The sequence below is a fragment of the Macrotis lagotis genome, chromosome 5, assembly GCF_037893015.1.
Source record: "Macrotis lagotis isolate mMagLag1 chromosome 5, bilby.v1.9.chrom.fasta, whole genome shotgun sequence".
Taxonomy (NCBI): Eukaryota; Metazoa; Chordata; class Mammalia; order Peramelemorphia; family Peramelidae; genus Macrotis; species Macrotis lagotis.
The window spans coordinates 8,528,482-8,667,912 of record NC_133662.1 but is presented as its reverse complement, the minus strand read 5'-3'; the positions used below and the strand labels follow the sequence as shown (position 1 = coordinate 8,667,912).

Genomic DNA, 139,431 nt, shown 5'->3' with positions numbered 1-139,431 from the left:
TGAGTTTCATTGATGATAGTTAATCATCTTACAATGTTGCTGTTAGTGAGTGTAATGTTCCTGGTTCTGCTCACTTTATTCAACATCAGTTCATCCATGCTTTTCTGAAGTAAGGCTATTCATGATTTTTAACCAACAGTATTCCATAACATTCATATCTCATAGCTTGTTCAGTCATTCCCCAACTGATAAGCATCTCCTCAATTTCCAATTCTTTGCCACTATAAAAAGAGCTGCCACAAATATTTTTGTACATGTGGGTCACCTCTACTAAATAATAAACTGAAATAGTTCCCTGTTGTGCTGAAATTAGATAGAAGCTCTTCTGTTGAAATTTTAAATCTTCCTTTCCAATTTGATTATATGCTCTTTCCCACTTTCTAAGGTCTAGACAAATTGTTTTTCTGGATGCTCCTTATACAATCTACTCTCTCCCATCTGCGTTTTTGCACTGGCTGTCTCTGTTTTCCCCATGCTTGGAATGAGTCACATCTAAATCTCCACCTCTGAAAATTAATTATTTCTTTCTAAACTGCTTAAGTGACAGCTTCTACATGATATCTTCCCATATCTATTATCCCGTAGTATCTTTTCCCCTCCCACCCCCAAAATTTATCTTTTATTTATTTTGAATATCTCATAGTTTATTTGCATCTTATTTCACAATAGAAATAAGCTCCATCAAGGCAGGAACTCTACCATTTTTGTCTTTGTAGCATGTCCATAGAACCTGGCATAGTGCCTTGCAAGCAAATAAATGCTTATTATCAATTGACTGAGAACTATTCTAATGTATGTGGTTGGGAGAAATAGCAAGGGCACTTTCCATTTTCTAAGAATGGCAATGAAGTCCTACAGCTTACAAAAGACTTGAGAATCCTAGTGGTTTAAGAAGTCAGAAAAGAGACACTGAACCATCAGTATGTGTGATGGCTGTGCAGCATAAGAACAAAAACAGTAGCATTTTCAAGAGATTAATTTGCTAGAAGAGAGTAAATATGGCAGTAATAGTTGGATTTTCATTCCAGTAAAAGGTAGAATGTGCTAGGAGCAAATGTATTCAGGGATTTAACTACTGCTAGTTGGAGGGTCAAGACTCGTGTTTGAAACAGAAAATAGTTTAAGGTAGCCTATGAGTAAATACCAGTGCTGTGTCATATGTTCTATAAATGCTTCTTGCAGAGAGATGTTCGTGATGGGAGGAAGAATGGAAAGGTTCATGATAATGACAGGTCAGGGACTTGGGATGAGCCTAAATTGAAATGTATTGGTTCACAAAATTATTCTAGTTTTTCACCCTTTTCCTTAGACTAGCAGTTTGTATAGCAAGGAAACAATGTAAAGACTAACAGACTGCCTTCTGTGGCAGGGGAGGGAAGCAAGATTAGGGGGAAAATTGTAAAATTCAAAATAAATAAAATCTTTCCAAAAAAAAGAATATAAAAAAAGAGAAATAAAATTCTCTTCTATGGAACATCCCACTATTAACTTGATGAGGGGAAGATTTTCCTGGAGGAATGTTTCATCAGATGTGGTGAAAAGGAAGAAGTTCTCAAGAGTAAGTGAGGGGCGGCTAGGTGTTGTAGTGGATAAAGCACCGGCCCTGGAGTCCGGAGTACTTGAGTTGAAATCCGGTCTCAGACACTTAATAATTACCTAGCTGTGTGGCCTTGGGCAAGCCACTTAACCCCGTTTGCCTTGCAAAAAAAACCTAAAAAAAAAAAGAGTAAATGAGTCTGTTGCATGAACTGATGCTGAGTGAGATAAGCAGAACCAGAAGAACATTGTACACCCTAACAGCAACATGGGGGGTGATGATCATCCTTAATGGACTTGCTCATTCCATAGTGCAACAACCAGGCACAATTTTGGGCTATCTGTGATGAAGAACACCATCTGTATCCAGAGGAAGAATTGTGGATTTTGAACAAAGACCAAAGACTATTACCTTTAATTTTTTTTTTTTTTGCAAGGCATTGGGGTTAAGTGGCTTGCCCAAGGCCACACAGTTAGGTAATTACTAAGTGTCTGAGGCTGGATTTGCACTCAGGTACTCCGGACTCCAGGGTCGGTGCTCTATCCACTGTGCCACCTAGTTGCCCCTTTAATTTTTTTTAAAAGTTATCTTATTATGTAATTTTGCTATTTCTTATATTTTATTTTTCTTCCTTAAGGATATTATTTCTCTCTCATTACATTCAACTTAGAACATTGTGTATACCATGGAAACAATGTAAAGACTAAAAGAATGCCATCTGTGGTGGGGTGGGGGGAGGGAAGCAAGATTAGGGGAAAAATTGTAAAATTCAAAATAAATAAAATCTTTCTTTTATTTAAAAAAAAATAGCAAATGAGTTTGGCAGAGCCAAGATGGCAGATTATGGCCAGCTGAACCCCCCCCAACATTTCCCTCCAAACAACTTAAAAAAACCCCACCTCAAATCAAATTTTGGATCAGCAGAGTCAACAAAAGTGTAGTCGAGACATTTTTCCAGCCTAAAAAAACTTAAGCGATCAAGAGAAGTCTGCAAGACCTGTCCAGAGCCCATACACACTTGAGCAATCACAGCAGCTTTGGAACTCTCAGTCTGGAGATGATAAAGGGAGCAGACAAATGGTCAGAAAGAGATTACAATGGATTCTTTGTTACTACTAGATACAGCTGGCACTGACTGATAACTCTGTAGCTCAAATACAATTCTGGGTCACAGTTCCAGAGCAGAAAGGAGTACTGAGGATCAGTCCTAAGAGAGTAGGACACTGGTTTCAGTTCCAAAGTAAAGAGAGCACTTGCACTTGTGGCTTGCAGAGGACCAGAGGCCCTTCCTGGTTAAAGACCAAGAGAGTAGAGATCGCATCTCTCCCCACATAACATAACCCAAGAAGCACCAAAGACTTGTAGACCCCAGAACTAACTCTAAAAGTAGCAGTACAAAAACCCTAAAGTTTGGGATAGCACTTCCTCACCCCCAGGTAAGCAAAAACCAATTATAACCTAAAGTTCGAAGTCAAGATATAGGCTGGAAACATGAGCAAACAACAAAAAAAATTTGACCATAAAGAGTTACTATGATGGCAAAGAAGACCAAGATAAACTCAGAAGACAATAAAGTTAAAATGGCTACAAAGCCTCAATGAAAAGTGCTAACTGAACTTCAAACCAACAAGAATGCCTGGGAAGGGTTAAAGAAAGAGCTAATAGTAGAAAAAATTGGGAAAAGAAATGAGAGGGATATAAGAAAATTATGAAAAGAGAGTTAATAGCTTGCTAAAAGAGGAACATAAAAAATGGTGAAAAGAATACCTAAGAAAACAACTGGGACAGAGCAAAACAAATAGCAAAATGGATATTTTTACTACATTAAATTTAAAAATTTTTGCACAAATAAAATCAATGTAACAAGATGAGAAAGCTAGGAAACAATTTTTACAGCTAACATTTCTGATAGAGGACTCATTTCTAAAACATATAGAGCACTGAGTCTAATTTTAATACAAGTTATTCTCCAATTGAGAAATTGTCAAAGGATATGAACAGGCAGTTTTCAGATGATGAAATTAATATTGTCTAGAGTCATGTCAAAAAATTTTCCAATCACTTTTTTTTTTAGGTTTTTGCAAGGCAATGGAGTTAAGTGGCTTGCCCATGGCCACACACAGCTAGGTAATTATTAAGGATCTGAAGCCAGATTTAAACTCTGGTACTCCTGACTCCAGGGCCACTGCTCTATCCACTGCACCACCTAGCTGTCCCTCTCAATCATTATTGATCAGATAAATTTAAATTAAAGCAACTCTGAGGTACCAGCTCATACTTATCAGATTGGCTAAAATGACAAAAATGGAAAATGAAAAATGTTGGAGAAGATGTGGGGAAAACTGGGACGCTAATACACAGTTGGAGGAATTGTGAATTGATCCAACAAATTCTGGAAAGCAATTTAGAATGATGCCCAAAAGGCCAAAGAACTGTGCATAACCTTTGATTCAGGAATACCACAACTAGGTTTATATTCCAAAGAGTTCATAAAAAAGGGAAAAGAACCCATATGTACAAAAATATTTATAGTAGTGGTGAAGAATTTGAAATTGAGGGGATGCCCAACAAGTGGGAAATGGCTGAACAAGCTATGGTATATGAAAGTGATGGAGGATTATTGTACTATAAGAAATCATGAATAGCCTGACTTCTTAAAAGCATGGACTTACATGAACTGATGCTGATTGAAGTAAGCAGAACCAGAACATCATACACCCTAACAGCAACAATGAAAGATAACTATGATAACGAAACTCCTCTCAGTACTTCAGTGATCAAGAAGGATCCGGAGAGACCTGTTAAGGAAAATGCCATCCACATCCAGAGAAAAAGATATGTATTCTGAATACCAAGGAAAGTATACTATGTTCACATTTTAAAACTTCTTTCAATATTTTTTCTTTCTTTCTCATGTCTTAGTTCCAGTTCTTCTTTCACAGCTTAACTAATATAAAAATGTTAAATGCAATTTTAAATGTACAATCTAAATCAGATTGTTGCCATGGGGAGAGGGTGGGAAGGGAGGATGGTAGAAAAATGTGGATGGAACTCTAAAGTTAGCAAAACAATGAAGATTAAAAAACTTTTGCATGTAATTAGAAACACCCAAAGGGCAATAAAAAATGTGCATACCCTTTGATCCAGAAATAACACTACTGAGTCTATACCCTGAAGAGATCATGAAAAAGAGTAAAAACATCACTTGTACAAAAATATTCATAGCAGCTCTGTTTTGTGGTGGAAAAGAATTGGAAATCGAGTGAATGTTCATCAGTTGGGGAATGGCTGAACAAATTGTGGTATATGTACATCATGGAATACTATTGTTCTATTAGAAACCAGAAGGGATGGGAATTCAGAAGAGCCTGGAAAGATTTGCATGAACTGATGCTGAGTGAGATGAGCAGAAGCAGAAGAACAATGTACACCATAAGAGCAACATGGGGATGATGATCAATCTTAATGGACTTGCTCATTTCATCAGTGCAATGATCAGGGACAATTTTAGGGTATCTGTGATGGAGAATACCATCTGTATTCAAAGAAAGTGTTGTGGTGTTTAAAGACCAAAGACCTTTAATTTTTAAAAGTTATTATAAAAAAAGATTTGGTACTATAGAAAAAACAACAAAAACAATTGTCAAATGGTAAAAGAAGCACAAAATTACAATGAATAGCTCTTTAAAAAGCAAAATAGGACAAGGAGGTACAAAAGCTCACTGAAGAAAATCATAATTGATCAAGTGAAAACCAATGACTCCATGAGACATAAAGAAACAATAACATAAAATGAAAAGAAATGTGAAATATCGCTTCAAAAAAAAGCTGACCTGGAAAATAGATCCAAGAGAGATGATTTAAGAATTACTGAACAAGCAGTAAGCTATGATAAAAAAAAGAACTTAAATATCATATTTCCAGAAACAATCAAGGAAAACTGCTATTATCTTAGATGCAGAGAATAAAACAGAAATTGAAAGAATCTACCCATCACCTCCTAAAAAAGTTCCTAAAATGAAAACTCAAAAACAGAATAGTATAGCCAAATTCCAGAACTCCCAGGTTAAAATGTTTCAAGCAGTCAGAAGGAAACAATTCAAAAATCAAGGAGCCACAAGTAAGACAACATAAAACAAGTTAAAGTAAAAGAATTAGAATATGAAATTCTGGAAGGCAAAGTTGCTAGGATTGCAACCAAGAATAACCTACCCAGAAAAACGTAGTACAATCCTTCCAAGGAAAAAAATATTTAATACAGAACCTTCAAGTATTTCTGATACAAATATCAGAGATAGAAAATAGAAACAAAAAATTAGATAACCAAAAAGAAGGCCCATAAAAGTTAAACATGAAAGAATGATCATAAGAGACTCAATAAGTTAAACTGTTTACATTCCTGTTTATATTCCTATATGGGAAGGTAATGCATGTAACTCCACAGAACTAAATAATTATTAGGACAATTAAAAGGAATTTACAAACATAGAATACATGGGTAGCAGCTGATAATGTTGGAATGACCTTCAAAAAAAAATGAAGGGAGGAGAAAAAGATGCACTAGGAGAATGGAAAAAGGAAAGGTGGGATGGATAAAATTTTTTCACATAAAAGAAGCATGCAAGAAAGAGCTTTTACAATGGAAGGTGGGAGTGGCAAGAAATGCTTGAACCTCACAAATGAATTGGTTCAAAGAGGGAAGACACTATATATATATATATATATATATATATATAGCATACACACACACACTCTATTGTGTATAAAAATATAACTTACACAATAGAGAAATAAAAAGGGATGGGGATAAGAGGAGTAAGGGGGATAAAAAAGGGAAAGAGGATTAAGAGAGGCAGTGGTTACCTCAGACACTTAATAATTACCTAGCTGTGTGACCTTGGGCAAGTCACTTAAACCCATTGCCTTTCAAAAAAAAGAGAGAGGCAGTGGTTAGAAGAAGAATAGACTTTTGAGGAGAGACAGGATAAAAAGAAGAAACAGAAGTTAATCATATGGAAGGAAATACAGTTAGTAATTATAACTGTGAATGTGAATGAGATGAATTCAACCATAAAATTAAAGCAGATTAAAGCTAGCATCCAACAATAAGAGACACATTTGAACAGAAAGACACACACAGAGTTAAAATAAAGGGCTGGAACCCTACAATATGATTTCTCTCTCAACACACTCAATTTGGATCAATGTACAACATGGAAACAAAATAAAGACTGACAGATTGCTTTCTGTGGGGGAATGGTGGGAGGGAGGTAAGATTGGGAGAAAAATTGTAAAACTCCAATAAAATCTTTAAAATAAAGGGCTGGAGAAGAATCTATTATGTTTCAGCTGAAATAAAAAAAAATCAGGGACTCAGAAAAAGCAAAAGCAAAACAGACTTAATTAAAAGAGATAATCAGCGAAACTACATTATACTAAAAGATACCACAGGCAATGAATATCAAAAGTATTTACAGTAAGTTTCTCTGATAAAAGCGTCATTTCTCTAATAAATACTGAGTATAGAACTAAGTCAAATTTATAAAAATAAGAGCCTCTTTCAATTGATGAATGTTAAAGAATATAAACAGACAGCTTTCAGAAGAAAAAAATCAAAGATTTTTTTCTTCTAAAAGCTATCTAGTCAAAGGAAAAAAATGCTTAAAATCACTGTTGATTAGGGAAATGTAAATTAAAAGAAATACAATGGATATATCTTAATTCTATCAGAAATGATAAATACTAAAAATAAGTATACCAATGAAATGTGGAGCTGTAAAGTGTTCCTGGACAACAATTTAGAACTATGCCCAGTAGGCTATAAAATTGAGCATCCCCCTTGAAAAAGCAATACCATCACAAGAGAGAAAAGAAAAAAGAAAATGACCTTTATTTACAAAAAGTTTGTGGCAACTCTACTTGTATGACTAAGAACTGTAAATTGGGGGGTGGCTAGGTGGCACAGTAGATAGAACACCGGTCCTGGAATCAGGAGTATCTAAGTTCAAATCCGGCCTCAGACACTTGATAATTACCTAGCTGTATGGCCTTAGGCAAGCCACTTAACCCCACTGCCTTGTAAAAGAAAAGAAACTTAAAAAAAAAAAACCCACAACCCCCCCCTCAAAACCCCTGCAAATTGAGGAGGGGATGCCTGTCAATTGGTAAACGGCTGACCAAGTGGTATATGATTATAATGGAATTGTGCTATAAGAAATAATCAGGATGATTTCAGAAAAACCTAGTAAGCCTTAGAAGAACTGATTAAAAGTGAGAACTGGGAGATCATTACGCACAGTAACAATAATATTGTAATGTTGGCTACACTGATCAATAAAATGATCCAACACAATTCCAGTGGACAAATGATGAAAAAATTGCTATCTACCTCCAGAGAGAGACAACTTAATGAACTCTTAAGAGCAAATTGCAGTATTAGTTTCTTAATTTCTTATTTTTCTTACTTTTGAAAAAAAGAAATATGGCTGATATGGAAATATAAGATATGGTTTGCTTTCTCAGTGGGTGTGGGAAGAAATGAGAGAGAAGGAGGGAGCAAGACTAGGGAAATAATTTGGCACTCAAAATTTAAGAAGGTAATTAAAATGTTGGAGGTTTTTTTAGAGTAAATAATTCTCTAGGTGTGGTAATGCAAGTCTGTAATCCCTGGTTACTTGGGAAAAGTGGCTGCACAGATCTTGGAGTTCTGATATAGAATAGCTGAGAGAATGACTAAGAGAGTCACCATCAATAACCTTGTAAGGTAGGAATAAGGTTGCAAAATGCCCCAGAGGGTAAGATGATCCAGGTCAGAATATAATCCCTGGATCTAATAAATTCCCTAATCTATAAAATGAATTACATTATCTCTAAAGTTTATTCAAGCTCTAATTTTCTTCTCTTCTACTCTTATGTATCCATATCATACTAGGACCATACCATACCTTATTCTCTGGAGAGTTATTCCTATGAGTCTCTTCCAAAATGGTGATGAACTGTATGTAGTTAGGGTTGGTCCAACGGCCAATGCCTAAATGAGAGAATGACCAAAAAAATCTGTTTAGATTTTGGATTTTAGGAATGGGAGATAAAGTTATAAAGAGAGAAAGCCAAAGCCAACAATATTGCATAGAAATCAAGAATTTCAGTATAAAAATCTTGGTTCATAGAAAAATAAGAGGTTAGAACCTTCCAGTTCTTCAGAGATCATGAGCCCTTAAATATTTCCTATTTACTGGCTTCTTCAATTTCAGCCTCTCCACCTTTAGCAGGCTCTGGTCTCCCCATCTTAATGATTCATGTGGCCCTACTCCTAATATTAGTTTTCTTCTTCCTTTCACTGTCAAATTTCTTCCTCAACTTGACTACTAAAAAATGGATTTCCTTTATTTCTGTTCATGAGATTGCTACTATCCAAATCATTATCAGAAAATCTTTGATGCTTCTTTAGCTCTCTCTCACATACATACACACTCCACATCTTATCCATCCTCCACTTGAAATCTCTTACTTTCACCCATCTCTTCCTTTCTACTCTCTTCTTTTCCAAATCTTCAATTAAATTTAAATTATCTCATCCTGGGGCAGCTAGGTGGTACAGTGGATAGAGCACCAGTCCTGGAGTCAGGAGCATCTGAGTCAAATCCAGTCTCCAACACTTATATAGGTATGACCAAGAGCAAGTTACTTAACCCCATTGCCTTGCCAAAAAAAAGTTTATCTCATCCCAGGATCTTTACAATAATCTCCTAACTAATCTTATCTCTTTTTCCAATCTACCACATTAATCTTAATAAAGTATCACTTTCATTATTATTTGGTCTATTGAACGAATTCAATCTGGGCTTTCAGATTCTAATCTGATTCCAACCTATCTTTCCAGGCCTTATTTCACATCATTTCCCTAAAAACACTTTAATTAAACATGTTCTCACTGTCTCCTAAATTTATTATTTGCTAGCCTACCTCCATGCTCAGCTCATATTTTTTCAAGGAATTTCCTTGAAATTCCTTCTCTCTCCTTTCCCCTTATCTAGATTCTTCCCACCCTTCAAGACCTAAGTCAAATTCTACCTTTTCTGGGGATCTTTAGCTATAATCTCTAAACAATACATTCATCATCTATACCATTCATCTCACATTTATCACAAGTCACCTTTTACTATTATCTTTTCATACATCTGTGTTTTATCTCCCCAACAAAACTCTAAATTCCACAGGGAAGGATCTTACCTTGTGCTCTTCTGCATCTCCCTACCCTCACAAGCCTATCACAGGAGATGATTAATATATACATATTGAATATGCTGCTTTTGGATCACTCACCTCGAAGGCAAGCCACACCTGCTAGAAGCAGTAGCAATGTCCCAGCATAGTGAGAGAATGGCACTACCTTGGACATGCACAAGTAACCTGAGAAGAGAAAAAGAGCTGAGTTCAAGTTCACTGATTGCTTCTCCCCTCTATCCTGTGGTTAATTTGGGGCATTTGCTGGCCATCCTAGGGAGCACTAGGCTATAAATACTAACAGAAAAGGGACCCTTCTCCTGAGATAAATTTCTCCCTTTAATCTACCTCCATTTTACCCCAAACCCCACCCAACCATTTAACCCCACTACTGACCTTTCCTGTACAAGTAGAAGAAAGCCAAGGGGGAGGAATAATAGGAGATGGACCAGAGTACTGAGGCCTACAATAGAAAAATGGATAAATGGATAATCAGCTTTCTTCTTATGCTTTATTTTTGTTGCTTCCCCATTTCCAAGATAGATTCTAACCAATCTGGAGAAAGGGAGATATTCCATACTACTCAGAAAAGTAGAATGAAGCAGTCACATTGGGAAGATGAAGAAGAAACTGAGAAGTGAACTTTATATATTAGAAAGTATGTTCCATTCTGCCAAAATACACTCTTCCTAAGCAGTCTTCCTAGACTGATTAAAAATGATAAGAAGGCTAGGAGATACTGTGCAAACTACTATACAGGGAAGTCAAAGAGGAGGAGGAAAGGAACGATATAACGATATACATGGGAGAAAAAGGGTAGAATTAGATTAGTGAACTAGGGGAAAATGCATTTTCTTAATTCAGTCAGTTTCAAGAATATGATCTGCTCAAACTTAAAAGGCAGAGTTTCTTTTTTTAATACAATTTGTTTGGATGTCTTCATCACTGATGCTCGGTACACTCTGGTCTTCAAATTACAGTATAAATGCTGACATGGGAAACTCAGTGGAGAGAAGAGTTGTCACTGAAGGAAACTTGGTTGCTTAAGGAGATATGTCTATGGAGAGTGTTGCATTTAATATCAGGGGAAGATCCCAACTGAGAGTAAACATGTTTTCTTCATAGCCATAATTGTCCCAGAGGAAGGTATGGCATACCAGAAGGGTAGGAAGAACTCCTCAGCTGAGGCTCAGCACTCTGCTTAGAACCTCATTAGTCTTCTTGATTGGAAAGGTAAACCATAAAAATCGACTAGGATAGGGGTGGCTGGGTGGCACAGTGGATAAAGCACCTGCCCTGGAGTCAGGAGTACCTGGGTTCAAATCTGGTCTCAGACATTTAATAATGACCTAGCTGTGTGGCTTTGGGCCACACTTCACCCCATTGCCTTGCAAAAAAAAAAAAACAAAAAACCAACCTAAAAGAAATCAAGTAGGATTAAGGAAGTAAGAGTGCCGAGGATGAACTCACCAAAGCCAGGATGCTGTCAGCATGTTTCTCCAGGGCCCTAGGCTGATAATAGGACTCCTGCAAAAACAGTTCAGTCAGGGACCCTTTCTTGCTGCCTTTCCCCACCCCAATCGCCCCCAGCCCCTCCCGTTTGACCATCCTAGTCTTCTAGCTCCACTCCCTTTTGGACACGGAGGCAGATCTGAGTCTCCTCACCCCCCAGGCTCCCCTCCTCAGTCTCCTCAATCCTCGTTCAAAGGAAAACCCAAGGAATTAAGACTACAGACGGAAGCAAGAAATGACTTTTGTCCCCTTTCACAACATCCTTCTAGGGAATGGATGACACCAAGGTGGGGGAGGGGAGACAGGCCTGCAAACTAAAGGGTCAAGAAGACAGAAGATGCCAGGGGTCTTTTAGGGAAGAATCAACTGGGAAACCCTGGAAATATCAATGAGATGAGGAAAATGATGGGGGAACCTGTGACGGTGGACATAATTTGGCAGTAGCTAATAAAACCTCCTCCACTTCTGAAAATAGAAGAGCCCTTTGGGGCAGCGAGGCGGGGGAGGGGGCAGCGGCGCAGGGCAGAGCGGGCCCGAGGGAGGACCCATCGGGCAGGGCAGAGCGGGCCCGAGGGAGGACCCATCGGGCAGGGCAGAGCGGGCCCGAGGGAGGACCCATCGGGCAGAACCATCACTGCGGGGGGGGGGGCGGTGATGGCGGCAGCGATAAATCGAGGGGAAGTTATTTGGAGAAGGAAAGATTCAAGTAAATGGAATACATCCACGACGACGGAAGAAGACAAAGCCACAGCTCGAGCCGAGACAAGCCGGATTTTACGGCAGCCACCCCCTGTGCCCCCATCCCACTTGTCATTTCTAGAACACACCCTTCCAGTTTTCCTGGCAGCCCCTGGGGTCAAGCAGGGGTTTTGCGAGTGGGGCGCGATGGGATCCGTGAGAAACGGGAGGGCAACGAGTGGATGGCGAGGAAGGCCCACAGTCTGCTCTCACCAGCTCGTCAGTGGCCGGGCGGCCCGAGTACGCAACGCTGGTGCGGGGCCAGGCTGCTGGACGCGGCCCCCCGGGGCAACGATGGGCGCTCCCGGGGGGCTACAGCAGCAACGGGCGTGGGCTGTACCAGGACTCCAGCGGGGGGGGGGACTCACCCAGGAGCCAGCCGGGGAGCTGGTGATGGCAGCCGGGGCACCGGCGGCGCTAGCCTGGGGCCTTCCCGAATCCCTCTCCCGGTAGACCCGGTAGAGCCGGGGGCCTAGGACGCAGCTCAGCAGCTTCGCCATGGCCCCGGCTCCAGCCGCGGCTTTCCGAACCGCCCCCCCCCCGCCGCCCCGCCTTCCCTCCGGCCTCTGGGAGGGGGCGTGCCCGTGACGTCACCGCGCACCGTCGCGCGTCCTTAAAGGCGCCGCGGCGCTGGGCCAAGTTCAGCGTCAGGTCCGGAGGCGGCTTCCAACAGGCAGCGCCTGGGTTCAGAGCTGGTCGCGTTCCGTCGGAAAGTGTGCGGAGCATTTTCCTGTTGCGGTCACCGGTCAAACAGGGCTCGAGGCCGGCAGAGCTGCTTGCTGCGTCCCGGGAGGGATGCCAAGGTTACATTAGCCACAGCTTTACTTACTCTCTTCAAAACTCACCTCTTCTGCAACCCACTGATTTCCTTCAAAGCTCAGCTGAAGTCCATAGCAGTTGTTCTGTGCCTCCCGGGGATACAGAGAGTATGTGAAACAGTTCGAAACTAATAAGGGTGAAAAAAAATGTAAATTAGAAAAAGAACCACGAAGCAGTGGGGGCTGGGTGTGAGAAAAGGCAGAAAAATTTGTAAAAGATAGATGAAGGGGAGCCGCTAGGTGGACCTGCCCTGGAGTCAGGAGGACCTGAGTTCAAATTCCACCCCAGACACTTAATTACCTAGCTGTGTGGCCTTGGGCAAGCTGCTTGACCCCATTGCCTTGCAAAAACCTTAAAAAAAAAAAGATGGATGAAGGAATAATTTCAGCCACAGATAAGTTAGGTTTGGATAGGAAACCTTTTTTAAAACCCCCAGCTACTCAGAGAAAGGCAAGAAGTTCCCAATTAATGAAGGTACCAAGACTTTTAGTAGGCCTCAATCAAGGTCACAGACACTCCAGAGAAAGCAACCAGCACCTCCTACTGGCCAGCCAGAGAAAACTGAGTAAAGCCTCTAGGGATCCCAACACCAACCCCCTGTGAACCAGCCCCTCCCCAACTCAAGGTCTTAGCAAAATGAAGAAAGTCAGCAGAAAGGTAGATCCATAGAAAAATTTTAGAAGGAAAAGGCCCTCACTCAGAGAGACCTACAACCTCTGAGGAGAATATGATCTGGGCTCCAGCACAGAAATATTTCCTTGAAGAAATAAGGAAGGAGTTTAAAAATCAATTGGAAAATTTGGGAGAGACAATTAACACCTTGCAACAAGTAACAAATCATTGAAAAATACAATTGGATAAATACAAAATGAGAATAAATCAGATCATCAAGTGGACAAATGCAAAATGAGAATAATTCTCTCAGATCCTCAATTGGGCAAATGGAAAAAGAAAATAATTCTCTCAAAACCTCAATTGAGAGGTGGCTAGGTGGCACAGTGGATAAAGCACCGGTCCTGGAGTCAGGAGTACCTAGGTTCAAATCCAGTCTCAGATACTTAATAATGACTTAGCTATGTGGCCTTGGGCAAGCCACTTAACCCCGTTTGCCTTGCAAAAAAAAATCTTAAAAAAAAACCCTCAACTTATCAAATGGAAAGCTCTTTCAAAAGTAAAATTGACCATTTGGAAAAGGAGTTGCAAAAGGTAAATGAAGAAAACTCCTCCCTAAAAAAAAAAAAATGGAGTCTGCCGAAATTAATGACTCCATGAGACAGCAAGATCTTGTTAAACAAAATCAAAAAATAGAAAAAATAGAAGAAAATGTAAAATACTTCATCAGCAAAACCACTGACCTCGAGGAGGGGCAACCTGAGAATTATTGGACTTTCTGAAAACATTGAAGAGAAAAAAAGCCTGGACTTAATATTACAGGATCTAGTGATGGAAAATTGCCCCAATATCATGGAACCACAGGACAAAATAGTTATTGAAAGTATGAAGATTTTTGAAATACTCTTGAAAGAACACATCCTATTTCTTCCACAAGGTTTTAAATTTAATTTATATCGATTGTGAATGAAGGATTCATGATCCTGGACCCAATCCAGTCAAAAACCAGTTCAAAGCAAGAAACTAGAAGCTGAACACGATAGGCAAGTATCTCTTTTAAAAAGCCTTAATAATGGTAGCTAGGTTAAAAAAATCTAAAAAAAAACCCCAGTGAGTTTAACAGAACAGTGGACAGAGCAGGGTCTGGACTGAGGAGGACCTGAGTTCAAATGCCACCTCAGATATTTGTTACTAACTGTGTGACCTTGGGCAAGTCACTTAACCCCATTGCCCCAAAACCACCCCCACAAAAAAATCATAACAAAATAAATCTTGGTTGAAATAGAGTTAAGTCTCACTGTTCTGTTAAACTCACTGGGGTTTTTTTTTTTAGATTTTTTTTTTATTTTTTGCAAGGCAAATGGGATTAAGTGGCTTGCCCAAGGCCACACGGCTAGGTAATTATTAAGTATCTGAGACCAGATTTGAACCCAGGTATTCCTGACTCCAGGGCCTGATCTTTATCCACTACGCCATCCACCCACCCAAGATATAACAGGGAAGTCTTTCTGAATCTGTTTTTTTCCTTTATAGAATGGGGAAGGGGGGAAGATCAGGGTTTCTTTTCTTTTTTCTACTTTTTTTTTTTGCAAGGCAAGTGCTGTTAAGTGGCTTGCCCAAGGCCACACAGCTAGGTAATTATTAAGTGTCTGAGATCAGATCTGAACCCAGGTACTCCTGACTCCAGGACCGGTGCTTTATCCACTGTACCACCTAGCCCCCCTGGTTCCAGGTGTTTTGACATCACTCCCTCCAAATTTCAACTTTTCCCTCATTAGAGAGGGGTCTCCATTCTAGTAGTAACTTTTGTCTTTCTTCAAACCTCTTCACACACTATTATATAGGTAAGAGTTCCAGCCCCGGGGTTGCCCTGCTGGCCCAGGAGATCAAACTCAATGGAGGGCCAAGCCTACGAGCCCTGGGAAGGCCTTGGCCCGGCTCTGGTGGTCTCTCCTACCAGCTCTTGTGATTTCTCTCCTGGTGATTTGGTTTGGGCCAAGATGGCAGGTTACCCTTGATGGCCTTGCCTGTTGTATAACCATCCCACTGAAGGAACATTCATCAGAGAAAGGGGGAAAACTTTCCATGTCCACATACAATTTTTTCATGACAATTCAGTGAGGGGCTGGGTTAATAAAAGGCTTGTAAAGCCATTTACAAGTTCAAAATGTAAGGAAGCCCAGAAAGGAGGTCCTTTTTATACTGCAAAGCCTGAAATGCAAGGGGCTGGGATTGGATGGTCTGCCTGGGACCACAGGGCCAGGTGATTGCTGGGCCTTAGGGGTGGTGTGTGGGCTTGGGGCCTCTTGGCCCCAGGGCCAGAGATCTGTCTGCTGCGCCACTCAGCTACCCTACAGCACATTTAAGAAGAGGGACAGAGTGAAAGGAGAGAGAAAATATAATATATGGTAGTGGGAAGGTATGAATGGAGGCAGTTGCAATCAGCAATGGCAACAGTGGAAAAATATGGAAGTAGCTTTTGTGATGGACTTATCCTAAAGAATGTGATACACCCAGGAAAGACAGAGCTGGAGGTGTTGGAATACAGACTAAAGCACATTTTTCTTCTTCTTCTTCATTATTATTATTATTATTATTATTATTATTATTATTATTTTTGGGGGGTTGCAGGGCAAATGGAGTCGGGTGGCTTGCCCATGGCCTCACAGCTGGGTGATTGTTGGATGTCTGGGGCTGGATTTGAACCTGGGTGCTCCTGGCTCCAGGGCCGGTGCTCTGTCCACTGAGCCACCTGGACACCCGTACTATTATTATATTATTACTATTATTATTTTATTTTGGGGTTTTTTATTTTTGCAGGACAATGGGGTTGGTGGCTTGCCTGAGGTCACACAGCTGGGTGATTGTTGGGTGTCTGGGGCCAAATTTGGACTCAGGTGCTCCTGGCTCCAGGGTAGGTGCTCTGTCCACTGCACCACCTAGCTGCCCCTATTATTATTTTTTTGAATTTTAATTTTTTCTCTTAACCTATACTTTATTGTTCATGAGGGTCTATATTTTTTGGGAGGAGGGAGAATTATTTTTACTGTTTTTTTAAGTTGTTTTTTTTTTTTTTTTTGGCAAGGCAATAGGGTTAAGTGGCTTGCCCAAGGCCACACAGCTAGGTAATTAGTAAGTGTCTGAGGCCTGATTTAACTCAGGTACTCCTGACTTCAGGGCTAGTGCTCTATCCACTGCGCCACCTAGCGGCCCCTCCCATGTTTACTCTTTTAATTTTTTTTAATTTTTTTTTTATTTTTCAAGGCAATGGGATTAAGTGGCTTGCCCAAGGCCACACAGCTAGGTAATTAATAAGTATCTGAGGACGCATTTGAACTCAGGGACTCCTGACTTCAAGGCCAGTGCTCTATCCACTGTGCCACCTAGCCGCCCCCCATTTTTACTCTTAAACAAGAATATTTTAGAAAAAAAAAAACAGGAGTTCAGTTCCCATGACTGATATTCAATAACAATATGAACCTGGTCAAGTGTTTCAATATCTCTGAGCCTCAGTCTATTCATCTATGAAAGAGAGGTAATGAGACATCCACCACCTCCTCCTAAAAAGGACTTTGGTGAGGTTACAGTAAATTAATGTGTTAAAAATGTTGTATAGATGAAAATGTTCTTGAAAGTGTTCTAAGGATGTCAGTTACAATTAAAATGTCATATAGCCTCTGATTTCTAGGAGTTCTAAAGAGGATGATGATAATGATGATGATGTTTGTCCTTCATTATCAAAGAAGACCACAACATCAGAGCAAGTGATGCCATGACAAGCACATGAATTGGATTTGAGCGAAGGGATACTGCGCTAAGTCAACAATCTCATGTATTCCCCCAGAACCATCTGGGTCCAGTAGCAAGACATGAATCAGGATGATTAGAGATGGTCATGGATACGAGACAATCAGGATTAAGTGACTTGTCCAAGGTCACACAGGTAATGTCAAGTATCTGGGATTGTATTTGAACTCCCAGCCTCCTGACTCCAAGACAGTATTCCATCCATTGCAACAGTTAGCAGCCTCTAAAGAAGAAGGATTGGGGGAAAGAAAGAGGGACTGGGTTCCTCAGGAAAGAGTAAATTTATTAATGTGGACATTGATCTTATACTTTTTTTAAATAAAAGAAAGATTTTACTTAAAAAAAAGACAGAGATGATAAAAGAAGTTTTTTTAAAAAAATAGCAGCACCAATCTACTAGAGCCAAGTAGTGGGGGTAGGAGAGAATCACAATACAATCAATCAATCAATCAATAAGTATTTATTAAGAATCTATTATGGGGGGCGACTAGGTGGCTCAGTGGATAAAGCACCGGCCCTGGAGTCAGGAGTACCTGGGTTCAAATCCCCTCTCAGACAATAATTACCTAGCTGTGTGGCCTTGGGCAAGCCACTTAACCTCATTTGCCTTGCAAAAAAAAAAAGAATCTGTTATGGGAGGGTGGAACCAAGATGGCAACAGGAGAGGATCCTCTCTTTGGTACTCTCTCTCTCTGATATTTCCAAACTTATAAAATAAGGACTCTAACTGAGTTTTCGAGAGACAGAACCCACAGAGGGATCCAGTGAGACAGTTCTCCAGCCCAAGATAACCTGGAAAATAGCAGAAAGGCTCAGCTCCATGGGGTTAGAGGGGCGGCCCACAGAGTGAAGAAACTTCAGCCTCCTGGAGGCATCCCCAGGGCGCAGGGAGTCACAGCTCACCACAGCAGGGGCAATTTCTTGACCTACACCACCAGGAACATGGGCACAACTCGGAAGATCAGCTGGGGGACCTCTGGCAGAGAGAGCACATGAAGCCCAGCCCTCAGGGCACTCAGCAGCCGTGGCTGCTGGATGCAGGAACACGAAGCTGGCAAGCCAGTAAGCAGGAGCCCCCAGGCTTGAGTGCTGAGCCTAGGTAGGGAATGGAGAGAGCTCTGTCCTGGGGGGGTGGAGACAGATCAGAAAAGCTTTTATGTATCATTATTTTCATAAGCATTTATTCTAATAAAGTTTGACTGGCAAAAAAAAAAAAAACTGTAGAAAAAAGCCCCTTGTATTCCAAACAGGTGGCTATCTCTCTTAACTTTTGATAAGACTACTTTTATTAACTACTAGAAGGATAGTAAACTTTTTCCCATGAGAAAAACCTTGTATTCCAAAGAAGCTCATAAGCCTCTCCTTTGATGATAAGACTATTTTTACTGACTAAGAGGATAGGAGAAGACCTTGCATACTCAGACATTATTTCATTTAGATAGACATAGAAGGTCATTAAAAGTCTTTTTGATGTTCTCACCATCTGAATGATGAGGTAATATTTTATGAAAACCTTTCATTCTTTTCTTTGTTGCTGGGGTAGATTTTCACAAGTAGAATGTAACTCTGAAGACTAAACCAATGAGTCAACAGAGAGGGAGGAGTAGGGGATTGTGCTAGGCCATATAATCTTGCTTGACTGTCAATTCAGAGCAGCTCCTTGATCTCCACTACCTTTGTGAGACTTGGAGTGTGCCCTTTTCTCTAGAAAAGCCAAAATAGAGTTCTCCTACTCAAGGTAACCTGGAAAAGAGCAGAAAGGCTTTGCATCCAAGGTTTGAGGGGCGGCCCACCAGAGGGGTGGCCCACCAGAGCGAAAGAACTTCAGCCTCCTGGAGGCAGTCCTAGGACGCTGGGAGCCGGGGCTCACAGCAGCAGGGGAGCTTCCTGATCTACACCCCGGGGAGCACCAGGCACAAATTGGGGGAACAGTAGAGGGGGACCTCTGCCAGAGCTAGCATGTGAAGCCCAGCCCTCAGGGCACACCAAGACAGTCCAGATCCAGGAGACAGAAGCAGGAGGAGCCCATAAGCAGGAGCCCCCAGGAGAGATTGATATGAGGGAGGGGAGTGAAGAGAAAGGCTGCAGAGCTCTGTCCTCTGCCCCTGGAACAGGACTCTGGGGTTCTGACCACATTCAGATCCTGATTGCAGTCTAGGCCCCCCCATAGAACAGCAGGGTCCCCTCCACCTCAGCCCCGTGGCAGGAGGGGGCACATATAGTCATTCACGGACCAGGAGGGAGGATAGAGCCTCACACATTGAGACCCTTGTTGGACAGTCCCAAAAGCTCAGGAAGCACCCCCAAAACAGGCTAAGGCTGGGAAAATGAGCAAGCAGAGAAAAAAGAAGAACACCATTGAGAAATACATTATCTATGAGCCCAAGAAGGATCAAAACACTCAGTCTGAAGATGAGGAAGCACAAGCTCCTACATCTAAAGACTCCAAGAAAAACAGAAATTAGGCTCAGGCTATGACAGAGCTCAAAAAAGACTTTGAAAATCAAGTGAGGGAGACAGAAGGAAAACTAGGAAAAGAAATGAGAGAGATGCAGGAAAAACATGAAAATAAAGTCAGCACCTTAGTCAAGGAAATCCAAAAAAATGCTGAAGAAAATAGCATGCTAAAAACCAGCTTAGGTCAAATGGATAAAACAGTTCAAAAAGTTATTGAGGAGAAGAATGCTTTAAAAAGCAAAATTGGCCAGATGGAAAAAGAGATAAGAAAGCTCTCTGAGGAAAACAAATCCTTCAGACAAAGAATAGAATTCAGGGAGAATGATGAATTTATGAGAAATCAGACCTCAATACTTCAAAACCAAAAGAATGAAAAATTAGAAGAAAATGTGAAACATCTCATTGAAAAAACAGCTGATATGGAAAACATATTTAGGAAAGATAATCCAAAAATTATTGGAATACCTGAAAGTCATGATCAGGAAAAGAGCCTTGACATCATTTTCAATGAATTACTACAGAAAAATTGTCCTGCTATCCTAGAAGCAGAGGGCAAAATAGAAATGGAGAGAATCCACAGATTCCCCCTCCCCCCACCGAGGAAGAGATCCCCAAAAACCAACCCCCAGCAACATTATAACCAAGTTCCAGAACTCCCAAGTCAAAGAGAAAATATTACAAGCATCCAGAAGGACACAATTCAAATACCATGGAGCTGCAATCAGGATCACACAGGACTTAGCAGCAAATACATTAAAAGCTCACAGGGCTTGGAATATAACATACCAGAAGGCAAAAGAGCTTAGAATGCAGCCGAGAATCAACTACCTGGCAGAACTGAATGTCCTCTCCCAGGGAAAAAGATGGACTTTCAATGAACCAGGGCAATTTCAAATGTTCCTGTTGGGATGGCCAGAGCTGAACAGAAGGTTTGATCTTCAGATACACGACTCAGGTGAAGCATGGAGTGTGTAGGAGAAGGGGAAAATATGAGGGACTTAATGATGATGAACTGCATGTATTCCTGTATAGAAAAATGACGCTGATAATACTCATATGAACCTTCTCAATTAACAGAGCAGGGAGAAGGAGATTTTAATAGATGAAGCACAGGAGAAAACTGAATTTGAAGATATATTGTGGTGTAAAAATGGAATCAATAGATAAAAGGGAAATGTAATGGGAGAAAGAAAGAGGAGGAATAGGCTAAGATATTTCATATAATAAGATTTTTCTTTATTACAATGAGCTATTGCAATGATATGGAAGGGGGGAAGGCAAGGGGGAATGAGGGAATCTTCACTCTCATCAGAAGTGGCTAGGAGAGGAAACAGCATACATACTCAATGGGGTATAGACATCTGGAGTAAGATTGAGAGGAAGGGGGATGGGGAAGAGGGGAGATGTGAGTGATGGAGGAGAGGATGGACCATGGGGAGAGAGTGGTCAGATATAATGCATTTTCTTTTTTACTTCTTGCAAGGGGCTGGGATTGGATGGCCTGTCTGGGACCATAAGGCCAGGTGGATGCTGGGCCTAAGGGGTGGTATGGGGACTCAGGGCCTCTTGGCCCCAGAACCAGGGATCTGTCTGCTGCGCTACTCAGAGACCCTACAGCAGAGTCAGTGAAAGGAGAGAGAAAATATAGTACATGGTAGTAGAGAAATATGAAAGGAGGGAGTTGCGATCAGCAATGGCAATGGTGGATAAATATGGAAATAACTTTTGTGATGGACTTATCGTAAAGAATGTGATCCACCCACGACAGAGTTGGTGGTGTTGGAGCACAGACTAAAGCACATTTATTATTATTATTATTATTATTATTATTATTATTATTTTGGGGGGTGCAGGGCAAATGGGGCTGGGTGCGCTGCCTGGGGCCGTGTATCAGGGTGATCTTTGTGTGTCTAAGGCTGGATTCAGACCCGGGTGCTCCTGGCTCAAGGGCCAGTGTTCTGTCTGCCACCCAGCTGCCCCTACTATTATTACTATTTTATTTTATGTCTTTTTTTTTCTTTATGCAGGGTAGTGGTGTTGGGGTGGCTTGCATGTCACACAGCTGGGTGATTGTTGGGTGTACGGGCCGGATGTGGGCTTGGGTGCTCATGGCTCCAGGGCTGGTGCTCCGTCCACTGCACCACCTGGCCATATCTACAATTATTACTATTATTTTTTTAATTTTAATTTTAATTTTTTCTCTCCCCTTTACATTATCACTCAAGTGAGTCTATATTTTTTTGGGGGAGGGGGTATTTTGTTTACTCTTAAACAAGAATATTTTATTAATGTATAAAATAACATTGTACAAAATGAGAATAAATAAATATTAAATAAAAATTTTTTAAAAAGCCAAAATAAACTTTTTTTTTGCTCAGAGGACTCTCTATAATTTTTTTAAGTGGATTTTTATCCCACACAGCACGAAGGATCAATGCTCAAGTGTAGGATACAAGAAGTTAACATTCTATATTCAGTACTGGAGAGGAATTTGACTTTTATAGAGCGTCTCAACCTGGCCTCCTGCTATGTTTCTAGTGTTTAAGCACAATACTGGGCAGCTAGGTAGATTCAGGAGGACCGGAGTTCAAAACCAATCTCACTCACTTGCTAGCTGTATGACCATAGGCAAATTACTTAACCCTGATTGTCCTGCACCCAGGGCCATCTGCAGTTGTCCTAATTCATATCTGGCCGCTGGACCCAGATGGCTCTGGAGGAGAAAGTAAGGCTGATAATTTAGCACAGCATCCCTCACTCAAATCTAATTCATGTGTACTTGTCACTTCTCTGATGTCATGGCCTTCTTCAAAAATGAAGGACATTCAATTAGGGAATGACTTAGCAAAATGTGGTATGTGTATGTCTTGGAACACTATTGTTCTATTAGAAACCAGGAGGGATGGGATTTCAAGGAAGCCTGGAGGGATTTGCATGAACTGATGCTGAGTGAGATGAGCAGAACCAGAAAAACACTGTATACCCTAACAGCAACATGGGGGTAATGTTCAACCTTCAAGGACTCGCTCATTCCATCAGTGCAACAATCGGGAACAATTTTGGACTGTCTGTAAAGGAGAGTGCCAGATAAAGAGCCGTGGAGTTTGAACAAAGTTCAAGGACTATTCCCTTTAATTTAGAAAAAAAAGAAATCTTATTGTCTGATCTTGTTACCTCTTAGACTTCTTGTCTCTTCCTTAAGGATATGATTTCTCTCTTATCACACTCAATTTGGATGAATATACAACATGGAAACAAAGGAAAGACTGACAGATTGCTTTCCATGGGGGGTGGGGGGAGGGAAGTAAGATTGGGGGGAAAATTGTAAAACTAAAATAATGTCTTTAATAAAAAAGCAATTTAAAATAAAAATAAAAAATAAAAAACAAAAAAAATGAAGGGCAAACATACTCTTAGTGCAGGGAATGGGGTAAGAATAAACAGAGAAATGGGAAAGAGTAATATGGGGGATAGAGAACAGTTTAGTTGCATTGTTGGTTATATTTGAAATAATGTTAGACTAAGGCTTGAAACTGAATTAGAAATGTATCAAAAAGACAATGATAAAATTAAACTTCCTTTCAAAGAAATTGATTTCTGGTTGTGTGGGATAAAAATTCACTTAAAAAAAACATAGAGGCTCCTCTGAGCAAAAAGTGTAGTTTTGACTTTTCTTAAGAAAAAAGCATACTCCAAGTCTCACAAATGTGAAGATCAAGGAGCTGCCCCAAGTTGATAGTCAAGCAAGATTATATGACCTAGCATGCCCCACCCAGCCCCCTCTCTTCCAACCTGACTGGTTAAGGTTTTCAGAGTTACAATCTTTACGTGGAAAATCTACCCAGCAACGAAGAGAAGAATAAAATGTTTTCATCTAATAGGCAATGAGGTTAAGTGGCTTGCCCAAGGCCACACAGCTAGGTAATTATTAAGTGTCTGAGGCCAAATTTGAACTCAGGTACTACTGACTCCAGGGCCAGTGGTCTATCCATTGCACTACCTAGCCACCCCCCAGGATATAGTTTTGAAAGATTAATATACTTTTATATAATCTATCCCCCATTTGATCACAGCTGACATCACTATATCAGCTGTAGATCAACTGAAAAAGTATAGAAAAAAATATGAGGGGCATACTGGAGGCATAGAAAGCATCTTCTAGAGACCTAAGGTCACTAAAAAGAATGGGCAGGCAACAAACATGAGGTCAGTGGGGGAGGAGGCATAAGGATGGACTATGCATTTACAGAATCAAGGAAAAGGTTGCAGAGATCAAAAGGGAGCAGTCCTACTTGATTAAATAGCTTATACAAATAAATGCAGAAGGGAGAAAAAAAACAATAACAGAAAATTCTGTTCCATTCTTTTTTTTTTCTTCTGGAGACAACTGATGGCCTTCTGCATTTCTGGAGTCTGTCAATGATCAAACTTTTCCAAGTACATTCAGGTTACTTGTAGATATCTTCCTTCCAGTAAAAGAGATATTTCAGCACAAATTTTAAACAGGTCAAAACTTATATTTTGGAACTTCTTTGTTTTGCCAGTTGTCACACATAGACTTTATTTACAAATAGATAATCTTGTGAATTAAACTAGTTTTGTTTTTCACATTATCTTATTCATTTATTTATTCATTTCCCCATCCAAATAAACATAAAAATGAGGATTCCACTGCCAAAGTGAAATTTTTAAATATCTATTAAAATAAATTTGAGCATATAACACTTTAGAACAAGTGATTTAAAAAATTTTAGAAATAAAAATAAATAAAATAAAAACAGTTCTAACCTTTTTAACATATAAAATGAATCAAAAATCCTGAACTGAATAATGTATTTTTTAAAATATTTTTTTAAAAATAGACTACAGTAATATGTGACTGACACCAGCTACTAAAACCACACACTAACTTGACTCTCTATTAGAACATGGCATAAATTTTTAATACTTGATTTTAATATTAATCATCTGACATGATTATAGAAATTTACCACAAACTCAGGGACATAAGGAAAATTCCTTTATTTACCTGAATGTCAGTTTCCAGGCAGAGGTCATGTGGATGGATGACTAAATTCCTTAAGCTGGACTTTAAATCTGCCAGGTGAGACATTTTCCAAATGTCACATTTGGAAAATCAAGTTAGCAAAGTCAAATCTCAGAATTTGTTGAAAATTACTTTCCCACTGGCATCAATAGAACATTTGTCCAACCTAAGATAGAAGGCCAATTTTTAGTCCCATGAAATTTTTAATAGCAATTTCCTATAATTATCTAGAACTTTAGCTCTAAACTTTAGTCTAAAGGATCAGAATATGCCACATATAATCTTGTAGTGGTAACAATAAAAAACAATCACAGAAAAATCACAAAATTTTATACACAGATGATTTTGCTTCAAAATAAGCAAAAGATATGGAATGTAAAAAAATACAATAATCTCAAATTGTAAATAGAAACAAATTCTTTAAAAATAATTTTCTCTATTAATATGTTTACTTATCCATATTTAAATAAAACATGACCTACATACCATTACTTTCAGAATCTTTTCAAAATACCATCTTTAGCTGACTCTTAAATAATTTGCATCTATTTCTACAAATTTTTTGGGGGGGGTTTTTGCAAGGCAAATGGGGTTAAGTGTTTTGCCCAAGGCTACACAGCTAGCTAATTATTAAGTGTCTGAGATCAAATTTGAACCCAGGACTCCAGGGCTAGTGCTTTATCCACTGCACCACCTAGCCACCCCTCTACAAATGCTTTAAACTCCAGATGTAAAAAGCAACATACATTAGATTCCAAACAAGATGACATGTTAATAATTACCCCTCACTAAACATAATTGTCTCTATGCTATAAATTTATTTTCTTTTTTTTCCTCAAGGAATATTTTATTGTATTTTTATATATTTTGTTAAATATTTCTCAGTTATATTTTGTAACATTTTAACATTTTATTTGTTTTCCAATTATATACAATAGTAATATGTACCCATCACTTTTTGCAAGACTGAATTCTGCAATTTTCCTCCTCCTCCCTTCCCTCCCCCACCACAGAAGGCTGTCTGACAGTCTCTACATTGTTTCCATGCAATACATTGATGTAAATTGAATGTTATAAGAGTAAACATAGGAATGAACATAAACCTGCTCCACACCCCCCCCCCCCAAGAAGATAGGAAACCTCAAGAATAGAGAGAGAGAAAGAAAAAAATATATTTCAGTCTGTGTTCATATTTCAATGGCTCTGTCTCTGGGGTGAGTTGCTTTCTTTATCATAAGTCCACCAGAGAATTGCTTCAATGTTTTTCCCTCAGTTGCTATTACTAGCTGTACCTCCACTCTATTTCTTTCCACTCTCATTTATTCTATTCTCTCTCTCCTTTCATCCTGGTCCTATCCAAAAGTGTGTTGAATCTGAGTACCCTCTCCCTTGATCTTCCCTCTCTTCTATCACCTATTCCCCCTTCCCTTCCCTTCCCCCTCATCCTATCCCTTTCCTCCCATCCTTTTCCAGGGCAAGACAGATTTCCTCACCCTATTAAGTGTGCATGTCATTTCCTCTCTGAGCCATTTCTGATGAGGATTGAAGGCTCACTCATTCCCCCTTGCCTTCTCCCCCTCCACTCCATTAAAAAAGCTTTTTCTTGACTCTCATGTGAAATCTCTTAGCTTCTTCATCTCCTTTTCCTTCCTCCCAGTACTTTCTCCCATCACCCATTGACTACATCCTTTACCACATCATACCATTATATTGTGCTCCTTCCTATGTCCTGTCTATATATGCTCCTATGAGAAAGTTCATATGAGTTATCAATATCTTCTTCCTGTGCAGGAATATAAACATCATCAAATTCCTCATAGTTAGTCCTTCTCTTCCACTCCCTCTATGGTTCACCAGAATCCTGTACTTGGAGATCAAACATTTTGTTCAGCTCTGGTCGTCTAGATAGGAAATTTGAATGTCCCCCATTTCATTGAAAATCCATCTTTTCCTAGGTGGCGCAGTGGATAGAGCACCGGCCTTGGAGTCAGGAGGACCTGAGTTCAAATATGGCCTCAGACACTTAATAATTACCTATCTGTGTGGCCTTGGGCAAGCCACTTAACCCCATTTGCCTTGCAAAAAAAAAAAAGTCCATCTTTTCCCCTGAAAGAGGATGTTCATTTTTGTTGGGTAGTTAGTTGATTCTCTGTTGTAAACCAAGGCCTTTTGCCTTCCAAAATATCTATTCCAATCCCTACGAGCCCTTAATGTAGATGCTGCCATATCCTGTGTAATCCTGACTATGGAGCCTCAGTAGTTGATTTGTCTGTTTCTGGCAGCTTTTAGAATTTTTTCTTTGATTTGGGAGTTTTGGAATTTGACTATAACATTCCTGGAAGTTTTTCTTTTGGGATCCCTTTCAGGGGGTGACTGGTCAATTCTCTCGATTTCTATTTTACCCTCAGCTTCTAGGATCTCAGGGCAATTTTACTGTATTATTTCTTTTTTCTTTTTTTTTCTTTTTGCAAGGCAAATGGGGTTAAGTGGCTTGCCCAAGGCCACACAGCTAGGTAATCATTAAGTGCCTGAAGTCAAATTTGAACTCAGGTCCTCCTGACTCCAAGGCCGGTGCTTTATCCACTAGGCCACCTAGCTGCCCCAACCCCTTAATTGTTTTTCAAAGTCTTTTTTGAGCTCATCCACAGTCTGAGCCCATTTTCTATTTCTCTTGGAAGTTTGGATATGGAAGCTTCAATTTTTCTCATCATCTGAGTATGTGTTTTGATCTTCCATGGAACTAAAGTAATTCTCTATGGTTAGATTCTTCTTTTTCTGTTTACTCATTTCCTCAGTCCAAGACTAATTTACAGCACTTCCAAGGCTTTGGGGTTGGGTTTTTTGGGTGGACACCCCACTGGAATCTTTATTCCTCCAAGGTCTTATGCTCTCTTGCCTGTGCTTTGATATGTAGATGGACCAGTACTTCCCTCTGCCCTGGAGCTATAAGGAGGGATCCTGCTATCTCAGTATGGAAGCCCAAACTGCAATATGTGAGTGTAGTCAAACAGTAGACTTTCCTTTTTGTCTCTGGGGGTGCAGGCTACTTTCTCCCCATTCTCACTGCAGATTCTGTGGCTGTGCTTCTCACTCCACACTTACCCAGGTGCAACAGAATTCTCTCACCACCCCCTTCAAGCTGTTGTGGGTAATCTCTGGTCTGTGCTGGTCTGGGCTGGGCTATGCCTCAGCTTTTTTCCAACCCTTGGTCCTGCTGAAACACACCTTTCCTGAGGAACTTCTAAGTTACCTTGGACTGGGAAAATGTATCATTCAGTCTTTCTGTGGGTCCTGCCCTGCTAAATTTTGGCTGGAGCCATCCTTTGTTTTTTGGGGGTTTGGGGGATCGGAGTTCTCCGGAGATTCTGCCTTCACTCTGCCAGCTTGGTTCCTCCCCCTTATCTTATTTTCTTAAGCAACAAAAAATTTTTCTTAATTTTCTTATAATGGGGGCAGCTAGGTGGCGCAGTGGATAGAGCACTGGCCCTAATGTCAGGAAGACCTAAGTTCAAATCCAAACTCAGACACTTAATAATTACCTAGCTATGGGACCTTGGGCAAGTCACTTAGCCCCATTGCCTTGCAAAAACCAAAATTAAAAAATTCTTATAATGGATTTTACATTTTATTTCATAAGGTTATTCACTTCTACCCAAATAAACTCATATCAATCTCAAAAAGAAAATGAGATTCTTCAGAAATTTAATCTTATACATGTGGTAATACAATATAACTCTTACTGATACCATGGAATAACCACAGATTTAGATTAAAAAGAGTAAAATCCTTTCTTCTTGCAATTATTTGAGTAACTTTAAATACTCTTAATATTAACCAATAATTAACCAATAATTAAACAAAATGTTTCCCAAATAGTAATCTTAAAAAATAGAAAATTTTCTATGACACCTATGTGCAATATCATCACATTATTGCAATAATTTAGCTTACAGATTTGAACATTTAAGTACTACTTTTCTTGAGTCAAAAGTCTCTCTCTTTTGTTCTTTCATAGAAGGCATATTTCTTGATAAGGGAGAAGGGAGGCTTATATTTGTAATTAATGGGAATAACCAATGTAGTTAAAATAGAATATCCCCTTCATAGAAGTTGTAGGTCCAGTTTTGTTACATATTGCCCATGTATCCAGACTTTTTCAATGTATTGAACAGTTTTGCTACCTTTTCATCTTTTATTTTCTTTTAAATATATTATTTGTTACATGGGATGACTCTGGGTGAAAACTATGATGATAGAAAAAAAACAAAAGATATTATTTTTTAAAAATTACAAAGGAAAAGTTAACTCAGAAAAAATCTGCTAAAAGTCTCATTTCCAAAAGATATAAAGAACTGATTCAAATTTATATGAACATGAATCATTCCCCAATTGATGAATAATCAAAAGATATGAAGAAGCAGTTCTCAAAAAAGCATCCAAAGGATATGTTAGTAGCTATTTGAAAATGTTTCAAATCACTAATAATTTTTAAAAATGAAAATTGATACAATCCCAAAATTCCCCTTCACACCTATCATATTGACAAAGATGTCTAAAAATTTTAAATGACAATTGTATTTGGGAAAATAGGAACATTAATACATTGAAGAGATATGTGAATTGAAACAGCTATTTTGCGAAACAATTTAAAATTATGCCCCCCCCAAATTATTGTTTATCTGGCTATATACCACAACTAGGCCTATACACTCAAAGAGGTCAAAGAAGTAAGAGAGGATCAATTATGTAAAAAAATATTTATAGCAGTTCTTTTTGTGAAGGTAAAGAGCCAGAAACTAAAGGTATATCTAACATTTAGGGAATGACTGATATAATGGAATAGTAGTATGCTACAAGAAATGATAAAAAGATCAGTTTCAGAGAAACCTGTGTTTCTCTTGTGAATTGATATAGTGAAATGAGCAGAGCCAGGAGAACAAAAAAGTAATAATATATACAAAAATGGCAACATTATAAAGACAACTCTGTAAGACTCAAGGACTCTGGTTGGACACATTGACCATCCATGATTCCAGACTATTTGTGATGAAGCATACTACCCACCTCCTGACAGAGGGATTATAGACTCAGGGTGTAGAATATGAAATATATTTTTGGGATGTGGCTATTGTTAAAATTTGTTTTGATTTACTCTGTATTTTTCTTTCAAGGGTTTTTTTCCTTCGTTTTTCAATGCGTGAAGGTAGAAGGAAGAGAAAAATAGATTTTCGTTCACTGAAAATAATTTAATTTAAAAAACAAGAAAAGCTATAGGCAAGCCCTTGACTGGAATACCACCTGCAGAATTCTGGGAGCCAATGGATATCCAAGCTAGGAGATTTCCATTATTGGATCCAAAAGAATATCAATGAAAGCCATCATTTCTAAAGCAGGAAATAAGGGACAAGATAAAAAAAAGTTAGGGGCGGCTAAGTGGCACAGTGGATAGAGCACCAGCCTTGGAGTCAGGAGTATCTGGGTTCAAATCCGACCTCAGACACTTAATAATATAATTACCTAGCCATGTAGCCTTGGGCAAGCCACTTAACCCCATTGCCTTGAAAAATCTAAAAAAAAAAAGGATAAAAAAAAGTTAACAAAAATTTAAATAAAAAATTAAAATAGAATTTAGATTTCCACTGTCAGGGAAACCCCAGTCTGATGGGGGAATGATAGGTATACCCAGGAAATAATGGCCAATACATTACACTTTTCTTTACTAAGAAAAACTCAGTGTCACAGAGGGCTTCTGCTAGAAAAAACCTTAGAAATTAACTACTCCAGGGGCAGCTAGGTGGTGCAGTAGATAGAGCACTGTCCTTCAAATCAGTAGGACCTGAGTTCAAATTTGATCTCAGACACTTAATAATTGCCTAGCTGTGTGTGACCTTGGGCAAATTACTTAACCCCATTGTCTTAAAATTTTAAAAAAATTAAATTAAAAAAAAGAAATTACCTAATCCAACTACCTCATTTTGATGATAGGAAAATTGAGAGGGAAAAGTAAACTGCCCAACTAAGTTCACAAATTGAAATAGGACAAAAGAGAGACTACTACAGAGTCAAGACAAGTTATTTGTCTACTCTTGGAAAGATTTGATTATTGTTGTTCTCTATCAGAGACTGTCTTCACCATAATAATTGCACCATGAATACATATGTATTTAGAGACTCTGGCATTAAAGATAAGTACTTTTAAAAACAGTATTAGAGGGGCCCTTAGGTAGCACAGAGGATAGAACACTGGCCCTGGAGTAAGGAGTACCTGAGTTCAAATCTGACCTCAGACACTTAGTAATTACCTTGCTGTGTGGCCTCAGGCAAGCCACTTAACCCCATTGCCTTGCAAACCCCACCCCCAAAGTATTAAAAAGTGTCTTAATTTGCCATCCTCCGAATTAGCACAGCTGTGTTCCCCTAGTCCAAAAACTATGCATGGACTTAGTCTTTAAATATGGAATAATGTTTTATTTACTACAATCCTTTTTAGGTTACAGGAAATGGAAAATGGACCTTTCTGTATATGATAACCCTGGGAGACCATGAAGGGCTGAAGGAACTCCCCCAAGACACACTAAAGAGGTCACTGTCCTCTTATCTCCAGTGAACAGAATAGCTGTTGTTTAATTATTGCTTGCCTTCTCATCCCCTTTGGAAGATTGTGGGCCTTGGAGCTATGGTCTATTATCTTGACCCTATTTCCATATTAGGCCACCCATCTTTCTTTGAAAGCATTCAAAGCATTTTGAAAGCATTCATGGCTTGCATACTCTTCTACTTCTTGTTTCTCCTACTCCCTGTCATCCCTCAGATCTCATCAGGTAAGTAGCAATAGGTAGACTTAGAGACCTAAAAATGTCCTCAGGATGAATTTTACATTTTTCTCTAAATAAGGAGGAAGGAGGAGTGGTCTGGATGTTAATGTGAAGTGTGTCCCTTTTCTTTGCCACTACAGCAAAAGATGAGAATTTCCTATTATCTCTACCACCCTCATATATAATGTTGAAATCAGGGCCAGGGAGGTTGGGCATAGATCATTTTGGTCTAGGGACAGGAGGAGGGATTACCTTGAGGGAGAGCTGGGGAAAGAAAAAGAGAGCAGCAACTCAAGGATCTCTGCCTAGTAGTGGTGGGAGAGTATGAGAAGCACCTTCATCCACACCCAATGTTTAAGTTTCTCTTCCATGACACTTCTGTTTAAGTTTCCTTTGGTTCACTTTCCAGAGTATTCAGACTTCTTTTGGTAAATTCATTCTTGGAAAAAGTCTTGAAAGGCAAAATCTGGATTGGATTTAATCCATTTCCCTATTGTTTCCCAATTCCTTTGCATGATTCTGTTCTTAGGAAAGAAAAGCAAGAAGGGGAAATCCATTTCTCCCTTTCCAGATAAAGCTTGATTATGGCTATATTCCTATAAAGGAAGAAATTTTCCTTCCATTCTCCTCCCCAACTCCTTCTTACAGCTTGAGGAAGAGTGCCCTCTCCCAGATGATATTTATAATCATAATAAGTTTGAGCATTTATATAGTGCTTACCATGTGCCAGGTACTATGCTAAATAACATTTTACAATGATGATCTCATTTACTTTACAACAACCCAGGAAGCAATTACGATTATTATCCCTATTTTGAAGATGGGGAGACTGAGGCAAGCAGGTTAAATAACTTGTCCAGGGATACACAACTAGTTATTATCTAAGGCTAGATTTGAATTTAGATCTTCCTGAATTCAGACTTGGTGCTCTATCTACTGTGCCACTTAGCACAACCAAAAATATGTCAAAGCCTAATAAGGTGAAAGGAAAAAAAGGATCGATCAAATGAGGGTAGGATGGAGTCTATTCCCTCTTCTTGGACTAATATCCAATCACCCACTCTCCTTTTACACAGATGTTATCCTGTCCATGTATGTGGCCCACAGAGAAACTGTGGAACTCCCATGCCCTGAACCACCTACCTTATATGGAGACGAGATGTTATCATGGTTTCGAAGCCCGATATCTGGATCCTCTACTATTCCAGTGATCCGTGTCTCTATGACCAGCAAGGCTCCAGAGGCTAGAAGGATCTTGAGAGAAGTCAGACTGAGTCTGCTGGGGAATCATTCCCTGTGGCTAGAAGGAGCTAAAGAAGAGGATGCAGGACGATACTGGTGCTCTGTGCTTGGTGACTCCATCAAATACCAAAACTGGAGAGTATATGACCTCTCTGTAATCAAAGGTGAGAGGAAATTGACAGAACCTCGTGAGGATAGGGAGAAGAGAGAGAATACAGGGGACCAAGGGAGTCTCAAAGGAAATGGGGGAAGAGTATGTGCTTAGGTATTTTGAAATCCCTGTTACCTCATCAAAAACGTGAGGTCTTTGAAGACTATACTGACACTGATCATCTTTTTGTCTCTAGGGAGAGCTATTGGGGGGGCGGGAAGAGAGGGGAAAGGATGTTTCACATCTTTTCTCTCATCACAATGATCCATTTTCATGAAAAAAGTGGACTCTGAAGATGATGAAGAAATCTAGACAAAAGCTGTTGGCTTCCCCAGTTGATCACTGTGGCTGCATGGATTTGGTGAATATGGATAATATAATAGATTCTTACAAAAATAAACATTTTATTTTCCAATAGGCTCCCAGTTATCAGCAAAGACTACTGATGGTTCTCTCTGCTCAATCCTGGTATGTTCAGTGGTTCCAGCAGTGTTCCTGGACTCAGTGCAATGGTTGGAAGGAAAAGGGAAAGTGAAGGGTAGGGTGAAGACTTTTGTGGGAAAGGATGCTTCCCTTCTCATGGTGTGTCCTGTGGAGGGAATCTCAGAGTTCCGAAGGGCCAGGAACATTCATTGCATTTTCTCCCAAAACAAGGGCATCAGTTTCAACCTGACAGGTGAATTTGGGGAAGGGAATAATAATAAAAATAATAGTTCACATTTTATGTCACTTTTTTGAAGATAAAAAACTTTCTTTTCAATAACTTTGTATAGTAGATAATGCAATAGAATTATGTTATTACTGTTATTATTGTAAAATAACCCATTATAGAGTAGGAATTGTGACCCTGGACAAATCATTTAAACTATCAGGGCCTGTTTTTCTCATTATCCTTGTCTTCCAAGAATATTGTGAGTCAAATGTTTTGCAAATCTTAAAGCACAATATAAATGCGAGTTGTTTTGCAACAATAACTCATAGAAGGGAGAGGAAGATAAAACCCAAGGACTTTTAGTGGAATAATCTGCAATCCAAAAATTGCATGCTTTTTGGTAGAGGAGTAGGAAGGGGAGAAAATAACACAAAAATTTTTTCTAATGGAATTTCTGCTAAAGAAAGAATATGTGTTCACTGATGCTAGAATGGGTACAGTGCTAGAAAGGGATGGGGAGGAAGGAAGAAAAATAATTCTAGTGGAATTGTGAATCAGACAAAAAAAAAGTGATTCTGTTTGGGGAAGAACTTTGAAAAGAAAAAAAAGGGGCAGCTAGGTGGCGCAGTGGATAGAGCACTGGCTTTGGAGGCAGCTAGGTGGAGCAGTGGATAGAGCCCTGGCCTTGGAGTCAGGAGTACCTGAGTTCAAATATGACCTCAGACACTTAATAATTACCTATCTGTGTGGCCTTGGGCAAGCCACTTAACCCCGTTGCATTGCAAAAACTAAAAAAAAAAAACCCAAAAAACTACCTACATATTTCAGAATGAAAGGACCATTACAGAAAGTTTTTGTTGGGAAAGTAAGATATGGGGGGGGGGAGGCAAAATTCATTTTCACGTACTATTCCATTTCTAAAAGAATCACCCTCTATCATTAATAAGTTTAAAAATAATGTAGTTTTTTAATATGTTTATTTTCCTCTTTGGGAATTGAAGTAGACAGTAGAATTTATAGCAACAGGTGGTTTTAAGTTACACTTACAATTGTATAGATCCATTGACCTAAACACCCCTCCCCCAACCTCTCATCCTCATTCTGAGTCATATTTTATCCCTCCTCAAACACTTTTTATCTATGTGATCCTGGATAAGTTACTTAATCTCTTTCATCCTCAGTTTCTCCATCTATATTCTGCCATCTATAAAACTGCACCTATATCATGAAGTTGCTGTAAAGATCAAATGAAATAATTATGTAAAGCATTTTGTAAGCTCTAAGGGACTAAATAAAATTATTATTTTTCTCCTTCTAGCTGTGGCCTCCCCAGATGCCCTTCCTACCCAATGTGTGGTTTCCCCAACCTGGAATATCCAAAAGATCCTGTTGCTTCTTTGTGCTTTGGGGCAAGGAGTCACCATCTTGGTCCTGGGAATAATTCTCTGGAGACGCCGGAACTATAGGGCTCAGTACAAAGGTTTATCTGTCTTCTCCAATACACACACACACACACACATACACACACACAGGAAAAAGGCATTCCTCAGCCTCCAAACTCACCATGATTTTTGATGATAGCAGAGTGTGCAGTTAGAAGTGAACAGGAGTATAGTTTTTTTTGGGGGGGGGAGTGTTGGAGAAGTGTATATCCTGCAACTTCTTTATACTCCTCCACAGATGACTCCACTTCTCATTTCAAACCGGAAACCCAGGTTTATGAAAATTTCCACTTGATCATCCCCAGGTAAGGAAGGAACTAGAAGGCTAGGTGCCTGAGTCCCTAATATTGTGCCATGGGAAGAAATCAAAGACCCTGGGTATCTTAAAAGATGGGGAATATGCTAGTGGTCTGTTTCTCTATATTTACCCATCTTCTCCTTCCTGTCTTCTCAGTCCATCTGCCCCTAGGACCATGTGATCTTGATGATGGCACCTGCAAGGAGAAGGGATTCGAAGGTCTCCTTGAAAACCCAGGATAACATGAAATCCCTGTTACCTCATCAAAAACATGAGGGCTTTGAAGACCATACTGCCACTGATCATCTTTTTGTCTCTAGGGAGAGCTATTGGGGGGAGGGAAGAGAGGGGAAAGGATGTTTCACAAATGAAATAATGTTATCACCTGTCTCCTAGTATATACCTAAGCTTATCTCCTAGTGTATGTCTGAGTTTCAACATGTTGGGGAATGGGTGGAGAACATATTCTAAAAGGAAGGAGGTAACATTAAAGCCAGAGCAAAAGAACACCAAAGAAAAGAGGAGGACCTAGGGAGGAAAAGACTAAGAGGACACAGAGAAAGACTAAAAAGTAGTGAAGAAACGAATGGACAGATTGAAAAGAAAAACTTAAAGGTGGACACATCTCCCATTACCTCATTCTAAAAGTGAGTCATGAAGGAAATAAAAAGGATCAGGTACCTGCTAATCTTTTGGCATTATATAACTAGAGAGAATTGTCATTTTATGAGTGAATTTAGGCTTCAGAGAGCTTCAGGGAGCAGAATCCCGCCAGTCTTATCCAAACTCACCCAAGTAAGACACACAATACATACACATATCTACACAATACACTTCACCAGAGAGAAATGTCCAAATCAGAACTAGTATTAACCACACCCTCTCCATTGTCCATGAGTCCTTTAGTCCTTTCTGTCTGTGCTCACCCTTCTTGCTCCCACATTTCCTGAGGGTGGTCATCCTAGAGGAATTGGAAGCCCAAAGACTGGATGTTATGGTCACTCTCATGAACATCCAGGCTGAAGGGAACATTTTATGCCTTTCCTCTTAGAACTTTAAGGGTTGGCAAACAGTTGGCCACTTGCCAGCATCTAGATTAACTCAGGCTACTAAGTCATTATCTCCACCCTGCTGGCTCTCTTTCTACAGTCAACTCCCTCTTAGCTCTTTTTTCCTTTCCTTCTCCAAGAAGAAACTTGGACTGGGGGTTTGGGATTGGATGAGGAAAATGTGACAGCCACTTTATCTATCTAGGACCTCTAGAAAAGAAGATGCAGAACATGAAACTCCACCTAGCTTATAGTCTTTCCCCTTGGAAAAGTTATCTTGTTACTGTGACTTCCTCCCTGTGAGAGGTGGGGAGGAAAAAACTCAATGACTGGTGATCTTGGTTCCACATGTTGGCTCCACATCTTAGAGCAGGGCTTCTCAGCTTCTTTGGATCCCTGTATCCCTTGACTTTGTAAAACCTATAAATAAATTCTTGAGTTTCCCAGACATGTATACAGGAGAAATAAAATAGATCAATTTCAATTATATGATATAGTTGCATGCCAATATTGCCCATACTTTTTGACAAGTTTCCCTTATCTTCCTGGGGGTATATATATCAAGTTGGGAACCCCAGGTTTAGGGTCTCTGTCCTTCATCATCCTACCTCCTCTCCCACTCCAACCTTCAAGTTACCTAATCTCATAGGAAATTACTAGGGAAATTAAAGGAAGAAGGGGGAAAGTCCCCTTGACTAAAAAAATCTCTGTTGCTGAAGAAAGAGAAGGAATGGAATTGAGATATCTCCCCTTCCTCAATATATTTCCAGTTCCATTCCTGTTGCCCTAGTTGAGAGTTCTGCTAACTGCTCCAGACCCAGAAATCATTTACCTTTCTGCAGGCTTCTTCAGGGTATTTATGGCTTCCAGTTTTCATCCTGCTCCCCTTTCCCCTTCTTTCTCCTGTCTAGGTCTTATCAGAACCTTCACCACTCAGTTCTATCCCCTACCTTTATTTTTTGACCAAATGGATTGAAGTATCTATAGAAATGGGGAGGATACAAAATTATTTCTCTTTCCAAGGCATATGTGAGGATATCAAAGTTCTCAGGCAATAACTTAGGATAGAGTGTCCAAAAGATTTTATAAAAGTAGAACTACTGTAGCCTGCCAGGTTAGGGTGAGTGAAGTGCAGACTAAGGAGGCTACAACTGGATTTGACTCTGGTCATCCAGAGTCACAGCCACTCATACATTCCTGGGGTCACAAGTTAGAGAAGTTCCCCTCCCAATAAGTAGTGTATAAAGGATACGAAGGATATTTACTTAATTTCCAATTCTTTGCCACCATAAACAGGGCTGTTTTGAATATTTTTATATAAGTGATGTTTTTACCCTTTTTCATCATCTCTTCAGAGTATAGACCCAGTAATGGTAGTGCTGGATATGCACATTTTTATTGCCCTTTGGGTATAGTTCCAAATTGTTCTCCAGAAAGGTTGGATGAGTTCACAGCTCCACCAACAATGTATTAGTGTCTCAGATTTCCCACAACCCTTCCAACAATGATCATTATCCTTTCTGGTCATATTGGCCAGTCTGAGAGGTGTGAGATGGTACCTCAGAGAAGTTTTAATTTGCATTTATGAATATTCTTGTACAAGTGATGTTTTTACCCTTTTTCATCATCTCTTCAGGGTATAGGCCCAGTAGTGATATAGCTGGATCAATGGGTATGCACATTTTTGTTGCAGATGATCATTACCTTATGGCCTGCACCTATAGGTTAGACGTAAGATCTTAGAGAATAAAACTTAAAATTTCTAATCTATATGTTTTATCAATTTTGTTTTAACCCTTTTAATGTTTTTACGATTTTAGGGTTTGCACAGTGTATTAATATGTTCCTCTAAAAAGCTCTGTGAGTTCAGTTTCACTGACTCTCGTGCATGATTATCTGTGGACCTAGTGAATTAATAACTCATGCTCTAATCCCAACTCTGTTTATCTTTTATTAAAACCAAACTCTTGGAAACCTTTTTCAGATGGGGGGGGAGGAAAAGAAAGGAAAAGGAGGAAGATATCAGAGAAATAAGGAAGTATGTAAAGATAGAGGGGGAGATCAAGAAAAAGTGGAGGGAAAAAAACAACTAAGCCAAGACAATTTTATCCACAACATTTCTCCTATATTTAATAATTTTAATTTAAAAATAATGGCTATTTTTTACATAGCACTTTAAGGTTTGCAAAGTACTATGCATATATTATCTCATTTGAGCCTAAAAAACCAAACCAACGTTGTGAGGTTTTTCCTATTACCCTACTAGCTCCCAGTTCTCTTATCTTTCTTCCCAACCTGCAGGAGCATATGCACAGATGCATTCATCTCCTGATTCCAACATCTCATTTACCTACTTCCTACTTACTTGAATACCTAAGACCCTATATCCCTTTCCCCTCTTCTGTTTCTATTTTCACCCATAATTCCAGAGAGGATCAAGAGTTTCCATTCAGTTAACCTAAGACTAGAAGTCGTAGAAGTGAGAGAATAGTGGAAGTAGTATTTTTATCTCCTCTTCTTTTCCAACAATAATAAAAAACATTGGACCCCAATGGTGATCTGGTTTCCAATGTCAGTTATTTATCCCAATCCAGGTCACCATAAGGAGATAACCAGAAGTCTGACAGACACTGGGGAAGGAATCAACCAGGAAGATCTATGCAAAACTTTCTTGGTTTGAACTGCCCCTAAAATCCTTGAAGAACACAGCATTCAGCACACTGGAAAAAAAACCCAAACAAACAGCAACAGGGCCTCAGAGAATAAAGAATAGGATCAAACAAAATCTCATCATTCCCTCCAAAAGTGGAGGGAGCCTAGCCCTAGCACAAAGTTCCAAATCAAAAAGACCAAAAGAATGAGTTTTTTAAAAACTGAAAAAAAAAAAGGAAGAAAGAAATCTATAATAAAGATCTGCTATAGAGCTGGAAATGTTCAAGACAAACCCAGATGGAGGGTGGTACAATGGATAGGAGAACCTGAGTTCAAATTTGACCTCAGACACTTAATAATTACTAGCTGTGTGACCTTGTACAAGTCACTTAACCACATTGCCTTACAAAAAAAAAAAGAAAAAAAGAAACCCAGATGGAGAGAATAACTCCAGAACATCTACATGCAAAGTCTTAAAGAAAAATATGGCTTGTTCACAAGATCAATTAGAATTACTAGAAGAAATGGAATGAATTTTAAAATTATATTAATAAATGAAATAAGGCTTTAAAAAGAGAAATAAGAATAATTTATTGAAGTAAATTTAATTAAAAAAACAAAAAAGATAAGAAACAAGAACAGTAAAGGAAAGACTGGAAGATTAACAGCTTAATAATGTTGCTGATTGCCTTAAAATTATCCTCTGTTGGGGTGGCTAGGTGGTACAGTGGATAGAGCACTGGCCCTGGAGTCAGGAGTACCTGAGTTCAAATTTGGCCTCAGACACTTAATAATTACCTAGCTGTGTGGCCTTGGGCAAGCCACTTAACCCCATTGCCTTGCAAAAACCTAAAATAAATAAATAAACAAATAAACAAACAAACAAACAGATAAATAAACAAATAAACAAATAGGTAAACAAATGGATAAATAAATAAAACAAAAACCTAATAAAATCTCCGAGGGTGGGAATTCCTTCAGACTTTCAGTGACCCTTAATTTCTGTTACCCAAAATTCTATCTTTAATTGGTGACCTCCCAAAATCCCAGCAGAAACAATATATGACTATAGATAGTTTTGATTTCTTCATCTAAGAATTACCTTTCCATATCTTTTGACTATTTATCAATTGGGAATGACTTGGTTTTTTATAAATTTGACTCAGTTCTCTATAAATTTTAGAAATGAGTCCTTTAGGTGCAACTAGGTGGCTCAGGAGGACCTGAATTCAAATGCAGCCTCAGACACCTAATAATTAACTAGCTGTGTAACCTTGGGCAAGTCACTTAACCCCATTGCCTTGCCAAAAAAAGAGAAAGAAATGAGTCCTTTATCAAAAATACTAATTGTAAAAATTATTTCCCAACTTACTACATTCTTTTTAATCTTGGTTGCAGTTTGTACAAACACTTTTTAATTTTATGTAATCAAAATTATTCAGTCATTTTTTTATAATGTTCTCTATCTCTTCTATGGTCATAAACTGTTCTCCTTTCCATTGTATACAGGTATACTATTCCTAGTTCTCCTAATTGGCATATAATACCTTTAATGTCTAAATCCTACACTCATTTTTTTTAAAGATTTTATTTATTTTGAGTCTTACCATTTTTCCCCAATCTTACTTCCCTCCCCTCACCCCCCCCACGAAAGGGAATTTGCCAGTCTTTACATTGTTTCCATGTTATATATTGATCCAAATTGAATGTGATAGAGAGAAATCACATCCTTAAGGAAGGAGCATAAAGTAAAAGAGATAGCAAGATCAGACATTAAGATATCAGTTTTTTTTTTCTAAATTAAAGTCCTTGGTCTTTGTTCAAATTCCATAGTTCTTTCTCTGGATACAGATGATATTCCCCACCTTAAACAGTCCCAAATTGTCCCTGATTGTTGCACTGATGAAATGAGCAAGTCCATCAAAGTTGATCATCACCCCCATGTTGCTGTTAAGGTGTACAATGTTTTTCTGGTTCTGCTCATCTCATTCAGCATCAGTTCATGCAAATCCCTTCAGGCTTTCCTGAATTCCTGGTTTCTAATAGAACAGTAGTGTTCCATGACATACATATACCATAGTTTGCTAAGCCATTCTCCAATTGAAGGACATTTACTTGATTTCCAATTCTTTGCCATCACAAACAGGGCTGCTATGAATATTTTTGTACAAATGATGTTTTTACCCTTTTTCATCACCTCTTCAGGGTATAGACCCAGTAGTAGTATTGCTGGATCAAAGGGTATGCACATTTTTGTTGCCTTTTTGGCATAGTTTCAGACTGCTCTCCAGAAAGGTTGGATGAGTTCACAGCTCCACCAACAATGAATGTATTAATGTCCCAGATTTCCCACATCCCTTCCAACAATGATCATTGTCCTTTCTGGTCATATTGGCCAGTCTGAGAGGTGTGAGGTGGTACCTCAGAGATGCTTTAATTTGCATTTCTCTAGTAAGTAATTATTTAAAGCAATTTTTCATATGACTATGGATCACTTTGATCGTCTCATTTGTAAATTGCCTTTCCTGCACTCATTTTGACCTTATCTTGGTATAGGGTGTGAGATGTTGGTCTATGCTTAGCTTCTACCATATTATTTTCCAATTTTCCCAACAGTTTTTATAGAAGAGTGAGTTTTTATCCCAGAAGCTAGAATCTTTGAGTTTATCAAACGGTAGATTACTATAGTCATTTACTGCTGTCTGTTTTGCACCTAATCTATTCCACTAATCCACCACTCTTTCTTAATCAGTACACCAAATAGTTTTGATTACTGTTATAATTTTAGATTTGGCATGGGTAGGTTGCCTTCTTTTGCATTTTTTCAATAATTCCCTTGTTATTCCTCACTTTTTGTTCCTCCATATGAATTTAGTTACTATTTTTTCTAGCTCACTAAAGTAATTTTTTGGAAGTTTGATTGGTATGACAATAAATAAGTAATTTAATTTAGATTGAATTATCATTTTTATTATATTAACAGCCTAGCCATGAGCAATTAATATTTGTCCAGTTATTTAGAACTGTAAATCTGTCATTTTCCCTATTTTCTTTCCCTTTCTTTTTCTTTTTCTCAGTTTTTTCTCTTTTCTCTCCTTTCCTCTATTTTCTCATTACTTTTTTCACTATTACTTCTTTTCCATATTGTCTTTCATTTTTTCTTTTCCTAACATTTATTCCCCTTTTCTTTTTCTTGTCATCTTTTTCCTTTTTTCTCTCTCCATTTTTTGTTTCCTTGCTCATTTTTTTCCTCTCCTTTTCTCTTTTTCACTTCCTTTTCCTTCCTTTACTCCCCCTTTTCTCTCCCTGCTCATCCCTTTCATCTGATCTCTTAATTTTCTGTTTTCTTCCCTCTCTTTTGTCTTATTTTCTATTTCCTTAGTCATTATCCTATGTGTTTTTCCCTTTCCCATTTTATTCTTTTTATCTTTTTTTTCCATCTACCTCTTCTCTACTATTACTTTTTTCTCAATGTATTAGTATACCTTTTTCTCACACTGAATTAAAGGTGTCGCCCAAGTTCCCCTAATTTAAAGATAGGTTTGAGGAATGGGGGAAACTTTGGGAAGGCTATCAGGGTGTGTGGGGGTATTGGGGGGTAGGGCTATCAGGGAGGCTATCAGGGAATGGGGGGTAGGAAAATGACCCCACCCAGCCTCAGTTCCCTTTGATTCATTGGAGCTTCTAAGTTCCTATCCTATAATTACTCTCTTCTAGTTTTACTACTATGAAAGAGTTAAATCATTATTTTCTTTATTTGAAAAAGATGGTTTGTAAAAGGAATAAGAAGGGGATACAGAATATGGAAGTTCTAAGAAACCTGGTCAAGAAACACAGAGATACCTACAGAAATATCTATTGGATTGAGAGAGGAGGTATCATTGGTCATCAAGATTTAGGGAAGTGCTCTATGTGCCTATCTAAAAGAATGGAAAGCTAGGGAAGGGAAATGGTACCGCCAGTTAAGACCTTTGAAACACAAAAGGCAATCTGGAAAGGATTGGGGGTGGAGGGTGGGCATAATGGCTTTAGAAGAAGCCAAGATCTCTTTCAGTGATTAGAGACCCCAACCAGGCCCCACCTGAGTCCCCCTGACATGGTAAGGTGAGGCATGTCTCTGCTTCTTTTTTTAATTGGCCTTTAAAGCCTAGCAACTGGGGGATATGTCAACTCCTTTGTGGAGTGTGGAGGAAGAGAGAGACTAGAGGAAAAGTAACAGTATGAACTGTGAATTCCTCTGGATCCTATTGTGCACCCTGTTGGGGAAGACCCAAGGTGAGAGGGGGATTCCCAAGTGTCTAGTTCTCCCAGCCCCCTATTATACTTTTCTCAATCTCCCCATCCCTCTTGTTCTCTCAGAAATCCAGGTATCTGGTCTCCCAGTCCATCTTTTTCCTGTTTTGGGGTCCAGTAATCAGGACTACACTGAGATTGTAAGGATATGTGGGGAAGGCAAGCACTGTGGAGTCTTGGAGCAGAGACTCAACTAAGAAAAGAAGGTTAAGTTTCCAGAAGACCATGAGTGTGGCAATCTGTTTTCTGTTACTAGTCCTCTGGAGAAGGAACTTAACTCCTGATCATTCATTTTCTCTTGAAGATCTAATCACACACTCACACAAATACCTCTTATTCCTTTCTTCCTTTCAAAAGGAGAGGGAATGTAAGGAGGAATGGTCAAATTTTAATAGAGACAAATTTGTAATCTAAATGAATAGTCTAATTTGAGGATTTTAGGCATAAGATAGAAAGTAAGGCAGACATTTAGGAGTGAGATATATGGGATCTTCATGCTACTCCTGAAATCATCCCAAGTAGGCAACCCATCCATTCAAAATGTAAATCACTCTGTAGCCACTTGTGAAAAAAAGTCTGGAGACAGTTTTTCTCACTATCTTCTTTCTTCCCAAAATAAACTTTCCAACTCCAAATAGTACTTGTTCTCTCCTGCAGCCACAGATCCATTACTATCATGCTGCTCATCACTGCGAACAGGAGGTTCTGTGTCTTAAACCACTCACAGTAGCTATTGCCTTGGTGAACTCTGCAATGGTGCTGTAACTACTGTGGTTCCTAGCCTCTCTTTGGCTATTCTGGTGGCCATGACACTTGCTTGGATCCTTCTAGATCTATAGGGAGGGTGATCACATTGCTTTAGGGGCACAAGGAGTGAATGGGGTTAGGATAACTTCCAATATCTATTAAATTTTAATGACCGATTCACAACTGAGCAAAAAATTTGCAGTATGTGTGCAAGGGTGATTTGGGGATATGGGGTGGGGAAGGGAAGGAAGAATATGAAATAGGGCTCCCTGGGGAAGTGATCAAATCTCAGCAGCTAGAGACTTTTCAGTGATGATAAAGGCACCTGGACTGCTTACTAGATGTTATAGGAAAAACCTTCCTGAAAGGAGGTATGTGGGTGGACACTTGAGGATTCAGTGAGGGGTACCAATCCTTCCTAGAGCTATCTCTCCAGGTATCTTTTTACACCCGATTTCCCCCTATTCCATATACATCTTAGCACTCAGAGGAGTGCTTAGAACTCAAGAGAGATAGGAGACAGAGGGGTTGCATACTTCTGACTCTACATGGAAAGTTCTCCAGGGGTGTGGTCCTTATATGGTGTGTACAACATGTTCCTTAAACATTAGGTCCTCTGTGTTAATTCTCTAGGCCAAGGTAGAAACAAATAGGCCAGAAAAACTTGTTGGTTCAGCTTTTCCCTTCCCCACCCCAACAGAGAAATTTCCTGAGGGAGCTTCAGGGATAAACAGCTAGGGTGCCCAAGGAATCAGGAGTCTTAGGTATGAGGATGAGGATGATGCCAATGCTTAGGGGAGGGGAACACCTGAATCTGTGAATAATAAAGCACAGGATTCTTTGGAAAACATGCATTTATTCCAATAGAACTAGGCATGAGTGATTTTAAGAGAGTGGTACCTATTGCCAAGGTTCAGGGAATCAGACCCTACGAAGAAGGGCCATCACATCCCACCTGGAAACAATAGTAAGGATTGTGTAAGAACTTCAGGACCAGACTGAAGAAACCTTGGTTGAGGAAAGAAACCTGGGTAACCATGAGGGAAGGTGAAGGAATTGTAGGCAATTCTGGGAAATAGGGGAAGATCAAGGAGACACTAATATAGTAGAAGAAAAAAATGGGCTGAATTGTTTCATGATAATCTCTAAGACCCATGATGACTAACCACATTTCCCTAACCATAGGAAAAGACTGAGAAAAAATTGAGTTAAGAAGGTGAGAGAAGTCCAGAGAAAGGTTATTAATGGAATTATATAATTCATAGCATTTAAAAATGGGAAAGACTTTAGAAATTACTTAGTCCTGCCCTCTCATTTTTACAGAGAAAACTGAGACCCTGAGAGTTCAAGGTCCAAGCTAACACAGATGGTAAGTAATAGAGAAACAGGATTTCTAACTCCAAAAGCAGGGCTATTTCTACAACACCAGAATACAAGAAAACATTGTAGGGAGAATAGAGTAAGGGACTAAGAATTGAGTGGAATGATGTGAGGGTGTGATCTGGGGTGAAGCAAACTCGGTAGAGTTTCAGTGTAGAAGCCAGAAGCCAAGGCCAGCAAAAGGTATGAGGAGGCTGAGGCTCAAAACTGGAGAAGGGCGGGGTGCAAAACTGTTGCAGGAGTCTCTATTGCAGCAAGTAGTTATATAGGTTAATTCATTGGTCTTGTTGGTGCCCTCTCTACAGGGTTCCATTGTCGTACCACACCGATGTTTGGAGTAAAGCCACATCTTACCTGGGGGGAGAAGGAATCACAGGATCAGTCAGATGGGGCTCATACTGCCCCCACCTTCCTCATCCTCTCTAATTCAAGGTTGTGTCTTTCACTCTCTCTGTTTTTTCTTCTCCTCTTCCTCTTGCTCTTTCTTTCTTGTTCCAATATCTTTCTGTTACCTACCTGAGTTGGGTATCAGCATCAGTCTCAGCTTTTCCTTTCCCTTTTGTCATTTACCATTCAATTCCACCTCCACTCCCTAACCGCCTCCCCCCCCCTCCAAAAAAAAAGGTCCTTTTTTACCTAAGTAGACATTTGTGGTCAAACATTGATGTCCTGGATCCAGGAGACAGGATTGCCGATCCACACAGCCAAGCACAGGGAACTTATTGCAGGAGTGACAGCGAATGTCAGCTAGGAAGTTAAAGAGTAAGAAAGGCTGTTTGAGGAAACCAAACTCCTAAAGGGAATGGGAAAGTAAAGAGGCACAAATATCATCACCTGGAGAACTCTACAGTAAACTCCCCTTCCTGGCTGTTCCAATGAAGATAAAGTTTACAAAAGATGTAAGAAAAATATTCTATCAGTGAGAGGTGGAGCTGTCAGTTTTGAAAACATCTACACCCCATTCTTGTTAGCATCAGTCCCCTCTCCTTTACCTCTGCCTCATGACTGAGTCACAAGACAGGTAGTATTGCTAAAGAAAGTGAGAGAGACCAAGTGAGGAAGAGATGAAATGAAATTTCCATCAGAGAAAATGGAACTGGAACTGGGAGAAAAAAACCTGGAAAATGAAGGGGTGAATGTGAACAATATGGGAAGAGATGACAGGAGAAAATAAGGGAGGATGGAACTAGACAAGAATCAACATGAGAAGAAAATGGAAGGATGGAAATTGGAGGAAGAAGAAAAACTGAAATGTGGGAAACTATAAAATGAAAACTAGAAAAAATTGGGGATGATAATTATGGAAAATAAAAATTACAAAAGGACTCAAAAATTGGGTCTGGGGGATGATTATTGTTTGGGGACATTCAAGGGAACTACTATATTCTCAAATTGCCAAAAGCAAAGCTTCAGATTCCTCATCATGAGCTCCCACCCTACAAACTGAAGTAGCTAATTGATGGGAGAGAAAGAATCACCTAAACTGTTCCACAGAACATTCCCAAAATGGACAAGAATTAATCCAGAAATCTCTTCTCAAGATTTCATCCTCAGCTAATTTTAGGCTTTTGATGGCAAATGATCTCATTGACATTGGGTACTTGGGAGTCTAATCCTTGAAGAGGTTATCTACCTGGATCCCAAATTGAGTAAAGTACCTGAAATGGATCCCATGTCCCACCCAAAGAATTATTTAACTGGGGTATCCCCTCCACAGTAAGTATAGTGATGTCTACCAAAGGGTTCTTTTTCTTCCCAAAGGGAGTCCCCAGGGACTCTTTTGGAGATGACTGAGAAGCTAAGAGCCACCTCAAAGGTCCTTTTTTTCCCAACGTGGAGATAGAATAGCTCCAAACCCAGGCTTTGGAGTGGGGTTTCTAAAGGTAGCAGAGGCTTCAAGGAAGAGCAAAGACTAGGAGAATTATACATCTTGACTCTGGAAAAAACTCCTGGTTCGGGAAAAGGTGTAGAAAGGAGAGCAGAATGTTAAATACCTGAATATTCCCTAGCACAAAGAGTGCAAGGCATTCAGAAAACTGAGGAAATTAACCCTTGAAGAATGTGAACTTAGAGGAAGGAAGAGGCTTGAGAATACCAGGGAACTAAAGTATATCTAAATCTCTGAGGGAAATATGTGATGGAGGTTGTCCAGGACCTGAATCCCTTGAATCCTGAGAAGAGTGCTGGGTAAGGGGCATGGAAAACAGGGGTCCAAGAAGCTCAATACCTAGGCAAAAGCCAACTGAACACCTGGTACCCCATAGAACTCACCTGAAGCCCAGCAGACCAATGCTGAGAGGCTGAGGAGCAAGAAAGTATTCATGATAGGGGTTGTTGGAGATGATAGAAGAAGCAGATGAAGATTTCCAAGGATCCAACTCTTGGAAGGGAGGAAAATATTTAGTATTTATAGCCATAAAAGCCCCTCCCTTCTAATCTGAGCAGCACCTCCTTTCTCAGTTTCATCTGACTGGGACAGAGAGTATAGGGTGGAGAACGAAGTTGAAGTCTGAGGGATTGAAGAAGCCACTCTGCCCCCCAAAATTGTTGGATTCTTTTAAAGAACAAACGTCATCCATAGTTCAAGATATACTCCCCCCCCATTCTTTTATCTTTCCAATAAAAAAACAGAGAGGGGAGTAGTAACATCATCAAAACCCCTTTGTGATATCATAGTTCCTGGGGCAATACAGGCTTGGAACTACACCCACCAGGGTGCGGCTAGCAGGTGGAAGAGTGAATAAGGTCCAGCCCCAGTTCCCCCTCCCTTTTGTCCCCAGCTCCTGGTGGTTTTAGTCAGTCCTGGTATGGATATCTGCACAAATGGTTCCCATATGGGAAGCTAGGGTCGGAGGGAGGGTTGGTAAGACTGCGGAGAGGGCTAAGCCTTAGGAATAATTAAGAATATTAGACCCTCAAAACTCCTTTTGGGAACTGGTATCCTTGGCGATTCAATCCCCGCCCACTCCCCTTATCTGTGCCCCCAATCCAGCAATTGCTCCTTCTTTCTGACCAACTTCCCTCCGGTCTCTCTTGCTGATTCAGCTCCCCCATTTCTGTCCCCACCAGATGCCTGACCATGCTCCCAGTCCTGGGACTTTTGCTGCTGCTCTCAGGGACTGGAGGGAATGTGGGGGGTGAGCGGGGGTGGGGAAAGAAAAGTGGGATTCGGGGAGGAGAAGCTGGAGGGAGTCTCCTGAATCGTAGGAATATAGAGGGGGAGGGGAGGGGAAGGGATATGGCTGAGTTCTCGAGGAAAGAGGTTTAGGAGGAAAGAAAAGTTGGTGGAAGAAGGTGGGAATCAGAATCCCATGCTCACTTCAACTCTCCGCAGTTCTTTTGGAGGGACGCCCAGGAGATCGGGTGAATATCTCTTGCACTGGGGTCTCCCACGCGACCCGCTGGGCTTGGGCTCCTAGCTTCCCTGCCTGTGTGGGCTTGCTTCGGGGTCGCCGCCCAGTCTTCTGGACCTCCGCCCCAGGAAAACCCACGGCAGCCCCCACCTCACACTTTGCTGGCCGCCTGCGCACTTTGGACCCCAATGGCATAAAGCAGCTGGAGCTGCTTCTAGCTACAGGAGACTCTGGGACCTTCTTCTGCACAGGAATCGGAGGTCGTCAGAACTATGAAAGCCGTACCTTGCTCAAAGTGCTTGGGGATTTGGATGCTTGTCGAACCCCCAGTCCTCCCTCGGGTGAGTTGAGGAAAGGATGGTCGCGATACAGTTTAGTGGGAGACCAATTAATCCTCCAGTGGGTGAAAAAAAAATACACATTTCGGTTTTGTTTTTCCCCTGCGCCAGGCACGGGGCCAGAAACAACAAAGAATTGGGCGATTAAATAGATGGAGATAGCTGTAGTCCCGATATGTATTGGTTGGGAATTTAAGAAGGGTTCCTTGTAAGGGGAATTCTAACCGCCTCCTTTCGACTCTGCTCCGCTCTTCAGGATCCTCGTACCCTCTGCTCCTGTACCTTCTGCTCGGCGTCGGGTTGACTTTAGGTCTAGCGGGACTAGGGATGGCTTGGAGACTTCGTCAGTAAGTGCCAGGACTTAGAGGTTGGGGGACTCAAAGAAGAGGAAAGGGATAGGCTCTAAAGGTGAAGAGTTCTAGAATCAGGAGTGGGGATATAGAGAGTAGAACTGAGTTCTGGGGACGTTGGAGAAAAGCAGAGAGTCAAAATTTTACTGTTAGAACCATTGAAGATTGACTGGGGAAGGCGGAGGGGTGGGTAGTGCCCACGGTCGAGCTCCCACCTACCAATTATTAGAAATTTATTAAGTGCCTATTGTGTGTTAGGCGCCGGAAAGACTGTGGGTTGGAGTGACAGGCTGAGTTGCAGGAGCCTGAGTTTTGCGATTTTGTAGGAAAACGTAAGGAGATGGCAGGGACATGTATTGGGTAAAAGGTTGGTCAAAGGCCCTAATTTCCCTCCTCCATCTCTCTCTAGGCTACCCCCTTCAGGGTCAGTCAGAACCATTCCAGGATACGGTGAGAATAGCTCCTCTCCCCACCTCCTTTGTGGGACTGAGCATATCCCCTCTCCCCATCCTTCAGATCTGCCCCTGTGCCCCCCCTCAAAAGCTCCATCGGTGAACGAGATCCAGAGGCTATCGAAAGAGGAGACCCAGGAAAGAGGGGAAGAAAGGGTAAGGACTGGAGGGGTTAAATGGAATGTTCATGAAAAGTGTCATCGCCTGAGTCGGGTAGTCCCAGACTAGGTTTTTCTCATTTCTCCAGAGCCTTCTCTATGCTGATCTGGACCACACTCCCCTCAGAAACCCTAGATGGTTGAGCACCACTGTCCCCAAAGATGGCACCACCATCTATGCCGTAGTCGTTTAAGAAGACCTCATCTTAATGCAAAGTGATGCTCCAGACTTACTCACTGGCCATGAGTCATCAGAAGCTAATCCTGACTCCATCTAGACTTGGACACTCCCAACTGAAGACATTCCACCCTTTTCCAAAATTATAAGCCCTCCCCAGGCCACTCCAGCCCCTTACCACATAGTGCAGCTTCACCCTCATGATGTTGGACAGGAGAAAACCAGTTCCTATTATTAGCCCAGCACCCAATCCCATCTCCCTTAATCAGACACTAACACACAGTGAAGCCAAAAAGGTTAGTTCCATTTTATTCTCTGGGAGATGATTTGTTCCCGCTTCCCTTTTCCCTTGCTGTTTCATTCCAAATCCTGGTTCCTACCCAAACCTAGCTGCTTCTACACATTATCCTACCAGTAAGCTAATCCTCTCCCTACTCTTCTTCCTACTTTCCTGCTTCCACATTTGGGAATCTCTTAGCTGTGGGGGCGGGTATTGAGGATCAGGCAAAGGGAGCTGAGCCCTGCCCCAGCCTTCTCTAGCTCAGAGCAGGATACAGGTAGGAGAGTCACATCAGACAGTTTCTGCAGCATCTATAAGGAAAAGAGGTGGGATTAATAAACCCCACCCATCTCTCTTTCTCAAACCCAAAGCTCCCACCCTGTACTGTTTAGCAACTCCAGAAATTCTGACCCTCTCCTTGTGGTGTTTTTTTTAAGGCAATGGGGTTAAGTGACTTGCCCAAGGTCACACAGCTAGGCAATTATTATCTGAAGTAGAATTTGAACTCAGATCCTCCTGACTCCAGGGCTGGTGCTCTATCCACTTTTCCACCTAGTTGCCCCCTCTCCTTGCGGTTTAGTGCCTTATTCCAGTTTATCCCTTTCCTCCTCTCCACGTAATTTTCTTTTCCTTTCCATCTTCTTCAGATAGAAGGCAACCTTCTCACCTCCTGACTATTGGGAAAGTCTCCACCCCCTCGGTGCAGCAAAAAGGGGGAAGCCCCTGGGAGCCCAGGTCGTAGATACAAGCAGTCTGCCGCAGCATCATCTGGGAGAGTCAGGGAGGCATAGGGGTGATCCGTCAGGGCTGCCATTGTCTAGGGGGCAGAGGGAAAATGAAAGGATTTCAAATCTGGTCTCCAATATTACCAAATCTTTACAGCCCTACAATGTCCAAGGAACAATTGGTCTGGGTTAAGCTAGGCTCAGGTGTTTTCAGTAATTTAATATTCTTCCCCAACACTAAGGCCTATCTGGGTACCTAAGACCCTTCAATTATCCAAAAGGCTTTGCCCCAACACTTAAGTCCCGCCCACCTGTTGCATCCTGTCCCTTCTCACCCTCACAGCTTTCTGGGCCACTTCACTGCTGCCAGCAACAACAGTGCGGGCCCCCCCCATTCCGCAGAGACCACGCAAATGAGAGTTGCCTGAGACAGGAACGGTGGAAACAGCAAAGTCCTGGGGAGATGGATACAGGTGGAAATAAGTGTTGGAAAGGCTGGACAATATATGGAGTCCTCCCCAGAATCCTAGAGAGCAGCAATTTTCACCTAAATTTTGCTCACTGCTCCTCACAACTCTAATTCTCTAATCTCTCCTTAGTCTTTCCACTCACTCCAAGAATCATTCATCAGTTCTCCAGTGTGGGGACCCCTGAGATCTTTGCTTAGGAACTAATCAATTCCCCCTCACCCTGAATGTGTCGGCAACAATTTCAGCTCCTCTGTGGTTGGTCCACTTAGAGATGCCCACGAAAAACTCACGGCCTGAAAGATAAAGTGCAGAAGAGAGATCCGGCTCCCAGAATTGTACTCTCCAGGGCATCCAAGCATATTATCTATCCTTCCTCTCCCAGATCCCATCCCACCCACCAGGTCTCACCTGTAAATAGCACATCTGTCCCATCCAATGTGGCATTCTCATCTTTGATCTCCACAATCCGAAGACCCATATCCTGTAGGGCTTTTCTGATGCCATCGACCTGGGAGCAGGAAAGAACTTCAATTTTAAGATGCTGGTGGCCTGCTACCCAGTTGACCTTGCTCTCCTAAAAACTCTAGAACTCAACTTCTCTTTCCCAGTCCACTCTCCCTCTCCTGTACTCACTTCTGGTCGCCTGGCAGGACTCCAGGGTCGAGTGATGAGGGCTGTATCCCCATGTACCACCGCTATGTCTCCAGGCAGGGGTCCAAGTGGCAGTTGCTCCTCAGCAGGCAATTCCAATAGCTGAAGTCCCAGGCGCTGCCTCAATTTACCTCCCAGGACCCCGTGCTCTCGTCGTGCCTTCGCCAGGTCCAGAGTTGGGAGAACTGCCACCTCTCCTTCCCCCACTTTGCCCAGACTTTCTGGGACACCCCGGATCAGGGCATGGGAACAGCGGCCCAACCCCGCCCCCGGGGTCCCCATTCCCACTACACAAGCTTACTGTTTTCCTGTCTTTATTCGTTTTTCACTTCACCTGCTGAAGGGAGAGACAAGCAGTTGAGACATCAAGGAAGGTTTAAGATTCCTGGTCTCCAGTCAGCCCCTCCCAGTTTTCCATCTCTCATCTTAATTCCACTTTGAAATTCGACAAACCCTGCACTGAAAATTAATGTCTCTTCAGTGGCTCCAGTCCGCGTCCCCAACGCTTCTTCCCCCTTCCCCCTATTTTACCTTTCCCCATTAGTCTCTACCCGCCTGATTACCACTAGGATGCGCTCACTCCTTAAGTATGAGGCGGACCCATCCCCTTAACCCTCCGTTATTCGTAGATGATGGGGGTGGGGGGAGACCCCACGACCAAATGCTTGGGATTCTGAGGGAAATAAGGGCTGTGCAAGGGGATGTCGGGGGTGGGGGAGGAAGGAGAGGAGATAAATTGGATGTCAATATACTGAAGGGGAAGCGAGAATTAGAGGAAGGAAAAGAGAGATTGGAGACCATGGAGTTAATCTATCCCGAAGGCAGGTCATGTAGCTTAGTGGACCTAGTATGAATCAGATGGAGTCCCACAGGACTGGGAGACGTCCGGAGTGAAACTAGAGGGGGCGGAGAAACGGGGCGGCGCGCAATAGTTTTAGACAATGACACTCCTTCCCTTGATTGCACCCCCTCCCCCCAATATATTTTCCTATAGAATCCTACCTTCCAAGGCCTGGGAATTCAGGCTTTCGGCCTCCCCAATTGGCTTACTTGAAGGTCCCAGGCGTTATACTTTTCTACCGCTCATTCCCCTCAGGATACCAAACATCCGCCGCCCCAACCCCCGCTATCTTCAAGATCCCAAGCAGTCTGCTTGCCCCCCGCCCCCGGCCCCTGCTCCGTCAGGTCACTCACCGCTGGCTGTCTGTCCCCGCCCTTTCCCCTTTCCAACCAGGGTTGGGGGGTCCCCTCCCCCCCGAGTGCAAGTAATGGGGGGGAGGGGAATTCGAGTCTGTAGGCCTTGGGGAGGGGCTGGGGCCAAGGATTGGATAGAGGGTCCCAGTACAAGCTCAAGAGGAGCTGAAAGGTGGGGGCGCAGCGGACTGGCGGCTTCGGGGCATTGTCTGATCGAGGACGGGCTGGACTCCGGGAAGCCACGCCCCTGCCGCCCCTCTAGACCACACCCACTCATCTGGGGCTGCCTTCGCTCCAGCCTATGACCACACCCCTTTCCTTTCTGGATTTTCCCTTTTGCTTCTATGCACCTCTTCCCACATTCTTGAAGATTCGGGACAAATCATCCCCATCCTAGGCTTCCTCGAGCTTCTATTTTGTGGACCATGCGACTGAAAATGCAGCAAGAACAAAACTTTTGGTCCTTCTGGTTTTCACCTCAAAACAACCACCTGCCAAATCTCCCAAATAATGCCTAGTCTTTCCTGGAATCTGCCCTCAGCTTTCTCAATATCGCAAATGCATCTGTCCTACCAGACACAGGCTTCCAAGCTCATAAAACCTAATATAAAAACATAACTTTTAACTTTTATTATTGAAATATTTTTATTCCTTCAAAAAAAATTCCACTCATTTCCCTCCAACCTTCCTTGTCCTTTATTTGAAAATTCTGTGCTCAATGGCCATCTTGAAATGTGTTCATTGGGCACTGGGCAGCCTTATTTGTGAAAGAAAAGAGGTAGTGGAGGAAAAAAAGCTGTCCATAGCTATTGCAGGGCTTTAGCTACTAGCTCATAGGCCAGCTCTATCTCCTCAGCATCTGGACAAGTAGAGGCAAATTCTTCTCTGGCATAAGCATTACGCAGGTATCTTTGGACTCCTCGAAACTCCTCTGGGATAGAAAACCCCCGATATTTCTTACATACAACCTAATGGGAAAAGAAGAGAGACATATATTAGCTGGTGTTCAGTATTAATGAAGCGGCCATGGTGGAGGTGTTGTCCACTGTATGCTATGCCACTGTCACTGACTAAAACTGTTTAACATCTCTTAAAGAATAAATTTCAAACTCTTTGGTCTGAAATTTAAAATCTGCAACCTGATTCCAATTTCCATCTCAATTATTCCCTTGCGCATGTCCTCCACCCATGTCACTATCCTCATTCTTTACTTTTGCTCATGTTATTTATCCTACTTAAAATGCTCCCCTCCCATTCTACTTCACCAAATCCTACCCTTCATCTTTAAGGCCTTGCCAACAAAGACTCTCTGTGAAATCTTTGTCAGTCTAATTAAAAGTAATGTATTCTCTAAACTTTGCCAAGACTAAATCCTTTTAGTACTTATAAATTGTCTTTTTTGCTCTTGATGCTCTATTTTAACTAGATTTTAAAATATCTTTTTTTTTAGGGTTTTTCAAGGCAAATGGGGTTAAGTGGTTTGCCCAAGGCCACATAATTCGATAATTAATAAGTGTCTGAGGCCAGATTTGAACTCAGGTACTCCTGACTCCAGGGCCAGTGCTCTATCCACTGCACCACCTAGCTGCCCCTGATTTTAAAATATTTAATGGCAAAACATCCCCCTCCCCTTTCACTATTTCATGCAAACAGTTTTTGCTTAAAATATATTTGTTAGTTGAGTTTGGGCTTCTCTTTAAGGAAAGCTATCAATACTTTCCAAGGTTATGTCAAAAAGGAATGAGCCATTCTTCACCTTCCACCAGGGGGAGCAGACTGATATTGCAATAGGAAGAAAGGTTAGATGTCAGAAAACAGAAGGAAGAGATAGCCTGTATTTGACAGAAGGATAGTTCATATGACAACCTCAGTAAGAATCATAATATTGAATATATTGCATAGTCTTAAAGCAAGAAGTTTTTAACCTATTTTATATCAGAGACCCCTTTTCAAAAATATTTTAAAATAAAATACAAAGGATTACAAAGGAAAACAAAGTATCAACATATATAAAGATTTACAAAGTTACATGTTTTCTCATTTTTGATCCTCACAACACTGTAAGGTAGGTGCCATTATCTCCTTTTACAGATGAGAAAACAGGCTTGAAATTGAAACTTGCCCAGGGTCACACAGACCCTAAGAAACTCTGGGCTAAATTCTGGGGAGCAAACTCAATTGAGAAACCAAAAATGAATATCAAGGGACACTGGGTCCTATATACCATTATCAGCTATCCTGGAATGTCAACACTGAAAAATAATCATGTTAGGGAATGGTGGTCTTTACAGAAACAATTGTGCTGAGACGTATCCAAAAAAAGTCATCTTTGCGGCTACTTCCTTCCCCTTTTGACCTACCTGTACAATGTGGAGTTTAGGCAGTAGATTGCAATCAGCCAGTGTGAGTTCATCACCATCCAGAAACTTTCTGTGGGAGATACCCTCATCTTCTGCACTTGTTTCATCAATCTCCTCAGGAAGTGGTGATGTCAGATAATTGTCCAGAACCTTCAGGGCTTTCAACAACCCCTTCTCTAAATCTGTTGAAGATTTAGGATTAAAATGGTAGGAAAAGTCTCACAAACAACTAGGAGAGAAAAGAATGTAGGCTAGGGAAAAAAATGAGTTGCTAATCAGAAGAGGCCAGCAAGTAGCCTAGACAAGGAAGCAGTCAATTAATAGTTCAAATGCCTAATTAAGGACTGAACTATTAACATGGGATGGAACTAATGGAACAAGAAAACCTGGAGAAACAATCATGGAGATTCAAAAGGTTCAACTAATGAAAATGGGGAGATATACAGGGACCTATATGAAAGAGGGATTTTATAATATAAGATTGGGGATAGAATGTTAGTCAACAACTGTTTTTGTCACTCATAAACTTACCAATCTTTTCCTTCTGTCCTCTTTCCCTACATCTGTTCTTCCTTAGCATCTAACCCTCCCAGTCCTTGTCTTTGCCTACTTAATTCCTATAATCCTTCCAAGACCCAAACCTCTGACCCTTCAGACTTACTTGCATTGAGTGCTGGATTTGAATTCTTGATGTAGCCAGAAAATTTGGCAAAGACATCTAGACCAGCTGTGTTGGATTCTGGATTCTTAGCTGCCAACTTGGGGTACCTGAAATCAGGTGAGAGATGGCACAGTATGAAGATGTCCTAAGTAATACCTGACAACCTGGGGACTGCTCTAATCCCAGACATTTCAGATTTTCATTATTTTTCTTTTTATTCCCCTGTTTCTTCTGCTCTTCCCCAACCCAGGTCCCCCTTACATACCTAGGTGGACTCAGAACCTCTTCCAGAAACTCTTCAATCTTGTTAGTGTCTGTGTGTACTTCATTGCCATACAGTAAAAACGGGAGCTGACCTCCAGGACACAACTTTTGTACTGTATCTGTTCTCCTGCAGTAAGAACCCAGTCATCAAGGGAATAGAGAGGCAGCTTGGGACTTCAGAGGCTTGGGATGGGGGAAGGAGTTAGAGAAGAGAACAAGGTAAGGAGTGGGGAGATCAAGACTGGTAAAGCAAAAATAGGGAGTAACCTCTAGGAGAGAAATTCAGCATAGCAAGGTGGGGGGAGGCATGTGTGGGATTTAGAGAAGGAGGAATAGAGAAAAGAACTAGAGAAGGAGTAAAAGGAAAGAAACAATAGAGTCTGGCAGGAGTGGGTAAAAGCAGATGCTCACCTCTTGGTGTCTACAGTGGTGACATTGAAGGTGACACCCTTAAGCCAGAGCACCATGAAAAGTCTTTGGGAGAAGGGGCAGTTCCCAATCTTGGCACCATCACTTCCAGCCTGAAATGTACCCCCCAAAAGTCAGGACAAGGCACAGGCAATGTAAGAGGTACATACTTGAGAAGTCTCTTCTTGGCACATAGAAATTCTCTAAGTTATACATACCTTAGTGAAGGCTCAAAATGTCTAATAGTCATGAGGAAAGGAAGCAGATGTCAGGGTGACATTTTCAAACATTTCCTAACATCATAGAAAATTATAGCTGGAAGAAAGCTCAGAGATCACTTCATTCAACCCTTTCATTTTATAAAGAAACTGAGGAGATATAGAACTAGAAAGTAATGGAATTGGGAGGAACCTAAATCTTCTCATTCTTAGGTCCAGTAGTTGTTTCAGCTCTGCTCCTGACTTTGCTAACCATGTTTCTCCCCCAACTCAGATGTCTTCTGTCCAAAGACCCTACAATCCCCTACCCTAACAACATTAAACTCTCCAAAGCAATCCCTTTGGCCATTTCTGTTGGAGGAGCCAGACTGACCAAAATTGAGGGAGTACTATTTCAGAGAACTTGGTTCCTTGGAACTAAAAGCTGGCACTGGAGGAGGTAAGAGTAAGAATTATTGGGAGACAGGAGCAGGACTAGTAGGTTGAGAACTGGGTTCCATATACAAGGGAAGAGAGTAAAGACTATTATAAGGAAAAGCTTGTAGTGCTTAATTCTGAAGGCAGCAGGGACTGGGAGAAAGAGAACTGGAACTTGGTGCCTAATGTTTAAGGGCTCTCTAAACTCTTCTACTACCATCTATGCAGCTGGGTGTGGAGAGGGTTCCCTTTTCTTCCAGGAGATAGATGTAGACAAGCCAACAAAAGAGATAGCACTGGCTGATTGGCAAGTGGTGACGCCATCCCCTAAAGTCCCCCCCCCACTTGACTGAGGGTGATTCATTTCTGTCTCTGGTCTGAGCCTACTTCCTTCCTGGGGGTGAGGGAAAATGGCATGGTTTCCGTGGCCTTGGGTAGCATAAGGCTTTTGTATGGTCCTTTTTTTCACTGAGACCCACTTTCTTTCTTTTAAAGATAGGATCCCTCAGTCTCTAGATCTTCCCAGTCAGGGGACCTTTAAGGCCCTAGTTATTCCCCTAGTGATTTCAATTAGATTTCAGGCAAAATAATAGTCCCAGAGGTTGGTGTGAGAGTAGGGAGATAAGGACCACACCTAAGTCAGCACACTCTTTACTTGGGGATGAGTTAGAGAAAAGATAGAGAAACCAAAGCACAAACACTAAAAGGGGGAGGGGAGGGGAGGAGAGGGGAGGAGAGGAGAGGAGAGGAGAGGAGAGGAGAGGAGAGGAGAGGAGAGGAGAGGAGAGGAGAGGAGAGGAGAGGAGAGGAGAGGAGAGGAGAGGAGAGGAGAAGAGATGGTAGAAGGAGAGAGAAAAGAGAAGGAATGTAAAAAGGAGAAGGAAAGAAAAGAGGTCACCTGCAGAAGGTTGCAAAATAAAGAGAAGGGGTGGGGAAAGGAAACTGGCTGAAACTAGGGGGGGAAAGAGGAAGTAGAAAAGAGAAGGCCAGAAAGGCCAGAGAGTGACTCAGACACAAGATAGAAAGGAAAGAAAAGCAGTAGGGGTGACATTCCACCCAGAACAGAGGAAGAAGGGGAAGAGGAGGGAGATAGATTACTAAGGGAACTAGCTCGAAGACCAGTCCTCACCTTGATTACCCACACCTTGGATGTCATGGAGAGTTTTCTTAGATTTCTAAAGCTCTAAGAACTTCTAATCACTTGCTCACTTCACAAGGAAAGGAAAAAAATGGAAGTGAACTCCTTTCTGATATTCTCTTCATCTATTACCCTCATTTGTCCCTCTGTTTACTATTCTATAGCTCAACAATTCCATCTCCACAAGACTATTCCCCTGAATTCCCTGCCCTTCAACAAACTTATCACCCCTTTCCTTTCACTCTTCAGTTCCCATAATTGCTGTCATCTCTCAGCGGGTTACCCATTCCTTCTTTCCATTTCTCCTGGGTCCTTTCCTTCCCTTTCCATCTCTTATAATCCCTCTTTTCCCATCAGTCTGATTCTCCTTTTCTCCAAAACTTTCCAAGCCTAGAGCCCCTATTTTTTTTGCCACCACTTTTTTCCTTACATCTTTTTATCCACCTAAAGTGCCTTCAGCACTCCCACCACCCACCACCCACCACCCACCACCCACTCCCATACCCACAACCCCTCATACGTTTTCTAACCTCTAACCTTTGTGGAATATGGGGGCAGGGGAGGAATTCCTCCTCACACTGCTGAAAGTTCTCTTTCCCCCACAGTCCCCAGCCACCTCAATTAACATGGAGTCCAGATTTGTTCTGAACCTCCCATCGTCCAAGTTTTCCCAAATCTCCTTCACTCTCATGCTTTCCCTTTTTCACACAATTGAAAATCTCTACTTTTATAAACTTTTTTTGTAGCTGATGAGTCAGAGGGACCTGGTACCATTTTCCATTTCTTCACCCCACCCTTCAGGAAAAAAACTAGCCCCTGAGGCTCCCTGCCTGTAGTCAAGCCATGAAAGGGTTTGGAAGAAAAGAGAGTAAAAGGATCTGGGGAGGAATAGAAGAGAATGGGAAAGGACAAAGTTGAATTCCTTGATTTGTGTGCGAAATAAGACAGATACAGTATTCTTACCTTGACGAACAACTCGACCTGTGCCTGCTCTTCAGCCATGGCTGCGATTGGGACCAGGAAGCAGCAAGCACTGGGGGAACTGGGTGGGGCCGGAGTTGGAGGGAAGGTGGGGAGTTTGGGGAGTTTTCCCCCTAAATGTACTTGGAGCAACTCCTCTCAGTTCAGCAGGCAAGACACATACACATACACACACACAGACATACAAACAGAGAAACACTTAAACACCCCAACTAGATCCAGATCTTTCCCCAACCCCCATTCATCCCAGCTCCTCCTCTACCTTTCCCCCGCCCAGGCTAGAGCTAAGAGCTGATGACTCGCCAATCGACCCCGCCCAGGAGAAGAGGGGAGGACTCTGGAAATGGGGAGGGAGGGGAATCTAGCTCCCAGAAAGGGGAAGGGGAAAGGACACTAGACACTTGGCTCCCCTTCACTCCTCTGACGGAACCCTAGATCCCTTTCCTTCTTGTCTCATTTTCCCGATTGTTGAAAAGAGGGGAAAGCCCTGTTTTTCCACTACTCACTAAATGTAACCTGACACCTTGAATAGAGAATCTTGGAGAACCAGGGTAAGGATGTTTTAGGAAGGGAGAGGGGAATTTCTTTCCACTACATCCCTACTACACCTTTCTCAGCACTAGGTGGCTGAAATTGTAGTCTGGGTCAAAGTTAGAATAAGATACAGGATAGGAGTAGACTGGAACAAAGATCAAAATTTACTAAGTGTGATTAAAAAAAAAACAACCAGTTGCATGTGTGGAGAGGATCAGGCAGTTGTGCCAAGGGGCTTCATCCAAGAGGGAAGATCTCAGAATTCTCATCCTCCTTCCCCCTCTCCTGGGCTACTCAACCACTGATCCTTAGTGTTGACTGGTGGCCCAGGGAGAAAGGGTTTTGGAGTGGGTGAGTTATATAATTGTTCAAGTTTTTTAAATGTTATTTATTTAAGACACTGGGGTTAAGTGACTTGCCTAAGGTCACACAGCTAGGCCAATATTAAGTGTCTGAAGCTGGTTTTCAATTCAGGTCCTTCTGACTCCAGGGCCAGTGCTCTATCCCTTGTGTCACCTAGCTGCGCCCCATGTTTTAAAATATATCTGAATCTTGAGATATGCTTTACTGGTCCCACACTGGGTCAAAGCAAAAAAAAAAATCATAAAAGGTGAGAAAAGTTAACAGTGAAGAAATGCAGAAAGACTTCTTTCCATTAACCTACACTAATTCAGTACTTGGGTATAGTGCTGGAAGGGTGATGATTAAGTTTCTATCCTCCTAAAATCTATTATTACATAGTATTTCCTCAGAACCTGTCTTCTTTACTACCATCCCTGGATTCCATAGCTTGGACCTCTCTTCTTTCCTTCCACTTTCCCATTTTCCTTCATTAATCTCTACTTTTGAAGTAGAGAGGTTCACTGCAGGGAGGAAGAGAAGGGGTCAGGAGAAGTAGCAAAGGAGACCTCAGAGAAAAGGAGAAATGAGGATGTAGTATGAAAGACACTAACAGTTGGTGGCTTCCTCTCTGGTTGAAAGATGTCTCTCCCCTTTTCTCCCCATGCCTGGAGAGCAATAGCATCCTTCTACCAACCAGAGAAAGAATGCATCCTGGGTTGGAATGTTCTAAACTAGAGGCACAGGGAATAACCACACTATCTTAGAGTGTGTTTTAGGTTGTTTATGAATGATTCCCAAAGTTTGCACTTCTTTTCCATGAAGAAAGTGGAATCAGTAATTCTTCACACTTAAATAGTTGACCTCAAATTGATGATCCCTGTGAGGGGAAGAGAAGGAGTGGCAAAGGAATGGGGACCTATTCTATGCTAAAACAGATTCAGCAGTCTCTTTCATCTCTCTATCCCCATCCCAGTCTCCCCCACCCTTAATATGAAAGCAGTTTCAGTTGTCTTTATCATCAATATTGTCTTTGGCCTAAAACTTTGGGCCACTAAATTTCTCTCAGATTGTCAAGCAGATGCCATTTTTGCCTTGGAATATCCATCAAAGTACCATGAATTTGAGGGTAGGGGGTTAACCATTATTACCTATTGGTTAAAACAAGACAACAAAGTTAGTTTTATAAATGAAGTTTAATTCTCTAGGATATTACCAAAAACCCATGGGTAGATGGCATTCTTACAAACCAACCACCAACCAACCAACCAATCAACTGAATGATCCATTTTTATAGAATTTTGACAAAGGATCATAAAATTTTTGGTGGCCAGTCAATCAGGTTATGCATTTGAATGTAAAAGTGTCTTTGATTGTTTTATGTTTCTCTAACCCATCCATGAGGTCTGTCCTATGTCAGAACTGACAAAAATCCAATTAGTCTCAGGACTACTGTCCCCTCTTCTGACACGATATTTTACGTTATTAGATATGATATAAACATATAAAGCATTGGAGTTTCTTCCTTTCCAAAATGCCATAAATACAAGAATTTATTTAAGTTCTCATTTAGATAATCAGAGCAGATTCCTGCCTTCTCAGGATGATTGTTAACTGATTGTTTACACAGCTTCTTCAGTAAAACTTGCAGATGCAATTTAGAGGGGTATTAGGCTGTTTCACACAGCCTCCCTTCAAATTTACAACTAAAGACAGAGATCTTGAGGGGGGCAGAAGATGAACATTCCAAATTTACAGACCTCAGTTAGAGGCTGATAGAATAGCTTTTGATCAGAAATATAGATCTGAAATATTTTAATTCCAGTTTAGAAAATATCAGCTTCTACAGGGGATTCATCTCTGAATTATGCCATCAGAGACAAATCCAACTTCCCACCTTTCTAGACACATTTCCTCTCCTTTTCTAATTCCTTTTTTCCTTATTTCTCTTATGCCCCTTTCTATTTGTCCACTTTTCTCTCTTTTGTCCAATTTCTCTCTTACACATACACATACAACACACACACACAACACACACACACACCACTTGAACACACCTTTGAAAAAATTCTTGCCTTTCCTTCCCTAATCTGTTCCCAGTTTCTACTCCTTCACCTTTATTTACCTTTCTACAAATCTACACTAGTTTCTGTAAAGCCATCCTCAATATATCCTCACATTTGAGTTAATCTGCCAAGGTGTGGCCTCTGCACATCTCCCTGATTTGACACTCCCTAGCTCTGATATCCTCCACCTACATGTTTCCCCAGTGTTATTATTGCTCTATAACTCACTCAGGGTAACCATTAATCCAGGTCTCCTCACTCCTATCCCTCTCCCTCAAGGGGATTTTCCAATCTCTAGTCTTTTCCCAGTTATCCAAATCATTATGCTCTCCCTAATTCCCATCCCTTCCTACAGAACTCATTTCTGTTAACTATTATTTTTAAAATTAATTTTATTAGTATCTTTCATTTTTATATCACCAAAATTTCTCCCAGCATTCCTCACTACCCCCTTCCAGAAAGCTATCTCATATAACAAAAAATGTTTTTTGAAATAAAGAGAAGAGATCAAAATAATCAGCAAAACTGATCATACACTGTGATGGCTAGGTGGGGTAGTAGATAGAGTGCCTGCCCTGGAGTCAGGAGTACCTCAGTTCAAATCGGGCCTCAGACACTTGATAATTGCCTAGCTGTGTGGCCTAGGGCAAGCCACTTAACCCTATTTGCCTTGCAAAATCCTAAAAAAAAAACCCAACCTGATCATACACTGAAAAGATTTGAAACCATTCTAGGTCTTTGTAATTTTGCAACATTCACTTTGAGGGTTCTTTCCCCATTTATATTGTTGAGGTCATTGTATATGTTGTTTCTCAATTCTACTTCATGCTTCTTCAGATCATTCATTCTTTTTACTATCCATCTTCTGACATAATTTAGAAAAGCATAAGGGGACTTTGTTCTGTTCACTTCACTCTGCATCAGTTTATACAAATGATGTTAGATTTCTCTCAGATCATTCCTCAACAATTTCTTATGGAACAACATCCACATACCATAATTTGTTCAGTGATCTCCTTAGTTCACAATTATTTGCCATTGCAAGTATTTTTTTGCACATGGAGATCCTTTTCTTTTTTATTTGATCTTTTGGGGAAACAGTGTGCTACTGGATATTTAACAAGGGGCTCTCCAAAAATGCACTATGTTCATTATGAACATTTTCTCCATCCCTTTCTTAGTTTACAAGCCAACAAAACAATAAAACAATAAATTTAAATCAATAATTAAAAGAATAAGATAATAAAATAATAAAATAATAAATTGTTTTATCATTTGAAAATTTCTAATGTCCACATGACAATCTAGTTCCAGTACACCAGTGTACCCCACTCAGGCTGTAGGGTAGGCATTTTGAGAAGGAGTATCTGAGAGGAGTAGAATAGGTCTTCTTGGGGTGAATGGAAATCAGTGATCTCAACATACACTTTAGCCTTAAGGTTGTCTTCCAGGGAAGAGGCATGGGGCATGTGGACCATATTGGAAAGGGACATTAGGTGAGTAGTAAAAAGAGGAAACTTGAAACAGACACCTTTATAACCTATCTGACCTGGTCTGTCAGAGGGGGTGAATTTAAGAATCTATGAAAACCAAAGCTGATTCTAAAGCAGAGAAAATGTGGTTTCCTATCTTCTTCAAGGAGTTTGGGAAATTACTAATAGCATCAGACTTGATGGAGTTAGTTTTGTTGAATTGCTTTTTTTTTTTTGCAAGGCAAATGGAGTTAAGGACTTGCCCAAGGCCACACAGCTAGGTAGTTATTAAGTGTCTGAAGTCGGATTTGAACTCAGGCACTCCTGACTCCAGGGCTGGTGCTCTATCCACTGAGCCACCTAGCTGCCCCCCTGAATTGCTTTTTAAAAGAAAATTTATTTTGAAGTTAAATTAAAGAAATTAAATTTGTTATTAAGGATGGTTTTCTGGGTAGAAGAAAGGGGATATATTTGGACAGGATAATAAAAAGAATAGCAAACTCATATATGTAGGAGTTTAATATTGCTATAACAAAAAAACTAAAATCACAATTTTATGTTTTCATTTTTGTCCTTTATTATTTTTTTTGCAAGGCAAATGGGGTTAAGTGGTTTGCCCAAGGTCACCCAGCTAGGTAATTGTCCTTTATTTTTAATCCATTATTTTTTTTATTATGAAGCATTTATTTTTTTTCTCCTTCCCACTGACTTCCCCTTAGTAAAAACAAAATCTTCATAAAAAATATGCATAGTCAAGCCAAAAAAAAAATTCTCAGGTCTCATATATGAGTCTGTCTCATTCTGAGCATCTTGAGTTCATCATCTTTTTAGGAGACAGGGAATTCCTTAGAATGGTTCATTTATCACTGAAGCTCTGAAATCTGAGTTTCAAAGTTGTTTGTTTTTACAGTATTAATCTTTTATGAACGATTCTCCTTGCTCTGCTCACTTCAGTCTGTATCAGTTCATACAAATCTTCACAGATTTCTCTCAATTCATCCTCTTCACCATTTCATATGGAAAAATAATTCACATACCAGAATTTGTGTAGCCATTTTTCAATACCTTTAGTTCACAATTCTTTGCTACCACGAGTTTTTGGGGGTTTTTTGGTACATAGAGATATTTTTCTTCTTTATTTGCTCTTTTGGGGTTACAGGTCTTATATTGCTATTGGCTGAGTCAAAAGCTATGCACAATTTACTGATTTTTGAGGACATAAAAAGGCACACTTTTTTAAGTCAAAAGAATAATTTTTATCTTAATTTTTCCTCTATTTTTCTTCATTTGTATTGATATCTTATTTTTCCATAATTATAAATATAACCCTCCCCACATATTGCTTTTTAAATAATTAATGTACTTATTATTCCAACTACATGCAAAGATAGTTTTCAATGTTCATTTTTGGTAAGATTTTGAATTCCATATTTTTCTCCTTTCCTCCCTTCCCTACCCCCTCTCCTTGATAGCAAAAAATCTGATAAAGGAGGCTATACACATAAAAATATGTTAAACATATTTCCATATTAGTTATGTTGTGAAAGAAGAATCAGAACAAAGGGGAACAAAAAACCATGAGAGGGCAAAAAAAAATTTTAAATGGAAAATAGTCTGCTTTGGTCTGCACTCAGACTCCATAGTTCATTCTCTGGATGTGGGTGGTATTTTTCTTTCTTTTATTGTTTAAAGAAAGATTTTATTTATTTTAAGTTTTACAATTTTCCTCCCTATTCTTGTTTCCCTCCCCCCACCCCCCACAGAAGGCAGTCCGTTAGTCTTTACATTATTTAGATAGTATATACATTGATCTAAATTGAATGTTATGAGAAAAAAATCATATCCTTAAGGAAGAAAAATAAAGTAGAAGAGATAGCAAAATTGCATAATAAGATAATGGTTGGGTTTTTTTTCCCTAAATTGAAGGCAAATAGTCTTTGGTCTTTGTTCAAACTCCAAAATTCTTTCTCTGGATACAGATGGTATTCCCCATCACAGATAGCCCCAAATTGTCCCTGATTGTTGTACTGATGGAATGAGCAACTCCATCAAGTTTGATCATCACCTCCATGTTGCTTTTAGGGTATACAATATTTTTTCTGGTTCTGCTCATCTTGCTCAGCATCAGTTCATGCAAATCCTTCTAGGCTTCCCTGAATTCCCATCCCTCCTGGTTTCTAATAGAACAATAGTATTTCAGTGACATACATATACCCCAGTTTGTTAAGTCATTCCCTAATTGAAGGACATTCACTTAATTTCCAATTCTTTGCCACCACAAACAGGGCTGCTATGAATATTTTTGTACAAGTGATGTTTTAACCCTTTTTTTCATGATCTTTTCAGGGTATAGACCCAGTAGTGGTATTGCTGGGTCAAAGGGTATGCACATTTTTGTTGCCCTTTGGGCATACTTTCAAATTGCTCTCCAGAAAGTTTGAATGAGTTCACAGCTCCACCAACAATAATTAGTGTCCCAAATTTCCCACATCCTGTCCAACATTGATCATTGTCCTTTCTGGTGATATTGCCCAGTCTGACAGGTATGAGGTGGTACCTCAGAGATGCTTTAATTTGTATTTCTCTAATAAGCAGCGTATTAGAGTGATTTTTCATGACAGTGGATCCTTTTGATTTCCTCATCTGTAAATTGCCTTTGCATATCATTTGATCATTTGTCAATTGGGGAATGGCTTGTTTTTTTGAAAATTTGACTGAGTTCTCTGTATATTTTAGAAACGAGTCCTTTGTCAGAAATACTAGTTGTAAAAATTGTTTCCAATTTTCTACATTTCTTTTGATCTTGGTTATAGTGGTTTTGTCTGTGCAAAAGCCTTTTAATTGAATGTTATCAAAATTATCTAGTTTGTTTTTAATGATGTTCTCCATCTCTTCCTTGGTCATAAACTGCTTCCTTTTCCATAGATCTGACAGGTATACTACTCCTTGATCTTCTAGTTTGCTTATAATGTTTTTTATGTCTAAATCCTATATCCATTTTGATTTTTTCTTGGTATAGAGTATGAGGTGTTTTTTGGTCTAATCCAAGTTTCTTCCATATTAACTTCCAATTTTCCCAACAGTTTTTATTGAAGAGAGAGTTTTTATCCCAATAACTGAATTCTTGCATTTATCAAACAGCAGATTACTATAATCATTTCCTGCTATTGCACCTAGTCTATTCCACTGATCCAACACTCTGTTTCTTCACCAATACCAGACAGTTTTTGATGACTGATGCTTTATAATATAATTTTAGATCTGGTAACACTTTTGCATTTTTTTCATTGAATCCCTGGAAATTCTTGACTTTTTATTTCTCCATATGAATTTACTTACAATTTTTCTAACTATTAAAGTAATTTTTTGGAATTTTGATTGGTAGGGCACTAAACAAATTGCTTAATTTTGGTAGAATTTTCATTTTTATTATATTAGCTCGACCTGTCCATGAGCAGTTGATGTTTGCCCAGTTATTTAAATCTGATTCTATTTGTGTGAAAAGTGTTTTGTAATTGCTTTCAAAAAGTTTGTGAGTCTACCTTGGCAGGTAGACTCCCAGGTATTTTATATTGTCTGAGGTTGCTTTGAATGGGATTTCTCTTTCTAGATCTTCCTGCTGTTTCTTGCTAGTCATATATAGAAATGCTGAGGATTTATGAGGGTTTATTTTATATCCTGTGATTTTGCTAAAGTTCCTAATTACTCCTGGTAGTTTTTTAGGTGATTTTTTTGGGATTCTCTAGGTATAGCATCATGTCATCTGCAAAGAGTGAGAGTTTTGTCTCTTCCTTCCCAATACTAATTCCTTCAATTTCTTTTTATTCTGCTATTGCTGAAGCTAACATTTCTTTTTTTAAATTAATTTTTATTAAAGATATTATTTGAGTTTTACAATTTTCCCCCCAATCTTACTTCACTCCCCCACGGAAAGCAATCTGTCAGTCTTTACTTTGTTTCCATGTTGTACCTTGATCCAAATTGGGTGTGATGAGAGAGAAATCATATCCTTAGAGATCAGACAATAAGATATCTGTGTTTTTCTAAATTGCATGGGATAGTCCTTGAACTTTGTTCAAACTCCACAGCTCCTTATCTTGATAGAAATGGCACTCTCCTTTGCAGACAGCCCAAAATTGCTCCCAATTGTTGCACTGATGGAATGAGCAAGTCCTTCAAGGTTGAACATCACTACCATGTTGCTGTTAGGGTATACAGTGTTTTTCTGGTTCTGCTCATCTCACTCAGCATCAGTTCATGCAAATCCCTCCAGGCTTCCCTGAAATCCCATCCCGGGGGTGGCTAGGTGACACAGTGGATAGAGCACTGGCCTTGGAGTCAGGAGTACCTGGGTTCAAATCTGACCTCAGACACTTAATAATTAATTACCTAGCCATGTGGCCTTGGGCAAGCCACTTAACCCCACTGCCCTGCAAAAATCTAAAAAAAAAAAATCCCGTCCTTCCTGGCTTCTAATAGAACAATGGTGTTCCATGACATACATATACCACAGTTTGCTAAGCCATTCCCCAATTGAAAGACATTTACTTGATTTCCAATTCTTTGCCACCACAGACAGGGCTGCTATAAATATTTTTGTACAAGTAATATTTTTACCCTTTTTCATCATCTCTTCAGGATATAGACCCAGTAGTGGTATTGCTGGGTCAAAGGGTATGCACCATTTTGTTGCCCTTTGGGCGTAGTTCCAAATAGCTCTCCAGAAATGTTGGATGAATTCACAGCTCCACCAACAGTATAGTAGTGTCCCAGATTTCCCACAACCCTTCCAACAATGATCATTATCCTTTCTGGTCATATTGCCCAGTCTGAGTGGTGTGAGGTGGTACCTCAGAGAAGCTTTGATTTGCATTTCTCTAATAATTAATGATTTAGAGCATGTTTTCATATGGCTATGAATTGCTTTGATCTCCTCATCTGTAAATTGCCTTTGCATATCTTTTGACCATTTGCCAATTGGGGAATGGCTTTTTGTTTTAAAAATATGACTCAGTTCTCTGGATATTTTAGAAATGAGTCCTTTGTCAGAATCATTAGTTGTAAAGATTGTTTCCAAATTTACTACATTTGTTTTGATCTTAGTTACAGTGGTTTTATCTGTGCAAAAGCTTTTTAATTTAATGTAATCATCTAATTGATTTTTTGTGATGTTCTCCAACTCTTCCTTAGTCATAAACTGCTCCCCTTTCCATAGATCTGACAGGTAAACTAGTCCTTGATCTTCTAATTTGCTTATAGTATTGTTTTTTATGTCTAAATCCTGTATCCATTTGGATCTTATCTTGGTATAGAGTGTGAGGTGTTGGTCTAATCTAAGTTTCTTCCATACTAACTTCCAATTATCCCAGCAGTTTTTATCAAAGAGGCAGTTTTTATCCCAATGGCTGGATTCTTTAGGTTTATCAAACAGCGGATTACTATAATCATCTCCTGCTTTTACACCTAGTTTATTCCACTTGTCCACCACTCTGTTGCTTAGCCAATACCAAACAGTTTTGATGACTGATGCTTTATAATATAATTTTAGATCAGGTAGGGCTAAGCCACCTTCTTTTGCACTTTTTTTCATTAAGCTCCTGGCAATTCTTGACTTTTTATTTCTCCATATGAATTTACTTGCAATTTTTTCTAACTCATTAAAGTAATTTTTTGGAATTTTGATTGGTAGTTCACTAAACAAATAGTTTAGTTTTGGTAGAATTGTCATTTTTATTATATTAGCTCTACCTATCCATGAGCAGTTGATATTTGCAGTTATTTAAATCTGATTAATTTGTGTGAGAGGTGTTTTATAATTATTTTCAAAAAGATTCTGAGTCTGTCTTGGCAAATAGACTTCCAAGTATTTTATATTGTTTGAGATTACTTCAAATGGGATTTCTCTTTCTAGCTATTCCTGCTGTATCTTGCTAGACATATATAGAAAAGTTGAGGATTTATGAGGGTTTATTTTATAACCTGCAACTTTGCTAAAATTGCTTATTGTTTCCAGTAGTTTTTTGGATGATTTCTTGGGATTTTCTAGGTAGACCATCATGTCATCTGCAAAGAGTGAGAGTTTTGTCTCTTCCTTCCCAATTCTAATTCCTTCAATTTCTTTTTCTCCTCTAATTACTGACACTAAGATTTCTAATACAAGATTGAATAGTAGTGGTGATAATGGGCATCCTTGTTTCACCCCTCATCTTATTGGGAATGCCTCTAGCCTCTCCTCATTGAATATAATGCTTGTTGATGGTTTCAGATTGATACTGCTCATTATTTTAAGGAACAGTCCATTTATTCCTACACTCTCTAGTGTTTTTAATAGGAATGGATGCTGTATTTTGTCAAAGGCTTTTTCAGCATCTATTGATATGATCATATGATTTCTGATTGGTTTGTTGTTGATATAATTGAGTGTACTAACAGTTTTCCTAATATTGAACCAACCCTGCATTCCTGGAATAAATCCTACTTGATCAAAATGTATTATCCTAGTGATAACTTGTTGTAGTTGTTTTGCTAAGATTTTATTTAAGATTTTTGCATCTATATTCATCAAGGAAATAGGTCTATAATTTTCTTTCTCTGTTTTAACTCTTCCTGGTTTAGGAAACAGCACCATATTGGTTTCATAGAAAGAGTTAGGCAGAGTTCCATCTTTCCCTATTTTCCCAAAGAGTTTATATAGAATTGAACCAATTGTTCCTTAAATGTTTGGTATAATTCACTTGTGAATCCATCAGTCCCTGGAGATTTTTTTTAGGGAGTTCAATGATTGCTTATTGAATTTCTTTTTTCTGAGATAGGGTTGTTTAGGTATTTAATCTCTTCTTCATTTAACCTGGGCAACTTATATTTTTGTAAATATTCATCTATTTCACTTAGATTATTAAATTTATTGGCATAGAGTTGGGCAAAATAATTTTGAATTATTACTTTAATTTCTTCCTCATTGGTGGTGAGTTCGCCTTTTTCATTTATGATACCAGCAATTTGGTTTTCTTCTTTCTTTTTTTTTAATCAAATTGACCAGAGGTTTATCAATTTTATTGGTTTTTTCATAGTACCAACTTTTGGTTTTATTTATTAATTCAATAGTTTTTTTTGCTTTCGATTTTATTGATTTCTCCTTTAATTTTTAGAATTTCTAATTTGGTATTTAATTGGGGATTTTTGATTTGTTCTTTCTCTAATTTTTTTAGTTGCATATTTAGTTCATTGATTTCCTCTTTCTCCAATTTATTCATGTAAGCATTTAGAGCTATAATATATCCCCTGAGAGTTGCTTTGAATGAATGCCATAAGTTTTGGTATGTTGTTTCATTATTATCATTATCTAGGACAAAATGGTTAATTCTTTCTATAATTTGTTTTTTGGTCCACTCATTTTTTAAAATGAGGTTATTCAGTTTCCAATTTGTTCTGGGTCTATATTTCCTTGGCCCAATATTGCATATGACTTTTATTGCATTGTGATCTGAGAATGATGTATTCACTATTTCTGCCTTTCTGCAGTTGATCATTAGGTTTCTATGTCCTAGTACATGGTCAACTTTTGTATAAGTTCCATGTACTGCAGAGAAAAAAGGTATATTCCTTTCTATCCCCATTCAGTTTCCTCCATAAGTCCACCACATCTAATTTTTCTAACAATCTATTTACCTCCTTAACTTCTTTCTTGTTTATTTTATGATTTGATTTATCTAGATCTGTGAGTGGGATATTGAGGTCTCCCACTAGTAGAGTTTTGCTGTCTATGTCTGTTGTAGCTTGCTTCCTTGGGGCCCACAGTGGCGACCTCCCTCCAGGAGGGGAGCTGAGAATAAGGAGTCAAGCCACTACTGCCTTATGCCTCCAGCTCAATTTTATTATTGCTTAGCTATTACATATATACTGTTAGGTCTTCTGGGGTAGAACAAAGAATAATGAGGTAATGGTTAGGGGGTACAAGAGATGTGTAGGTACAGCTTCTTGCATTACAGGATAGGACGGTACGTTAGGGAGGAGATGATAAGGTACAGCTGTGTCTAGTGCCCTTGGACAGTGGGGTGGAATGTCCAGCTCCCAAGGACTCTGGCTCCCAAGGACTCCAGCTCACCTTATCTCTCAGGGCGGCAAGCCAGCTCCTGAGACTGTCCAGGTGGTGGTTTACTTGGAGATGATTTGTGTTATGGCTGTTAGAATAGCCTGTGTACCCACATATGTCCTCCTGTAGTTCTTTCAGCTTCTCCTCTAAGAATCTGGGTACTGTCCCACTGGGTGTATATATATATATTCAGTATTGAAATGACTTTATTGTCTATGGTACTTTTAGGAGGATAAAGTTTCCTTCCTTATCTCTTTTAACACTATCTATTTTTGCTGCTGTTTTGTCTGGGATAAGGATTGCTACCCCTGCTTTTTTTTAACTTCAGCTGAAGCAAAATATATTTTGCTCCAACCTTTTACCTTTACTTTATATGTATCTCTCTGCTTCAAATGAGTTTCTTGTAAGCAGCATATTGTAGGATTCTGGTTTTTAATCCACTCTATTTGCTTACATTTTAAGGGAGAGTTCATCCCATTCACATTCAAAGTTATGATTACTAATTCTTTATTGCCCTCCGTGCTATCTTCCCTCTGTTTGTATTTTTCCCCCCTTTCTCCACTTTATCCATATTCCTGAGTATTTTGTTTCTGAATGCTACCCCCTTCAGTGTGTTTGCCCTCCTATATCACACCCTCCCCTTTCTTTCCCCTTTCCCTTTTCCCTTCCCTTCCTTTTGTTATTTCCCCCTTTTCCCCCATTACCCTTCCCTTTCTCCACCCCCCCCTTTTCCCCTTTTAATACCTGTTTTTTATAAGTTAACTGAGTATGTGTAGGTTGACTTTAAGCCAAGCCTGATGAGAAGAAGATTCAGGTGTTTCTCAACTGCTCCCTTCTTCCCCTCTATAACCATAGGTTTTTTGTACCTCTTAGGTGTAATGAGATTTACCCTATTCAATCCCCTCCCTCCTCCCATCTCTTTCCTGTCCCCCTTTTTAAGGAGGTAGTGTTTTTTTAGATCATTCTATCTAAGTCATAGAAAATTCTGAGTGTCCCTTCTAGTTCAGTATATTCTATTGAATAGAGTCAAAATTCCTGAGAGTTATTAGAGTCTTTCTCCCAAGTGGGGTTAAAGCCAGTTACATCTCTTTAGATAGCAGTCTCATGGTTAGGTCATGAATGTCCTTCATTTCTGGCTAGGTGTATTCTCTCTATTAGAGTTACAATTCTCAATATTTATAAGAATCTTTTTTCCCCCCATGCAGGGATATAGCCAGTTTCAACTTACTGGATAGCATTTTTTTCCTTTTACCACCCCCTTGTTTTGTTTTTGGTTTTTTTTTTTTACCTTTTTATGTGTCTCTTGAACCTCCTAATACAATATTGTATAGTAGTGGTGATAATGGGCAGTGGATGCTATTTTTCATCACCACTCCTTTATAGTTTTCTTTGATTTTACTGCTGAGGAAAGATAAATCCATCATAGTTGATTATCACAAGTTGTTGCTAATAAGTGTGTTCAATGTTCTCCTAGTTCTGTTCACTTCACTCAGCATTAGTTCAGGTAAGTCTTAGCCAGACTATTACCTCCCTTCCCTCCCCTCTCCCTCTGCAAAAAGCAATCTAATATAGGCTCAACATGTGGAATTATGCTAAACATATTCATCTTAATCTTGTGAAAGAAGAATCAAATCCAAATAGAAGGAAAAAATATTAGATAAAAACAATAAAATATATGACAACTTTTAAAAATTGAAGACAGTAAGTTTCAGTAGGCATTTAAACTCCACAGATCCCTCTTTGGATATGGATGCTATTTTCCATCACAAGTCTTTTAGAATTATCTTTGTTTATTGTTCTGCTGAAATGAATAATTCCATCATAGTTGATCATCACCCAATGTTGTTGTTAGTATACATAATGTTCTTCTGGTTCTGCTCATTTCATTCAGTATCAAGTCATGTAAGTCCTTCCAGGCTTTTCTGAAATCCCATCCATCACATTCATATACCACAATCTGTTCAGCTATTCCTAAATTGATGGGCATCCCATCAATTTCCAATTCATTGCTACTATGAAAAGAGCTGCTAAGAATATTTTTGGACATATTTTTTACCCTTTTATGTGATCTCTTTGGGATAGTAGTGGTATTGCTGGCTCAAATGTATGCATAATGTTATTGCCTTTTGGGTCTAACTCCAAATTGTTCCCCAGAAAGTTTAGATCAATTCACAACTCCTGCAACAATGCATTAGTGTCCCAGTTTCCCACATTTCCTCCAGCAGGGATCATTTTCCTTTTGACCAATCTGATAGGTATAAGGTGGTACTTCAGAGTTGTTTTAAACATTTACATTCCCCTAATAAATAATGATTTAGAACTATTTTTCATATGACCATAGAAAACTTTAATTTCATCTCAGAATTGCCTTTCCATATCCTTTGACTATTTATCAATTGGGGAATGATATGTTTTCTTTTAAATTTGACTCAGTTCTCTATATATTTTAGAAATGAGTCCTTTATCAGAAACACTAGTAAAAATTGCTTCCCAATTTAATGCATTTCTTTTCATCTTGGCTGCATTGGTTTTGTTTGTGCAATACCTTTTCAATTTAATGTGTAATCAAAATTACCCATTTTGCCTTTTATAATGTTCTCTTTCTCTTCATTGATCATAAACTGTTCCCCTTTCCTTGGATCTAACAGATCCAAGGAAATTATTCCTTGCTCTCTTAATTGGCTTATACTATTACCTTTTATGTCTAAATCCTATACCCATTTTGACCTTCTCTTAGTATAGAGTATGAGACGTTGTTTTATGTAGTTTCTGCCAACTCTCTTCCAGTGTTCCCAGCAGATTTTATTGAAGAGTGAATTCTTATCCCAGAAGCTAGAATCTTTGGGTTCATCAAACAGCAGATTTCTATAGTCATTTACTACTGTTTCTTTTTCACCAAGTAAATTCCATTGATCCACCTCTCTATTTCATATCCAGAACCAGTTTTGATGACTAGTGCTTTATAATTTTAGATCTGGGATGGCTAAGTCTCCTTCCTTTGAATTTTTTTTCTTAATTGCCTTGATAATCTTGACTTTTTATTCCTCCATATGAATTTAGTTACTATTTTTTTTCTAGTTCAATAAAGTAACTTTTTGGAAGCTTGATTAGTATGGCACTGAGTAATTTGATTTAGATATGTCATTTTTATTATATTAGCTTGGCCTACCCATAAGCAATTGACATTTACCCAGTTATTTAGATCTGATTTCATTTGTATGAATAGTGTCTTATAGTTGTTTTCATATAGTTTCTGAGTCTGCCTTGGTAGGTAGACTCCCAAGTATTTAATGTTGTCTGCTATTACTTTGAATAGATTTTCTCTTTTTGTCTCTTAGTAGAATTTCTCTTCTATCTACAGTGTCTTGCTAGTAACATATAGAAATGCTGGTGATTTTTGTGGATTTGTTTTTATATCCTGCAAGTTTGGTAAAGTTGATAATTGTTTCAAGTAGTTTTTTAGATGATTTTCTAGGGTTCTCTTAAGTATACCATCATATCATCTGTAAAGAGTGAGAGTTTTGTTTCTTCATTACCTAATCTAATTTATTTGATTTCTTTTTCTTCTCTTATTGCTAAGACTAATTTTTCTAATATAATATTGAACAATAGTGGTGATAATGGGCATACTTATTTCATCTCTAGCTTCTAGCTTGTCTGCATTACATATAATGTTTGTTGATGGTTTTAGAGAGATATAGCTTATTGTTTTAAGGAACACTCCATTTATTCCTATGCTCTCTAGTGTTTTTAATAGGAATGGGTTTTGTATTTTGTCAAAAACTTTTTCAGCATCTATTGAAATAATCATATTGGGGCAGCTAGGTGGCACAGTGGATACAGCACCAGTCCTGGAGTCAGGAGTACCTGAGTTCAAATATGACCTCAGACACTTAATAATTACCTAGCTGTGTGGCCTTGGGCAAGTCACTTAACCCCATTGCCTTGCAAAAAAACTAAAAAAAAAAGAAATAATCATGATTTCTGTTAGGTTTGCTACTGATATGGTCAATTATGCTGATAGTTTTTCTAGTATTGAATCACCCTGCATTGCTGGTATAAATCCTACTTGATCAAAGTGTATATTCTTAGTGATAACTTGCTATAATAGCTTTGCTAAAATTTTATTTCCACATGATTTCTTACAGAACAATATCACATTCATATACCACAATTTGTTCATCCATTCCTCGATTTATGGGCATCCTTTCAATTTCCAATTCTTTGCCACTACAAAGAAAGGTGCTATAATTTTTGTACACATGAATCCTTTTCCTTTTTTATGATCTCTTTGGGATACAGATCTAGTAGTGGTGTTGCTGGATTCAAAACTGTGCATATACAGTTTTATTGCCCTTTGAGCATGGTTCAAATTGCTCTCCAGAATGATTGATCAATTCACAATCCACCAATAATACATTAATGTCCCAGTTTTCCTACATCCCCTCCAAAACTGATCATTTCCTTTTTTTGTCATATTGACCAATCTGCTAGATACGAGGTGGTATCTCAGAGTTGCTTTAATTTGTATTTTTCTAATCAATAATGATTTAGTGTATAGATGATCTTAATTTCTTTATCTGAAAACTGCTTGCTCCTATCCTTTCACCATTTATCAATAGGGGAATTGCTTGTATAAATTTGATTCAGTTCTCTACATATTTTAGAATATCAGAACTACTAGCTGTAAAAACTGTTTCCCAACTTTCTGCATCCTTTCTAATCTTGGTAGCATTTGTGCAAAACCTTTTTAATTTAATGTAACCAAAATCTTGCATTTTATATTAACTATCTCTTCTTTGGTCATAAACTCTGACCCTTTCCATAGATCTGATAGTTTGTTGTTGTCTTGGTTTTGGAAGAAAAGTATGACATGGGGGCGGCTAGGTGGTGCAGTGGATAGAGCACTGGCCTTGGAGTCAGGAGTACCTGGGTTCAAATCAGACCTCAGACACTTATTAATTGCCTAGCCGTGTAGCCTTGGGCAAGCCACTTAACCCCATTGCCTTGAAAAAATCTAAAACAAACAAACAAACAAACAAAAAAGAAGAGTATGACATCAAGTAGATACCAGTAACATGAAGGTGAATTGGATTTGAGAAAGAGGATGTTGTGCTAAGTCTACTAGACTCTCTTTCTCCTCCAGAGCCAATTGGGTGCAGTAACCAGATATAGATCAGGGGGACTGGGGATTGTCTTGGCTGAGGCAGGTCATATAGCTAGTAAGTATCAAGTGTCTGAGACCACATTTGAACTCATGTCCTCCTGATTTCGGGGCCAGTGCTCTATCTACTGAATCACCTGGTAGCCAGTAGATCTGACAGATACACTATTCCTTGTTCTCCTAATTATGGTATTCCCCTTTAAGAGTAAAACCTGCACCCATTTTGACCTTATTTTGGTATAGATCTGAGATGTTGGTCTATGCCATATTATCTTTCAGTTTTCCTAGCAGTTTTTGTTAAAAAGTGAGTTCTTGGGGGGGGAGGGGTTAGGTGGTGCAGTGGATAAAGCACCGGCCTTGGAGTAAGGAGTACCTGGGTAAAAATCCGGTCTCAGACACTTAATAATTACCTAGCTGTGTGGCCTTGGGCAAGCCATTTAACCCCATTTGCCTTGCAAAAAAAAAAAAACACCTAAAAAAAAAAGTGAGTTCTTAGCCTGAAAGCTGGAGTCTTTGGGTTGATCAAACAGTAGTCATTTACTACTGTTTTGTTCCTAATCTGTTCCACTGATCCACCACTCTGTTTCTTAGCCAGTACAAAGATAGTTTTAGACCTCTATGGTTAGGCCATCTTCCTTTGTGTTTTTTTTTCATTAATTCCAGAGATATTCTTGACCCTTTGTTCCTCCAGATGAATTTTTGTTATGTTTCTGGCTCTATAAAAATAAGAGATAACAGATTTTAAAATAAACCCAGGAATTTGATTTCATTCATTCACCTAGTAACTTACTTACTCATGAATGAATTCATCTTGTTTCTCTCTTTGCCATCAGATCTCCCTTCTGAGGGCCTCTGTAGCTTTAAAGCCATCCTCTCCCAGTCTTCTGCGGTCACGTGCGCCCCGCGCATTCTCCCCTCTGACCCCAACCAACTCCCCTCCCCCACACACTACTAGAAAAGGCGGGAAGGTCGAGAGTGGGGCCCGCCCGGATGCGGCTCCGCCAATCAGCGTCCAGAGCGGCGCCGCGCTCTTCCGTTTCCTGGCCTGAGGAGGCCCGCTCGGCGGCCCTCCCCCACGGCGTCCCGAGCCCGTCTGCCCAGGCTGCCCCCCAGACAGGTCCTTCCCCGGCGCCCCGCGGCTGCGCGTGTGCGGGGGGTGGTGGAGGGAGACCCCACCTTGTAGGGGTGGTCCGTGCCTATTGCAAAGCTGGGTGGGCGAGGTTAAAGGGCGAGAAATGGGAGTCCCCGCCCTTTCTTCCCTCTCGGGGCGGGAGGGGGCGCTGAGGAAGGGGGTGAAGGCAGATGCCAAAGGCCCGGCCCGAGCCCGAGGGGGCGCAGCTGCTTTTACCCCCGAGCCTCTGAGCAGGTCCGCCTCGCCCCCTCCGTGCCCGCCTCCCGTGGGCGATGCCTCCTCCTTGGAGAAGGCCTGAACGCCATCTTTAGCCCACCGTGCCACGCTTAAAGTGTGATTCCGGTGGATCCGCTGCCTGTTGTTATTGTTTGCCCATTGTTTTGGAAGACGACCTTGACCTTCGGAAGGTGATGCCTTGACATGTTGATATGCAAGTGAATTAATTTTAGAGCTCTTAAGTTCCCTTTCATCTTGAAATTTGGGGTCCTTTATTCGATAGAGATTCAACGCATACCGAGTGCTGACTGCATATGTGGTGGTTCCCTGCTAGGTTGGGGGATGGGGGGAGATACAAAGGTTGAGAGGACTCGGGCCCCTCCGGAGCCCCCAGTCCGGCAGTACACACACTGGGGCTGGCTGGCTCAAAGCCACATTCCTCAAAGACAGGCTCTGTTCTCAAAGGGGGAATTTCCGGGGAGGGGGCAGGATTGGGTGAAAGAAAGGAAGTCAGGCCTGGACTGACCCTTTTTCTAGACTCCCGGAGTCCCCAACAACTATGGCTTTCTTGAGAGCCCAGGAAAGCGCCATCCCCCAGGATCAGGGAGCAGGAGCACCTTTAGCGCCCCTCTGCCCTTCAACCCTGCAGGACGGAGAGGAAGCAGAGGAAGAACAAGCCGAGGTGTTCTGGGCGGAGGGCCAGGGCAGGGTTGCTTGGGAAGCCCGAGTCCCCCTCCCGTCAGTGGCAGAAGGGGTCCTAGGGAGCAACCAGGGGCCTACATTTCCCAGAGCAGGATTTAGGAGGGTGGGAGTTATGAGGTGACGATGGATACTTCTCTGACAGACCTACCTGTGTGTGCAGTGGCATTCGGGATGTCTGGGCATAGCCTACTATGACAGTGCTGACTCCACCATCTATTTCTTGCCTGACACTCCTGACTGTGATAACCTCAAACTTCTCCAAAGAGGTGAGAACAGTCTTCTGGAGGTACTAGCTGGGACTGCACCCATACTCATGAATACATGATAATAATTGTCCCTAATTCATTCAGTTCATTCCTTCTTGTACAGTGTATAATAAGAGATAACAGTGCTACCCTCCCTCCTTCAAGTTCCAAATTCTGGTATTCTTGCCCAGGTCCAATATACAAATAGGCTCTTGGGTGACAAAAGTGAGTGCTTTGCCAGTGAGTGGGAAGTCTTCTAGGTTATAGATGAAGTTCCATTATTAATGAAGTCTGCTTTCTCCCATCAAGTTTTGGATGAGATCAATCCAAGAACCATCATTACAAGTGCCAAGCAGGATGAGAGCATGGTTCGGTTTTTAGGGGGCCTGGGTGAGGACTTGAGGGAGAACTTTGAATATATGTGAAAGGGTTTTGATGTCTAGGAGATTATGTATCTGAGAGTTGAAGGTTTTGGGGGGAGGAGAACTAGAGGTATCTGGAGAAGGGCTAATGAATTTGGGGGATGACTAGGTATGTCTAGCAGGGTTGGCAGAATTTTGGGGGAAGTTGAAGATGTCCAGTCAAGGCTAGGGGGAGAGAAACAAACTGGGGTCCTCAAACTGAAGTCATCCTCTGCTTTTCTTGCAGTTTCACCTGGCCACAAGGAACTGGACCTCCCTGAAACTGTATTGTTGCCCCGTGTGGATTTTGGTATCAATGCCCACCCATAATTTTTGTCTGCCTCAAAAGCCCCGATCCCTACCCTCATTATTTAGTTTCTTTTCCCCCCATTACCTGATCACCAGGGATCCTTACTTCCTTCCCCTAACTCCAGCCCTAAAATGAAAAGGTTGAACTAAATGATCTCTAAGTATACTCACTATTAGCTCTGACATTCTGTGACTTGGCTTTCCAACCACTCTATCCCCACAGGGCTAGAGATCAGTAAACAGCGCATCCTATCTAGTAACTTCTCCTTCATGCCAGAATCCTTGACATGCACTGAAAAAATCCTCTACCTCTCTTCCATCATCCCATTTGATTGTCCTCTAATGGTTAGAATGGTCCTTGGGGGGTGGGGGGTGGGGTGGGCAGAAGGCATAGTTGATCTGGGAGGAAGAAAACTGCCCTAGACCAGATTAGAGGCTATGGGAGGGATGATGTCCATCCTTAGAAAAGCTCCTATTTGAGTCCTGCCTAGCATTCATATTGACTTCATGGGGATTTGACATGCCTCCCTCTCTCTCTCTCTGCCACTGATCCTGATATCACTAGGTACAAGCCTTAGGAGGGTTGCTCAAGTTTCTCAATCGGAGAAGAGTTAGTGTGGAACTGGAAGACTGTAGTGTCAATGTTCCTATTCTAGGCTTCAAGAAATTTGTCTTGTAGGTAACCCATCCAAAGCGTGTGTGGGGTGGATGGGAAGGGTATAGGACTGGGAAAGGTGAATGAGGGCTGGGAGTTGTAAGGGATCCCAGAAGCCAGCTCTATTGATTTATACTTGAACTGAAATCCCGCTTACTCAGTCCCCACTGGCACCAGATCATCCAGTCCTTGGAGTCAGGGGGACAGGAGTTTGAATTTAGCCTCAAACAGTTGACTCTTTACTAGCTGTGTGACCATGTGCAAGTCACTTAATCCTAATTGCCCAGTATCCAGAGCCATCTCCTGATTCATATCTGGCCTCTGGTCCCAGATGGCTCTGGAGGAGAAAGTGAGGTTAGTGACATGGCACAACACCCCCTCACTCAAATCCAATTCACATGTTTGTCATGATTTCAGCTCTCTGATGTTGTGGTCTTCAAAAATGAAGGACAAACAATAAAGACCTTTAGTGATAGGGAACTTGATACTTCATGAGGCAGTCTTGTAGCTTTGAATTTTTAGGAAGCTTTTCCACGTAGATTTTGAGAAGGGTAACAACATAGGAGCCACACAGATGATCAAAGGGAAATTAGGGGGCACTGAAGGGCTATAAAGTGAGATTCCTTGGCTAAAAAGACATTAAGAAAAACAAGAGTGTCTCTGATCTCTTGCCTTTTTTTTTTTTTTTTTTTTTTTTTTTGGTTTCTTATCCTCAGGACAGATCTCGTGAGCATAGACCAGGACACATATAGGTGAGGAGATAAAAGGACAAAAGTGTCTTAGGGAAAGGTGAAAAGGATTAAATCCCTATTGCTTTAATAAACCTAATGAAGCTTCTTCTCTAATCCTGGGCCTGGGAGGGGAAAGCACATGTGTATCTTAAAGGGGAAGGGAAGGCAAATGAGGGAATAATCTATTTATTTCTGGATCCCAGATTGTGTGTTCCAACTCTACCTACATATATTCTTCATTCCCTTAGGGTTTGTCATCTGGACTTGCCCTAGATTGATTATACCTTTGTTCTCCCTCCCTCCCCCAACTGTTCCTCAGTGTCCTGCAAATATTTAAGAGTGAGACCCATCCATCAGTGTACAAAATGGCTAGTGGACTGAAAGAGGGGCTCAGCCTGTTTGGTAGGTGGCATCTCCTCCACACTCATTGAAAATGCAAGGCCATTTTACTCACATTTGTCAGTTTTTAGGTCCCCATTGTCTGAAAGCTTAGGAATCTGTGGATTTTGTGTTTTCATTGATAGAGGCAGTGTAACTTACTGTGTTTGGTTTATATATGTCTTTTCTTCGTTATTTTTGTTTCTTCTATGGGGTCTGATTTTTCTTATGTTCTAACTTAGCCTCTTATATCCATGTTTCCTCCCTGTATATAGCTCAGTAATACATGTATTTGCTATCTTTATGTGAAATTCTGTGTGTGTGTGTGTGTGTGTGTGTGTATGCGTATATATGTATGTATGTGTTGCACACCTAGTACTGCCCCTTTCCAACACCCTCTAATGCTGGCTTAGGATATGGCCTGGCACCAGGCTCTTGCTCCCTTTGTATTCTAAATCCAGAATACCCCTGAGCATGCCTCACCAACTCTAGAGCTCCAGACACTGATACCCTAGTCCTAATCTCCCCATGGGTCATGCCCTGACTTGCTCTGATACACCCATTCCCTTCCTGGATGCCTGACACACCCACTCCTTTTTCTCAGGAATTCTCAACCGCTGCAGTTCTAAGTGGGGTGAAAAACTGCTCAGGTAAGTCTGTTAGAATCACAGCACCATACAGTTGGGTAACCATTTACAATTTATGAAATACATTCACATCCATTGTCATATTTTTCAACATTCACATTCAACATTGGGGAAAAAAGTGACCAATTCTTCATGTCTATCCATTGAAAGCCCCCAGGGAAAAAATGGGGAAGAAGCTTTGCTGATTCTTAAATAGAAAGCAAGAAATGGTGGGAGAGATCTCTACTACCTATGCTACAATTTTCTGGATGCAACAAGGGCTTCTGGGCAAACAAAATGATTGGAGATAAGGAAGGCAGGGGTTATTTTTCCTATTTATTTTAATAAAGAAACTGTGACCCAGAAATGTTCACTGACTTTTAGTCATACAGGTAACAATCATCAGGTATGAGAAGTGAAATCTAGGCTTCTGTGTCTTTAATGGTACACTTTATATACACTCACAAACAAGACCATTCAGTATATACAGAGCCAGACACCACAGGATAACACACATTGACCACTTACGTGTACAAAATGTATGAATGCATATTTGGGCAATAAATATAAATATAGAAGATAACAAATACCAGTGTGGCAGAATATTATAGTATTATACATGAATGCAAACACATGTTTGCATTAGTACTCATCAGAATTTATATATTCATCTTAGCACCCAGACTTATACTATTCTCACAAATATTTGCCTGTTTATGCTTATAATGAAAAGTTTGTTTAGATAACTTTTAAAGTCTTCATTGGACTATCTGTGTGGATAGTGGATAATAGCTAACATTTATGGAGCATTTACTCTGCTCATTTATATTGCATTATGCTAATTGCTTTACAATTAGTATTTTATTCTTTTGTCAGAACAACCCTGGAAGGTAAGTGGTACTTTTGTCCCCATTTTACAGGTGAGGAAATTGAGGAAGAGAAAGGCTAAGTGACTTGCCTAAGCTCACACAGATTCAAATTCAGGTCATCTTGATTCTAGGCTCCCAGGCACTTTATTCAGTGTGCCACCTAGCTTACCTCAGAACCAGGAAAAATTCAGGTTCAGATCCCTCTCTGATACATAATGGATCTCAGTACTCTAGGTTAGAATTGTCAGTCACAGGGTCCATAGACTGGGCTAGCAACACCCTAAATGGCCCAAACCAGATTAAAATGTAACTGGGGGGGGGTCTCACTAGAAATTTCGGTGAATAGAACACCAGTCCTGGAGTCTGGAGGACCTGAGTTTAAGACACTTGATAACTTCTAGCTGTGTGATCATGGACTAGGCACATAACCCCATTGCCTTGCAAAAACAAAACCAAAAAAATTAATTGGAAAGAATTGAACAAAATTAAAAAACAAAATAAAACAGTGTTAAGGTGTGGTTAAAAAGTCAAAATGCCCCCACAGGGATCCCTGTGTACTGTGTAGTAACCCTATTTCTATTTGAATTTGACAACACTGCTCTGAGGCAAAAAGTTGGAAAGGAGTTTCCATATTTTAGAGAGTTCGCTCAATTATTGAAGTCATAGATCAGCTTCTTTTCCCTATTTGGTTCTGATATTCAACATCCATGAGTAGGAGTGATAATTGAATTGATTCACATATTTTTGGAATTGCAAGGTAATTAGAGATGGAAAGGACCCCAGAGGCCATTTCTTCGAGCCCCTTCATTTTACAGATGAAGAATCCAAATTTTCTTCTATTTTTTTCATTCTCTTGACTTTGATTCTTAATGTCTCATAGACTCATTATCTCCTAATTACCCACTTCTAATTTTTATTTTTTATTTTTATTTTGTTTTTAGATTTTTACAAGGTAAATGGGGTTAAGTGACTTGCCCAAGGCCACACAGCTAGGTAATTACTAAGTGTCTGAGACCGGATTTGAACCCAGGTACTCCTGACTCCAGGGCTGATGCTTTATCCACTGTGCCACCTAGCTGCCCTCTAAAACAAATATTTTCATGCTTATTTCAAAGTTTAGGAAACATGTAGAAGGGAATCCCAGAACACACCTGTGATCTATACACATAATTCATTCACCTGAGATTTATTTCACTATAACATGCTGCCTCACAGAATACTCTAAATGAGCTGTGTAACAAATAGGGTAATTTCATAATCCTCTCCAGTGTTCTAGGAACGTGTTTCTGATCTTAACCTAACATGGGTGGTTGACCTTTGACACAAAGCAGGTTTTGAGTATAGTTATCCTTCATCTTTCCTCCACCCCATTCCCTAAACCCACATACAGGATAGCTAAAGACTCTGGGATGAACTGAACATGAGTGGCTAATATCAGAGCAAAGTGGAAAAACAGCTAGATTAAGAATCAGATGATCTGACTCTTCATTACTAGCTCTGAGACTTTGAACAAGTCAACTTCCTTCTGTTTCTTCATAAAAGCAGATGGGGTTAAATGATCTTCAAGAACTCTCCAACTTAGCATGAATTTTAGCATATGTTACACTAAAATTAAGAACCTTATAAGGTAGAGTTAAAATAACCAACAACAACGATAATAAAAATTGATTAGAAATGAAGTTGTATTTTCTGGGATTTACCCAAGTATACCAGTAGGTGATAGAGACCAACTAAGAATGATCTCCCCAAACAACATAAGAGCAGACAAAACCTTAAACTTGCTGGAGACCATTCTATTATTTGATCTCTGAGAACCATCCTACAATGCTATTTCCCTTGAGGGAGGTAACATTTTTGAAGTTTAAGTACTGGGAGAACAGGGTGAGTACTTGTTTGTTTGAAGACTAAAGGAGGACTGAATTCTTTCTTCTGGGTTTAAGGAACACAGGACAAGATTTTCCTTTCAAATTATAGCTTTATAATTAAAGAGGGTTGGACAAGTCTTCCTTTCAGAGTCAAAGGAGGACACATTCCATTCCTCATAACAGCTAAGAAATATCAACCTTTGACCAGAAATAGTTATAAAAACTTGTAGTTATTTTATTTTGATAATAGATACATAGCCCATTTTCAAGCCTCATCCCTCTAGATCTGAACACCCAGAATGACACACAAGGATAGGTATATTGAAATTCAATTTCCTGATATGGTGCTGGTAGATTGTCCAGGTTTCACAGAATACTTTTAAGATATCAACATTGTGAGATCTATTTAACTGCCATGACTTTTTCTTCTAGTTAAACTAGCTTTTATAGAAGGATGATCTTGATCTCACCCAGGGTCTACTTCTCTGATCAAGAACCCTGAAATTCCTTTATCTTGTAATCTTTATTTTTCCCATCTCTCCTTCTACCTTACTCCTCTTAAACCTACTCTTCTTCAGTTCCTCCAGTCTCTCAGTACTATCCTGTTCCATCATGTTTACTCTCATCTCCCTTCCCAATCTTGATGAACTAGGTCAATTCTCTACTTTCTCTTGGGCTCCTCATTCTCTTGTCCTATCTTTGACCATGCCTTGTCAAGACTCAACCCTGTATCATTCCTGCCTTTTACTTCTTGAATGGAATGGGAGGAAAACAGGAAACTAGAATGATAAAATTCATTTAAAATTTAGTTAATTTCAACTGGGCCTACACTATAGAAAATCAAACTTGGTAATATTTTTAGATTCTTTTTCAATAGTATTTTATTTTTTCCAGTTACATTTGATTAATTGGTTAATTCTTGGCCTTTATTGAAGAAGATCAAAATGACATCACTATATTTGTGATAAATTACAATGTGCCCCATCAGACCAATAGGCGCTTGGAATACTCTATAACAGATTGAGCACAAATCACCTATGTGAACACCTGGGGTGCTTACTCTAAACTTATGTATGTCATCTTTCCTTTGGGCTGCTTCAATTCTGCCTCTCTCATAGAGTGTAGCACCTTCACTAATGAGGGCATGCCATGCTGGGTGGTCCTATGCCAGTGTCTCCCTTGTACAAAAGTTCTTCAGAGAGATCTTCAGGATGTCCCATTATTGCTTCTTCTGACTCCCTTGTGAATGCTTACTTTTTGGCAAGTATCCTTCTGGCATTCTGACAAAATACCCAGCTCATTGTATTGCATTCCATTGTAGTGGAATACTAGGCAGTTTAGCTTGAGAAAGGACCTCCTGCCAGATAATTTTCAGAATCTTCCTAAGATAATTTAAATGAAAGAAATTCAATTTCCTGATATGGTGCTGGTAGATTGTCCAGGTTTCACAAGCATACAGCAATGAGGTCAGCACAACGACTCAGTAGACCTTCAACTTGGTAGTTAGTCTAATACTTTTTCTTTCCCACACTTTCTTCGGAGCCTCCCAAATTACTGAGCTAGCTCTGGCAATGTAAGTGTCAATCTCATGTGTACCTCCCTGGAAAGGACACTGCCAAGGTAGGTGAATTTATCAGTTCCAAGGGAGTCCCAAACTCATTGGTGAGTTGTGAGGGGTGTCTGCCCCAAGCATGTGAAATCTTCCACTGGTGGAATGGGTGGATAAGTATTTGTTCCAGTGACCATGAAGGGAGCAGAAGCAGGTGCTGTGGAGCACTTAAAGCCTGGTTAAATATCAAAGATGCCAAGGCCATCTACTGTATCTAGAATTACATTAAGACATTTTTGAATTCATTTTTTGAAAGATTTTGAGTTCCAAGTTTTTCGTTCCTCCATTATCTCTCTCCCTTTCCCAAGATGGCAAACTAGCTGATCTAGGTTCTACATGTACAATCATGTATAACATTTCCACATTAGTCTTATTGTGAAAGAAAAAAGAACAAAACAAAAGCCAGAAAACAAAAAAAAAAAGTGAAAATAGTATGCTTTGATCTGCTTTCAGACTCCATAGTTCTTTTTCTGGATATGGATAATATTTTCCATCAAGGGTCTTTTAGAATTGTCTTATATCATTGTATTGCTGAGAAGAGCTAAGTCAATTATAGTTGATCATCACATAGTGTGATTACAATGTTCTCCTGGTTCTTTTTACTTCATTTAGCATCAGTTCATGTAAGTCTTTTCTAGGCTTTTCTGAAATCTACCTTCTTATCATTTCTTATGGAAAGATAATATTCCATTACATTCATATACCACAATTTGTTCAGCCATTCCCCACTGGATGGAAATCCTCTCGATTTCCAGTTCTCTGCTACTTTAAATATTTTTGAATATGTGAGTCTTTTCTTTTTTATGATCTCTTTGAGATACAGACTTAGCAGTGATACTGATGGCTCAAAGAACATGCACAATTTGCCCTTTGGACATAGTTTCAAATTGCTCTCCAGAATACAAACCTGGTAGTACTTTTTTGGGGGGGGTCTTAGTAGTATTTCGTTTTTTCCAGTTAACTGTAAATATGTTTTTCATAATTTTTTTTTGGTTTTTGCAAGGTAATGGGGTTAAGTGACTTACCCAAGGTCACACAGCTAGGTAATTATTAAGTGTCTGAGGCTGGATTCGAACTCAGGTACTCCTAACTCCAAGGCCAGTGCTCTATCCACTGTACCACCTAGCTGCCCCTTCACATTTATTTATATGTTTATTTTTTAGGCTTTTGCAAGGTAAACGGATTAAGTGGCTTGCCCAAGGCCACACAGCTAGATAATTATTAAGTGTCTGAGCCTGGATTTGAACCCAGGTACTCCTGACTCCAGGGCCGGTGCTTTATCCACTAAGCCACCTAGCCACCCCCACATTTATTTTTGTAACATTTTGAGTTCCAAATTTTTCTTCCTTCCACACTCCAAGACAGCCTGCTGTCTACTTTCGATTAATAAGCATGTACAATCATATTAAACATATTTCCATAGTCATATTGTAAAAGAACAATCAGGACAAAAGTGAAAAAATGCCTAAAAGCAAATTTTAAAAAGGGAAAGTAGTATTCTTTGATCTGCATTCAGATTCTATAGTTCTTTCTCTGGATGTGGATATCCTTTTCCATCACAAATCTTTTAGAATTGTCTGATCACACTATATTGCTGTGATAGAGCTAAGTCTATCATAGTTGATCATCGCACAGGGTTGCTAATACTGTGTACAATAGTTTCCTTCTGCTCATTTTGTACAGAATCAGTTCATGTGAGTCTTTCCAGGATTTTCTGAAATCTACCTGCTCATTTCTTATAGAATAGTAGTATTCCATTATATTCATATATATATAGCACAATCTGTTCAGCCATTTCCCAATTGATGGCCATTCCCTCAATTTCCAATTCTTCATGGCCCCCCAAAAAAGAGTTGCTATAAATATTTTTATACATGTGACTCCTTTTCCCTTTTTTAGGATCTTTTTTGGAATACAGACCTAGTAATGAAAATATGATATTTCTTGATAATTGATTCTTTATCCTAGTTACCACAGTAGTTATCCCAAACATTTTCTGCTCTCCTCAATCTTCTAATACTACTTACTACTCAAATTCTCTTCTGAAGATCTAACTTCATACTTCAAAAAATTGAGACCACAAAATAATCCTCTTCTTCCTTCCTCATTTCACATCCCTCTGACATCATTTACCTTTGTCTCCTTCACTCTAGTCTCTGAGCCCTTCTGCTTGTCAAAGCCAATCCCTCTATATGTACCCTTGATCTATCATCTGTAGCCAGTTGCTTCCAAAATAATTCCCATTCTTTCTTGAAGCTTTAATGCCTCCTTAAATATTAATACCTTTCCTTTTATTAGTTTTTATTTGTTTTTCTAATTATATGTAAAGAAACTTTTCAGCATTTTTTAATTTTAATTTTTTCCAATTACATGCAAAGATGGTTTTCGACATTTATAGTTTTGCAAGCTTTTGTGTTCCACATTTTTCTGTCACCTTCCCTCACCATGGCAGTGTGTAATCCGATATAGGTTGTACATGTTCAATGATGGGTTTTTTGATTTGTTTTTGTAAGGCAGTGGGGGTAAGTGACTTGCCCAAGGTCACACAGCTAGGCAATTATTAAGTATCCGAGGTTGGATAGTATTTATTGCTGAATAAAAGGGTATGCACAGTTTTATTGCCCTTTGGGCATAGTTTCAAATTGTTCTTCAGAATTGTTGGATCAGTTAACAATTCCAGCAACAATGCATTAGTCTCCTAATTTTCTCACATCCCCTTCAACATTAATTCCTTTTCTAACACCTAAGTGTTCCCCAGTCTAAACATACAAAAGCCCCCACTAGTTTCTATCATGTCTGTTACAATAACTCTAATATCCATCTATAATTGATACTTCTATTTCCTTCCTTCTCAGTCTTCTAAACCCTCTGCAATCTGACTTCTAGTATTATCATTCAACTGAAATGACTCCATCAAAGTTACCAACAGTCTCTTAATTGTCCATATATGTCTTCTCTTGAACTCTAGGTCAATAACATCATTAGACATGTCAAACTGAATGTCCAATAGTCATCTCAAATTAAATGTGTTCAAAATAGAATTTCCCACTAATCCCATCCCTCTTCCCTGTTATTGTTGAGGGTCCCATCATCTTTCCTGTCCTACTCATCTTTGAAATTTTGCTTTTTTACTCAAACATACTATGTATGAAATTATTTGCCAAGTCTTGTCATTTCTTTCTTTACAACATACCTGAACTATATTCCCTTCTCTTCATTCCCATTGGTACCACTCTAATTCAAATGCTCAACCCTTGCCTAGACTATTACATTAGCAGTATCATTGAACTTCCTGCCACAATTCTTTCCCTAACCCATTTCATTTACCACATAGTTGTCAAAGTGACTTTTACAAAGTTTAGGTCTAACCACATCTCTTCTAATCCCCCTACCAATTCATATAAAGTGGCTCCCTATTTACCTCTAGGGTCACACATACTCCCATGGTTAGCATTTAAACCTGGCCCTTTCCTACCTTTCTGATCTTCCATTATACTCTTCTCCACACATTCTGTGATTCAGCCATACTCACCTTTTTCACATCCTCTCTCATCTCCACAATTTCACAGGCCTAGAATGCTCTCCCTCCTCCTCTATAATACTTAGAATCCCAGCATCTCTGGCTCCTCCTAGCTCGAAGTCTGTAACACACACCCCAGGAAATTACTCCAGGTAATTAAGTTGTCTTTGCTTCTTGACAGCTAGGTGAAGCAGTGGATAAAAGGGCTGGGCCTGACCTGAATTAACTTCTGATAAACTCTTACTTGCTTTGTGAATCAGGGCAAGTCATTCAACCTTGATTTTCATCAGTCTCCTCAATTGTAAAATGTGGATAATAATAGATTTGTAAAAACTACTTAGCTCAAAGCCTGGTATATAGTAGTGCTAGATAGGTTCCTTTTCCTCCTACTAGGAATGCAAATACAGAGCCACACACATACACTTCAGTATTATTACAGTGAAACACACTTTGTAATAGAATGAGCCAGAAGCCCATTGACACAGAAAAAAAAAAATAGACTCAGTCTCTCTCTTGGCTACACTCCAGGCTCTGGCTAATGCGACCAACTCAAGACTTGGAGGAACTGAATTCCCGTCTGGATGTTATCCAGTTTTTCCTGCTGCCGCAGAACCAAGAAATGGCCCAGACCCTGCACAGACTGCTGAGCCACATCAAGAATGTACCTGTAAGCCAGGCTGCCCAGGGGGTGGGTAAGGGAAACAGCATGAGAAGAAAGACTGGGGCTACCTGGGGATGCTGGGGTCTCTTGGAGAAAAGGGCAATGATGTGCTGTGTTTGTCTGTAGCTTATCCTGAGACGTATGCTCTTGTCACACACCAAAGTTAGTGACTGGAAAATTCTCTATAAGGTAAATATCCTCCCCTTCCCCATTCCTGATGACACTCTGCTCCTATTCTACCTTCTAAGTCCCATGAGGGCTGGGGGCTCTATCTTCTCAGAATTTTATATCTCCCAACATCTTGCAATTATACCTTCACTCTTGCTTCACATCTTTGTGCTATTGTGTCCGTGCTGGAAGGCCCTCCTTTAACTATCCAAATCCTCATCAACTTTCCAGGCTCAGTTCAGGTTCCTCTTCCATGAAGCTTTCTGAAGCTTTCTTAACTACCCTGGCTTACAAAAGTTATAGGAGGGGGTGGCTAGGTGGCACAGTGGATAGAGCACCGACCCTGGAGTCAGTAGTACCTGAGTTCAAATCTGGCCTCAGACATTTAATAATTACCTAGCTGTGTGACCTTGGGCAAGCCACTTAACTCCATTGCCTTGCAAAAAAAAAAGTTATAGGAACATGGGATTTAGAGCTAGAAGGACCTGAAAGATCATCTTGTCCATTTTCTCCATTATAGAGATGAAGAAAGTGAGGCCCTAAAAAAGGACTTCAAAAAAGGCATCTCCATTTGATTTTTTGTTGCATTGATTAGACTACATAGTATAGTAATCACTTGTTCTGTACTTTACATACTAAGATCCTGCTCCCATGCCATACCTGACTGGATTATTAAAGGGCTTACCACTAAAGCATAAGCCCTGACAGATCACATCAGGCTGGAAACTTTGAACATGAGTTTACCTCATTTCTCCCCAGAAGCCTCTGCATCTATTCCATGTCCTGTCTAGAAGTATTCCTTTTCATAATATACCCTATGTCTGCTGTCTGAAGATCAGTCTAGCAAAACTTAAAGCTATTTTAGTCCTAGCAATTGTTCAAGCTTATTTATATAAGATTGAATTAAAGAAGGAGTACCTGGGTTCAAATCTGGTCTCAGACACTTAATAATTACCTAGCTGTGTGGTCTTGGGCAAGCCACTTAACCCCATTTGCCTTGCAAAAACCTAAAAAAAAAAGTTGTAAAAAAAAAGAGCGAACACATACTAAGGATAAAATCCTTAAATATATTTAAATATTTACGTATATGTTGTAGTTCTCCAGCTAAAATTTAAGTTTCTTGAGGTCAGAGATTATTTTACACTCCCTTCTCCCTTCTTAATAGCAGGAACTCTTTGAATATTTGTCCCAAATTGATATTCCCAAACCTTCCTCTTTTTTTTCTTACCCAAATTAAATTTCTGCCTCTCTCTGTTCTGTCAAGCATAACTTTCCCTCTTCACCTGCCTCAACCCAACCATATTTCTTGTTGCCTGTATTTCTCTCATTTTGTTTATATTTCTTTATGGCCTATTTTTTTCCTAGTGTTGGTTTCACTATCTCTTTTTCTTAGTGTTTGTCTTTCTTCGCCTTTTTCAGGGTGCTTTAGAAAGTGCACCTTCCTGATTCTTCACTTAAACTCTTCCAGACAGTGTATAGTGCTCTGGGCCTTCGAGATACTTGTCGATCTCTGCCTCAATCCATCCAGCTTTTCCGGGATATTGCCCAGGAATTTTCTGATGATCTCCACCATATTGCCTGCCTCATAAACAAAGTGGTGAGAGAAAGGGAAAAAAGAGGAAAGAGGAGACCAGGGCAGGGGGGATAGTACTGGATGGTGGCATAAGAGGAGAAATGATCAGTTAATGACAAGTTTGTGGGGACTGTAAAGGATGTGGCCCAAAGGAAGAGATGGAAAATATAGCAAGGAAACTGGGGGATGAAGAACAAAAGTGGAAATAGAATGAAATGGGAAGCAGGGGTGATGATATAGAGAATATTATAGACTGATCAGGAGGATGCAGGAGAGGGTCAAAAATTAGGCCTATGGCCTGTGGTAAAGTGGGAAGTGGGGTTGGGACTGTGTGAACAGGAATAGGTTCTTCCCATCCAGGTGGACTTCGAAGGCAGCATTGCTGAAAATAGATTCACTGTCCGACCCAACATTGATCCAGATATTGATGAGAGTGAGTTTAGGGTTAAAGAGGAGTCCCATCCTCCTTGAAAAATAAATATGCTCCATCACAGGATATATATTATTCCTGGAAACCTCCCTTTCTCCCCTGGGGCTGAAACCTGGAGAAATCCTTATTTTTGCAACAGCAAAGATATGCAGAGCTCTGCTCTAGGTCTTGAAGAGGGGGATATACAAATTAGATCAAACAAGGTATCTGCCTCTATGAAGGCTGCAACTCTTTCTTGTATCAAGGAGAGTATGTACTAAGTACATCTGCATCACTCACTCATCACTATCTTCTTTAGAGAAACGGAAGTTGATGGGACTCCCCAGTTTCCTCACAGAGGTTGCCCGGAAAGAACTGGAAACTCTGGATAGCTGTATACCTTCATGCTGTGTTCTCTACATTCCCTTGGTGAGGAAGGAGAATCATAACACCTCCCTTACAGTCATCCTGACACTTTTTGCCAATGTTGACTAGCAAATTTTTAACAACTGGTCCTCCAAGTAGGGAAAAAAAGTATACCATCATACTGTTTAGTTTAATCTTTATTATTGCTATTTTTCCCATCACTTTGTTTCCTTAAAATTAAGCTATCAACAAAACAGTAAACCAAGCTCTGATGTTTGCCAGTTTCTGAGCTGTAAATAAATGCACAATGAAAATTTAATGTTGGCTTATGCTGTTTCAAGCTGGTTCCAACACATCTCTGTTTTTAGGGAACAGAAGTCCTATTCTAGGAGTGGCTAGGTGACACAATAGATAGAGCACCAGCCCTGGAGTCAGGAGTACTTGAGTTCAAATCTGGCCTCAGACACTTAATTACCTAGCTGTGTGACCTTGGGCAAGTCACCTAACCCCATTGCCTTGCAAAAACCTAAAACAAAAAAAAGAACAGAAGTCCTATTCTGGTGGGATCTATATAAACCTACTGGTCTTTAGGGGAATTCACTAGATATTAAGGGGAACATTAAAGCCTCTTGAGGAAACACGGAGTCAAAGGTCCTTTGAGTTCTTCTTGGATAGCTATGAGAGTCACGCCTTAAAATACCTTTAAATTTATTTGCCCTCATTTACCTCTCCAGATTGGCTTCCTTCTCTCTATCCCCCGCCTGCCCTTTATGGTAGAGCCAAGTGACTTTGAGATTGTGGGCCTAGATTTCATGGTAAGAACCTGGTCCTATGAGGGATAGGGATGGTGGTGAATGAGGTGAGTTAGAGCCCAGGATGAATGAAATGAACAAGGCAGTTTTTTTTCCTCAGCCTCAACTAAGGTGGAGGGTCTCCACAGCCTGATCTTTGTAAACTCTAAATTAGAGCAAAGAGAAGAGAGGGAAGGGAAAAATAATGGTTGGGGAGAGGATGAAGGAGATGAGAGAAAAAGTAGAAAAAAATTGAAAGTGGAAAAGAGAGAGGGCATTCCCTATAGAGAAAGTCTGTGAAAATCATTGTGGGTTCAAACCCTTGTCTGCACAGTTTTTGTCTGAAGAGAAGCTACACTATCGAAGTGCCCGAACCAAGGAATTAGACTCCATCTTGGGAGACCTCCACTGTGAGATAAGAGGTGAATGAAGGGGTGGGTGTTGACCTAGAGAATGCTTCTAACTGGCTCCTTCTCTACATCAACTCTTCCTCTATCTGATCCTATGTTTCCATGTTTTATTTTCTTTCTTTGTGCCCCTTGGTTTTCCTTTCTTTTCCCCAACCCTGTCTTCTACCCCCACCTTTTTTGGCTCTCTGTTCCCCACCCAGATGGAGAAACATTATTGATGCATCAGCTGCAGTGCCAGGTGCTGTCCAGGGGGGCAGTACTGAATCGTGTGATAGATCTTGCTTCCCGACTGGATGTCCTACTGGCCCTGGCTGGTGCTGCCCGGGACTATGGCTATTCACGGCCCCAGTATTCCCCTAAAATTCTTGGGGTGAGAATACAAGATGGCAGGTCAGTCAGGTGGGAGTTAATATTCAATTACCAGGGATAAGTGGGTATGATGGTTTCCACATCACTGCCCCTTGAATATCTAGAAGAGATAGAAAATAGGCAACATCATTAGCATTTCTCTGACCACCCCAGACACCCACTGATGGAGTTGTGTTCTCGTACTTTTGTGCCAAACTCTGCCGAGAGTGGTGGGGACCAAGGAAGGATCAAAGTCATCACAGGCCCCAACTCATCAGGAAAAAGCATCTACCTTAAACAGGTGAGGGAATTCCTGACTTATCTACTATCCCCCTCCCTCCCCACATATTTGTCTTAGAGCTTTCCATTTCTGTGCCTTGATGTGGCTCTGGATGGTTTTCTTGGTTTTAATTAGTTTCACACAGTTCCTTTTGAGTATACCTACTTGACCTCAGAGTGATGCAGAGACACTAGGTCAGGTATCTTGGGTGGTGAGAACAAACTGTTCAGTTTTCCATTTTTTCTCACTTCTGTAGCTCCCCCAAATCCTTCAGCTATCTTAGCCTCTCCTTGACAAACCCTGGTCCTTCCTCATCCCCCATCTTCTATCCTCACTACTTTTCTTTTCTTCTTCACCATCCAGATAGGTCTGATTACATTCATGGCTCTAGTGGGGAGCTTTGTGCCAGCGGGCAAGGCTGAAGTTGGAGCAGTGGATGCCATTTTCACCCGAATCCACAGCTGCGAGTCTGTCTCCCTTGGTCTCTCCACATTCATGACTGATCTCAACCAGGTTTATCTCAGCAATGGGAGCCAATAGTGACAAAGAAGTGAGGGGGAGGGGTTCCACCCTGAAAATCACTCAACTTTTGAGACACAGTCCCTCTTCCTATCTTTGGGGTGGGGGTGAGGTAGGTGGGATGGGATTGGAATTTACTCAGTGCAGAGTCTGGGGAATGGATAAAATGAAAACTTCCATCTCCATCTCTATTTTCAGGTGGCAAAAGCTGTGAATAATGCCACTGAGAGGTCCCTAGTCCTCATTGATGAATTTGGGAAAGGAACTAACACGGTGAGGCAAGAGTGATTGAGAACCAGGGAGAAAGAGGAGGAAATGGAAGTGGGTTACTGGGAAAAAGAAGGAAATGGGAAGCCACATGGAATTGAAAGGAAAAGGAAGTTTAAAAGAAAAGGGAAAAGAAAGAATAATGAAGACTGGGGGGGAAAGAATGAAACCAAAACCAGTTGCAGGACAGGAAAACTCTAGATCTGGATATCTCCATTCTGCTCTTCTATATCTTTCCTCAGGTAGATGGACTGGCACTCCTGGCCTCTCTACTCAGACACTGGGTGTCCCAAGGGCCCAGCTGCCCCCAGATCTATGTTGCCACCAACTTTCTGAGTCTCATTCAGTTGCAACTGCTGCCCCCTGGACCCCTTGTGGAGTATCTGGTGAGGATGCCAATCTTACCTTTCAGACGAAAGCATCTTCTAAATCTAAAATTCAGAACCTCAGTCTGGGAGTTTTCTAAGAGCAATGAACCTCTCTTCTGATAAACTGAAAGCTAAGAATGGAAATTCTTGTATCATTTTGGGAGCTTCCCAAGGATGGGGATTTTATCTCTATAATCAAGCTAGGAACTTTGTGAGAACAGAGAAATTCCTCTTTCCTCTATCTTTTAAAGAAACAGGTCATCCAGAACACTCATAAAAATAAGGTATGTGATAGATTTTCCATTTTTCTCTTCCACAAGACCATGGAGACGTATGAAGATGGCAATGACCTCATTTTCTTATATCAAGTACGAGAAGGTGTTGCAAATGCCAGTCATGCCTCCCACACAGCAGCCCAAGCTGGACTTTCAGCTAAACTCATCTCTCGTGGATTGGAGGTAATGGAACATAGCATCCAGTTCCCTACTTGAAAGCTTTCCTCTTGAGTCCCCAACTCCTTTCTTGGACTCCAGCATCTCCCTAAAATTTTTAGTCTTCACCTCCTGCCACCCTGTCTTCCTCCCTTTCATTCCTAGGTCTCAGAATTGATCCGAAAGGGAAAACCTATTAAGCCTGATAAAGGACTTTTAAAGGAAAATCAAATGGAAAAGTGAGCATTTAATCCCTCATTCCTTCTCCCCTTGGAAATTCAAATATACTCTTCCCCCAATACCCTCTCCCCTTTAGTTGCCAGGCCTTGGTGGATAAGTTCCTGAAACTGGATTTAGAAGATCCCAAAGTGGACTTGAGCATTTTCATGAGTCAGCAAGTTCTTCCTACAGCCTCTTCTATCCTCTGATCAACCCTCCTTTCTCCAGGATTTCAAGTGCTTTTCTATTACTTCTCTTCAACTCAGGGGGGAACTGGATTATTTGGAGAATAAAATATATAATTTGAAAAAGGCATTGTTTTCTGGATCCTCCAAAAACAAAGACAGGTGGTAACTGAAACATCCCATTAGGAAAGTAGGGCACTTGTCCAACATTACCCAAATCCTAAAAGAATTAACAAATTACTTTTGAGAGACCATATAGATAACTCAGGAGAGACTTAGTAACAAATTGTTTCTTGCTGGGAATCTGTTGACTGTCTTCTTATGTAGCAGCTGGCTACTTGAGTTTGGATCTGCCTATGAGGAATCATTATTCAGACTTGGGAAAGCAAGGGTGGAAATAAGACAAAAATTTATTAAAAGAAGTTATAACACATAGAGGGGGAGAGATAAAAAAAAACAACAGACAAGCAGCATTGGCTGGGCCAGCAGATTAGAGGAGACTGAGGCCCTAAGCAGGAGTCCAACTCAGGTTTTTATGCCTTGCTTCTCATCCAGAGGGCAAAAGGTGAATTCCCTTCCCCTACACTGGACCTGGAATTAGGAAGAGGGTAAAAGCCTAAGGAGATCAAGAATACAAATTTTACCATTAAATAATGGAATCAATCAAGAATGGGGATCTTCACCCAATCTGAGCAGCCTTTAAGATTACAAATTTTGTTTCTGTTACAATCATAATTCTCTACTTCTAGTCAATTTACATCTCCACCCAATTTCTTTGTTACATTCACAATTCTCTTCATCTTTCCCCTGCTTCACTTAGGTCCAAACTGAACCGGTTGTGGTGAGTTAGGACAGAAGTATGGTGCAGTGAGAAAATCCCTGAACCCAAAGTGGAGAAATTTGGACCTAAATCTTGAGTTTGCTGCTGCTGATTGTGCTTACATGCTTACATGGACAACTTGTTTCCCTTCTCAGGACCAGTTCTTTTTAATCTTTTTTTTTTTTTTTTTTTTTTTTTTTAGCAAGGTAAATGGGGTTAAGTGGTTTGCCCAAGGCCACACAGCTAGGTAATTATTAAGTGTCTGAGACTGGATTTGAACCCAAGTACTCCTGACTCCAGGGCCGGTGCTTTATCCACTATGCCACCTAGCTGCCCCTCCTTTTTTTTTATTAATGAAATTTTTTTCAAATTTTTATTAAAGATATTATTTGAGTTTTACAGTTTTCCCCCAATCTTGCTTCCCTCCCCCCACCCCCACCCCACAGATAGCACTCTGTCAGTCTTTACTTTGTTTCCATGTTGTACCTCGATCCAAATTGGGTGTGATGAGAGAGAAATCATATCCTTAAAGAGAACAGAATTCTCAGAGGTAACCAGATCAAACCATAAGACATCTGGGTTTTTTTTTTCCGAATTAAAGGGAATAGTCCTTGTACTTTGTTCAAACTCCACAGCTCCTTATCTGGATACAGATGGTACTCTCCTTTGCAGACAGCCAAAAATTGTTTCCAAATGTTGTGCTAATGGAATGAGCAAGTCCTTCAAGGTTGAACATCACTCCCATGTTGCTGTTAGGGTGTACAGTGTTTTTCTGGTTCTGCTCATCTCACTCAGCATCAGTTCATGCAAATCCCTCCAGGTTTCCCTGAAATCCCGTCCCTCCTGGTTTCTAATAGAACAATAGTATTCCATGACATACATATACCACAGTTTGCTAAACCATTTCCCAATTGAAGGACATTTACTGGATTTCCAATTCTTTGCCACCACAAACAGGGCTGCTATAAATATTTTTGTACAAGTAATGTTTTTACCCTTTTTCTTCATCTCTTCAGGGTATAGACCCAGTAGTGGTATTGCTGGGTCAAAGGGTATGCACACTTTTGTTGCCCTTTGGGCATAGTTTCAAATAGCTCTCCAGAAGGATTAGATGAGTTCACAGCTCCACCAACAGTGTAATAGTGTCCCAGATTTCCCACATCCCTTCCAACAATGATCATTATCCTTCCTGGTCATACTGGCCAATCTGAGAGGTGTGAGGTGGTACCTCAACAAAACTTTAATTTGCATTTCTCTAATAATGATTTAGAGCATTTTTTCATATGGCTATGGATTGCTTTGATCTCCTCATCTGTAAATTGCCTTTGCATATCCTTTGACCATTTGTCAATTGGGGAATGGCTTTTTGTTTTAAAAATATGACTCAGTTCTCTGTATATTTTAGAAATGAGTCCTTTGTCAGAATCATTAGTCCACCCCTTCTTTTTAATCTTTAAATGATTTCTAAGGTTCCTTCCAACTCCAGAATTCTCTAATTCTACACAATCCTTTCAATTCTAAAAACAGAGTATCCCCAAGAGAAATAGATACATGGGAGGAAAGTTGCTGTCAAGAAAGAAATACTGAGCAGTCAGCTACCGCAAGATCCACCAGGTTGGCAAGGAAGGCACGAAGAAAGGGAGTGACCCTACCACCACCACCACCAGGGACCAGTGTTTGGGGATGGGAGTAGGGTCTTGTTTCCCTCTTTCCCAACTCATTTCTTCCAGCCTCCCACTTCCTTGTCAGTCATCCACATCCAGTTCCTAAACCAGGGTGGAATGCTGTAGAGACAGTTTATGCTCAGGCCTTGAGTCAATTGTACCTAATTTGCCCTGCCCTCTCCTAAAATTTTTAGCAGGACAGGTATATGATTTTTCTTAGTCGGAACTAGTAAGGGCAGTTCTGAAGGATCAAGATATGGTATCCCTGATGTCTTCACTATCCCAGGAAAGTGAGTTGCTTAGATTATGTGGCTTCCACAACCGAATGTTGTGATATCTACAATCCTCTGCTCCAAAATACCAAATCCACAGGACAGTTGTACTGATGTCAGGAGATGAGATCATCCCTATTAATTCCTCTGTCCATGTGCCATCTTTTATGCTAGCCAGACTCTACTGGACTCTGCAACTAGTGAGTGACCTCTGATTCATTTGACTACTCAGCCTTCAAGGCCCAAACCCAGCTGATTGATCTTTGTCCTGCCACCCTTCACCATGGAAAGCTGGAGGCTAGTGGGTATTCCTGGCTTGTGACCTTTGGTTTTCGTTGCTGTTGTTTTAAAGATATAGATGTCAAAACTCATAAGCAGAGAGAACAAAGATTCTGAGGGCCATGGCTGCTTTTTGAAGCCTGCCATGTGATTGGGAGGAAGGGGGAGATACCATTTCAGGAGCCCACATTTGTACAAATGGAGCTATGAAAGGCAACTAGTGTAATGGGAAGATCATTGAGAGGAATCCTGATGCATTACCCATATGATTACAGAGAAGTCCCTTCCCTTCCATATATCAGTTTATTCCATCTGTAAAATGATAAGATTAGACTTTATCTTTAAGTGTGTCATTCCATCTCTTATTCCATGGTCTAATTAAGCAAAGAATGCATCATCCCTCCAAGTTATGGCTTGGCTCTAGAATGACTATCTCCTTATCAAAGCCTTGATTTTTTTGGTGATCCTCCTCCCTGGTGACCTAACTCTCCCTGGGCCTCCAGCAATGAGCTCTTGCTCTTCCCCCATCTCCTTTGGCTTGATAAGGTATATAGAAAGGTCACAGATTTTTAATTTCTGCCTGCTTTGCCTGGCCAGCCCTGTGCCCATATTCCTCATTCCCAGGAGCTAGTGTCTTAGTGCTTAAGAGATATTTGAGCCTCTGAAACTGAGTGTGACCACATATTCCCAGTGTTCCCTCCATCATCCTCATCCCCCCAAGGTCCAGGGACCTGGATCTCTTCACATAGTGTCCATTGCTGCCTCCCCTGGCCTCCTTTCCCTTCCAGTATCTTGAAGCTTTTTTCCATGCCCTGATGTATGTTGCCTGTACTGAAAGCCCAGCTCAGGTACTCAGCAGCATCCCAAAGGAGAAACACATGCTCAGTGGAGATAGCTTAAAATACCTAAGACAGGTGTGGGGCTGCTGAGTCAGCACTGGACAGCCTCTGCTCCCCAGAGACTTCCCTCTCATGGAAAAGCATTGTCTGCCATCTTCTTCACCCCAATCTCTAGATGTGGCAGGGCTAGAGATTGTGAATCTGTCTCATTCAGACTCCATTCCTATCCCAAGTCAGCAAGAAAAAGTGGTTCCAAACTGTGCCCCGTGCCCCTCCCCCCCTGCCTCAGGTGCAGCAGCTGCAGAAACCACTGGGTGGAACCCCATCCCCCACCCGGACTGCCTCACTGTCCCCTGCAAGCCTAGGACCAAGTTCAGCCCCAAAGGTGAATTGACTGTCATTCTGGGGTAGGAGACGGAAACAACCCTTTGTCTACCCATAACCCGGAGCCATAATCTAGCTACCCCGATGTACCCCCAAAGCCTTATGGCTGCACCAGCTTGATGGAGGCAGCTAAAATCAACTTGCAGAAAGAGAAGGTGATACCAAGGCTAGTCAAACTTGCCCTCTATATACTTCCAACCTCTCCAAAAAGGTCCTCTGATTAATTCAACTCCACAGTTATTAAGCATCTACTATGCAAGGTGGTGTGCTAGGGATACTGACAATTACCAAACAGGCCCTGCTCTCAGTGAGCTCACATCCTACAGAAAGCTTACGGGGCCTACAGATCTTGGCCCTTTCCCACCTACCACCCTTTTCTTTGGAGTCAAGTGTTAGGCTGTACCCCAACCTTGTTCTTCATTCCCTTCTCACCCAAAAAAATGGTGCTTTTTGAGATTTTTGTAATGGTTCAAGTTACACTGGCTTGTTAAGCTGGTTGTGATTTAGCAAAATGCTTATTACTAATAAAAAGTGGTTTCTAAAAGGATTTTTTTTGAGATAGGAACAGTGTTTCTTTAAGTTTCAGGCTCCTGTTTGGGATACTTTTCCTTCCCACATAGCAGGGGGTGAACTAAGTACACTAACACGTGAACCTGGATTCTCTTGTATCCCTGTTTGGGAAAATTAGTAAATGATTGGAAAATATGTACTATTTCCACACCTGGTCTCTTCCAATCTCCAGTATGATTGTGCAGTCTTGTCAGTCAAAAAAAAATATTAAGCATCAACTACTGTGCTAAGCACTGGAAATACTAGGAAAGGTAAAAAACAGTCCCTGCCCTCAAGGAGCTTACAATCTAATGGGGTAGATAACATGAAAACATCTATGTACAAACTAGCTATGTACAGGATAAATCAGAATCAACAAAGATAAGGGTCTGGGCATGTTTTCCACTTCCAAATAGAGAGGTGACAGTCCCAGAGTATGGAGTGAAACATATATACATATATATATATATATATATATATATATATAGAGAGAGAGAGAGAGAGAGAGAGAGAGAGAGAGAGGTATGTTGGTATGTTTTTGGATATGCTTAATGCAGGAATTTGTTTTGTTTGACTAAACAAGTTTGTAATGGGATTTTATTTGTTTTGCTTTCTCAATAAGTAAGGAAGAAAATTTATATCTAAAAATAAAATGGAATTTAAAGAGGGATTGGGAAAGGCTTCCTGTAGGGTGGGACTTTAGCTGAGATTAGGGGAGCCAGGAGGCAGAGAACATTCTGGGCATGAGTGACTGCCAGGGAAAATACTGAGAGTTGAGCATTAATGTGTCTTGGTGAAACAGCAAAGAGTCCAGTGTCACTGGATTGAAGAGAGTACATGGCTGGGTGTGAGGGGGGGGGAAGTATGGAAATGGAGGGTTAGGTAGTAAAAGCCTTTGAAGACCCCAAAGAGGAGAGTTTATATTTCATCCTGGAGGGATTAAGGAGCCAGTGTAATTTATTGGTGAAATCTGCACTTTAAGAAAATCACTTTGGCGGTTGAATGGAGGATGGAATGGAGTGAGGAAATACAACAGGGAGACCCATCAGCCACCTATTGGCAATAGTCCAGGTATGAGGAGATGAGGGCCTGTACCATGATGGTGACAGTGTCAGAGTGAAAGATATATATTCATGAGATAACACTAAGGCAAAAGAAACAAGCCTTGACAATAGCCTGGATACTAATTGATAACCTTGGTTGTGAACCTGTCACCAAAGTAGTGACACTAATTTCCATAAAATTTGTCTATCTGGACTCCAATCTCTTCTAACATTCCTCCTTCCCAGAGACCAGGTGTCTATCTGATTATAGATGAACCTATTCTGGACCACCTCCTTAAAGTGACTCCTGACTTTGCCTCAGATGAAGTTGTTAACATTTGTTCTAGTCCCATGAGAGTCACGAGGTGGGTCCTGAGGAGTTAGGGGAAGGAATTATGGTACCATAGATATAGAGCTAAACTGGAAACCAGGACACTTGGGTTTGACATGAAGTGACTAATCATAGTGTGACTTGTCCCTCTCTAAAATGAGAGGTAGTCTCAATGGTCTCTCAGGTTCCTTCCTGCTCTGGCATTCCAGGTTCTGAGGCCCTTTTCAATCAGAGTTTTTACTGCCTTACAAATGACTTTTTTGAATATACCTCATTGGTTAGTTGGGATACATTCTTCACTGGGACTTGTAACAAGATTGAATTGGGGCTCCACTTCTTATTCTCTATGGACCCTTAAACAAATCTCTTAGCCTCTTATGACCTGAGTGTCTTTTTTTTTTTTTTTTTTAGGTTTTTGCAAGGCAAATGGGGTTAAGTGGCTTGCCCAAGGCCACACAGCTAGGTAATTATTAAGTGTCTGAGACTGGATTTGAACCCAAGTACTCCTGATTCCAGGGCCGGTGCTTTATCCACTATGCCACCTAGCTGCCCCGAGTGTTTGTCTTCTACAAAATAAAAGGGTTGGACTCTTAAAAAAAAAAAAAAGAGAGAAAGAAATACTGAGAGGCAAAGAAGGAGAGCTATGGAGAGGGTGGAGGAAGGGAAATATCTTCAAGTGGGTGGCGGCTATGTCCTAGACTGCATATGTGGGCCTTCATCAAAGGCCATGGGGATTCAGAAGCTTGGAGGGGCCAGAATCTCTGTGCAAACTTCTTATACTGTCTTGTTGATGCCACTGGAGACCAATCACCAGGTTTCTGGAGCCTGAGTTTTCTTTGGGTGAGGCTAAGGAATGAATGGGGAAGTCATCCTCTCCTTTCAGGCTTCATAGAACCTTGGCTAAATGAGTCTTCCCATGAGGTTTTTGCTGGCTAGACCTGGATCTCATTCTCAGCAGCCAAACAATGAACCCATCTGAGAATTAATAGGGACAAAGAATGATGTCCAAGATGGTAACCCCCATCTCCAATTCTGAAAGGGGCCCTCACCACTTTAGAGAAGCAGCTCAGCTTCTGCTGGTTGGAAAGGAAAACAGGACAACAAATGTTTTTGTTACAATGTAGGAAGTTGGTTATCCTTCACCCCTACCCTTCCATAGCTCTCTCATAGAGAGAAAGCAGGATGCCCTGTGGCAGGGGCTGGAGCTATGGGAAAAAGAGCCAGGCCTGGAAAAAAGAGAATCTAAAGAAGGTTCGGAGATAGCAGCTACATCTGGGAAACTTTGGTAAGGGAGGAGAGACAAGAAGGGTGAAATAGGAAAAGGAGGAAACCTCCTCAAGATCCCTGCAAAGGTAAAGAAGTTAAAGATGATATCTGAATGGGATTGGATTATACCATTGTACATAGTGGGAAAGTGAAGGTGAATAGAATTGGTCAATTGGATGGAAGATGGGTAGGGTAGCAGGCTATTCCATTGGTATGGGGAGGGGAGCACTGGGCTATTCCACTGACATAGGGGAATATAGTGGGTTACCTGGGGTTGATAAATTGAGACACTTAAAGAGAGTTGAAGGGTGGGAAAAGGGATTGCTGGGTTTCCATGGGGTAGGAGAGTATGGAAAGGTAAAAGAAATATGAGATTGAATTTAATGGAGAAAAATATTGAAATTCAAGAAGTAGGAAGAGGGCTATGGGATCAGCTGAGAGTTTTTCTTTGTGGTTGGGGTGGAGGGAGTGATACAGAGAAATGTGCTGGCCAGGGTGTCCAAAAATCTCACTTTGATAAATTTGAAATCTGAAATTTGAAAGGGTTGTCTCTGTGTTTGTGTTTGTGTCTGTGTAATTCAGATCTCAAATAGTTACCCGAGTTAAATGCCACTCCTTTTAGTTTGGTTTTTAAATTTAATTGCTTAAAAAGGTCTAATTTAAAATTAAATAATTAGTGGAGTTGGGATCTGAGCCCGCCCTGTCACTAGGGAATCTTATACCATTTGTACATTTGAAAGTTTGTAAATTGCAAAGTTTGTAAAATGATCTCAGCTGTGAGCTAAGTTTTTGTCAACTTAATATTGACAGCTGTATTCAACTTATGTTAATTGAGACTTTAAGGTTTAGTAAATGTAGACTTTTTGCCCTCAAAAGGCTTTGAAAAGAGGGCGAGAAGGCCTTTGGTAGGAAAAGATCTAAGAGACTTAAAGATAGATGACAGCACCATAATCCAGTAGGTTGATATTTTGATCTGCAGTCCAACTAGAGAATCTGCTTTGAGAGCTGCTTCTCAAACTCTAAATTTTCTAGGATCCAGAGGATATAGAGTCTCAGTGAACAAAGTTCAAAACAGCCTCTCAAACTGTTAAATATCTGGGCCATGAACTCACCTCAAACTCTTGTTCTCTCATCACAGAGAGAAAAGAAACAATTCTATCTATCTCTCCCCTAGTCACTATGAAGCAACTGTGTGATTTTTGGGGGGATCTGTGGGTTTTATAGAATCTGGATACCAAATTTTTGGGGAATTGCTAAGCCTCTAAATAGGATAAAATTTGATTATTTCTTCAAGGGAAGCATTATACATTGTATTAGGTGTATTTCTCATTCCCTGGATAAATAATTCCTGGTTTTTCTGTTATGTGGATGGATTTGCCTAACTCATATATACACTGAGAACTTCCAAACAAAAGAAAAACCTGTTTTTCTTTGAATTCTGTGTGGTTTCCTCTTTCCTTGTTTCAGATTTCGAACTCAGATTGTAAGGCTACATTCTCAGTCCATGAGAGTAGCTCACCACTGACTCAATGTGTTAGGAGTCCTATAATTCCCTCAATACTTGTGCTCAGTGCCTCACTTTACCACTTGTATGGTAGAGAAGTTGCCTGCTTCTCATGGGAAAAGAATATAACTTTCTCTTTGCAATTTGGGAGAGTTCTCTGAAATTTATTGTGTAGAATGCCACACACCTCTTTATAATGCAACAGGAGGCCCTAACAATCTGCCCTTAGATTGGGGTCCAGATCAAGCAAAGGCTTTTGAGACCTTAAATGTAAACTGATTTCTCCAGCACTAGCATTACCTAATTTAGATAAACCCTTCACCTTGTATGTAGATGAGAGGCAAGGTCAGGCTTTAGGAGTCTTTGCTCAGACAATGGGCCCAGATTTGAGACCTGTGACTTATTTCTCAAAGCAGATAGATCAGGTAGCTTTGGGATGGCCAGCATGTCTTCAAGCAGTTGTAGTCCCAGCCCTTCTGATAGAAAAGGCTACTAAACTCACTCTAGGACAACCTCTGGAGGTCCTTACTCCCCAGAGTACAGAGTACCTTGGAGGCAAAAGGCCATCATTGGCCTCAGGTGGTAAGCTAACTAAATGCCAGGTCCTTCTATTGGACACACCTACTCTAACTCTCAGTGTCTGCCATAGCCTCAACCTGGCAATCCTGCTCCCTGACAATCCATCAGCTGGTATAGCTTAATTCATGATTATGAAGAGACCTTAGACTCCTTGTAAATCGACCTGGCTTAAATGACATCCCCCTCACTAACCCAGATGAGGAATGTTTGGGCTGAGCTTTATTTTAAAGGGAGAAAATCAGGATGTGCAATTGTTAGCCTTCATGATACTGCAGAAGCTAAACCTCTCCAACCTGGGTCTGCTCAGAGAGCTGAGTTGATTGTACTCACTAGAGCTCTAGAATTAGGGAAACGCAAAAGGATAAACATTTTTACTGATCCAAAGTATGCCTTTCTAATGTTACTTGCACATGCAGCTATTTGGAAAGAAAGGGGTTATCTCAGCAAAAAACTCCCCAATTAGTAACAGTTAGGAAATCCTAAATCTTCTACAAGCTGTTCAAAAATCCCAAAAAGTAGTTTAAGATTATCAGACAGGTGTCTCAGATATAATTGTGGGGAATAGGCTGGTTGAAGAACTGACCAAGCAAGCAGCCTGTCATAGCCTAATATATTGACCCCTTTAACACTGCAGTTACCTGAATCCTTCTCACCTTCCTATAGCCCTCATGAATAAGTTTTACCCAAGGACAGGGGACCCCTTTGGATGATATCAAGCATCATTAGGCTAACTTTTCATTCCAGGAGAGAATTAGTGGAAACTCCTCTTTGTATTACACCAGGCCACTCACTTGGGAAGAGATGCCCCTTATTCTCTAGTAACATCTGTTTTTACAGGCTACAAATTAAGGGAGACCGTCAGCCAAGTCTGCAGAACCTGCTCCATTTGTGCTCAAGTAAACCCTGAGGGTGGGATTAAGCCTATACTTTTAAAGCTTGTAGAAAGGAGAGGTACCTACCCAAGGGAGCTGAATATCTGCTCCCCTGGTATGGCCATTTAAAACAGGAGGCCATACTTTCTAATCTAACACTTACTATTTCACTAATTGCTAATGAGACCTTCCAGACCTTCTCTGATATTCAAGTCACTTAACTTTTTTTTTTAAGGTTTTTCCAAGGCAAATGGGGTTAAGTGGCTTGCCCAAGGCCACACAGCTAGGTAATTATTAAGTGTCTGAGGCTGGATTTGAACTCAGATACTCCTGACTCCAGGGCCAGTACTCTATCCACTGCCACTGCACCACCTAGCCACCCAGAGAGTCACTTAACATTTTAGCCAATGTGGTTCTAGATAATTGTATTGCTCTTGATTATCTCCTTGCATCTTCAGGTGGCATTTATGCCCTAACCAACACATCTTGCTGCATGTATATTAACAACTCCTATAAAGTGGAACTCCATACCAAAAAAATACTGCAAAAAAGTGACTTGGATGCAAGATCTCCATTCCACTTATAATTGTTTCACTTATAATAATTGTTCTTCTGCTTCTTTTTGGCCCTTGCCTACTTAAACTCCTTGTCAAATTTGTCTCCCCTAAGATTCAAGCACCCGGACTCCAACTAGTGACCTTGGCCAGACATCAGCCTCCTATCTGATCCTGATTGCCCACACCCCTTGGATGTCACTTCAATCAAGTTTCCTCTGCAGAATATTCCCTCTCCAAATGGGTCCCTAATAGGTTAGGTTAGGTAGGGAGACTGCTACACCCCTTCTCAAGCTTTGGAGAAGTTCCAGAAGATGGACCTTTATCCCAATTCCCCGGAAGAATCTGGGTCCCTAATAATTTGAGGGGGGGAATATGATGCAGAGAAACCTGGGCATAGGGAGTGTTAGGTTCAGTAGCAGACAAACTTTGTAAATCTTTTGTTTGCATTGTTATCCTTTATCATCTAATTTAGGCCACACCCAAGGCCCTGACCTCCAGCCAGATTTGGATTGTATTATCTTCTGGTGGGGCAGCCAGGAAAGCAAGCACATCCAAGACCACTCAAAAGAGATCCCTCCCCAAATGGCAAAATCTCCCATGGGAGACTTGGGTCATTCCCAGGTTACGACTCCTCCCATGGACTCTGAGGGAGAATTTATGAAGACTCCTGTGGAACCCTGGTCAGCTCGCCTGCCCAGTTCATTTGGCATGGCCTACTCTTTAAACTCTTCTTAACTTTTCTATCACTTCCTTAAGTAAATCTTTATTTTTCTTTTCATACCTGCATTCCTAGGTCTGAGTCATGATTCATCACATGGCAGTAATCTAACCCAAGTGACCAGTAGCAACAAGGGGAAGTACCATCCTTCTCTGTCTTCCCTCTTCCTAGAATTTCCTTTCAGTGCTCAGGGTCCCACTCCAGGCCCATATTCACAAAAGAAGTAACTACTTGAAGAGTCTGATACAGGGGAAGGTAAATAAGACTTTTCTTCTGGGGAGAGGGGGCAGTTGAAATTGATTTCCCCCAGTTTTCTTTATTTTCTGTAAAAGTGTCTTCTCCTTCCCCACACTGAGTCCTTTTTGACCCAGCCCAAGTTGGGCTAGAATGAAATGCAAAGGGAATAGAATGTGTGGCTGAGAGAATGAGTAGCAAGGGGCAGAATCTCTTGTCAAGTGAGGAATAGGGGAGAGGATGCTGGATATACATGGCTTCCCTTCCCCCGCCCCATCCCATAAAAAAAAACACAATTCTCTTTCTTTTTCCTTCTTCTTGGACCTACAAGGACAGCTAGAACACAAGCAGGTTGTCCAGTCTGAGAAGGAAGAAGTTATTTTCCTGGGCTTGATGAGGACTAAGAGGGATCCCACCCTAGTCTAAGGCACTCTTCCATCCCCACTTAGGTCGATTAGAGAAGAGAGGGCTGGAAATCCATTACTTCCTTTGTCCCTATTTTCCAGGTTGAAATGACTCTGGGTGGCAAATAAATGGATATTCCTACTTCTCAGGCTTCACATGGGAAAGAAAATAATTAAAGTTTCTTCTTAAACTCTCAGGCCCTTTATCTCCTTTAAATCTTTCAGTACATTCTATTCTTCCATCCAACATCCCCAAAGAAAGCAACATCATATATGAGAATTTTAAAAAAATTTTAATATCAATATCCAGTCATCTTTCCCTACAAAAATAAAACAGAAACAATTCTCAGGTCCTAAATTAAAGCTTCTATAACCAGCAATCCCTGGACTAAAAAGAAGGGTATTGTGGGGAAGGAGGGAGGCTAAGGTTATAAAACTAAAGCAATTTTCTCCAAAAATAAAAGGCTTTGATTTGATTCCCAAAAAAGGTTGTAGGGGAGAAGGTAAAATAATGCATTATGGGGAAATCTTTCTCCCTACCTCCCCAACCCCACCCCCTAACTCCTTCACCAAAATGAATGCTACAATTTAAAGGAGAAACTTCTGGGAGGTAGAAGAGAGGCAGGGTCAGGGCCCCCTCTTCACTAACAGCATCTAGACAGCATCACAGACAGAAACTCCTTTTCTTACCCAGTACCATATTTGTAGATGTGGGCAAGAAAGTATCACCAGACTGCTATGCCAAGCACCAACAGCAACCCTCTCATTGGCACCCACCAAGGCCCAGCTTCCATAGTACTCCCAGCCCCATTACTTTGGGGCACCAGAGTGGAGGTATACAGGTCTGGTCTAGCTATATTGTGACTTGGCCTTGAGGAGGGGCCCAAGTCATCCAGCTGTTCCTGGAAAGAAAAAAAGGGAAAAGAGAGAGTAAGGGAGGGTGTGAAAAAGAAATGATGAGAAGATAGGAGAAGGAAACAAAAATGGGGTGAGAAAGTCAGAATTGAATTGAGCTTCCTTTCTACCCAAAAAGTCTAATCTATGAGACTGCCTCCTGGCTTCAACCTATCAAAGGGCTACTAAAAGGCAAGTAGGTCTCACCTGTGGGGGGAAGGCCTGTACCAAGAACTGGAGGAGAGCATATGCAGGGGGGGAAGGGTCCTTGGATTTGGCTTCTGCTGTCACTGTCACTGTTACTAATGAGTCCAGTGTGGCTGAGCTTGGAACCTGTAGCCAGAACTGCCCCCAGGCTGACTCATTCTGCCCCAAGTGAACCCTGTGAAATTAAGACACGTTTTGTTTATTGCCTTTTTACAGAGAACACAGGGGCCCTTTAATAAAGCATTCCAAACAGGAAGTGGAGTTAAGCAGAACAGAGCTGATAGAAAAATCGGGGAGTGGTGTTTAGATCTAAGTCTTGGTTAATATGGAAATATGTCAAACATGATTATACATGTATAACCTATATCAGAGTACCCACTATCGTGGGGAAGGGAAGGGAGGAAGATTAAAAAAAAATGTAGAACTCAAAACTTTACAAAATGAATGTTGAAAATTATCTTTGTATGTAATTGGAAAAAAATAAAATAAAATAACATTAATAAAAAGAACTAAGTCTTAGGAGGCATATAGTTACCTAGAGAGGTTAGAGGTGAGGGGGAAACTGGGACTGACAGAAGCTGTAATAATAAGATCCCAAGGTCCTGAGAAGCTAGAGATTTGAAGGCTGAGCAGAACTTGTTGGCCAGGGCTAAGAGGGCCAGAAGGACCATAGAGCTGGAGAAAGAAAATTAGGACTGGGTTATGGATGGATCAATAGCTTTTCCTCTAAAAAATTCGGTTTTTATAAATTCATCCATTACTAGATTGGGACATGACCTTAGAATAAAAATCCAATCCTCTCATTTCAGAGATAAAAAGACTATCCAGAAAGGGGAAGTTACTTATCCAGTGCAGTTCACAAGCATTTATTAATCACCTAATATATGCAAGACATCACTCTAGGATACAATGTTGAAAACCAGTCTATTCTGTTTTCCTTTCTTTCCCTCCTACTATAACCTCCAAATCTTACCTCCAGTAGGACAGGTACCACAGCGCAAGGTTGAGAGGCTATTCTCTGAAGATTGAATCCCTTATCATCCTGACCAATCAACTCCAAGAAGAAATGTCTTTGGCTAAGGAGGTTCTTGGGATCCAGGAAGGCAGTGAAAAGTCCCCGTTCAGGGACCCCAGTTGGCTCCAGGGTCACATGGGCCAACTCTTCACCCTCTGGATTTCCCCGAAGGATGACATAAAAGCAATTCATGTTGGGAATGTCAGAAACCAGTCCCATCACTTCAATTAGAAGCAGAGTGTGGAGTCCTACGGTGAGACAAGAACAGAAGAGGGTATGAAAAGAGAAGAAAGATGAACTCTAGTTTTCATGTGTCTCTGAAGCCTGGAATGTGAGGTTATGAAGAGAGAAGCAGAGAGCAGAATAAATGTTATACCTGCGATTGGTTGGTTTAGGGGATAAAGACCAGGATGTGGTCCATTCTTAATAGGAATCCCAAAAGAGAAGAGGAAATCCAGGGAAGTCTTAGCTAAAGGAGGAGAGAGGGGATGTGAGCCACTTCTTATCCACTTTATCAGTCATCTCCAGAGTCTCCTGAGTTTCCTGCTTCTACCCCCACCCCTCCCTCCAATTTCTTCTTTACCTTTCACTCTTACTCTAGGTGTTCCCTGCGCTGTGATCTCTATTATCCAGGTCCCAACCTGAGGGGGGTCATTTAACTTCACTGTCCAGAACTGACCAAAGCATTGGATATGACCCAGAGGCCCCCAATCCTGACTGATATCCTGAGAAATACCTGGAGGGCATAGTGAAGAGACAATTTATTTCTATCTCACATATAATAGAACATCTTGAGCTTTCTTTGTTACTCTGACTCAGAGTAACAGTCTAAATTTGTAACCTCTTGACTATCAATACCCTTTTCTGCCTTGCCCTTATGTACCTGTGGGGTCTGAGATCCTGAAGGTGCTTATCTCTCCATGGAAATGGATGATGACCCCATGAAGCATCTTGTCCACATGGAACCTGAGAGGCCCCTTAGGGGACAGAACCGGAGGCACCAGGGCTAGGGTCACCTTGAGGTTGTGAGGGAGAGACATAAAAAGAGAGATTCATAGGACAGGGAGGAAGAAGAATAGAAACAGAGAAATTAAGTGTCAGATAGAGAAAAGGTCAGACTTAGGGTAAAGAAAGGACAAGAGATATGGAGAAGAAAGGGGAGGAATGATTCATAGGAATTGACAAGGCTGGGTTATGGGTGACTATGTGGTATATTTGATGAGGCAATAGGTGATTGTACTTTTTTTCTTTTAGTTTTTGCAAGGCAATGGGGTTAAGTGGCTTGCCCAAGGCTACAGGGCTAGGTAATTATTAAGTGTCTGAGGGTGGATTTGAACTCAGGTCCTGACTCCAGGGAGGGTGCTCTATCCACTACCCAACCTAGCTACCCCCCCTTTTTTCCTTAGGTTTTCTGATTGTACTTTCAATACAAACCTCTAGAGCAAGAGAAAGTTTTGCTGAGAGTTAGCCTAGGCCTGCAGAAAGGACTAGTAAGTTTTATAACCAAGACACCACTCTAAAGCAGTAGGGAATTGTAATCTTCATAGAAACTGGTTAAAGCTTTTCAATATTTTCAATATTCAATCTTCAAATGCTAAAAATAATGAGTGTTATTTTTATGGTGAATGGAAACTGGAACCTTCAGGTGTCAAGAGTTAAGGTTTTTAATTATATATATATATATATATATATATATATATATATATATATAACACAAATGTAATAATAATTTAGTTTCTAGAAATCTTTTTTATAGGCAGGCTCTGGACCTGAGAAAAACAGGGAAAACAAAGAAGCTAGTAGTAATTTGTTTTAATCATGACAAGTTCTGCATTTTCCCCTGAATTATGCTTGCTTGAGTTAAGTGAAGTATAGCAGTTTAATTTGTACTGTACTGTAACCCCCATCCTATACAAATAACCTAGTCAATCTCACAGAACTCCTATATGGATGGATGGTCACAAGTAATGTAACTGTTGTATTGACCTGCATGGTGGACTTGTCCTGGAAAGGTCACTCAATTCACAAATCTGATTGTTCTGGGATCCATCTGCCCACTTATCACATATAAATATCTGGCTCTACAACAGCAAGATGGGAGTTCCAAAGAATAGAGTAATTCTATGATTTGCAAATCAATTCCTTACAAAGAAAGTAATTAATAAACTGCTATCTGATTTGCTGACACTTTGTCTTTGGTCTGCTTTGTCATGACCAGGATGGCTCAGTAAAAACTTGGTTAATGTATGAATGTATGAAAAAGACTTCTTGTCCTCAAACTTCTAAAATATTTTTGATGGGTTCTATTTCCTTTGCTTTAATAAGAAAAGAAATTGGGGAAATTCAGATGGACACCATGAAGCAACATCTTCCCTCTCCCCAGCAAAGGATTTATTTCCTTTTTTCCTTATCCTCACAACACAATTGCATTTTTCTGTGTAAGTTATCTTAGGTTCCTATTTCCCCACACTCAATATCCTGGGGCTACTCACCATATCCATCATGCTTTCCCCTACCACGTTTGCCACATTCTGAATATGCCGGTCCTTGGTAAAAATGACTTCTCCTCCTGAAGCCACGGCTATTGCCTGGTATGGCTCAAACCGCTTTGGGGAAAGGACTTCTCTGCGAATCCGCCTTGATGGGTCTTCTGTCACCAAGAATGTCACCTGTGGTCAGAAAAGCATCAAATTATTAGGCACATTATTAATTGATTTTGGCATTGTTGACCCTGACTCTGGAAGCCTGTAGAATATCTCCAAAGTAGGGTCTTTGAGTATTATCATCATTGATTTGTTCTTGTAGTTTCAATTTGCCTCAGGTCACTGGAAGTGTGTGTGTGTGCACACGTGCACACACACACACACAGACAGACCTTGATGCTTTCCACTTTTGAGTACATGATGGAAAAAGTTGGTCTTTGTGTACTTTTTCAGGGGTAGATTATTCTATTTTTAAGTTGATGGAATGAACTTCAATTGTTTTTTTTTTTTTCAAATATCTCCCTACTTTGGTTGGAGAAAGGAAAGATATTCAGCTAACAGAGTGATAACATATTAAGATGGGGGAGCACCAATGAACAATCAATTGGATCAGGAAACTTTCCAGTTTGCTATGGTTAGCCTAGGCCTGCACAAAGGACTAAAGGAGATTTAGCCTAGGCCTGCATAAAGGACTAAAAGGACTAGTAAGTTTTATATCCAAGACATCACTCTAAAGCAACAGGGAATTGTAACCTTCATAGAAATATATCAAGGTTTTTCAATATTTCAATATTTTCAATATTCAATCTTTAAATGCTATTTCTAATTACATTTCTCTGGCATATAATTTCTCAATTAGTATAGCTGCTTTTCCCCGGTAGAGAAAACTGGAAAACAAACTCTGGAGTTCAAGATAGAGTGAAAGGGAGAATAGGAAAGATAATTAGGATATGAGTATGACAGATCTCTGAACCTCCAAAGCTAAGAAAGCTTAGGTATATTTGAAATCCAGTGATAAGGGGAAAATTTTAGTATGTATCAAGGATGTAGCACAGGAGGTAACACAGGGTGGGAGTCCAATTCATGTTAAGAAAACATGCTTCTTGGGGGCAGCTAGGTGGTGCAGTGGCTAGAGCACCAGCCCTGGAGTCAGGACCTGAGTTCAAATCTGCCCTCAGACACTTAATAATTACCTAGCAGTGTGGCCTTGGGCAAACCACTTAACCCCATTACCTTGTAAAAAAAAAACTAAAAAAAAAAAAGAATACATGCTTCTTGAATTGTTTTGAAGTCTCCTAACTTGATTTGTCCCAACTGGATTTAACATGAGGTCCCTCTTATGCTTACTGCATTATTGTGGGATGTTCACCTTGCAGTGCTGCTTCTGGCTCAGGGCCTCAATACGATTGGTGAGATAGGCATCCTTGGGGGAGGCATCAGTGAAGACAAAGATGTCTGAGAACTGGGGTGTGTGGAGCAAGGCCAGCTGGGATGGACAAGAGAGAGAAGAAAGAATAAAAAATTGAGTAGAAGGAGTGAAAAACTGCAAGTCCTTTCCATTCAAGAAAGAAAGGGATGTGGTCTACAAGGAGCATTGTTGGACAAAAAGCAAAGGGTAAGTCACAAATTAGGATTCTTGCTTTCAAAGTGGATAAGGAGGAAAGAGGAGCCCTGAGGATAGAAATGGGGAGGAAGGAGTGGCAGGGAAACTTAAGAGGGAAAGACCTCCAGGGCTGACAGACACATCTCAGGTTCATCTCCACCCCCCAAGGCATGGATCGAATTAAGATGTTTCCAGAAAGCATCAGGGTCACTGGTCTTAAAAACTGGTCCAAATCCTGAAGAGAATAAGAAGGAGGATGAGGTAAGTAAAGGAAGGTAGCAACCCCAACCCTACTCAAGAGTTATCGCAAGAATTCCTTAATCCTCAACCAAAAAAGCCCTCTTTGTACCTGGAATGAGGAAGAATCACAAATCAGAAACGCTACCATGATAAAAATCATGTTTAATAATATCTCCAATGCAGTGCTTTATCCTCTTCAAAGAGCTTTCATGTCCAGTATCTCATTTAATCTTCATACAGCAACCCAGGAAGGTTAACCAAGTAGATATCATTATCTTCATTTTACAAATAAAAAATGACTTAAGGATATGCTGTCATTTTATAAAGAAAGGGAAAAGCACTTAATACTCTTGAGCTGCCACAGAAAAGATAGCTGTTTTATAAGGAAAAAAATAGGAAGTAGGGTATAACCCTGCCCTCTGCCCTGAGGCAACTATTACCAGGATCATGGAAAGGCACAAGAATGTAGTGTGTAGGCTCCATGGGGCCACCCCGTCGTTGATCAATGATTCTCCGAGCCTGTATTTTGGCTGCATTAATTTCTTCTCCCATGCTGCCTGTGGTATCCAGGACAAAGCTCAAGCCTGAGGCTGGGGAGATTTGCAAGAACCTAGAGATTTAAGAGGCCCCAGTGAGGGGGCTAGTTCTCTAACCTTCACCCCCTAACAGCTCTTACTTTCCAGAGACTGCTTTTCCTCCCCCGATCCTGCTCACCTGGAAAATCCAGCATCCCCTAAGTAGCCCCGAAGGAGGTTCAGGGCCTGGATTGAAGCCTGGAGAGCAAGCTGGGCAGCTTGGGGGTGCAAATCATGGTGTGGGGAGAAAGCTGGAGAAGTGCTGTCCTTGTTGATTCCCCCTCGGGGGATATCATGACTGCTCTGGTCAAAATGGCCCCCATGGCTACATTTCCCTAAATAGAGGACAAAAGATCCAAGAGAAACAAGGAATGAGGATATCAAAATGCTTCACACTTAGAACACAGTGAAACCAAGTGAAACCCTCTTTTCTGCACCTAGCACGTAATTCATCAAGGGTTAGGAAAAAGTAGCAGGACATCCATTTTGTGGAGTTCAAACAAGAATGAGAGTTGGCATCTCAGTAACCCTGAGGCATCCCCTCCTCACTCAACCTACCCTACCAAAATTTTCTTATGAGCTAGCCCCAGAAAGATGCTGCATGATTTCTATCCTTGCTATGAAAATTCATTAGGCATGGCCATCCCAATGTGCCAACTCTAATATCCTTCCCCTGACTTTTCATAGAAAGTGGCACTTTACTGAGGAACCTAATAATGGGAGTTTTTGAAGGGAATAGGGCCTCTTCCTGTGGTATACCTGGAGGTTTGGGGGGCTTTGTCCCAAAATAGCCAGAGGTGAGGAATACGGAACCCAGCAAATTTCCAGGGCAGCTCAGCTCTTCACAGTCAGAACACATCAGATCCCCAACTGAGAAGAAAGGATTGCCATGGTGGGGAGGGTGAAGTTTTGATAAAACAAAGAGCTCCCTAGATCTCCCAAATTTTGTATCCTTTCCTTGTCTAATTTTACTCTCTTCCACTTCCCAAGAAAAGGAAAAAAAAAACCTAACAGAAAGTATAACTGGTGCTTCTATATTCTTATCAAGTCAAACAGTAAACCTGGGATGGAATACAAGGTAGTTTCTTCTCTTCCTCTGTTCCTTCTCCCACCTCCCAAACACAAAAAGAAACAGCAAGTGATGAGGGAGAGGGGGAACATAGTGAAATGAAAGACTTGGGATTTTGGGCAAGTTAAGTCTCCTTTTTTCAGAATCTCAGTGTATAAAGCAAGGAGATGGCTCTACTCTGTGTTGAAGGTCCCTTTCAGCTCTCATTCTAGGATTCTATGAAAGACTGCATTGGGTCTTTGCCTAGATTTGCCCAGCAGGTGAATTAACCAACATGACTTTCAGGACTTCCTACCCCAGTCCAGGCAGTATGGCTTGTGTCCATACCCTGTGCCAAGTTCTTGAACTTCCGTCCTGGCCAGAGGAGGTCAGGGTGGGGCTGCTGTTCTCCCAGCTCTACCCAGTTGCTATGACTGTAGAAATCCTGATGGTAGAAAGAGGTCAAGCATGGCCCATTTCTTTCTCCCTCTATTTTAAATTCCATTCTTTCTTTTCATCCCTCTATTGCCCTATCAGGAGATCCTGTTCATCATGGACCTGTCAGGTCAATCCCCTACCCATCTCATCACTGCCTTTCAACTTTCTAACTCCTCTGATTATAAAACTCTCAAAAGATTTAGAAAAGGTCTCAGATCTCTCCCTCATCCTGACTTTTTCTTAGCCCTTACTAATGCTTATCACACTCTTTCTCTCCCTTTGTCTCCAGCTCACCTGTAAGCCATGCAACATAGCTCCCAGACGTTGGCGGGCCAGATTGTATTCCAGGGCATTGGCAGCATGGAGAGCCTCCCGAAGGCTCCCCACAAGACGGGCCCGACTTCCAACTAACTGTTCTGCATCAAAATGCAGCTCCGGGTCATTCCTGGTTACTGAGAGGAAGTCCTGTGCTGCATTGGCACGAGTCACTTCACCAAGGGCTGCCCGGAAGCGGCGGGTTGGGGTCCCAAGTCCAAAGTATGCAGCAAAGAGGTCATCAACCAGCAGTATCCGGCCCTAAAAAGGAGAAAAATATCTAGGACTTAGGAATCTAGAAAGAATCCTACTGTTCACCACCAGAATGTGATATGAACACCCCAAAAATCTAGTATACTATCTCTGGACTATGCAAGGGAAATTAGGCAGACATAGACTTTTGTCCTAAATCACAAACTGCAAAGTCTAGAAAGTCTAAAGATCAGTTGTCTTCCCTAGTATAATACCAATGTTTTGAAGGCAGGGATTATTTTGTCTTGATGTAGTTTGTTAGTCAGTAAACATTTATTAAGCATTATTAAACCAGGCACTGTGGGAAGCAAAGAAAGCTCACATTCTAATGGGGAAACACCATGCAAATAATTATAATCATACAAACTGTAGATGGGATAAAAAGCAAATGATCAACCAAAGGAAGGAATGAGAACTGAGAGATGAGAAAGGTTCTTGTAGGGGAGTTTAGCTGAGATTTGAAGAAGAAAATAGAAAAAGAAAATAAGTTCCAGCCAAAGGTCCCAGTTGGTAAAAAAAGCCCAGAGTCTGAAGATGAAGAACCTTGTTCAAGTAATAACAAGCAGGTCAATGAAACAGTATTGAAGACTCAGAACTCATAAAAATATGATCTGATAGAGATGGAAATGAACTTTAGAACTCATCTTATATGTGACTAGACCAAAGTCACACAGGTGGCAAGGAAGGAATTTGAACTCAGAGTGACTCTAAATCCTGTGTTTTTTCTAATTAGTGGGAATGCCTCCCTAAATAAAAATGTTTGTTGAACTGAACAGAAGGTTTCCTCCCCTTAGCAATCAGAATTTAAGAACTTTGGGGGGGGAGGGGAAGGCAAGGGCATCTAAGTGGCACAGTGGATAGAGCACTGGTCCTGGAGTCAGGAGGATCTGAGTTCAAATCTGACCTCAGACACTTAATAATCACCTAGCTTTGTGACCTTGGGCAAGTCACTTAACCCTCATTGCCTTGCAAAAAAAAATGGGGGGGGTGAAGAACCTCAGGGAGGACATTTAGCTGCTAGGAAATTTGGGAGCAGAAAATGAGATCTTACCTGGAAATCCTCCAAATGGAGAGGATTCCTGCCAGGGGGTGGCCGTTCCAGGAAGAGCTGTAAGGTAACATTTAGAGCAGCTTCCTCTGTCAAGTCCTGGTGGGTGATAGAATTTGGGGCAGCCACCAGGCTCCAAATGTTTGGGAAAAAGCCAGATGCTGGACGAAACCATGGGAACAGCAGGAATAGGGAGCTCAGGCAGGGGTGAGGCACTTTGAGAAAGGCCATGGCTGAATCACAGACCTGAGGGAAACCTTAGGGTGGAGCACAGAGAGAGCAGGTATATATTTGTGGGGTACAGAACCAAGTTCCCAAATTCCTGAGGAGACACAGATGGTGTATTGAGTTGAAGCTCCTTCCTCCCTGGCCAGCCCTGGATCTATCACTGTCTCCCAGATACCTGCCTTCTCCACCCCCAGACTCATTTATCTACCCTGTTTGGACTCATCTGTCTTGTCACCATGACAACCAGAGTAATTAGGACATAAACAGGGTGGCTTAGGCAAACAGTATCTGCCAGGAAAGGGCAGCTGAGGACCTCTGCTCCTCAGTGACCTGGGCAGTCAAGCACTTTCCTCCCAAGGATTGGACAACCTGGTGGTCTTCCCATTTAGTTCCCTGAAGGGGTCATACATCCAACCCACCCCAAACTGCTTTTTAGCCTCAAGGACTCAGGCAAACCTCCCACAGGGAATTCCAGCTTCCCCATAGTCCCCCCCCCACCCCCACCTTACCTGATCTCTGGAGTATCCTCCAGGACCGGGTCCCAGGTCAGACTAAGCAATCAGTGTTTTCCTGTCCTGGACTTTAGGTCAGAGTTATATTTAACTCAGGGCAGAGGGGGGTTGTGGGTGGGGCAAATCAGGGAATACATAGACCCAGGAGCCTAGAAGGTCCCCAAATGCACTGCTCCTCAAAGGTCAAATGAGCACCATGTGTAAAATGGGAGGCATACCCTAAGAGAGCTGCCCCTCCCTGACCCCACTGCAGTGCATACTGATGAATGCGCATGAGTCAGGGGTTGGAGCCCAGCCAGGGCTGGACCAAGTTGTATACCTTTCGCTTCACTACCTCACAGAAGGGACTTCCGGTTCAGTATCCTCCAGGGACAAAAACACATAATTCCCTTCTAGCTCCCCACATATCAGACTCCCAACCCTAAGCAACATCCCTTCCCTGTCAAAGAATTTGGCATCTTATTCCTGCTTCCTCAGGGAGCTAATTCCACATTATACAAAGAAATAGAAGGTTTGTGCCAAAATATTTTATTGCTGCAGTGTCATCCCTCTACCCAATAAATAGGAGGTCAGGGTGCTGGGGAGCTGTCTCCAGTTTTCACAGCATCTTCTCAAACAGGGCAATGGCTTCATCTACCTTCTTCAGTTCTGCCTCTGTCTGTTGGAGCTGGGGAGGGGAAGGAGATAAGGAGTGGGTAAGAATCCCCAAGGTCCAAAGGAGATTATCCTTGCCTACAAAATGCAGGCAAACCCCTAGCCCAGAAAGCAGTCAAGAGAGGAGACCCTCAAAGGGCAGCTAAGTGGCACAGTGGGTAGAACACTGACCCTGACGTCAAGAAATCCGGCTTACTACTTAACCTGTGCAAAAATTAAAAAAAAAAAAGGCCAAGGAGAAGAGACCCTAGGGAGGAGCAAATAGGAAAACGGATAACTCCAAGAGAAATAAGAACAGGGACCAAATTATGTTCTACTCATATTCCAAGCAACTCCCTCCCCACACTTTGCTACTATCAATTTTCTATTCATCTTTTGAGGTCTGACCCCAATCTGTTTCTGTGGTGCCTTACCTACTATCCTATACCATAATGCTCTCATCCCCCCACCCCACCCCCTTTTTTCTCCCTGCTCTGAGCTCCCAGAGGTAGCATATTCAGGCTGCACATGTAATTATAAAACTGACATTGGAAGCCCAATTTCCCATGACATTGTATCAAAGGTTCTATCTCATCACACCCACAGAGGTTCAAACATTGCAACCAGATTACCCCCCTCTAATTCACCCCCTTTATCGACAGCATATGATCATGAGTTTTAGGGAGGATCTGGGGCACACAGGTGAGGGCCAAATGGAAGACAAAAGATAAGGGACATAACACTCCTTTACCCTGATATATCTGCCTAAGGGAAAGCACCTGAGTCAAAGACCCTAGATTTTCTTGCTGGAAACAATCTGGGATTTTCTTGTAGCTAGTTAAAAGAGCCTCCTGTTGTAAACCCCAAGCTGGGACTGCCTTTCCTTGCTGTATTGTCTCAAATTAGATTTTGATTGACCAAGTCCCGTCCCCCCCCCCCCCCCGGAAATGGATTGGGACAGTATCCTAGGAAAGACACCTGCCTACTTTCTTAGATTCCAATGAATACGAACTCTTTAGTAAAAGAGACAACTCCCAAGACAACTCCCTACTACCCTGTTGTGTGTTGTTGGGTGAGATGCTGAGCCTTCAGGGATGATGGTATTCCTACTAACTTCAGACATATGAATTATAGAAATGTGAAGTTGCTATCAGTGCTGTTAAAATACATGAGATGCATATGAAATATTTATGAAAGAGCCTGGGAAGGAATAAAATCTGAACCAAGTTTCCCCCCATCCCAAGGACCCCAGCAGCTCAAGGCCTTGTGCTTATAACCCAAGTTCTCTTACAGTTACTTGTGATCAAAATCCCTTAGGAACAACCAAGGAGCTGTGTACTTGCTTATGTAACAGGAAAGATAGGGAAAAGTTGAGAAATTACATCTTATTCTACTATGGGAGGGGAGAAACTTAGGTGCAAAAACAGGTGTTGGTAGCCAGGAAAGAGCAGATAGGCTAGTGCCTAGGGCCTTTTACCAAAGGGATTCAGGAAGAGCTGGCCTTATATCCTCAAGTAGGGATTAGAGTGGGAGGATGCCACCAAAGACCCACACACCTTGGCTTCCTCATTCTCCTGGACTTGGGAGGGAACCTTGGTGGCATAATCGGGTACAGCCCGACGCTCCCGAAGCCTCTGAGCCTGACGCTCAGCTTCTCCACGTTTGGCCCGGAGTTTTGTTAGCTCTCGGGCAGGATCCACCAGCCCTTGAAGTTGCAGGTGGACAGAGCATCTGTCAGAGGCCAGACCCACAGCACAGCCCTGTGGGGCAGGGGACCCAGGGAGCAGGATGGTCACAGCTCCAGTGTTGGAAAGGGCCTGCACATAACCTGACACTGCAGAAGCCTGTATTCCTGTCACCTTATCTGCCACTTCCAGGAAACCTGTGGTTGGAGAAAAAGGAAGAGGTGAGGCTAGTCAGTCCCTTGGGCATCTGATGAATGAGGAGATAAACAAAAGCTGGCAGAGACCAAGACAGAATAGAATGCCTGAGGGGCTAGATACCCTAAAGCAATAGGGAGCATTAGATGGGTTAAATCCCAGGGGCCCTGGATGTGATGGAGGTAAAAGAAAACATGCAGTGTCCCTCACACTCAGGCTGGCTCCGGGTAAGGTTGTAATCTGCTCGTAGAGAGCGCACAGCCCTAGTAATGCTGAGTGCAAGCTCAAAAGCAGCCTCGGCCTCAGAATCCTTCCAGGAGAACTGTAATAAGACGAAAGTGTTCGTGAGGCAAAAAAATACAAGGATAAGCCCCTGTTGTCAGGCTCTTTTGTGCCCTTCACCCCAGTCCCCATTTCTCTTCAGGGAATCTGGCATCAATTCGAACCTCACTGGGCTCTGGGTAGGGGGTAATACAGAGACTGGGTGGGGCCTGGGGTCCCCGCCGAGGCAGGCGCTGATACAACTCCTCAGTCACAAAAGGCATGAAGGGCGAGAGTAGTCTCAGGCCCACATCCAGGCAAGTGTAAAGGGTCTGCCGGGCGGTATCTATTGCAGCTTGGTCGGTCCCGGAGAGCACAGGTTTCAGGCACTCCTGGGGAACAAAAACATACCTGTGGGATTTGGAAGGGATTTCAGAGAAAAGTCTAGCCTTTTCAATTTAAACAAGACAAACTTTAAGTACCTTGTCACCTAGGCTACCCTGTATCTCTCCTGTAGAACTCTGAGTCCCAAACAAGTTTGGTGAGGGCCAGTCATAATTTTCCTTCCCCTGGGATCCCAAGTAGCCTTCTGCACTTTGGACTGTTGTTCAAAACCCTTGCTCTCTTCAATCTCCCTCAACTTTACTTTCTTTGGCTTTTTGTAAGCCTGGGTACAAAGAACAATAACTCCTGAGATCTAAAGAGGACTGGTATACCCCATAGTTTTCTGGGAGATAATATATCTACCTCCCCTCTTACCAGGTAGACATTGCAGAGGTCATAGAGCCAAAAGCTGTACTGGGCAGTAGTTACAGTGGGGAAGTCATATGCATGGAAACCTTGGCTGCTCAGCACAACAGCTTCACTCAGGCGGCTCCTAATCCATCGGTCAGCCAAACTCTCCTGACTGCTGGCCTACATAGGATAATGGTAGGTAGTGGGGGAGGAGTCAAAGGGTATTTGAACAGGAACAATGCCATTCTCAGGGATTAGAAATGAGTCAGGTCAGCAAAGTTCATTAAGCTAGCACTTGATGAAACTGCTGCACTCAGAGAACCTCAAGCCATCTGAATTTGGCCCCTGAAGAAAATTCCACCTATGGAGTAATCTCAAGAATTGGTTTTAAGTAGGTTTAAAGTGAGCTGAAAGATTAGCTCTTGAAGGGGTTGTCTGTCTTTTTTTTTTCAGAAACCCCGTCACACCCAGCTATATTTAAGAGTTTGAGGGTACCACCCTTCTCCCCATCAGTCCCTGAGGTCCCTCACTTGGGTAGTAGGTGAGGGCACAAATCCATCTCCCAGTGCCCTAAGGGCAAACTTGGTGGCATTCCAGAGCTTGTTACAAAAATGTCGATACCCGAGGATTCGGTTCACATCCAGGTTAATGTCCCGACCTAGGGAGATAGTGAGGAGGTGAGCAAAGGGAGGATCAGGATGTTCCCACCTCCACATACTTTCCATCACCCCATCCATCAGGGTCCCAGGGCTAGGAGGCCTCATAGATCTCAGGCACATCCTGGGAGAGCAGGAAGAATTAGTGGGGGATGGTGAGGTCATACCCTGAGAAGTGTAGGCACAAAGTCCAAATCTGAGAGCATCTGTGCCGCACTCAGGGATTCCATTGGGGAAATCTGCTTTCTACATGGAGAAATAAGATGTCAAAGATAACAGATCCTTATAACCAGACAAACAGCCATCCTTTTTTTTTCAATCTCAAAAGGATCTTAAGATTCAGAAAGGAAACTGAGTCTTCTCTGTTCCTCACACAGGACCCTCCATCTCCCAACCTCTGCTTTGACCACTTCTTTTGTCTGCAATGTCCCTCCCTCTCACCTCCATGTCCCTTTAAGCATCCCTTCAAGATGGCTTAAGCAGCCTCTTCTACACAAAGCCTTTTCTGATTTCCTCTCCCAAATACCCTCATCTTTTACTCTTTGATACTGATTTCTAATTTGTACTTTTTACATTTACTCTGTACATCCTCATAAATGTAATGGTTGACTACCCTATTAGGAAGCAAGCTCCTTAATAAGAAAAGTTTCCTTCTTTGTATTTCTATCACTATTGCCCAGCACATATTAGTTGTTATTGTTGAGCCACTCTTTAGTCATGCCACCATTTGGAGTTTTCTTGGCAGAGATATTGGAATAGTTTGCTATTTCCTTTGCCAAATCATTTGACAAATGAGGAAACTGAGGAAAATGGAGCAATTAGTGGTCTGAGGTGGGATTTGGATTCACAAAGAGGAGTCTTCCAGACTTCTAAGTTCTGTATTCTATTTTATTTTTATTTTATTTTATTTTCTAGGTTTTTGCTAGGCAAATGGGGTTAAGTGGCTTGCCCAAGGCCACACAGCTAGGTAATTATTAAGTGTCTCAGACCAGATTTGAACCCAGGTACTACTGACTCCAAGGCCAGTGCTTTATCCACTTCGCCACCTAGCCGCCCCTAAGCTCTGTATTCTATCCATTGTGCTATCTAGCTGCCCAAGCGCACAATAGGTAATTAATAAATGTATAATGATTGAATGATTGATTAGAGGCCATTTAGTGCATTTTCAGTTTTTTTTCAGGTGGGGGAAACTGAGGCTTAGAGAAGTTACATGACTTGTGCTCATGGACACTACCAGCTAGATGGTGTCAATTTCTTTTGGCTACAATTTCCGGATCCTGGATAAAAGTCAGAGGCTGAATCTCCTCCTTCCCTTCCCTTTTTCCATATAATGAGTAGTGGGTGATCAGTACTTAGGCCCTTCTGACACAATAGCCAGTATTCTACCTAGTACAGCATTCTCCTCCTCTCCTTCCTTTCTCTTAGGGCTCTCTACTCTCTAGCTCCTTCCTTATTTTTATCATGTCTCCTTAGAGAATTCCACAGGTTCCCCTATCTCTTCAGAAGGCACATGTTCTCTCCAACCCCTAAAATCCCATACCTGCCCTTCCTTGGCCTTCTCCATTTCACTGAGGTCAAGGTTGCTGGTCAGTAGCTGGTCATGAAGTCCCTAAGTAGAGATGAGGGAATGATTGGAGAAACTTAGCACAGAGGGTCCAGGAATTCCCTAGAAGAGGGCATCTTTTTTTTTGGTCACATCCCTCTGGCAATCTTGTAAAGCCTCTGTTTCCCTTTTCAGAACAGTATAAGTAAAATTCAAAGAACTACAAGAAAACAAATTATAATGGTTATCAAACTACACCCACCTACACACACCCACACACCCACCTACACACCCCACAGACCCTAGGTGAAGAAGTCTTTTCCTACATCTCCCAAAGTTCCCTCCACTCCATTCTTCAGGTCTTGAATATCTAACCTTACCTGTAAGGAGAGCCCACTGATGACATCCAGGGGGTCAATGACATTACCAAGTGATTTACTCATTTTCCGGCCATGAGCATCTCTGACAAGGGCATGGAGATAAACCTGTGGGAAGATCAGGGGAAGGAAGGGGTCACTTAGATCAGATGGTCCTACTAGTTCTAAAGAGAAATACTGAAGGAGTTCTCTATCCCCACAATCCTTGATTCATTTCTCTGTCATGCAATTCAATAATTCTCTATAGGTTTCTGGTGACCTACACTCTGGTTTATCCTTTAGTCCAAGCCTTGGAGCTTCTGAGGGTAATATGCTTTAATGCCCCAGTTGAGGCCCTCAAAGCAGATGTCCCAGGTTAGGGAGTGCTTCCTGGGTCACAGATTTTGAAGATATTCTTTGTGGAATGATAATTTTTTTGGGGGGGAAGGGAGGAGTACAAGTGGTATCAAGGTTAACTCTTGGAAGCTAAAGATATAATCTTCACTGTTGGGCAGAGTGGTACCCCAGTGCCAAAGGCCTCATTTTACATAGGAAAGATACATAGGTATTTGTTCCTACCTCTTTGAAGGGCAGTTTCCCCGTTAGCTTCAGACCCAGCATCACCATGCGGGCTACCCAGAAGAATAAAATGTCATGTCCTGTCTCCAGAAGGGTGCCAGGATAGAATATACTTAAATCCTCTGACTGAAGGGAAAGTAGAACATAACAGGGACCCAGGTTTCAGACGTGCAAAGGTCCAGAACATCCAGTTCTTCAGTCTATTTTTCCCATAACCAGAATCTATCCTTCCATTCTCACCCCAACCTACAACCCAGGTATTAAACCCCAAAGTCCTTTTACTAGTAATCCAGTATCTTCCCCTACAAGTCCTTCAGGGGACCTAAATATTAAACCCCAACCTCCATACCTGGTTGGGCCATCCAAAGATGGAAAAGGGAAAGATACCAGAGGAGAACCATGTGTCTAAGACATCCTCATCTGAAAGGGGAAAGAAATCAGGGTTGGTAGTCTGGCTGGAATAAGGCATCCAGCTCCATCGCAGATGTCCCCTCAGACTTTCCAAATCTCTTTACCCTGTGAGAGACTAATCTTGTCTGGGGATACTCCAAACTCCTTGGCTGCCTTCTCCTTTGCCTCCTCTTTGCTTCGGCCACTCACCCAATACCGACCATCAGTATCCTGTCCCCAGAGGAAGAAGCTGTGTTACTCTGATACCCTCAGAACCTGACTTTTCTTGGATGATACTCATGCCCCTTTCCTTTGAAAGAATATGAGCAACTGCCCTGCCCCACTGTGGGATCCTCAGCTTCTATCCATCCCCCCCTACCCACATTTCCATCCTTCTCAAGGTTCTTGGAATTCAGTCCATCATACCCCTAATCCTTTTTCCAAAGGGATCCTTTTTCATCTTGTCAGTCCCTCTTCAACCATCTTCCCCTTTATCTAACCCCCCCCCCAATTCCTACCCTCAAGACTCCAGAAAGCTGTCTCTGGGCATGGATGTCAAAATGTAATTCTCAGTCTCTGACTTTCCTTGCCCCCAGTGTCCTCCCCTCCCCTCTCCCACAGGGATACCAAGGTTCAGGGTTTTTTCACCTCTCCAGGGGGCACTCCAGGATCATTGACAGTAACAAAGTAGGCAGGGATTCGGTGACCCCACCATAGCTGCCGGGAGATACACCAGTCTCTGAGGCAGAAGGGAGAAAGGTATAGAGTATAGAGTTAGGAGAAGGGATTAAAGGCTACCATCTTCCTCTCCCAACCAAATCCTTCCCCCTCCCTCTCCTCTCTCACAACCTCCCACTGGTTTCTGCTTTTAACATCCATAACTCTCCCTTGACATATACCTGATGTTGTCCATCCAGCTGTGCCAGATTTTCTGATGGACCTCAGGCAGTATCTTAAGGTCCCCCCGAGTCACGGCTGCACTGGCTGCCTGGGCCATCTCCCCACATCTCACATACCACTGGGGTTTAAGGAGGGGTTCAATTACATCTTTGGAGCGGCTGCAGAACAGAGAGATAGTCCCATGAAAAGAAGACCTTTTTTCACAAAGGTCTGTCCTGGCCTTTAGCTGAAAGATTCTCTCTTACTTGCATAAAGGTACCACCATTGGGTTATCCTTCACTCCCCGGAATAGTCCCTTGTCTTTTAGGGCTGCCAACACTGCTTTCCTTGCCTCAAACCGAGGAAGGCCCTATAAAATAGAAGAAATGTCATAAAGTCCTAGGAGCATCCATATCCTCCACAAAACATAAGGCTCCATCACCCTTCTTCTCTTTTAACCCTAAATCTTCCCCCATATCAAACTTCCCCTCATGGGGTTTCTCTCTTCTCCCTTTCTCCTCTGTCTTTTAGCCTTCCTATCACTTTCCCAGCTACTCTACCTCTTCATCATTCTCACCAGAAAGGGAGAGGGAACGTTGATAAGGTTGCCACGGTGGTCCATGATGCTCACTGCCTCTAGCTTGTGCCTTTGCCCAACCTCATAGTCATTCTGATCATGAGCTGGTGTAATTTTTACTGCACCTAGTGGCAGGGATATGAAGGTCAAATCATCAATTACTATGGATCAAAGGTTTCTAATCCCAAAAGAATTACAGTTACCCACAATCCTCAATGTCTGAATGGGTCACTGCAAGAACTTTCTCCCCCAAATCAATGGGTAAACTCCAGCTTTAAGCAAATCTATTGTATTCTATGGAGAAACAGCAAGTGGAGAAATGTCATGGGTATCCCTCATCTTAATCCCCAAATATGTGAAGAAGGCCTCCAATCACCCTTATCTCTGAAGAGGGGTCTATTGCTTCCCAGCTCTCCCCAAACTCACCAGTGCCAAACTCCATGTCCACAAACTCATCAAAGATAATAGGAAGGCATCGAAGGAGGAATGGGTGCATAACATTCTTTCCCCTAAGGTGCTGGGAACATAAAAGATGAGTACCATCACCCAGAGTAGGATGCAGGATCCCTCCAGACCAGAGCATGACGACAAGGATAAGGGATAAAGGCAGACAGATATCCTCCCTGATGTAAGACTTCAAGACTAGAATTTCATCCCCAGGGTAGCTAGGTGGTGCAGTAGATAGAGCACTGGCCCTAGGTCAGGAGGACCTGAGTGAAAATCCCACCTCGTACACTTAATTACCTAGCTGTGTGATCTTGGGCAAGTCACTTAACCCCAATGCCAAACAAAAAAAAACAAAAAAAAAAAAGAGTAGAACTTCATCCTCAAGAATATGATCTATGAGGGGAGGCTAGGTGGCACGGTGGATAAAGCACCAGCCCTGGAGTCTGGAGTACCTGGGTTCAAATTTGGTCTCAGACACTTAAGAATTACCTAGCTGTGTGGCCTTGGGCAAGCCACTTAACCCCATTTGCCTTGCAAAAACCTTAAAAGAAAAAAAAAAGAATAGATCTATGCTGCATATGTATAAACTGTTAGATCACTTGCTGTCTTGGGGAGGGAGAAAAATATCAAATTCAAAATCTTACCAAAAAATGAATGTTGAAAATTATCTTTACATGTAATTTGAAAAAAATTTTTAAAATGGATCTATAGCCTTCTTCAATTTTCTCAAACATTCCCATATCTAAAGAAAATTCCACCTTACCTGTCCTTCTTAGAACCTCTTCCAGCTCTATTTTGGATCAACTGAACAGAAATGCACAGCTCCAAATAGGGAAAAAACCTTGTTTCATGTGAGAGTCTTCACCTCAGAACTCTCAGGTCCCCTCCCAGCTACAGCCTCCCCCCCCACCCCCTTTTGGGATAAATTTATTCCAGTTGCTTCTAGAGAGCAGGGATTGTTGTGCTTTTGTTTGTCCTGGGGGCCTGGCCAACATAAAGGTTGTACTTAAGAAAACTTCTGGGTGAGTGGATTGGTGAGAGAATATTCCCTTTACCTGGTATCTAGGGTCATTGGGATGAACAGCCACAGCTACATCTCCCAACATAGTTTCAATACGAGTGGTTGCTACCACTATCTCTTCATTGCTCTCTGGGGAAAGGGAGGAAAGAATACTTAGCTTCTGCCTTATACCCTGGGATAGGGAATTCCAGTTGTCCCTGAATCCTACCTGAATTTTCTATCTTGTAGGCAAAAGAAACAATGACTCCAAATTCCACCTTCTCCTGATAACCTGGGACAGAGAGCAGGGTTCGGCCTGACAGCTCTTTCTTATCCACCTATGGAGAAATCGGGGAAGAATGAGGGCAACTAGAAAGGAGAAGCTTTATGTAATAGGAAATTAACTAAGGAAACAAATTAGGACAATGGAAGGGAACTTAGGGAGATCAGAAATCTTCCTGGGGACACCACACACCTCAATGTCAGAGATAGCAGAATTGAGACTACAGGACCAGTTGACAAGTCGGGTACTCCGGTAAATGACGCCATCATTATGAAGGCGGACAAAAGCTTCTGTGACAGCTGCTGAGAGTTTCTGGAAAGGAATGGAATGGTGAACAAGGGTTAAAAAGAATCTTCTCCTCTTGTCAGGAGGGGGTCCTAGTTGCTAGGGTGAAGGATCTGAAGTGTAAGGGAGAAGGAAAACTCTGATGCAGATTTGCCACTTCCACCATATGCCCAAGGTAGAACAGTCTTATCTACCTCAAGGACCATGAAAGAATTGGATTTTAGCCCTTACTTTAGTCCCCTTCCCACTACTGCCCTGTCCTCATCTTTAGGGACACAATAAGACTAGCCATTGTGAGAGAACTGTGTATTTTCTATGGCGGCAATGATTCCGTATGCTGATAATGGCCTCAAGAGTACACTCGGTATGTCTTGGGGACATTGAGGAGTCCAGCCTGACAAGAGCTTGCTGAGAAAAGAGCAAAGGAAGTAGTCCCAAGAAACCCTGGGGGAACCCTGACTTTGCTTATCTTTCAGACAATGGATAAGTTTCACTTAACCTTCCTGAATCTCAGCTTCTTCATTTGTAAGAAGGGATTGAACAAGATGGCCTCTAAGGTCCCTTTCAAGCTCTAAATCTATGATCGTGTAATCTCTCTGGGCCTTAATTTCCTCATCTAGCAAAAGAAGCAGCTGGACCAGATGATCTCTAAGCTCCCTTCCAATTCTAAATCCTACGATCCTAGGAGTAATGAAAGACAGAGAGGTAGGACCTTGAAAACCATGTAGAAGAGTTTGGAATTGATACAACCCTCAAGGAAACATCAAAAAAGGCATATTTTCATAAGCCAACACTTTACTATCCCCTAATGTTTTTCTACTCTACCTATAGGTTTCTTCAGGAAACCCCTTGAAGAGCAGCATAAGAGGCTGTACCTAGTAATTCCTGTGGGTGGATGGGTTCCTAGTGAGAGAATCTACCCTTTACCTGCTCTCTGGGGGTCAGTGGGTACATAGCCAAGGCTATATGGTAACTAAAATGTTTGCTGTCACCACTTCCCTTTACAAGGGACTCCTTGTAAACCCTTCGATGTCTTTGCTTAAGATATCATTTATTTTTCTCCCATTGCACCTAGTTCATTGTTCTGTGTGCACAGAAAGCAGTTCATTAAGGATTTACTGGCCCAAAAGTCATGCTGCTGCGTCACTAAATCTAGTGAATCCTTAGCTCCTAATCCCAATTCTCTATACTCACAGGGTCCATGGTGAAACAAGCTCGATCCCAGTCCAAGGAGGCACCAAGTTTCCTAAGCTGATGGTAAATCCGATCTCCTTTCCTGGAGATAAATAAAGAAAAAGTTTGGGGAAAGTTGGTCACCACCCTCATCTATTTTTCCCTCCTATTCTTCCTCTTTTTTTTTCAAGGCAATGGGATTAAGAGTCTTGCCCAAGGTCACACAGTTAAGTATTAAATGTCTGAAGTCCAGTTTGAACTCAGTTCCTCCTGACTTCTGGGCCACCTAGCTGCACCTAATGTAGAAGTAGGTCTCTTTTAAAAAAATTTTTAATTTTATTTAAGGCAATGGGATTAAGTGACTTGCCCAAGGTCATATATCTAGACAATTATTGTCTGAGGTCAGATTTGAACTCTAAGTCTTCCTGACTCCAGGACCATGTTCTTTCCACTGCACCACCTAGTTAATCCCTTTCTATTCTTCCTAATCTTCATATCCCCTCTGGTATCTTGAGAAAAAACAGACAGGTGTACATGCACATTCACATTCTAATTACCCTACTCCATAATATGTCTCCCTATCACAGAACCAATGTCAACTGAGTTCTTTTATCACTTCTTGAAGCAGGGAAAACCCAAGTCATCAAATTTCCTATATGGAGAAATATGAAGGCCAATACTCCTCCCTGACCCTGTGAATCCATCCATGCAAAGAAAAGGATGAGTGTTGGGCACTTACTCATTCTTCCATTTCCAGACCTCTTGTAGGAAGGCCTCTCGACCGAGTTGATGGCGGCTCAGCCCACGTTCTTTCCATAGTTTTTTCTCCACAACCACCTGTGTGGCAATACCAGCATGGTCACAGCCTGGGTTCCACAGGGTTGTCTCTCCTCTCATTCTGTGCCTGGAAGGATTTAAGGTTAGGGGATGGACACATGATGTATCTGTAATAGTATGGCCTCATTAAGAAAGAAAAGAGTTAATAGTCCAATTGGAGAAAGAACTTGACCTGGCAGGGAAGTCCAGAAATAGAAGGTCAATGAAATAACTAGGGAAAAAAAAGGGAATCAGAGATTGAAGGTGAATGGATAAGAATGCATCCGTATAAGCCAAGGAAGGGATTCTATAAACTATCCAGCTGGAAAAAAAGATGATAAAAGAGCCCATATCAAGACTCCCCCCCCAAAAAAGATACCCAGATTGTTCCAAGATGGACAGATGAGATAAAAGTCATAGAACTAGCAAGGGAAGGAAAAGCAAACGGTGGACAAAGAAGACAATGGGAAATAAGAGGAGAGAGGGAAGCAAGAGGGCCATGGATAAAACCTTATTAAAGGAATAGAAAGCTAAAAGGGAGAAAAGGAAGTCAATGAAAAGAAGGGACTGGAAGTAGAGGTCCAGGGACCATAGAAAGGAGTCATGAAATAGGGCCTTACCAGCGGGTCAGTGAGTCCTGGATGGCATTGGTGAGGGCATGACCAAGGTGCAAGGACCCTGTAACGTTGGGAGGTGGTATACACATCATGAAGATACCTCGAGGATTAGGTTCCGACACACTGGCACGCTAGGGAGAACATGAAGAAGTATGCTACCCTTATTCTTTCCAGACTCCTTTGGCTCTGGTCACTCCTATCCAATACTCCCTTCTCAGACTCCAGTACCTAACTACTGCTACCCCCCCCCATTGAGCTCTGAATTCTTTAAGGAAAACAGCATCCAGCCACATGCTTACCCCATACTCTGGTTTGAAGAATCCTTGGCTTTCCCACCAAGAATACCAAGCAGCCTCAACATACTGGGGACTATAGGAGTCAGGCATAGAGCCACTGACATCTGAAGGAAGAGAAGAGACATACACAGGAGGATAGGAATGGGGGAAAGGACTAGACCTCTGATTTCAGTGGCCTAGGGAATTCCCAGATAAGAAACTTCCGCTAATAAAGCAGGTCACTAATTTCTCTGCAACTCTTAGTCTCAAGAGAGTTGCCTAGAGCAATGGCAGGTAAAGTAACTTGCCTAGAATCACACAGTCATTATGTGTCAACACGTGACTTGAACTTAAGTATTCTTGAATCTGAGTACATCTGAGTACAACTCTCTATTCATTATGACATGCTACCTCTCTCCTCCCCAGATGGAGGACATATAGTGCAAAGAGAGATATGGCTTAGAAGGTGCCTAGGAGAATAAAGAAATGCTGCTGTATCTTCCTCCTCCTCCTGCCCAATACCTTTCTTCTCCCCTGGTGGGGTGGGAATGTCATAGGTTATGACCCCAGGGTCCCGTTTCTCCTTCTTCTCAATTTTCAGCTTCTTCTGTATGGGAAAAAAGGTAATTCAGATCCTGTTTCAGGAGATCCCACTCCCAGCCCTTCTACCTTTTTTCTCAAGCCCTCACCTCCCCAGGGGGAGGCTGATGTAACTGGTTCTTTTGTTTCTGCTGAAATTTCTCCAGTTTTTCTCGCTTCTTTGCTTCCTTTTTCAGCTGGGCTGGAGTCTTGGGGGACCCAGAAATCTCAGAGCCTAAGAAAAAGGTTCAGTCTGAAAATCTTTACAGAAAGTAGCTTATTTCAGATACAAGTCAGAAAATCTTGGCCTAGAAACATTTTGTCCATTGCTTTCTTCTCTATCCTTTGAGTATCTCACTACTTCTTTCTTCTCTATCCTTTGAGGATCTCACTACTTCTATCACTGTTGTTTAATCTTTATTCTCTCTACTTCTTCACAAATCCTCTCCCATTTATAAGTCAAAGACAGGAAGTTAAGTTCTATGGAGGATGAGGATTGGGTATCCTTGAAAATCATTGTATAGTAGAAAAAACCATGAATTTGCAATCAGAGACCTTGGGCTAGTCACCTAATCTCTGTTTCCTTATTTGTAAAATGAGTAGGACTAGATTGCTTCTAACGCCACTACTAACTCTAAATCTATGATCCTATAATTCTAAGATCCGCTAGATCTTCCCTTCTCCAGTCCTTACCTGGTTGCTGTGGAAGAGGCCGCATCCCGGAGCACAAGGACACTTCCCCTAACACAGCTCGAAATTCTGGTTGCTGGATGCATGTCATGAACCAACGGCTCACACTACCCCAAGCCCAGCGAGCAGGAGGGTCTAGAACCTGGGAGGAGGTGGTATAGAGGGTTCGAGGAAGGGAAGGTAAAGCATACCCTACTACTCAGCCAAACTGCCCAGAAATTCCCCTCCTTTGTCTCTGCACAATGCCCAGATGCTCTTTTCATTCCATCCAGTCCTAGGGCAAGCTTCTTCCCCCCAAACACTTCTCTTCCTCAGCCCACCCCAGGGCAACTCACATAGCGGAAGGGTAGCAGAAGGGCTGTAACAGCAGCCAGGTCAGCCAAAGTGGGGGCTTCCCCTGCTAGATAGGTGTGCAGCCTCAGTCTCTCTTCCAGTGGACCCAGTGCCCGTCCCAGAGCTCCCAGAGCTGCCTGAGAAAAGGAAACAAAGAGAGGCAGTAATGGAATTGTAGTCAAAAGAAATCTGGGTTCAAATCCCACTTGGATATCTTGAGACCATTGTTCAGTTCTGTCACTTCATTATCCCATTTGGGATTTTTTTTTTTTAGGTTTTTTTGCAAGGCAACAGAGTTAAGTGGCTTGCCCAAGGCCACACAGCTAAGTCATTATTAAGTGTCTCAGGCTGGATTTGAACTCAGGTACTCCTGACTCCAGGGCTGATGCTCTATCCACTGCGCCACCTAGCCGCCCCCACCCATTTTTGGATTTTTATGGCAATGACATTGGAATAGTTTGCCATTTCCTTCTCTAGCTCCTTACAGATGAGGAAACTGAGGTAGATAGGGTTAAATGACTTGCCCAGGGTCACATATCTAATTGTCTGAGGCCACATTTTAACTCAGAAAGATGAGTATCCCTGATTCTAGGCCTAGCACTCAAGCCACTGTGCCTTGAAGCTATTCCTTCAAGCTCATAGGCAAGTCATTAACCTTTTTAAGTCCAAGATAAAAATGGAACTAATAATAATAACTAAGTTGTCTAGATCACAAAATTATTGTGAAGAGAGATGTGAAAGGTTTTCTAGATATTGAAATGCTATATTAATGTCAGCTATTATTATTCTCTCCTTCTCCCAAGATTCACTCCCATCTTAGTACCATACTTTTAATTTTTTTCTTAATGCTCTCCAGAAATCTCACTTTTCTCCTAAGCCCAAACTCCCAAATCTGATCTTGGTCCCTTTTCCCCAATTTTGTTTCCCAATCATTTAAATTCTCTTCTATTGCTCTCATCACCTAGTCACTCCCCTTCCCTTCAAATCAATTTCTACTCCTCATTCTCATTTCTCCTCTTTTGTCTAATTTAAAACCTAAATTAACAAGTCATATTAATGGTAGCAATAAGTTATAGAACTAATATTGATCTTCATTAATATATGGAATTTTCATACCAGGACTGACTGGCACCAATAAAATCACAAGACTAGGTCAAAAACAAGTCAGGTCAAAAAAAAAAAAGTTTAGAGGATGGATTTAAGATTTACAAAGCAAGTTTTTATATATCTATGCATATGTGTGTGTGTGTATGTATACTTACATATATGTATATGAACATCCTTTGAGCCACAAAATAATTCTATAAAATATTGGTATAAGTTCTCCGACTTTGAAGATGAATTACCTCTGGCTCAGAAAGATAAGCTAATACTTGGATCACTTAGGACCAAGACTTCCAATTTCAAATCCAACACTCCTTTCACTCCATTAGTCTCAGCCTCCTTTTCTCCCTCAACCCACCCTCTAGTTCAAACTTTCCCAATTCCTTCCCTTGACTCCCTCTTCACCTGTGGGTCCTGGTTTGGGTTCCGAAGGCCTAAAGCAGGTAATGTGGCCCCACAGGCAGCAGGCACAAGTTCTCCATCAGCATAGCTGACCCACTGCTGGACAAGGGTAGCTCCCCGACTGCCTCCAGGTCCCCCCATCCCTGCAGGCCACAGCAGCTGGGCAACAGCTGCTGCTCCCCATACTCTCAGGCCCCCTGGTCCCTGCTCCAGGACTGGCAGTCGAGGTGGGGGGATGGAAGTTCCACTGGTAGGGGGTGGCTGGAGACAAACTCGGGGGGGAGGACCTCCCCACCCTGGGCCAGGTCCAGATTCCCCATATCTAGCAGCAATGAGGGCCCGGAGGCTGGGAAAAGCATCAGGATGAGGAGAGACGTATAGAATGGACATAGTCCCCAACGTGGCAGGCACCTCTGCCACACTTGCAGAGACCTGGAAAAGGAAAAATAGACTTAAGGGAGAGGAAGGACACTAGAAAATCTCAAAAACATAACTGAATTAAGTAGCTTATGGGAAAAGAACACAAAATTTGGGAACTGGGGTTGGAGTGAAGGGGTGCAGAGAATAAAACACGAGTTTGGGGGAAAATCAGAGTTTAGCCAGCGATACATAGGCCACTGTCAAGAACTGTTTTCTCTCCTATATCCCCTGGGCCCCAACTGCTTCCAGTGCCAAAACAGTGGGGAAGAAGTTGGGGTCGCTGGAGTTAAAGATCCTCCTTAAATCCCAGCCTTGGGTTCCGAGGAAAGGAGGGGAGGGGGCGTGTAGTAAGGCTGTGAAGAACATAGACCCAAGGGGGATGAGGAGGTGGTCAGGGAAGGAGGCGGGCTGCTTGGTCGCTTCACTCGCAGATCCAAGCGTCGGAGAATGAGGATTTCTTGATATCTAGACTAGGAAGGGAGAAGGGAATTCGGAAAGACCGGCTGTTCTGGGGGCAATCGATTAGGGGGCAGGATACGGGTGCAGGAGGGAGAACAGCTTCATCCCCGGGCTACGGGGTGGCCAGGGGCTGTGAGGGACCGGAGCCCGGCGTGGCCTGTAACTTCCCAACCATCGAGGCGTTAGAAAGATCTAAGGAGAAGGGCAGCGGATGGCCGGACCGTACCCTGCAGGGGCGCTGCGCCCACTGTTTGGTTCCTCCCCGGCTACCAGGGAACGCGGGTTCCAGTGAAAGCCGCGACTTCCTCCACGTGTCTCGCCGCCTTTGTGACAGACCAGCACTTCCGGGTTCTTCGAAGGACCCCAGATTTCATAGCTGTTTGATGTAGCTCCTGTTCGGAAAAAAAGAGACTTCCTTTCCAACCCCTCCCCAGATCCTGGCAGGGTGGGGACGAGATGGAGCCAGGACGGGGTGAAGGAGAAACCTCGTCTCTGGACGGCGTCTGAGCCGCAGTTGGTGGGCGACGGGGCACTGAGGGTTGGTGGCGAGGTACGGGGGCCTCGGGTCCTGAGTGAAGCCTGGAATCCGGCCCTAGCTTCCGGGTGGCAGGGGGTGGGGCTTTCCTTCAACAATAGGCCTAGGTCCGGACTTAGAAACGCGCCCCCGCGCCGCGGCTCCTAGGTGATTTCCACCCATCCAATCGGCGTCCAGGATCCAGCCCTAAGCCTCTAACTCCTTGGCCTACAAGGCCTTTTGAGGTTTTTTCTTTTCTTTTTTAATTATTAACTTGTTTTTCCATTATTTGTAGTTTTTCAACGATCATTTTTAAATTTTCTCCTTCCCAGGCCCTAAGATAAAAAGTAATCAGGTATAAGACTATACATGCATAATTC

At 41.3% G+C, this 139,431-nt stretch overlaps 10 protein-coding genes and 1 long non-coding RNA gene across 32 annotated transcripts in view; 4 read left to right on the top strand and 7 right to left on the bottom strand.

Annotated features, from left to right (window-relative positions):
• Nucleotides 1-12,557, bottom strand: part of ABHD16A (abhydrolase domain containing 16A, phospholipase) — a 22,066-nt gene extending 9,509 nt beyond the window's left edge. The window contains exons 1-5 of the mRNA XM_074236709.1: nt 12,382-12,557; nt 11,234-11,290; nt 10,160-10,226; nt 9,863-9,949; nt 8,482-8,567 (exon numbers count right to left, since the gene is read on the bottom strand). Of these exons, the coding sequence (XP_074092810.1) occupies nt 8,482-8,567; nt 9,863-9,949; nt 10,160-10,226; nt 11,234-11,290; nt 12,382-12,513 (429 nt within the window). The 5' untranslated portion in view covers nt 12,514-12,557. The remainder of the gene's footprint in view (nt 1-8,481; nt 8,568-9,862; nt 9,950-10,159; nt 10,227-11,233; nt 11,291-12,381) is intronic.
• Nucleotides 12,558-31,398: 18,841 nt separating this feature from the next.
• LY6G6F (lymphocyte antigen 6 family member G6F) lies at nt 31,399-38,949 on the top strand. The gene is made up of 6 exons (XM_074236708.1): nt 31,399-31,576; nt 32,647-32,976; nt 33,382-33,639; nt 34,934-35,095; nt 35,296-35,362; nt 35,512-38,949. The coding sequence occupies exons 1-6, from the start codon at nt 31,432-31,434 to the stop codon at nt 35,534-35,536; spliced, it is 987 nt and encodes a 328-aa protein (XP_074092809.1). The 5' UTR covers nt 31,399-31,431; the 3' UTR covers nt 35,537-38,949.
• Nucleotides 38,950-42,814: 3,865 nt separating this feature from the next.
• On the bottom strand, nt 42,815-48,900 carry LY6G6C (lymphocyte antigen 6 family member G6C). 2 transcript variants are annotated; one of them, XM_074236707.1, is made up of 4 exons: nt 48,796-48,900; nt 47,748-47,856; nt 46,113-46,223; nt 42,815-45,830 (listed from the first exon to the last, which is right to left on the bottom strand). In XM_074236707.1, the coding sequence occupies exons 2-4, from the start codon at nt 47,797-47,799 to the stop codon at nt 45,625-45,627; spliced, it is 369 nt and encodes a 122-aa protein (XP_074092808.1). In that variant the 5' UTR covers nt 47,800-47,856; nt 48,796-48,900; the 3' UTR covers nt 42,815-45,624. The 2 variants fall into 2 exon arrangements, with proteins under 2 accessions (XP_074092808.1, XP_074092807.1); XM_074236706.1 differs by lacking the exon at nt 48,796-48,900 and having other exon boundaries at nt 47,748-48,069.
• MPIG6B (megakaryocyte and platelet inhibitory receptor G6b) lies at nt 48,234-54,939 on the top strand. 3 transcript variants are annotated; one of them, XM_074236704.1, is made up of 6 exons: nt 48,234-48,281; nt 48,546-48,613; nt 48,811-49,170; nt 49,424-49,514; nt 49,927-50,125; nt 50,217-54,939. In XM_074236704.1, exons 2-6 carry the CDS (start codon nt 48,556-48,558, stop codon nt 50,319-50,321), a joined length of 813 nt encoding a protein of 270 aa, XP_074092805.1. In that variant the 5' UTR covers nt 48,234-48,281; nt 48,546-48,555; the 3' UTR covers nt 50,322-54,939. The 3 variants fall into 3 exon arrangements, 1 of the variants encoding a protein (XP_074092805.1); XR_012478503.1 differs by lacking the exon at nt 48,234-48,281 and having other exon boundaries at nt 48,318-48,613; nt 50,217-50,601; nt 51,910-54,939; XR_012478502.1 differs by lacking the exon at nt 48,234-48,281 and having other exon boundaries at nt 48,318-48,613; nt 50,217-50,601; nt 51,233-54,939.
• Nucleotides 50,589-53,867, bottom strand: DDAH2 (DDAH family member 2, ADMA-independent). Of its 4 annotated transcripts, none has more exons than XM_074236700.1 (7): nt 53,626-53,867; nt 52,414-52,768; nt 52,189-52,288; nt 52,000-52,073; nt 51,646-51,765; nt 51,253-51,402; nt 50,589-50,896 (listed from the first exon to the last, which is right to left on the bottom strand). In XM_074236700.1, the coding sequence occupies exons 2-7, from the start codon at nt 52,711-52,713 to the stop codon at nt 50,780-50,782; spliced, it is 861 nt and encodes a 286-aa protein (XP_074092801.1). In that variant the 5' UTR covers nt 52,714-52,768; nt 53,626-53,867; the 3' UTR covers nt 50,589-50,779. The 4 variants fall into 4 exon arrangements, with proteins under 4 accessions (XP_074092801.1, XP_074092804.1, XP_074092803.1 ...); XM_074236703.1 differs by having other exon boundaries at nt 52,414-52,765; XM_074236702.1 differs by lacking the exon at nt 53,626-53,867 and adding an exon at nt 53,434-53,562.
• Nucleotides 54,298-60,344, bottom strand: CLIC1 (chloride intracellular channel 1). Its single transcript, XM_074236705.1, has 6 exons — nt 60,055-60,344; nt 57,322-57,431; nt 56,912-57,037; nt 56,647-56,753; nt 55,986-56,167; nt 54,298-54,593 (listed from the first exon to the last, which is right to left on the bottom strand). Exons 1-6 carry the CDS (start codon nt 60,091-60,093, stop codon nt 54,432-54,434), a joined length of 726 nt encoding a protein of 241 aa, XP_074092806.1. The 5' UTR covers nt 60,094-60,344; the 3' UTR covers nt 54,298-54,431.
• An 18,016-nt stretch (nt 60,345-78,360) lies between these two features.
• LOC141523485 (uncharacterized) lies at nt 78,361-78,630 on the bottom strand. Its single transcript, XR_012478500.1, has 2 exons — nt 78,534-78,630; nt 78,361-78,455 (listed from the first exon to the last, which is right to left on the bottom strand). It is a non-coding gene; the product is annotated as an uncharacterized LOC141523485 (long non-coding RNA).
• Nucleotides 78,631-78,785: 155 nt separating this feature from the next.
• On the top strand, nt 78,786-99,161 carry MSH5 (mutS homolog 5). Of its 13 annotated transcripts, none has more exons than XM_074236690.1 (25): nt 78,803-78,856; nt 79,625-79,769; nt 79,932-80,055; nt 80,344-80,424; nt 80,683-80,745; nt 80,968-81,089; nt 81,310-81,419; nt 82,116-82,151; nt 82,450-82,532; nt 83,113-83,158; nt 91,526-91,664; nt 91,785-91,847; nt 93,295-93,423; nt 93,760-93,832; nt 94,128-94,237; nt 94,909-94,989; nt 95,300-95,387; nt 95,576-95,774; nt 95,898-96,024; nt 96,367-96,516; nt 96,721-96,795; nt 97,032-97,175; nt 97,478-97,615; nt 97,754-97,827; nt 97,905-98,119. In XM_074236690.1, exons 2-25 carry the CDS (start codon nt 79,647-79,649, stop codon nt 98,014-98,016), a joined length of 2,490 nt encoding a protein of 829 aa, XP_074092791.1. In that variant the 5' UTR covers nt 78,803-78,856; nt 79,625-79,646; the 3' UTR covers nt 98,017-98,119. The 13 variants fall into 13 exon arrangements, with proteins under 13 accessions (XP_074092798.1, XP_074092791.1, XP_074092794.1 ...); XM_074236693.1 differs by lacking the exons at nt 78,803-78,856; nt 97,905-98,119 and adding exons at nt 78,863-79,305; nt 98,813-99,161; XM_074236689.1 differs by lacking the exon at nt 78,803-78,856 and adding an exon at nt 78,863-79,278.
• Nucleotides 99,162-104,816: 5,655 nt separating this feature from the next.
• Nucleotides 104,817-110,464, top strand: SAPCD1 (suppressor APC domain containing 1). Its single transcript, XM_074189008.1, is given in 6 exon segments — nt 104,817-105,013; nt 105,333-105,387; nt 105,389-105,458; nt 108,360-108,418; nt 109,841-109,958; nt 110,136-110,464. Coding segments are annotated over 6 exon segments (693 nt in total). The 3' UTR covers nt 110,330-110,464.
• Nucleotides 110,287-121,574, bottom strand: VWA7 (von Willebrand factor A domain containing 7). 4 transcript variants are annotated; one of them, XM_074236682.1, is made up of 17 exons: nt 121,163-121,574; nt 120,429-120,682; nt 119,105-119,386; nt 118,721-118,817; nt 118,084-118,194; nt 117,464-117,659; nt 117,190-117,359; nt 116,632-116,744; nt 116,276-116,392; nt 114,916-115,092; nt 113,307-113,439; nt 113,007-113,159; nt 112,800-112,892; nt 112,382-112,671; nt 111,944-112,083; nt 111,409-111,583; nt 110,288-111,209 (listed from the first exon to the last, which is right to left on the bottom strand). In XM_074236682.1, the coding sequence occupies exons 2-17, from the start codon at nt 120,654-120,656 to the stop codon at nt 111,033-111,035; spliced, it is 2,652 nt and encodes an 883-aa protein (XP_074092783.1). In that variant the 5' UTR covers nt 120,657-120,682; nt 121,163-121,574; the 3' UTR covers nt 110,288-111,032. The 4 variants fall into 4 exon arrangements, with proteins under 4 accessions (XP_074092785.1, XP_074092783.1, XP_074092784.1 ...); XM_074236683.1 differs by lacking the exon at nt 121,163-121,574 and having other exon boundaries at nt 110,293-110,627; nt 110,998-111,209; nt 120,429-121,081; XM_074236684.1 differs by lacking the exon at nt 121,163-121,574 and having other exon boundaries at nt 110,287-111,209; nt 113,307-113,400; nt 120,429-121,081.
• Nucleotides 121,575-121,677: 103 nt separating this feature from the next.
• On the bottom strand, nt 121,678-139,142 carry VARS1 (valyl-tRNA synthetase 1). The gene is made up of 31 exons (XM_074236680.1): nt 139,023-139,142; nt 138,764-138,929; nt 137,662-138,090; nt 136,155-136,289; nt 135,823-135,961; nt 135,240-135,364; nt 135,073-135,157; nt 134,575-134,675; nt 134,279-134,406; nt 133,582-133,746; nt 132,864-132,945; nt 131,577-131,696; nt 131,331-131,439; nt 131,157-131,251; nt 130,081-130,171; nt 129,655-129,779; nt 129,344-129,447; nt 129,098-129,256; nt 128,847-128,937; nt 128,324-128,429; nt 128,158-128,228; nt 127,809-127,934; nt 127,254-127,358; nt 126,871-126,939; nt 125,498-125,576; nt 125,205-125,332; nt 124,699-124,854; nt 124,125-124,331; nt 123,889-124,000; nt 123,355-123,680; nt 121,678-121,832 (listed from the first exon to the last, which is right to left on the bottom strand). Exons 3-31 carry the CDS (start codon nt 138,046-138,048, stop codon nt 121,764-121,766), a joined length of 3,795 nt encoding a protein of 1,264 aa, XP_074092781.1. The 5' UTR covers nt 138,049-138,090; nt 138,764-138,929; nt 139,023-139,142; the 3' UTR covers nt 121,678-121,763.
• Between the last annotated feature and the right edge of the window lie 289 nt (nt 139,143-139,431).

Bases quoted from the DNA above. Each gene is read 5' to 3' on its own strand.
- VARS1 (XM_074236680.1), bottom strand. From the start codon at position 138,048: ATGTCCATTCTATACGTCTCTCCTCATCCTGATGCTTTTCCCAGCCTC. The intron at 131,252-131,330 runs GTAGGATTCAGG...CCCTTTCCCCAG, and splicing joins CTACAAGATAGAAAATTCAG to AGAGCAATGAAGAGATAGTG. The intron at 128,229-128,323 runs GTAAAGAGATTT...TTCCCCTTTCAG, and splicing joins CAAGATTAGTCTCTCACAGG to ATGAGGATGTCTTAGACACA.
- LY6G6F (XM_074236708.1), top strand. From the start codon at position 31,432: ATGGTCTATTATCTTGACCCTATTTCCATATTAGGCCACCCATCTTTC. The intron at 31,577-32,646 runs GTAAGTAGCAAT...CCTTTTACACAG, and splicing joins CATCCCTCAGATCTCATCAG to ATGTTATCCTGTCCATGTAT. The intron at 35,096-35,295 runs GTTTATCTGTCT...ACTCCTCCACAG, and splicing joins CTATAGGGCTCAGTACAAAG to ATGACTCCACTTCTCATTTC.
- CLIC1 (XM_074236705.1), bottom strand. From the start codon at position 60,093: ATGGCTGAAGAGCAGGCACAGGTCGAGTTGTTCGTCAAG. The intron at 57,432-60,054 runs GTAAGAATACTG...GGTACATTTCAG, and splicing joins AGGTCGAGTTGTTCGTCAAG to GCTGGAAGTGATGGTGCCAA. The intron at 56,168-56,646 runs GTAAGTCTGAAG...AATCTTCAACAG, and splicing joins AAATCCAGCACTCAATGCAA to ATTTAGAGAAGGGGTTGTTG.
- MPIG6B (XM_074236704.1), top strand. From the start codon at position 48,556: ATGCTCCCAGTCCTGGGACTTTTGCTGCTGCTCTCAGGGACTGGAGGG. The intron at 48,614-48,810 runs GTGAGCGGGGGT...AACTCTCCGCAG, and splicing joins GACTGGAGGGAATGTGGGGG to TTCTTTTGGAGGGACGCCCA. The intron at 50,126-50,216 runs GTAAGGACTGGA...TCATTTCTCCAG, and splicing joins AGGAAAGAGGGGAAGAAAGG to AGCCTTCTCTATGCTGATCT.
- LY6G6C (XM_074236707.1), bottom strand. From the start codon at position 47,799: ATGAATACTTTCTTGCTCCTCAGCCTCTCAGCATTGGTCTGCTGGGCT. The intron at 46,224-47,747 runs GTGAGTTCTATG...TTAACTTCCTAG, and splicing joins ATTGGTCTGCTGGGCTTCAG to CTGACATTCGCTGTCACTCC. The intron at 45,831-46,112 runs GTAAAAAAGGAC...TTCTCCCCCCAG, and splicing joins GACCACAAATGTCTACTTAG to GTAAGATGTGGCTTTACTCC.
- VWA7 (XM_074236682.1), bottom strand. From the start codon at position 120,656: ATGGCCTTTCTCAAAGTGCCTCACCCCTGCCTGAGCTCCCTATTCCTG. The intron at 118,818-119,104 runs GTGAGCTGGAGA...TTCTACCATCAG, and splicing joins CTATGTTGCATGGCTTACAG to GATTTCTACAGTCATAGCAA. The intron at 117,660-118,083 runs GTATACCACAGG...TCCTCTATTTAG, and splicing joins AAAGCCCCCCAAACCTCCAG to GGAAATGTAGCCATGGGGGC.
- MSH5 (XM_074236686.1), top strand. The intron at 81,420-82,115 runs GTAGGTAACCCA...TCTTATCCTCAG, and splicing joins GGCTTCAAGAAATTTGTCTT to GACAGATCTCGTGAGCATAG. The intron at 97,176-97,477 runs GTGAGGATGCCA...CTCTTCCACAAG, and splicing joins GACCCCTTGTGGAGTATCTG to ACCATGGAGACGTATGAAGA.
- DDAH2 (XM_074236700.1), bottom strand. From the start codon at position 52,713: ATGGGGACCCCGGGGGCGGGGTTGGGCCGCTGTTCCCATGCCCTGATC. The intron at 52,074-52,188 runs GTGAGACCTGGT...TTTATCTTTCAG, and splicing joins GACAGATGTGCTATTTACAG to GCCGTGAGTTTTTCGTGGGC. The intron at 51,403-51,645 runs GTGAGAAGGGAC...TCTGCCCCCTAG, and splicing joins TGGCCCAGAAAGCTGTGAGG to ACAATGGCAGCCCTGACGGA.